Here is a 144,179-nt window from a genome sequence, read left to right as displayed (position 1 = left end):
GTTGGGTGGGTGGGGCTAGAGAGAGTGGGGGGCGGTTGGGTGTGTGGGGTTAGAGAGAGTGTAGATAGAGAGAGTGGGGGCAGGGTGGGTGAGTGGAGGTGGTGTGGGTGGGGTTAGAGAGAGTGGGGAAGGGAGGGTGGGGGTAGATAGAATGCAGTAGGATTGTTTGGTGGGGGTGGAGAACCTTTGGGGGAAGGTTGGGTGGGTGGGGCTAGGGCAGTTAGTGGTCGAGAGAGTGGAGTTAGGGTGGGTGAGGGTAGTGAGAGTGAGGGGAAGGTAGAGATAGTGGGAATATGGTGGGTGGGTGGCAGTAGAGAGAGTAGGGCTAGGGTGGGTGGGGGTTGAGAAAGTGTTTAAAGTTAGAGTGAGCTTAGTTTCGGTGGCTGGGTGGGTGGGTGGATGGGGTTAGAGAGTGTTGGGGTTGGGTGGTTGGGGCTGGGTAGAGATAGTGGGGGTAGGGTGGTGGGGGTACAGAGAAGGGATATTGGGAGAGAGCGGGTGGTGGGTGGGAGTAGAGAGTGTGGGGTAGTGAGAGTGGGGGTTGGTGGGAGTAGAGAGAGAGGGTAGGGTGGGTGGATTGGGGTTAGAGAGAGTGTGGGTAGAGAGGGTGGAGGTAGGGTGGTTGGGGTAGAGAGAGTGGTGTTAGCATAGGTGAGAGGGGTAGTTGGGAAATCTGGGGAGGTTGGATGGGGTAGCAAGAGTGGGGGTCGTTTGGGTGAGTGAGGATAGAGAGAGTGAGGGTAGGGTGGGTGGATTGGGGTTAGAGTGAGTCAGGGTACAGAGGGTGGGGGTCGGTGGGTGGGTTGGTATAGCGAGAGTGTGGATAGAGAGAGTGAGGGTAGGGTGTGTTGGTGGGGGTAGAGAGAGTGGGGGTATGATGGGTGTAGAGAGAGAAGGGGTTGTGGGGAGGTAGAGAGAGTGTGGGTAGGTTGGATGGGTGGGGGTAGAGAGAGTGGGGCTGGGGTGGCTGTGTGGGTGGGAGTGGAAGAGTAGGGGGTGGGGTAGCTGAGTGGTGGTAGTTGGTTGGGGGTAGGAAACATGAACAACAAAGCAGCCTCTGGAGGACTTCTCAAATGTAGCCCAAAATAGCCCAAACATAACCCGCCCAGCACATGTAATGGGGGGTTTGGTATGGGTAGAGCGGATGGGTGTGGGGGTCTACCCCCGAGTAGAGCTCTCTACTCGGGCATGGGGTGGGAGAGTGGTAGTAGAGAGGGTGCCTCAGGAGGAATAAAACAAATCTCTGCTCAAAGTAGCCCAAAATAGCCCAATTATACATAACTTTGACCAAAATAGCCCACCAAGGGAAATCACTACGCAACTGGAAAGCCCGGCAAACTGGCTTCTTACAAAGCTGCTGATTGGAGCACACTTTGCTAGAGACCTCCTCATTGTGCAGTACGGCGGAGGATTTTATAAAAATGAATTTTAGTGAGTTGGCCATTTGATGCCGTGACATTGCTGGTTGCTACGTCAACCAGATATTCTCTGTTCAGAACTCCATTTCCCTCTCTATCTTTTGTAACAATGGTTTAAGCAATTTAGTGGCTTGAGCTACAACAATTTCCCAAAATCAAAAAGGGGGATATCAAAGCCCCAAGAAATATGTGACTGGCCAATGGGAGTTACATTCTGCATCAAGAAGCAGCTGATTGGCCCCACGGCCTCCCTAAAATATACACCGACAAGGAACATTCTGTGCACTGTTACAGCAGCATGGCCATAGAGACATGAGCTAAACATGAGCCTTCCATTCCATTTTGGACATCCTGTAGACTGTCGCTGCAGCCGTGCAGTAGACAAATGAGCTAAACATGAGTTACCCAAGGAGAGCATAAAACATACATAGCGAAGGAGCAAAGATTCCTTGGCAGGGTTTGTGTTGAGTGGTCTGGTTGTGGGGTAGTCAGTGAGGTCATGCCTGCTGTGGCAGGCGGATCCAGAAGTGAGGTTCAACTGCAGGGTATCGTTTGTTCTCCTCTTCCTTTGTGTTTGCGTGAAGGGACGATGAGAAAATGGCCACCGCCGGAACAAAGATATTGATTGGGACCAGTCTGTTTATTTAGATGTGGGGCTATTGGATATTTTTTGAAAGATAGGGCATTGAAACACACAAAGGTCCTTTTTGTTATTCAGACATTTCCATATAAAAGAGCCTTGATATCAGCAGCGGTACTTGTAAAACATGTGGCTTTTATTGTGTCGAGCAGCGTTGCCAATTGCTCATCGTCAACAGTTGCACTGAACGCCTGCAGCAGTCCTGATTAAAGCATGTGTGCTACCAAAATATATACATAACAATTTGCAGTTGTGCTAAAGTGCCCAAACGAAAATGTTAACATATGGCATCCATTCTCTGAAAATAAGTGGACCTTTCGGGTTCGAAATGTAGGTTTGCAGATACCCTTGCACTGTAAAAGTATTGCATGCCAGCCAAACACCACAAGGTCATGAGTATCATCACATGGTGTAGACACATCCATCCCATAGCTGCTCCTGATGCATGTCACTGATGGGACTGGCAAGGGTTCACCATGCATTGAGATCTGCCAGCATTATCCAACCCGCAACCTCACAGGGTTAACTTTCTCCTACTCAGTGCCCACCCCCTGAAGTTCCAAGGTCCTCTTTTCAGCAGCCTGCGATACCGTACACGGTTTCAGCCTGTTACCAGTCTCTGGTCCATCATGGCAATCAGATCTTCATGCAATGTAACGCAAATGTTCCACTGTGGTCCAACACTCAAAGGTGTGAGTGCTATCTGCTTACACTTCATTGGAAGTCCCTAATGCCCCCACCCCCCACCACCTTAAACGTCCTCCCGCTCTGAGGCCACCCATGGCACTCTGTGTGCCACAGGAATGAAAAGGAAAGAAATACATTGATCAATATAAAAAAATCCAGGTTTAAGAACTGGTCAGGTAACTATTTCAAAAAAAGGCATTAAATTCACAGCTCTTTCATGAAACGATGTTATGCTAAATTGATGTTCATTGTATTTCTTGTGCTGTATCTCCATGAACTGCAGTCCGCTGCACTTTATTGTGAATAGTGTCACTCTTTGTTTCATCTGCTCCCTTCTGCCAATGAATCCAGAAGAGGACTCACTATTGCATGTGCTCTAGAAACACGCTGGAACATGGATGAGGCGAGGTAGGAAGGCTGCGTGTGCAGAAGAGGATCTCCATTTAGGCCAGCAGGGACCGGGACCCCCGGCCGTTCAGTCTTGGGCCTCAATAATGAGCCACTCAAGGGGCCTGATTCATGGCCTTTTTAGTCCGCTGCAAAGTCAATTTGCACTGCAAAAGTACTCTTTGCACCACACTGAATGTAACTCATTCGCGGTGCAAGGAGTACTTTTGCAGTGCAAAGTGACTTTGCACTGCAAAAATATACTTTGCACCTGTGAATCGGGATGTTTGCTGGAAGTACATTCACTTTGCACCACGCAACACGTTCCACGAAGTCCTTTGCTGACGCTGCCCCACGTTCTGGAACACCAGAAAGCAGTGGAATTACACCACAACACCACTTTACCGTTTAACGTCTTAAATACAAGGACAACTAAAGGAAGGGTCTAGGGAGTGGGGAAGAAGAAAAGGTTGGACAATACAGGGGTCCAGCAGCAAAATGTGGATGCACAAATATTACGCAATATCCACTTCGCTGTTCAAATTCTCAAATGCAAGAACAACTGAAGAAAGAAGGGGAGTGTTTAGCTCTGTCATCAAAGGGAATTACTTAGTTGTAATTCACTTTGTTGAATTTACTTTGTGAGGAAGTACCTTATATATGTAAATTTGGGGGTAAGGGCTGTAAGGGTGGAGTGGGAAGGTTAGGGGGTTAGTGTAAGGTGGATAGTGGGAATAGGGAGACCCCAATTATTAAAAAAAGAGGACACAAAGAAATCGAAGTAACTGCATTGAAGAGAGTTGCAACAAATTCATTCACTTCCATGAAACAGCGTGCAACCCCACTATCCTGTTTCAATTAAGTAATAGACAAGACAGAAGGGGCTTCCAGGGGTCTGGAAGGGGAAACTTGTGAGTTAGTGCAAATGGGACTACTGCCTAAATGTGACAAAAATTCTGGACACCCAGGACCTGGCCTTGAACTGGTGGGGGGCTGAAAAAGCCAGGTCCTGCTGATGTAGCCCTGATGGGAATAGTTGGGGTTGGATTAACCAGGTCAGAAGGAGCGTCATCAACCCTGTGAGGGCTTCATCCAACCTCAGACACGTAACAGAAGATGGTCTCAGAGTGCAAGGGTTGGGTGTATAATGATTGTTTTTTGTCATTTTTTTAATTGAATTTCTTCACTAAAACGTTTTAATCGAAAGTGAGGGGAGACCTCAATCTTCCCTGCCCATACACACAACCCACCAATATTGTCTACCATTAACATTTTTTATCGCAAATTCAAGCAGAAAAACTCGAGGAAAAAAATATTCTATTAAAAAAAACTATAACTGGACATACTTCCAATGCAACCTGCTTGTGGCGGCGGTGGTGCAGGCAGCAGAGCTCGGCCACGCGTCAAGTGTAGGTAGTTGGAGTTGAAGCGGCTATTTTTGGAACAGCTGTCCTCCAGGCAGCCCCCGTTCCTTTGTAGGCTAAGATGTTATTGTTTCTTTTTCAACAGTCCCCCCATCTCGTCTTAGAACCGTCCCAAACCTCCAAAAGGATTTGGAAAAAAACAGTTAAAAGGAGCTCAAATTAAAAAGGTCTGAATAAAAGGTTGTCGCAAATTAAACCCAATTTCGATTTGAAAAAACTAATAAAAATAGTGGAAAAAAACATTCTACTTCAATTTACTTTATATGATTAGTAGCCTCCAAATGCTTTGTTGCCATAAATCTTCTGCTTCTTCTATAGTAGACCTTTTGGCATTAACACAAAAGAGTATTGGGGCAGCCCACTCCATGGTTCCCTTGTTCTATGAGGCCAGACTGCACCATGTTGTTAAGCAGGTTTTCGAACCGTGCACAATTGGGTAGGGCTCTAGGTTTAGGTACCATCCAATGCCGGAAGTGCTTAGGTTTGCCAATAGAGGCCATAAGCACTTTGGGGTATCGAGGCCCAGTTTAGTTCAGTTTGGTGCGTCCACAAGGGGAATTTTCCAGAGACAGTGAGCTCTTGGGAGCAGTTTGAGGATTGCTGTGGCCCCGTTGAGGTATGTTGAGGCTCACTAGGGTATATGGTTGGATTGAGTGCCTTTGTTGTAAGAGCAGGTGTTCCTTTTGCATACCCTGGACAATTGCTTGTAACTCACCAGTTCTTGGAAATAGCCAAGTATTTGCATGCAGGGCCCCAAGTACACTTGAGTGGGAAGTTGATGGGAACGAGTTGATCAATTTCTTAGGCCAATACGTCAGAAGAGTTGTGCTGGGACTGTGGGGAGGGAGCCTGAGGCTGCTATTAGGGACTTGTATGATGAGGCTGGTGGGCCTTCCTCCTCCTCGGAGTCAGCAAGCCTGAGTATCATGTTCTTGAAGTGATTTGCGAGTTCTTCACCTCAAGGGAGTGGTCGTCGAGGTCTACGAGAGGCGCGGTTGCAGGTCCTTAGTTACCTTGTAGACACACTTGTGAGAAGTGTTTGAGGCGTCTGCAGGCAGCACACCTAAGGCCTCAGGCAGGGTATGTCTTGGAATTTCTCTGTGTTTCAGTGTGAGAGAGCACAGGGTGCCTGCAGGATCGCCTGTAGGATTGTAATTGTAATTGGTTATTTATAACGTGCTTAATACCAATAGGTTTGTAAACACGGACCCGGGGATCTGCTCCACGTCGTTTTGCTTCCAAGGCGAGTGCGTTACCCCTGAGCTATCCTCCCTATCATGTCTTCACAGCATTACTTGCAACACCACTGCAGTTAAAGGAATCGTTCATCGGGGACACAGCAGCATAACAATGACACGATTCACTAATTCACTACCAATGTCAGGATCCACTATTCCAGGTCGCCATGAGGCCAGCGGGCCTTGAGAACCACCTGCATACGCCCACAGAGAACACTGAACCCTTGATCCAAGCCAACATATTCATCAATAGAGCAGAGAAGAAAAAGTGCATGACAGAACATAAAACATCACCATCTCTACAAGTATTGCAATCCCCAGACATCCTAGCACCTTTAAAATGCTATTAAACCAGGGCTAACTCTGTGCATCATGCCCACCAGTAACACCTGCTTCCAAAATAAAGCTGTGTCTGTTTTTTTTCCTCTCCAAAATCCGTCAGGTGGAGCCCAAGGGCACACACGTAGGGTCAGCACCCTTTTCAAGTGAAAGTGGGGCGAGGCTTGCCCCCACATCAGACATATTAAAGTCATTATGGAGACCAGGTCACCGTCACAAGCTAAAACAAGCACATGGGGTCCTGTCGGCCTAACCTGCCTGCCATGGCCTCTGTCCTCGACCGCTTTCTTCTTTGTGGCACTTCAGACCAGCTTTTCTGATAATAGATGTAGTAAAGGCTTGTGCAGCTTCAAGCTGAAAGGTAGTGAGGCAGCAGAGCTTTACAGAGTTCACAGGTAACACGAGGCAGGTTTTTAAATATATGCTAATTGTTTTATGAAGCCATTTGGTACTTCCATTAGTGTGTGAACGTGTGCTCCATTAAACCAAGTGTATGCACCGCTGATATTGTTATTCATAGAAAATCAACTGAGCCCACTCATTGCAACATACCAGTTGTATCTCCATGCCTTAAAAGTCACATTACAGGTTGCAATTTGTAGAGCAGCATGGTTCATTTGTTACTCGTGATGTTTTCTGGATTGTATTGTAATTATTTGCAGATATTTAATCAATTCGGTGCTAACGTTCGATTTGAGAATGACTAGTTTAATGTGTTTCAAGAAATAGTTAGTATATATTGGCTGGTGACATGAGATTTGGTATGCATGTATGGGATTTATAAAGTTTAAACCTAGCTGGAGAGCAACGGAGCCAGAGATGGCAGCCTTACAGTACTCTCAAATGGTTACCTTTTCTAACGGGTGGTGTACAATGCCCCGCTACACCGACCACCACAACAGTGAAAGGAGCACCACAACAGTAGTACCGAGAAAGCTGAAATACCAATTTATAATCAATGCAAAACACAGATTCCAGGCTTCACAAAATCAGACATTCTCATCACAGCAAAGGAAAGCAAAATTCATCTTTTCGTAAAATCGTCGAAAGTAACGTCGAAAAAGTTAACACGTTTAAAAGTAAGTGACTGTGAATCAGTTGTGAAAGTCGGGAGGATAAGAGCGGTTCCTAAAACCATTAATGGAAGTTCAGTGCCATCTAGTGTAGCGAATAGGTACTGATTCTTTTCAGTTACGTTTCACTGAAAAACGACGAATGTGTTGGGTGCACTACATTATCGTTTCGAATTGCCGATGCCCGTTTTTGAAATATAAGTGCAGTTTTAACAATGCATGATTAAATACAGATGACACAATGATATTTCTTTAATAAATGCATTTTCTTTTTTTTGTAAATTTGGGAATGTTACGTTTAATTGTAAGAGAAAAATGCCATGACTGCAGAAGGCCCCAAACACCGCAATTCATGCATTCTGGAGCCGTTGGTTTCATGGGCCAAAAAGTGAATAACATTATAGGAGCAACAGAGTTCTAAGTGGTCACTAGGCTGGCCCGGAGCAAGCTTTAGGCCCATTTATATATGTTTTTAAATGTATGGTGTGTTTTATATTCCTGCTAGGCCTGCAAAAATCAGCACGCCATCCACAATTCAGTATTCAAGACATCATATTTTCGAATCTAATTTTGGTTCCATCTTATTTTGCCGAAACAAATGACTTCGATGGAATTCACTTAGAATTTGTATTCGATTTTTTTTTTATTTGGGTTCCTCCATTGCTCCCCTTCAATAATACCCCTACCACAAACCCCTCCCCACCCCCCTTTTAACCTGTTAACCCACAACTATCGATTTACATTCGAAGTAATCCCTGCGAAGTTAATTACTTTGACGTAATTGCTGGCGTTAAAACCATGCGATACCATAATGGTTCCGTGTCGTATTCTATGGCATGGGGTGTTCCCCCATTCAGCATCATTATATTAAAAGCGTACAAGAAAGTATGGACTTCTGCTTAGAAATGGGTGGGAACGTCATGATAAATCAGTGTCACTATCAAAATAGAGAATATTTTTCCAATTCAATATTTCTTGTCATCTGCAGGGTGGCCCCATATTAGACGGTAAGTTCTAGAATGTGTTCTTTCCCAAGTGTGGTGTCAGTATACTTCGCTCCAGGAATTGCTTTACCATTTCGATATTATCAGTAGCGATATTATTGCTGAAGATATTTTATCGGGGATATTTTCACAGGATAACACAAGACCTTGCATGAATAACAACCACGTTCACCCAAATGCGTTGTCAGTAAAAAGCCTAGAACCCCTAAAATGGGTACATAATGCGCCCAGCGGTGATCAATTGAATGCCAGTACTGAGGCCCCACCTCTCGGAGACGTGTCGCTCCATGATCTCTGTTCAGGGACTTTCTATTTCCATCCTTACTCCACAGCGTCTAAATCTATGTTGAAATGTGCGACTCTGGGAATGGGTATGAGAGAGTGTTACTCCACCTTTTTTGTTTTTCAAAGATCCGGGTGAGAAACAAGACAAATGGATTCCTAAGAGAGTCAAATACTGTCACTTTCAGAACCATCATCGCCACTGTTTAGCAACCGATACCATAATTACCTGTAGTCCCAGATTGATCAGTTATTAACAACTAATGTGCAGGCCCTGTGCACAGGCCAAAGTGCAAGTTTTCATTAACCAAGTAGGATCACTATATATCCTAATCCTACAGCTCCCTCTAGCGGTGACAACAGGCAAAGCTATGCAAATTGGCATTGTCTCCATATATCCTAAGAAAACAGGCAAAGCTACTGCATCGGAAAAACATACAGGTACAAACATACATCTGGCCTTTAATTAAGCAATAAGCCCCGAGCCGTGGGGGCAGTACCGAGTCAGGTAATGCCGCTGGGCCCATAGTTATAGGCCGGAGCCAAGCAATAACACATTCGCCACTGTTTCCAATATGGCATCTAGAAGCAAGGTAGGGAAAGTTAATTGGATCAATGAACCCTGCCCCCTTTTTATACATGACGGATTAGTAATGGACCTATTTCTAAAGCATCATTTATGTCCTGGGGCACCTAGAGGAGGTCAAGGAGCACTGAGCTGAGACACGTTTACACCACTGAGAATAAAAAGGATGCCAGAGATGTCCCACATCTCATATAGTTACATATCGTATGCAGCCAGGAATGGGCTACACAGGGCAATGCCCGAAAAACAAGCCAGCACAACGTCATTGTGTGGGACAGTTTTCTGAGCCAACCTGGGCCAGGTTGATCAATTACGCAACTTTGCAGCTGGTAGTTATGACCAATGTTGCTGACCAGATGTGTTTAAATTGCACTATTTGCAACACTTTTTACATGCCTATTGTATGCCCCAGCCCGACCCTTTAGAGTATGAACTTGCACTGAAAGTTCATTCCACAGTCTAGAGAGTTTACAGAGGCAGCCAGTCACCCTCCACGGTTGTGGCACTTGGTTGAGAAACTCGCTTCTAGTTCTGAATGACACAGGGATTGGAAAAGTATTTGACTGGACACCAGTGGCCAGTGCGGTAGATGCAGAGCTGTTGAAACGTGGCTTTGCCAGGAAGACTGAGCACCAGGCAGCAGGAAGTATTATGTAGTTTCTGGGAAGGGTGTACATTATACAACGACACGCTGCATTGCAGTAGTTAAACCATAAAGAAACAAAAGCATTCATGAGCCTTTTTTAGAGGCTAAATGTAATATATGTCCAAATTAGTTTAAGAGTCTGATCAGATCAAAACATGATTACCTCTGTTGATCTGATGGACCAGGGTAAGTCCGGTGTCTGTTAACATGCAAAATATGCAGCCCCAGTTTAAAGGTTGAAACGACCAAAAGTTCTAAAAATGCTACCACCAAAGGATCGAACACCAAAAGTGCCTTTTGGAAAGTTTGAGTAGTCTTAGGGGGTAAATAAATGCTATTTTGAAATAATATCTGCAGATGCTTAGCATTCAGAGATGAAGAGCGGCAGTGGTCCACAAGGCAAGCCATTTGAAAAGGAGCAAGTATGTCTGGGGGAATACAAAGCAATTGCTGTGTTGGCAGTATTCAGGTACAGGTTGCTGCCATTAGTTGGAGGGGTAAGGGAGGAACTGGGGAACTTATGAGATGGGTGCTTCTCTTGAAGGGTGCTAGGGACACTGATTGGATTGAATGTGCAAAAGAGGACCTGCTCTAAAGTACTTAAATGTTGGCAATCCCCAACTGGTGAATATGTCTCTGGTGGATGGTGTGTGTCATGGTTTTAAAAGCAACAGATACATTTAATCAAGGAGGTTTCAGGATTCTTTGAATGTCTGGAGTGACAGGGTGACCCCATATTAAATGGGTTTCCCAATAATAGTCTTGCAAGAGATTTGGCAATGTGGATCATTCGATTTCTAAGAATTTCTTTTTAATAATTGTAATACATCGGCCATTCAGGAAGAAAAAGAGGACCGGGTAATAGTAGCTCAATTGTCTATTTATTTTACTTGATGTGGCTTAGAGAAGGGCCATTGTTTTCAAGACCTTGATGGGCATGGATCATTGTGAGATCCTGATCGCTTAGATCTAGCAATGAGTGTCAGGATATGACATGACCTTTAGTCAGAGTGTCATTACAGTTAGTAGGACATGTTATATGACCCCCTGATCTGGACCTGGGGAAATGCCTGCTTACTCTGTTCTACTGTGATTACTTTGATTTTTTTTTAATCCATTATTTTGAAAATATCCTTGGAAATATCAGGATTGGATTAGTGAAACATGCCTTTTTTTCTTTTAGGATTATTAATGTTATTGTAATAATGACTAATGGCACATTGGAGTCTTTCCTTGGCTCCGAGGAATCTGTACGATGCCAAAAAGTTCAGATTTGTGAACTTTCTGCTTTTCATTGGAATGTGACTAAGAATTTAAGCAATGTTTATTTCGGGTGTCCCTGAATCTGATGGTTTTTGGATGCAAAATGCATCCCACACTTCAGTGGGAAGGGATGAAACATTGTTGGACCTCCTCAGGTTTAACACTGGACCATTTTCAATTTTTAGTTCTGGTCGAAGGCAGTATTTGTATACATCATTCAGTGACAAAAATAAATGTGAACACAGGTGCCTACATACCAGGGAAAAACAATTTGGAAGTTATGGGCCCTGGGTGAAAAGAACTCTAGACTAGTTGTGGAAGCTCAAAGTCGCTGGTTATGTTCAGAAATTCCTTATCCAATGGAGGTCTAAAGACACAAATGCGAAGTTTAAATCTCGAACCACAAACAAGTGGGGCATGAAGGTAACATTGAGGAGATATAGTCACCAAAATGACCATACATTTTAAGCTAGGGTTGACAGAGAATCCTCACATCTAGACAATGTTCACCATTAAGCTCACACTGTGTGAAGGTCATCTTTTCAGTGAATGGAGACTGACATTTCAGCATTCTCAAGAGTGTGTTTTAATAAGCAAAGCTACATCTCCTGCATATCTGCTCTAGCAATATTGTGGGTGTGGCTTATAACCCAGAGGGGAGAGATCAGCCAATGCAAAGAAGTTGTCATCTGAGAGCCAGGACAACGTGATGCATATACAATACATCTCGTCAATATAGCATTAAATCATGGATTAAAACATGGTTCTTAATTACAGGGAGGGTGTTTATTAAATTCACAGCCCTCCCCCCCAGCACTATCTGAAATGTCATCATGCCTAATTCGATAGTCGCTTGTTTTGTTCCTCCCTTTCTGCACCCCTCTCCCTCACCTTTTATTTTTCTCTGGCTCTACCAGAAATGTGGTCAGGCCTAGTACGGTAGTCGCCTGTCTGCTTCCATTTCCTTCCCACAATCCCTCTCCCTTCCTTATCTATGTCTTACCTCTTACACTATCTGAAATGTCGTGAGGCCGAGTACGATTGTGAATTTCACATCCTTACTGTTCATGGTCTGTAAGAATGTCATTGTATTTTCCCTTGTTCCCTCCCTTGCCTTGAAGCGCTTTGAAACACATTGTGTATAGGCACTATATAAATAAACGATCATATCATACCATATCAACCCATGAAGAATTTCATTCGGTAGGGTTTTGACAACAGTGTCTGCCGTAGGAGAAGGTAAAAACTCACCTTTAAATAAGCAGGTGGTATTTTCTGACAGAGGTGGGGAAAGGGGCAGCAAAGCCTGCAACACAGTGGTCCGCAACCTTTGGCTATCCAGATGCTTTGGACTACAACTCCCATCATCCCTAAGCAGCATAGTCAATAGCCAAATATCATGGAAATTGTAGCCCAAAACATCGGGAGAGCCAAACGTTGCAGACCCCTGCTGTAACACTTCAGGAGAATAATGGACAGTATGTGGTAGCTTCAAGAGGGGCATTTCTGGGCCCTCCTTAGCTGGTGGTCATTCCCTAAGCCTGCTGAGATCTCCTAGGGGCCCAGACTGGAGTGAATCTGGCACACATCCAGGTGAGTCAAAACAAAGACAGAAACATCCATGCTTTGCGTTTCCACCTTCAAGTTGCTAATAAATATACATCATGAGGGAACAACTATTTTGTAATAAATGTCTCCATCCCAGTGTGCGCCTGGCATTGCATTTGTCTTTTGTGGCAAGTGCATGCCGGGGCCTTCTTTAATATTCCTCTCCCCCACTCACCTATTAGCAACTTAGGGCCCGATTCATGGAATAGTGTGCAGAGATCCTGCAATGCCAGTGCTTCGAGAACAGCTTTGCGCAAGCCTGCACGCAGATATTTTTATGCACGCTCCATGTATTCATGGAATTGCTTACACAAAGTAACAATATACGAAAGTCACAGCCGGAACGCCCCCCCCAACACACCTACAAACAAAGCAAAAACAGTCAGAAACAGCTACCTTTGTGTGGGCCCCAGGCATGAATACATGCACCCTTAAGAAAATGCAGGGGACCCCTGCAAGCAGGCCTGCATCTTGGACACCCTGCACGGGGTGCCCTGTAACTGTTACCAGAAACCCGACAACATGCGTACGATTTATCGAACCCGGGGAAAACTCACAAAATGTGTGTGCGAACCCCCGTAAACTGTTCCTGCACCCTGCTACTCTGTGTATTCACCCCCCTAAGTTAGATCCGCACCCTGACTGTGACACGCAACCCTAAATACGACACCCAATCTTAACTCTGTACAGTGAATCCGAATCCTATGCGCAAGGGTCTGTATGCCTGCCTTCCGGTGGCAAATAGAATTAGGGCTTTGCATGGCCCTTTCCCTGCCAAGAGGTTGCACAGTCAGATCCATGAATTGTATTGTATTGCAATGTTTATTTATAAAGCGCTTATACACAAAACAAGTGCTTCAAAGCACTCCAAGATGGGAGCGGTACATGGAATACAATAATTCATAGGGTCTTGGCAATGTCAGAATTATATACAGTAATAATAAGCATGCTAGGCCTGGCGACATTTCTGCTGATTGAAGTGCATAACAGGTAGTTTGGGGAGCGGGGAGCGTGGGAGGAGAGGCATGACAAACTGACAATATTGCAAGTGATGTAGTGAGTAATGAGCCACTACCCCAAGTGATACAGGTACTCGGGAGGGGGCAAGGGAGACAAAGGAACAGAAAGACAACGACTTTCTGGGTAAAGTGCATACAGATCGTGTAAGTGCCATACATGAAGTGTGAGGGATGGGCGAAAGGAAGTGTGCCTGGTCAAGGGGGCCGAGTTAAGTGCAGAGGGTTATCTGTTAGGGAAGTGCGTAGTACTGCAAGTAGTGCGGGGGCCCGAAAGCAAGTGCAGGCACTGGTGTGGGTGCGTGGGACCTGTAAGGTTCTGAGGTGAGCCAGGTGACCAGTCAGCTAGCTGAGCAGCAGGATGTGGTATCAGGTAGAAGCAGAGGTTAGCAGGGGAGAGCTAGAGAGAAAGCAGAGGAGAAGAAGAGGAAGGTCTTGAGGAGTTTCCGAATTTCAGGAGATCCGGCCCGAGATGGAGAGAGGCAGGCAGACTGTTCCAGAGGGTTGCGCCTGCAGAAGATAAGGATATACCCCCAAGTCTCTGTTTGCTCTAGAGGGAGTGTATTTTGGTAATAGTGAGTTGTAAGTTGCGCGTGCCGCGGATCCAGAAAGTCTTGTGAACTATGCAGAGGGTCTTGTAGTTGATCTTTGTAGCCATAGGGAGCCAATGGATGGATTTCCGTGCCAGAGAGATGCAGTCCCTGGGCTTGAGGCAAGGATAAGTCTCACAGTTCTGTTCTGGATGAGTTGTAAAGGTCTGAGTGTAGAAGCATGGAGATTGAGAAAGAGACTGTTACATTAGTCAAGTCTGGAGAGAACCAGAGCTCTAGAGTCAGTAAGTCTTTGGGGCAAAGTGAGGAAAGGTAGGATATCTCGTAGGATGTGCAGCTGGTAGTGAGATTTTTTGAAATATCTGAGATGTGTGAGGTGAAGGACAGCATGGAATCAAAGATGACTCCCAGACTTTTTGCCTCATTGTTGGGTGTGGGTGCAAGGCCAAGGGAGGCCGGCCAGAGTGAAAGTGGGAACACAGGGGCAGGGGTCCCAATGAAAACAATCTCTGTCTTACTGGCATTAAGGTAGAGGTTGTTAGCGGCACACCAGGACTGAATTGCTGACAGAGAAGGAAGAAGAAGAGAAGGGTAGCTTGAAGGAGAGCTGAGTGTCATCTGCATAACACTGAAAGTTGGAAGTGAAGGAAGAGATCATGTGGGCCAAGATGGGCATGTAGATATTAAAGAACCAGGGGGATAGGTTAGATCCCTGAGGACACCGCAAGTAGAGAGGGTGATAGTGGAGAGAAAGGGCTTGAGTTTCACCTGGGATGGACGATCATAGAGAAAGGAGTTAAGCACAGTCAGGGCCTGATTAGTGATGCCCAGGGTATCACAGAGACGATTGATCAGGGTGTAATGGTTTACTGTGTCAAATGGGGAGGAGAGGTCAAGGAGAATGAGGACAGAAGGAGAGTTAGAGTCAAGATTTGAGAGTAAGTCTTCACAGGCATTCAGGAGTGCAGTTTCCGTGCCTCTGGATGCTCTGAAGCCAGACTGATGATCGTGGAGACAACCAACAAATTCAGTGTTGGGAGTAAGCTGAGAGATAGCCAACTTCTCCAGCAGTTTGCCCAGGAAAGGAGTGATAAAAATCGGGCGATAGTTTGTCAGGATAGAAGGGTCTGCAGAAGGTTTATTGAGTAGTGGGCGCATCAGAGAGTGTTTGAGAGAAGAGGGGAAACTCCAGAGGTTCGCCAAGGCTGAAGCTAGAGTGTCAATGTTGTCCTTGATAGTTTTGGAAGGGCATGGATCCACCTGTCTGAAAAAGGCTTTCATAGACTGGACTAGCCTAGTGACCTCTTCAGGAGTGACAGTGGTAAAAGCAGGAAAAGAGAGAGGGGGAGTAGAATGAGAGGCCAAAGAGGGCTCAGAGGATGTTGATGCATGTGTTTGTGAAGGAGTAAGAGAGGAAAGGATGTCCAAAGTTTTGTTGAATAAAATGTGATGCCAGTGCCAAGCAGAGGGCCTGAGAGGGTGCAGTGGAAAATGACGCTGCAGAAGGATTGGCCAATTCCTTGCAGACTTTGAAAAGTTTGGCCGTTTTGTTGGATGCAGCAGAGATGCAGGCTTGAATATGGATTATTTTCTTGGTCCGGATGCAGAGTCTATATTGCCTTTGAAGAAGGCGATAGGCCAGTTTGTTAGAGGGTTCACCTGAGGCCACCCATGTCTGTTCTGCTGCTCTACACTTGGGTTTGAGGGCAGCCAGATCAGAGTTGTACCAAGAATTGCACTTTTTGGGAGGCTTGATATGTACCCTAATGACAGGGGCAAGGATGCCAAGAGTGTTGGAAATGGAGAGATGAAAGGTAGAGAGGGCTGTGTCAGGGTGGGAGCCATCCGCAAGACTAGGGGGTGGAGAGTAGGAGGATTCAAAGGTGGCCACTGTCACTCTTTTCATGGGACTGGTGTCCTTGAAGACGGGAGGCACTGTGGTGGTGCCAATGCTAGAGGGGATGAGAGCGTGAGGTGGGTAGAGAGAAGAAATCGGTCCAGAAGAGTGCCGTAGGTCAGCCCATTCTGAGAGGAAGAGGGTGGACTGGTGTGGAGGCCTATAGAAGGTGGCCAAAGTAAGAGAGTAGATAGGAGAGAGAGCGAGCCTGCAGACCAGGCAGTCAAAGGAGGAGTAGGCCTGAGTGGGAATTATGGAGACAGGGATCCACTCTGGATAGATCGGGGCTACTCCACCTCCTGGTCTTTTAGTCCTGGGCTTAGAAAGGATCTTGTAGCCTTCAGGGAGAAGAGTATCAAAACTCATGAGACAGCTGTCCTTAATCCATGTCTCAGTGAGGGTAAGAACATCAAGGTCCAAGAGTTCAAAGAGGTGGCATATGTCAGAGGAGTGCTTGACAGCAGAGCAAGAGTTAAGAGTAGTTACAAGGAGCGGATGGCCACTTTTGAGAGACTTACAGGGTGGGTGGGGGCGGTTGACATGGGTGCTTTGGTCCAATCCACCAGCGATGAGAGTGCCTGAGAGATGGAAACAGGAGAAGGTAGAGATCCTGGAGACAATGATGGTATTTGGGCCGTAGTGGATTTGGAGGTGAGAGCAGCAGGAGGCAAAAGTGCCATTGAAGAAGAGGGTGGAAAGTTGATAAGGTGCGGGAGTATCCTATCAAAAAGGAGTAGGTTGGGTTGAGGACCCTGTATGAGGACAGTACCATTTAGATAGACATTAATGATGACCCTGGAGAATATGAAGGAGGCAAGAAGGACCTCCCAACGGGTGCCACCATTGATGTGTGAGGAGGAGTAGGGAGAGAACAGAGCGACCATGTGAAGGGTCCATAGGTGGGTGAAGGGACAACAAAGAGGATTTTGGTAATGATTTCTCTGGCGGAAGCACTGACATGTTTCAGCGATAGGTAGGCCTGGGTTGGAAGCCAGGGTGTCTCTTTTTATTTTCTTCTTGACAGATTTAGTGAGAGGTGAAGTATAGTCGATGAAGAAGCAGTTGGAGAAGAAGGGGGAGATAGAAAGTGCCATCGGGGGTACAGGTGGTGCATTTAGCCCGGCAGGAACCTGAGGAATGTGGTTGTCATGGACCAGGCACACACAGACACCAAGGGATGGGACATGGGCAGTGTGAGATGCAGAGGGTGGGGAATGACAGAGTAGAATAGATGGCCAGTGAATACCAGTCAACTAATAAATGTGCACACTGCTGATTTCTATTTTTAGTCTAGAGGAGAATAAGCACAGCACAGCATGTGCACACAGCCAAGTTCGATTTTAGGCTAAAGGAGAAATAACAAAATGCAGCATGGTATTGTGACCAGAGTACAGGTGAGACAGAGTGCAGAGTGGAGCAGTCAAAGGTGTGGAGGACAGAAGTGCACGTATGGTTGTGGGGGATGACCTTCAGGGAAGTAGAAAGATTGTCCCCTGGTATTCAGTGGACCTGGAAGGCATGGATGTGATTCACCGCCTCCATATGATCATGTTGGTTGTAAGGGTTAAGGGGACCTCTAGGCCACCCAGGCAAAGGACAGGAAACAGACAGGGCCTTAGATTGGCCCTTTGATTGGCTAGGCCGGCTCGTGCTGCCTGGTTCACGCAATTGGTTAAAATTGAGCAGGCAGCCAATCAAATTTTAATCAAATCAATACGTATCGTTCCGCGCAATAGTGGGCGTGCGATGGACTGCCTGCAGGCTGTCCCTCGTAATGCCCACATCTTCCCCTGTTCTTCCTCATTTTACGAGTTCCGACCCCTTCCCTGCCCTCTGCGCAAGTCACGCCCATGCTCTGCGTGGTGTCTCACGCAAGGCACTCGGCTGCTCGCAGAGATGTGCCGAGCCTGAACGAAGTCTCTGCAAAGTAAGAAAAAGTGCTGCGCAGTCGATTCCATGAATCGACAAACAGGATTTTGCATGCAATTTGCTGTGCAAAGTCCCTATTTACTGTGCAAATAATTCCATGAATCCAGCCCTTAGTGGGAGAAAAATGTGTTCAGCATACATGTCAAGTTTGTGAACCAAAAATATGTTCATGCTTTTTGACAGCATTTTTTCCTGGGTGTCTGTGATATGGCAGGTTACTGCCACGAGTCTGTGTTTGTTGGTGAAGATGTTAAGAGCAGGACTGCTGATTTTCTTTGATAAATTATGTTAACTGAGCACCGGGAGCCAACACGAGTGAGTGGTGTAGTCCCAACCTGTCCCACTTAAGATATCAATGTCCTGGATAGAGGCCTATCCAATAAGTATTTTATGGAGGCAGCACACAAATGTCTATTCGGCATGGTTACTGGCAATGCTCACGGATTCATTTACTGTATCTCAACATTTTATTTTTTGTGCCCTCAGTCATTTAATCCATTGTGTCTGTGTTTTACAATAATTGTGCCAATCACATGCTTTGTTGAAAACCGTGTGTTTTCATCCTGTTTGGCTGAACAAGGATCCTTCCTTAACTGACTGCAAAGCCCCCCTATGGGTGCCAGCTCCCTTCTATGAAAACATGAGCCTACAATCAGGCAAACAAGCCCGTCCCTCTACTATCCCAAAGTGATGTGCCAAAATGGCTCCCAATCTCCTCCTTCCCGTCTTGGCAAGAAGAGCCCTGGAGAAACGTTCAGCCTGCAGAGAGAGGCGTATGCAGTGATAAAACCACGGCAAAAAAGATGCCTGTACAAAATATCGCTGCACAAATGCACTGGTTTGACCCGTTAAAGGTGTACGCCATTACACCATTTAAGGGGAGAAGGGGTTGCAGGGGTGTCCCCCGCACCCTTTAAATGATATAATGGGTCCAGGGGTTGCAGGGCTGACTCTGGCATCCTTTACATGGATTGCCTTTTTGCAGCAATATTTTGTGTCCACAGCCATTTTTGCAGCGGTTTTAACACATGGAACCGAGACAGGACTGAGCCTTCCTGTCCTGTAAAACGTTCCGCCTGCAGAGACAGGACTGGGCTATCCTGTTCTCGTGGGCAATGTGGTAAATGTTTAAAAATTCCATACGAAATGGCCCCCAATTTCCCCTTCCTTTTTTTTCAGGAGTCGGCAGTGAGCATCTGCACTCTGCGATTCTAGTGTTTGCTGTACATGTATTTTTAGTGACCTCTTCTTCAAGTTTACTGATGTTAGTAACCCACCTGTAGCAAAGAGACGAAAGATTTGTTGGGAGAGAGTGGGGCCGGTTGCTTGGAATAGGTCCCTATGGTAAACTGGGGTGGTCCTAAAATGGCTCATTGGTTCTCGACGCACCCTCGCTCAATGTCAAAACACATGCCAGGTGTGTTTGAGGACAAACTCAGCAGAGCTTTGCAATGCACATTTATCCTAAATGCTCTTGAATGCTGGCCTCCTCAACAGTTGTACCTTTCAGAAATCATATTTTATAGACATAATATTGAAATTTGGTGATTAATTCAATGTCTCTGTTTTACGGTAGTGTGGTATCTATTGAACATTTGGATTCATGGAGATGGTAAGTATTCTTTGGAGAGATACCTAAATTCCAAGTTCGTTTCCCAGCCTCGACTATCACCCTTCCGAGATTGGGTGTGAGAAGTACTGTGGGGTTTCTGTTCCCAGTCCAGGGTTGCTTAATGTAAAAAGGTGGAGTTTTTTAGGAGAGTGAATGCCAGTGCCCACAGAGAGCCCCAAGGGAGTGGGTCTGTTTCAGGTCGTGGGAAATTAAAGGGTTACTGATGTTGCAGCATTCCACATTCACACAATGTATCTCATGTTGAGCTTGCTGTGGCTTAAACAAAATTTGTTAAAGCCTTCTATAAGGCTTTTATGGATTTGTTTTACAGTACGGATAATTTTCATGCATTTGTATGGCAGAGACGAGGGCGTTATGTAACTCACATTTCCTCCTCTCCCTTCCTCATACATACAAATACTCCAGCAAAAACAGGCAGACTCCATAGGAATCCAACAGGCAGCATTTATTCAATTTTCACAGCAGAGTGCAGTAGGGTGGCGTAGAAGCGTGTATGCCGCCTTTTTGTCCTCCCCTTTTGCACTCTGTCATGCAAAGGAGGACAATTTACTGGCAGGGACCCAGCCACCAAATGTGGGCATGATGGGTGAAATACTACAGTGGAGACAGAAAAAGTGAGGGACAGAGGCAGGTTAGAGGTGAGGAAAAATGTTAGCTAGCAGGCAAATGAGAGGTAGGTTAAGAGGGTAACTTGGAGGCGCGGAGGTAGGATTTTAGTTTGGGTTTGAACAAATCCATGTGGACTTATTCTCGGATGTCAGGGGAAAGAGAATTCCATGAAAGTGGAGCAAGAAGAGAGAAAGAGACGAAGCAAGAGAAAGCACAGGGAGGGGAAGGAGCCATAAGGGTAATCGAGGAGGCAGAGCACACATTACAAGAAGGTTTGTATAGTTGGATAGAGGATAGATATGATATGATATAATATGATATGATATGATATGATATGGCATTTATAACACAAGTGTTTCAAGGCGCGACGAGGCAAGGTGGGGAACAAAGGGAGGACAGACAACGGTCCTACTAGGCCAGGTGTCATTCAGATCGTGCAAGTTCAAGGGAAGGGGGAGAAAGGAAAAGTGCGCAGGGGGAGGGGGAAGGGAAAGTGCAGTACATGGGAAGTGGAATAATAAAACACATAAAACAGCCAGCTAGTGGCCAGTGCAAGGAAGTGCAGATGTAATTGCTGGTAGGGGGACTAGAGGGATACAGAAAAACAGTCCCCAAGTGCAGGGGTTGCCAGGGAGGCAGTGCAGGTGGGTAATTGACAGGGCCTGGGCCAGAGATCAGAAGGGTGGCCAGGTAAACTAGTGCAATTTCAATCAGGAATTCAGCAAGGGAGGGGAGGAGAGAAAGCAGAAGCAAAGAGGAAGGTTTTGAGGTGTTTCCAGAACCGGAGATGGTTCTCCTCGAGTTTCAGGGAGGCAGGAAGGCTGTTCCAGAGAGAGGCCCCTGCCGAAGAGAGTGATCTGCCACCAACTCGTTGCTTTGAGAAGCGACTGACCCTAAGGGAGTTGGAGGCAGATGAGCGAAGAGCTCGAGAGGGAAGATATTTAGAAAGAGAGAGTTGAAGGTAGTGCGGCCCCAGACCCCAGAAGGCCTTGTGTACAATGCAGAGGGTTTTGAACTTAATCTTCGCAGCCACTGGGAGCCAGTGCAGAGATTTCAGTCCTTGAGAGATACGATCCCTGAGCTTGAGGCCAAGGACAAGTCTTGCAGTCCTGTTCTGGATAAGTTGCAGAAGGCGGAGAGTGGAGGCAGGCAGATTTAGATAGAGACAGTGGTACCTTACCGTGGACAGATTTGTGAACCAGGAGAAGACTTTTAAATCTGGCCCTCTTTTGCAGCATCAGCCATCCAGCCTGGTGATTGTACGAGGAAGTAGGTGTAAAGTGAGGTAGTTCTAAGAGTCCTGAAAGCGATGTTAATGATCTTTTAGAGAGGGGAATAAAGCATAGTTGAGGAAAACAAAGAGGATGCTGGCAGAGTAGCCCAGTTTAGAGAAGACAAGAGCGGTGAAGAGATGGTTTACAGTGTTCAAAGGAAGGAGGTGCCTGATTTTCACAATATTTAGGAGGTAGGCGGGTTGCTGTTCCAGTTTTGGAGATGAAAGTAGAGAAGGTGTGAGGAGGGCCATAGATGACGCTGAGGTTTCTAGCTGAAGAAGAGTAGGGGAGAGTGTTATGTGGGAACTGGATAGGCAGATGAAGAGATGAGAAAGAGCTATTGGCAGGGAAGAAGAGCACCTCTGTTTTGGTAGAGTTTAACATCAAAGAGTGGGAAGCCATCCAACATTTAATGGCAGAGAGACAGTTGGAAATGAGATCAGAGGAGAGTGCAGGTAAAGAGAAGAAGATTTGTGTGTCATCCGCAAAGAGTTGGTACAAGAACCCAAAGGAGGAAATGAGTGCCCCAAGAGCAGAGGTGTAGAGTGTAAAGAGAACCGGACTGAAGACAAAGCCTTGTGGAACTCCAACAGTTGGAGGAGCTAGTAGAGACGTGTTATTGCTTCAGGAGACAGAGAATTGGCGATGTGCAGGGTAGGATTCAATCCAGGCAAATGCTTGATCTCGAATCCCAAGAAGGAAGAGAGTATTAAGGAGATCAGAGTGATAAACAGTGTCAGAGGCAGCAGACAGGTCAAGGAGAATTAGGATAGAGGATAGGTTGGCGTGCTTAGCAGAGGTGATGAAGTTGGAGACATTCTTGAGAGCTGTTTCTGTGGAGCAACAGGAGCAGAAACATGCTTCTAGGAGCTCTCAGAGGTTGAGGATGTCTAAGTAATTGGTACAATGGTTGAACACAACCCTTCAAGCACTTTAGAGTAGTGGGTAAGGAGAGACACAGGGCAAAAGTTAGCCAGTAGGTTCGGGTCAGCCCCTTGCTTTCTTAGGAAAGGGATGATTGTGGCTGTTTTGAAAAACAAAAGATGTGATGGCTGGAAGGTTTAGAATTAATCTTAACCTCTGGCATTGCTCCGGGCAACCATCCAGACCATCATTCTTCGCCTGCCAAGCTATTACAAAAGGGGAAAGACCATACGCATATGAGGCTTGGTCCAACCCCAAAGGGGGCAGTCTAGTCCGAACTGCTAGGTCACATCACTTCTGCACGAGACCACAAGCATCCCCAAACATATGTTGGCCTTGTTAAGCCTCATCAGTGAGGAGTAGCTTGGGTCTCTAGGCCCAGCAGGGACGGGACCCACGTCTGGGCATAACCGCCCCCTCTGTGTGACTACAGCAAAACAAAAGAGGTGATGGCTGGAAGGTTAAAATTAATCTTAGCCTATGGCATTGCTCTGGGCAACCCTCCAGACCCTCATTCTTCATCTGCCATACCATTACAAAAGGTGGTGTGGAAGGTTGCCAAGAGCAGTGCCAGTTGTTCAGATAAATTCAAAACTTTCCACCCATCACTTTATTTGATTGTAGTTTGTCTCATATATGTGAGAGAGGGTATTCCCAGACATGGGCCCTTGCTCGCTGCCCCATAGGGAACCAAGCTGCACTTAACTGATGAGGCGCAACAAGGCTGAAACATGTCTGGGGTTGCTTGTGTTTCTGTGCTGAGGGGACCTGGCCTAGCAGTTTGGGCTGGGCTGCTCCCATTGCTGGCAGTACCTGACTAATTTGCATATGGCTGGACCTCTTTTGCAATGGTGCAGATGGGCTACAAAACAGCAGTGTGGAAGGTTGACCAGAGCAGTGCCAGTGGTTTAGATTAATCCAAAATATTCTGCCAATCACTTTTTTTGGTTATAGCATGGCTGTTTTGAAAACAGAGGGAAAGCAAGCGGAGTCTGGGGACATGTTGAAGAGTTCAGTAAGATAAAAGGTCACTAATGGGGTAATAAGCTTGACTAGCTGAAGAGCAAGCAAGTATGATGGGCCACAAAAGGCGTTAGCCTTCATCAAAAGAAATAGCACTTTGTCAGTATTAGTGTGACGAAAGTGGGATATAGAGGTAGAGTGTAAAATGTAGGCAGAGGTAGTGTGATGCAGGACAGGAGAGAGTCTCCAATTTTGGAAATGTTTGCAGCGATGTATTCAGCTAGGTCATTAGCTGTGAGAGTGGAGTTCATAGTCATAGATTTAGGAAGAGTGAGGAGTGAGTTTAGGGTGCACTGTAGCTGGTGAGGATGGTAGGAGTGAGAGTCAATGAGGGTTAGGTAGAATTCCCTTGTTGCTCTATCAAGAGTGGACTTGAGAGAGTTCAGGGCAGAGAGGCGGAGTTGAAGGTCCTCATGCAAGTGGGTACACCTCAAATTTGCGCAGCAGCCAATGCACTTTGGTGCAGAGAGAGCATATAAATGGGGTGACCCATGATTGAGGTTGCTGAAAGTGAAAGTAAGCAGTAGGAAGTAAGAGGAGAATTAGTCATATAGTAGGGATTGTAAACTGGAGAAGGCAGTGTTGGTGGAAGCAGCATCAGGTGTGAAGGAGGAGAGTGAGAACTGTAGGTCAGAGAAACTAAAGAAAAACTACAGAGAAACTAAGATGATCCCTAGTTCATTTTCAGAAAATGCCCTCCAGATCATCAGCTAGACACAAGTTTGTCACAAGAGCTATAAAGCAGGCAGTGCATCTTATCGTAATGTACAGCAAATGTTCTACTGTATGGGGCCTGCTAGTATTATTTCTAAGCCTTTTCCTGAAAGGTAATGGCTTACTTGCCACTGTACATGAAATCCTGGTGCAATAGATATGTCTTAACAAAGGGTAACTTCAGCCAGATAATTTATAAGCAGCGTGTGAGTGTGTCCTTACATCTACTCCTTGCACTGGAGAACTGTTCAGAACAAGGATTGGCAAAGCTAAAGGTTATGTCTTTTGTATACATATTAGGTAGGCATTTGCCTGGCACTGACATGATATGCTCAGGTACTAGTACAATTTTCAAGTCGTTGCTTATCTTAAGCCCAGGTATTACTTTTATGGAGGCACCTGGAAAATGCCTATCCATGCGCACAAAAATCAAAACAGTTGCTTTTATCAATGCTTGTTTTCATATCCTCCACAATATATGAAATTGTGATAGTCCCATTCTCGTTCTACTGAAATGCCAATTTTGTATCACACGTGTTACAGATACGCTTTTAAAGTGTGGTTTCCTTCAAGTATGGTGTTGCTTGTTTTAAAAGCAGAGCACTGAAGCGTGCCAAATAGTTTGAAGGTTATTAAAATTCCTCTGAGTCGTCGAGGTAATAGCAAGTCATAAATATTTCTTTTGTTTGTACGACTTTAAAGCTGTCCAACAGAGTTTCTAAACTGTCCAACAGTGCGTCCAAAATTGAGAACACAGATCTGAGCTTGTGCACAGTGTTTCTCTTCCTCTTTGCTAAGCTTGCTTGTGTGAGACCGGTTGCTTAGCTTCCCTTTTGCAGTAGAAGTTCTGCCTTTTATATTTGCCACTAGTAACTTCGATGGAATATATCTGATTGTGGCACGTGAAATACCACATTTTACTGAAATGAAATGACATTCGCTGGTGTTCATCTGATGGGTCCTCAGTGTATTATTTAAGCAGAATTAGATTGGAGGCCCCTCAACACTATTCAAGAGGAAACACAAGACCCTGCTTTTCAGGGAATATCTAGGGGTCCCTTCATGCCTGCTACTACCAGATATGAACCACCCCTGTAGAATATTTTATTTTATTTTTTATTTTGGTTGGCTAAATTAAAGGATTAAGTTAATAGAATATCCAAGCTAGTATATCCAGACACCCACAACACAGAATGTGATTTGACTTTATACGCCATTCCTACAGGTCCCACTCCAAGGGTTTACCCACAACACAAAGTCCCCAGGAAGGCTCCAGCCAGTCTGGCAGGAGGCAGCACAGAGCCATATATGGTCCTTCCACCCAAAAGCCTTTCAGGGGGAAGCCGACAGAGGCATGGCTTCCCAGGATGTTGGGAAACAAGGGGTAAAGGCAATAGAAACCAAGAGGCTACAGAGGCCATCTTGCCTTTGTTCAGGAATCTATTGATTCCTATGGCAGGACCTGGGTGCCCCAAAAATGGTGGACGCTCAGAGCCACTGTCAAGTCAGCATGTAGCTGCCACCAGCCCATACCCTGCTCTATGGGCAACACATGGGTGCCCAAAAACACACACTAGGGATACAAAGGTGTACCCCCACCCATGGGTGGCATATGGGTACCCCAGGGGTGTTGTTCACCAAAAAGTAAAATGAAGAGCTGCATTATCAGGGGTCCAGGCTGGACCCTCATGGCAGAACACATACAGAAAACCTACACATAGAAGTGGTGGGACAAGGACTAAGAGGCCCTGTTCCTCCAAAAGGCAGTTCCAGCATCACAGCGGTCCCATTGAAAAACGCTTTGTAAATCAGGACCATTAAATCATACATGCTGTGGTCAGAGAGACATTAAATGAAGAATAGTCTATGCAATAAACAAAGAATCCATGACAACAGATCCATAGCCCCATTGCATCACACCATCAAAGTATGCAAATGGCAGTATGCAATGTAACAAATAAACCATCTGACACACTGCTACACCACCACAGCATGCACACATTAAAATAAACCACATACACAAACATAGTAAAATAACATACACCATCATAAATCATACAACTTACATTTGCACAGCAAAACGGTGGGTAGGACAAATGAAATACAAAATATAGCACACAATACACAGTCAGAGACACACAATGAAATGAAGGGTATGCAGTGCAAAACAAAATTAATCTGCCACAGCAGATCCACATTCAAACTTAATCGCACCATTAGAACATTACAATGGGGATAATAATATGCAACAAAGAAAAGCATATCTCACAACACAACAAACAGTCTGCATGCAAACATGATTATAAAAAAAAACACAAGCATTGCAAAATCTCATATTTCTTCATAAATCCTTGCACTTAGACTGACACTGCAAACATACATAAAGGTACTAAACAAAATCAAGAATATGCCACACAACATACAAAGCCATCCACTACAGTATATCAAGACACATATCACCAACAAACAAAGCAATCCACGAAAACAAATGACCAGTCTTCTAACACCATTGTGGGATAAACACTTGACCTTAAAATAACAAACCCACAAAATATCACAAAATGCAACCATTACAGCAAGCTAAGACAAACAGACACACACACACACACACACACACACACCAAACATGCCCTTACCATGCCCTTACCCTTACCATGCATGTGCAACACCAAAGTTGCTGAAAATTCCCAATTTCTCATGCACACAAATGATGTGGAACAATTAAAAACACACAGATGCCAGACAAGCAACACAGCAGTGCATCACACGTTCACCTTCATACACGTCCAGATAAAAACAACCAACCATTACATTACTTGAAAACATGGAAACTCAGACCATTATGGTTGGTCGCCACAGATGATAACTCTCAACACACCACACAAACTGAAAACTGGACTCTGTCTGTGGAAAACCACAAACAGAAAGGAAAGGCAACCAAACCCAGAAACTAATTATGCAGTTGTAATCCAACAAAGTGAGTGAATCAAAGTCAAAACTGTCCAGAAGAAGACTGGAGTGAAGAAAGTGACAGATTGTAGAAGCCACCAACTATCAAGATACAAATCAACCACATAAATGGAACAATTGAACATTGGCGTCGGATCCCACTCACACTGAGGAAAGCATGGAATATCTCCCATAAATGTGAAAAACAGAGCAGAGAAAAGACAACAGGTACAATGGTTAAAGAAGTCCTTTGTGAGGGGAAAATGCCTTAATGTTGATTAAAACAGCAAACAACCAGGCAAAGTAGAGAAGAGCAATCCTGGAGGAATCAAACTCCACTGTGAGAAAATACGTTCATTTGTCAGGACCGGGATAAGCTGTAGAACTCAATCAACAAACTACTCCTCAGCTTTCAAGCCACACATGGCTCTGCAATGAAGAACCAATGGGAGGTACCCAGTGATGTCATTGCTGAGGGGCACTCAATATTTTTTTTATTTACTCTCCAACACTTTCCCCAAATATTCTGGGACTGAAGTGTGTTTACATAATTGCACCAGTCCTAAAATATGTTGGGAAGGGTGTTTAGTGGGTTTAGAACAAAATTGACTACCCCTCGATGTTTTTTCCCAGCGATGAAATCAAAGAGAACCCAATGGGACTGTCCAGATAGCAAAATTAAGTGTGATAAATATTCAGACAAATATTCGAGCAATAATTCAATAACAAGCAGTCAAGAAGGGGGTGTGGGGGGAAATGAATGTCGATAGTGGGGTGATTAACAGATAACTGAATACACAAAACTGCAGTCTCAGAAGGATGACCTCACTACTGAAAACGACTCTGTATCAGAAAGCCCAATGGACCTAATCAGAATAGTCTGAGATGTGCACTGAAAAGCAGTCCTCACGATGCAGGGTTCAGGGGCTTGCACGCTGGTGCAGAGCTAGGCAGGCCGCACAACTACTGCACTACGGAACCCTGCATGAAGAAGTGAGTGTAGGGCATCGGGCGAGTAGGCATTCCTTGATTCCTGGACCTCCTGCTGTGGGAGCAGGGTGGGAGGTCTGCTGCTGACAGTGGGCCCTTGTCCCTTGGATGTCTGATGCTAAAATCCAGAGCATGGGCATGTTAGCTTTGCCAATGCTGGTTTGATGTTGTTATGACTAGATCAGATGACTTCGTTCAGAGGCTGTGCCTTGGTGGGTACTGAGATTTTTTTGCAGATTTAGAAAAGTCTGGCACCTGAATCTGAAATTGGAAGACAGGGATGAATGCGTCCATTCTTTTTCTTGGGAGCGCATTGTCCACGTCCTTGTAAACCACCACTCAGAAATGGCCAAGCCTTGGGGAAATAAGAAGACATGTGAATGGACTCGACAAGCCTTCCTTCAATTCCAAAAACGACGTGTATATCGAATCAGATGTAAACTTGGTGAACGTGTTAGTATTTTATTGGAGCAGCTAATCAGTTCCTGCTTGAGTTCATTTTTGAAACAGTGCGCTGAACACTTTCCTTTTAAGGTCAAACTGGGCAGCGGCAAGTATTCAAATACTGTTCCCGTTATTCACTGCAGAACAATTCAGAAAGCGACTGGCGCGTGAAACTCGTGGCGATGAATCAGCAATTGAACACTGTTGTTATTTTCCGAAGCCTGACATTTAATTTATAACTAAACAATCCGACTTTCCACTAGTTCGATGGGAACTACTGAATGTGGCACTCAAACAATGACACAAAACAGAAACATATGTATTAGTGTCTAGGAAAGAAGCTTTTCATTTTCTTAGGAAAAAAGTTGGGAAGCTTCCAAACATTCCCATCTTGACGTTTTGCTGCGCATGCCAAAATGTTCCAGACCGTTTGCTCCTGCAGATGGATGTGGCCATTACGGCTATTGTACACTTGTGCGCCGAATGACCTGAGCAGAATGACCATTTGGCAACCTTTGCCTCAAATCATTCAAGGGAGGGAAATGTTAACGGCGAAGGAGACTCACAAGGGTGAAAACGAAATAATCCAGTTAGAAAACCTGCAAATACGCCTGGCTAAGGATGCCTGTGCACCAGATTCCAAACCTCATTTAACATTTTGGGAGGCCTCCAAAAGTAAGACATGGATCCCTCTAAGTGACCTCTGAGTGACTGATCAATGTCATTGCATTCACAGTGTTAAGGAAAATGTGCACGATGCCCAGTGTGCATTATGTACTGAGTGGTTCGAGCATGCAACCCTTTTATTTCAGGCCTATTTATTGAACGCAGAGATCTGTGGTCATTCTTATGTCCCTAAAACGCTCTTTGATTCCATGTAAAGCAGGCCGGAACCCTTACTGGTGCTATTTCTTCCATTGCCCTTTCTGATATGGGTATTTCGGAGGTGTACAATCTTGAAAAGCTAGTCTTCGGTCAGAAAATAATGTATAGGTTGTTCTTGGTTTTGATAATGGTCTTTGCTCAGTAAGGCATGTGTAACATTCTTAGAATGGCCATACTATACCTCTGGAGTTGAGATTTAGGAAAGCAGATCTGTAGAATATAACAAATAGGCAGTTTACAATGGTAGTACAATTAAATAATGACCTTTCTTGAATAGATGCTTTTGTGATCATAACACAGCCTCCCCGACCCCACATCATGTGTGTTTTGTGGGGACTTGCAGCTGACAGCAACATCTGGGGTGGCCCTAGAAAACACACACCTGTGACTCTCATCCACATAGAAAGAAGAAACCAAGAGAAGGAGACAGAGACAGAGAGCAACAGAAAAGTAAAGAGACAAGGGGGGGGGGAAGCACTAGATCGGCGTATGATATGCTTATACAGCTAGTTTATTTTATTTTGGGTATCCATTGAGGGAGTGTGTAGCTTTGAGAAACAACCACGTGGTATACCTCAGTAGGGATACGTTACAGGCATCCGTTAAACGGTTATAGGGGAACAGTCCTTAAAACATATTTTTCACCAGCACACAAGTTAGGGCCACTGGGAACAGCTAATAATTACAATTAGTGAGGCATATGGAAAAGTTCTTTAAAGGGCAAGTGGGTGGTCATCAGGAGAGATGCTGGGCTGGTTGTATTCAGGGGGGTGCATGTTATTGGGTGTAAAGATAGTGCTCTATAGGACGAGGATGTGGATTACTTCTCTGAATTGCATTAAAGTGGTGGCAAGTCTCATGCTGATTGGCAGGAGGGTCTGGGGTCATAGACCAAGAATGTCTCTTATTGGTACTTTATTTTTGCGCCCTCTTTCTTTATATTCTGTAAATCTGTTTGTGAACATTAAAGGCAGTGGTAGTCAGTGATTTTTTTTTTTTTTTTAAATAGGAAGGGCATAAATGTTTCCCACAAATGGGCAGGAGCGACTGAGTGTAGCAAGGGAGCCCAAACCAACCAAAGGGTTCTTCCACTGGGAAAATGAAAAACATAATGGGTTGACATTGTGCATTTTACTGCACACTTTCTGTAACAAATTGGGTTAAAGCCACAAAGTTTTAAATCATTTTTCTATGGTGGCACATGAAATAATCCAACAGACACAAGTCATCAACAGTGCAAAGGAGCGTTTTCCAACTCCTTTTCATGATACCTTTGCCCACAATATATGCCAGTATAGATCAAATGTTCTTGCTGAATGTGCCCATAAATATCCACATAGGCTGCGGAAATGTATTCCAGTATTACCATATAAAAACACTCCTGTTGCCATGCCACAGTAAGAGCATATATTCAGATTGACTGAACCAATACTGCCCAGTCTATCCACAAAATATCACTTATCATGATTGTCTTACCCTTTATGCCCAGTTCAAAATACTGTGCAAAAGTAAGGAAAAATGTCCAGACTAGCTGCATCAGTGCAGGCCAGTCTAGCCACATAATAACACTTATCAAGCTTGCTGATGGCCAGTATAAAATACCATGCCTCAATAAGAAAATATAACCAGACTAGCAGCAAAAATGTAGGGCAGTCTAGCCATGTAATAACACTTATCATGTTTGCTTTACCCTTGATACCCAGTGAAAATATGTCATGTCACAGTAAGAGGCTATATCCAGACTAACCGCCGCTGCAGAAATGTAGCAAACCCAGCTAACCAAATCGGAGGCCTATTCCAGGGCACACACACAATCACACACATTCATACATCATTCCTACACATTAACCCACGCTCCCATACATCATTAATAAACTATCTTTCACCCACACATCCATGCAAAATGCACGCTCCCATACATAAGTGCACTCATACATCATACAATGTCATGATGCCTACCCCCGGAGCACCAGGCCAGGCCCAGCACCCCCAGAAGCAGGCATCATGCCCTCGGGTAAAAGCCCAGCGGCCCTTTATAGGGGCTCTTTGGACTCAGTCCTGGCGCCTTTGGCGCCAGGCTCATGTTGGACATCAGTCATGGCGCCATAGGCGCCAGGCTCATAAAGGGAGGTGTTTTGTGCACTTACCTGATGCAGACCATGCTGCACGCTTCAGGCCTCCCTGAGACCTGAAAGGGACTATTTTTTCATAGGGACTATTTTTTCACTCGGGCGTGGCCAGGGAAGGATACATACCTAGTTGGGGAAGGATACATACCTGGGACTTCTTTGGAGGCTATTTAAGCCACGCCCAGACAGCAGCTCATGCTTCGCGTTGTTCTGCTTCCTGCAGCTTAACGCTCACCATGTCTGCTCCTGGACTCCAGCCACGCCCGCCTCGAACCTGGAAGACCTGCAAGGAAGGAAGAGAAGAGAAAGGTGAAAACCAAGGACTATTTCAAACTTCTTACCTGCATCCGGAATCTTCTCGCCAGCATCCCTGAAGAAAGACTTCCATTTAAAAGCATTGCGTTGCTCGCTGCAGCGCCACGTTTCACTCACCTGTCCTCGAGACATCTCCCGGCTCCATCGCGGCTGTCAGCATCGGACGCCACATCTCTGTACCTAGGGGAGAGAGGAAGAAACAAAAGGCGAGCAGAAGGAACACAGAAGGAAAGCCTGATTAACAGCCATAGTACTTACCGGCTTTTCTTCCACATTTCGGGTCGCCGCCGCCCCGTTGGCAGGTACCGTACCCCGGCCCCTATGGGGAAAGGACAAGAGACATTTCTGGGGAATGATGAGGACATTTAGAGGGATTGCCCTCATCACTACTCACCTTGGCAGTTTAACCCCTCGACGCATCGCCTTCATTCTGCACCTGAAATAAAGGACAGATCACAGGTTAGAAAGACAACATAAAGGGGGCCTCACTTGAACTTTGAACTTTCATACTTACGGCGCATCGCTCAGGAAAGTCAAGTGGATTTTGCCAGCGCCATTCTGAAAACCAGTGAAGTAACTGAACGAACGCGCGCCCCTGCACCAGAAGCAGGATGGAGAGTTCATCCTTCCAAACCATAAGGTGAGCTTAAACCGGGGTTTGGAGGAAGTTAGAGAGGAACGAAGGAGGAAAGGGGGCAGCTAGCACACTATTCTGCAGACTGTTAACCCCTTTCTCATCTGCAGAAGGATATTCCTACGGGCCAGGCAAGCACGATTTGGAGTTCCTGTCCAATCGGTGTTCCGGGTCCTGCGCATCACGCTAGAAGAGGCCACAGCAATCCAGACTAGACCAGCGCCCCCGTGGGAACCAGGTGAGCGTTACAGAACGCGAAGCCTTCCTACAAATTCCCACCCAGGCGCTATGGAAACTTCCGAAACTGACCAGTTGGCCCAATTACTGGGGGAATTACGGGCCGAAGTACATGCCGCTCATAAAGAGACTAGTGCCCTCAGGAGGGAAGTGATTGTAATAAAGGATAGAGCTGATGACCTGGCTAGACAGCTTTTGCAAGGACAAGCTGGACAAACTCCTTTACCCGGTACCGGGGGGAACCCCGCTCCTGTGGTTTCCAGTAACCCGGTGCAGATTAATCTACCCGGGAACATGCCGCTGGCCCCACCTGAACTCTTTGCTGGGGACCCCAAACGATTCGCCGTATTCATGAATCAGTGTCATTTGCACTTCCTATGCAGACCTGGGGCCTTCCCTAATGATCAGACCAAGGTAGCCTTTGTGTTGTCATATCTCAGCGGCTGTGCTGCCGATTGGTCAGTCCCACTGGTAACTCAAGATGACCCGATTCTTCGTGATTTTCAAGGATTTCAAACAAGCATGGAAAGGTTATTTGCTCGACACTCCCAGGGACAGGCTCTTGATGACGAACTTCTATCTCTGCAATCAAGACCTTCTATCCTACATTGCAACCTTCAATAGACTAATTGTGGAAACTGGTTGGCCAGAGGATAAAAGAATCACGTTATTCTATCGAGGTCTACGCGGAGAACTTAAAGATGTCCTGGCACAAGTTGTAAATCCGCCCCAAGAATGCACTGAATATATAGACTTAGTGGTCCAATTGGATCACAGGTTGCAAAACAGAAAAGCAGATCGGTCCAAGTTTGAAACCCGGGTGTTGGCCAAGACCCACGCTAACCCCAAGGGGGCTGATGGCTCGGAGCCTATGCAAATCGGAGGGGTTAAAGGACCCCTAACTCAAAAAGAACGGGAAAGAAGACGACAGATGCAATTATGCCTTTATTGTGGGTCCTCTGGACACTTTCTACGAGATTGCCCGGTTAAGCCGCCCAAGAAGGTGGTAGGAGCCGCTGATACAATCCATGGAAACTCTGTATCGGGAAACGACCACGCCCGGCAAGCGTAGGGGTCCGCTTGCCGAGCTTGAAAACTAACTCTCAGACCTCGCATTTCATTGTGCCAATGGTCCTCGTAGATCCGGAACAGCCTAAACGGTTGCATGCTATAAAGGCATACATCGATAGCGGGGCTATAGGAAACTATGTGGATCGAGAATTGGTCTCTAGGATAAACCTCCCTCTGCGTCCTAAAACCAACAAAGATGTCATCACCACAGTAGATGGAACCGAAATTGCCTCTGGACCGGTAACACATTCCACAGCTGAGGTGACACTTGTAGGTCCGGATGGCCATCGGGAGGCAGTTGTGTTTGATGTAATCAAGGCTCCACAGTTTCAGCTTATTCTCAGAATCCCTTGGTTAGAGACACATAATCCTCAAATTGATTGGCGAGCGAAGAGAATAACCTTCCCGGATTGTGCACAAACCTGCTACCCAGAAAATCCAAAGATTAATCTAGCATCAGTCTGTCCCTGTGCAACTACCTCCAGAGTACCAAAACTTTCAGGACGTCTTCCAAAAGGAACAGGCCAACACGTTACCTCCCCACAGATCGTACGATTGCCAAATCGATCTGGTGCCCTGTGCACAACCCCCTTGTAGCAGGATTTACGCCCTTACTGAACCAGAGAATCTGCATTTGAGACAATATTTAGATCAATACCTCGCCAATGGTTTCATTCGCCCGTCAAAGTCCCCGGCATCCTCAGCTGTGTTCTTCGTGCCTAAAAAAGAAGGCGACCTTAGAACTTGTATCGATTACCGCGCATTGAACCAGATAACTGTTAAAAATCGTTACCCTCTGCCTCTGATCCCTGAACTCCTTGACCAGGTGAAGGACGCTTGCGTATACACCAAGTTAGATCTCCGGGGGGCTTATCATCTGGTACGAGTAAAAGAAGGCGACGAATGGAAAACGGCCTTCCGTACAAAATATGGACTATTCGAATACCAGGTGATGCCTTTCGGGTTGTGCAACGCGCCTGCAGCCTTCCAATTCTTCATGAACGATGTCCTTCGGGAACTCATCGATGTCTGTGTTGTCGTGTATATCAATGACATTCTTGTGTACTCCTCTTCGGAATCTGATCACAGAAAGCATGTCAGGGCCGTCCTAGAGAAACTGCGCCTGCACAAACTGATTGCCAAGCTGGAAAAATGTGTTTTCCATACCACCGAGGTTGAGTTTCTCTGATTCATCCTGACACCTAAAGGGCTCCGAATGGATTCACGGAAAGTGGATGCCATCCTCAAATGGCCATCACCTAGTTCGGTGAAAGGTGTCCAAAGCATGCTTGGTTTTGCCAACTTTTATCGCAGGTTTATCCCGGAGTTTTCACGTGTGGTGCAACCCATCACTGCACTCTTGCGAAAAAATAAACGTTTTGAATGGACCGAGGAAGCCAAACAGGCCTTTCAGGAGTTGAAAGCTAAGTTCATGTCCGCACCTATTTTGAAGCACCCGCGTCACGATCTCCCATATATAGTCAAAACCGACACGTCCATCTTAGCCATGGGAGCTGTCCTGTCTCAGAGAGACCCTGAAACCAACCAACTGCACCCCGTAGCATTTTGGTCCAGAAAGTTCTCGCCGCCAGAGATAAACTATGCAATCACCGATAAGGAACTATTAGCCATTAAGTCTGCCTTTAAGGCTTGGCGGCGTTATCTCCTCCGCGCCCGGCATACCATCACCGTGATCACTGATCACCGAAATTTACAATATTTAAAAACTGCCAAGGCTCAATCGTCTCGACAGCTCCGATGGGCTTTGTTCTTTGCTGAGTTCGATTTTGTAATCACCTACCGCCCCGGCTATAAGAATGGTAAGGCGGACGCTCTATCCCGAATTGGAATGGAAGAAATAGACACAAACTCAGAACCTGTGCCGATAATTCCCGAACAAAGAATTTTGGGGATAACCACTTTACAAACCCTTGAAGACATTCAAGCACGAGTGAAACAATTCCTGGACTCTTCAGCCTTGCAGGATTGGATCAAAAGGGGGTCTAACTTTTCAGTCAAAGATGGCCTACCTTACTTCCAAGGATGCTTATTTTTGCCAGAAAAGGAATTGCAAGAACTGGTTATTTCCCGTCATCATGATACCCTGATGGAAGGACATCCTGGCATTGCCAAACCAGAGGAAAAGGTTAAACGACAATTCTGGTGGCCTCCTGGCAAAAGGATATTAAATCTTTGGTGATGTCCTGTGGAGTTTGTGCCCAAAACAAAGGTCAAAAGACAAGACCCGCCGGTCTTCTTCAGCCCTCAAACATTCCACCAGCACCTTGGCACACCCTGTCACTAGATTTTATCACGGACCTGCCCTCTTGTAATGGTTACAATACTATTCTGGTCGTGGTGGATTTATTTTCCAAAATGGCCCACTTTATTCCGTTGAAAGGATTACCTTCAGCCTTTGTTCTTGCCAAGGAATTCCTCGACAATATCATCCGTTTGCATGGATTCCTGTCCATACTAGTCTCCGATCGGGGAAGCCAGTTTATTTCTCATTTTTGGAAAAAGTGTTGTCAACTGCCACAAATCGACGTAAGACTCTCGACCAGCCACCACCCACAGACCGATGGTCAGACGGAGAGAACGAACCAGACCCTTGAACAATATCTACGATGTATGTTGCACCAATCGGAGGGTAATTGGAAGGATATTTTATGGGTGGCTGAATATGCATACAATAACTCGATACACTCTGGAACTAGTCAGAGCCCCTTTTATACCCTATATGGACATCACCCTCGTACTTCAGACTTGGACTCACCTCTGAGCCTTGAAATGCCCGCAGTGGACCATTTGCATTCTACGATTACTCAAGCCTTCAAGGATGCAACTGCACATTTGCAACATGCGAAAGGGAAATACAAAAAGAATGCAGATCTGCATCGAAGAGAGGCGCCTCCATACCAAATAGGGGATCAAGTATGGTTGGCTACCAAACACCTATCACTCAAGGGGCCTCGAACTTTTAATCCAAGGTATTTAGGTCCTTACTCGATCAAAGCTATAATCAACCCAGTGGCAGTCAAGCTCGATCTACCAGCTAACATGCGGATTCACCCCGTTTTTCATGTGTCACTTTTGAAACCAGTGCACCCAGGAACCAGATTAACAAAGCCCCCAGAACCGTTTCAGATAGATGGGGAGCCTGAATTCGAGGTGAAGAACATTTTGGATTCTAAGATCTCAAAATCAAAACTTTTCTATCTAATTGATTGGAAAGGGTACGGGCCTCAGGAAAGGTCTTGGGAACCCAGTGATCACGTACATGCACCTCGGCTGGTAAAAAGGTTCCATCGGAATTTCCCAAACAAACCGAAACCTCCAGAAGGAACGACCTTGGGAGGGGCCTTGGGGAGGAGTGCTGTCATGATGCCTACCCCCGGAGCACCAGGCCAGGCCCAGCACCCCCGGAAGCAGGCATCATGCCCTCGGGTAAAAGCCCAGCGGCCCCTTATAGGGGCTCTTTGGACTCAGTCCTGGTGCCTTTAGCACCAGGCTCATGTTGGACATCAGTCCTGGCACCATAGGCGCCAGGCTCATAAAGGGAGGTGCTTTGTGCACTTACCTGATGCAGACCATGCTGCACGCTTCAGGCCTCCCTGAGACCTGAAAGGGACTATTTTTTTATAGGGACTATTTTTTCACTCGGGCGTGGCCAGGGAAGGATACATACCTAGTTGGGGAAGGATACATACCTGGGACTTCTTTGGAGGCTATTTAAGCCACGCCCAGACAGCAGCTCATGCTTCGCGTTGTTCTGCTTCCTGCAGCTTAACGCTCACTGTGTCTGCTCCTGCTCCTGGACTCCAGCCACGCCCGCCTCGAACCTGGAAGACCTGCAAGGAAGGAAGAGAAGAGAAAGGTGAAAACCAAGGACTATTTCAAACTTCTTACCTGCATCCGGAATCTTCTCGCCAGCATCCCTGAAGAAAGACTTCCATTTAAAAGCATTGCGTTGCTCGCTGCAGCGCCACGCTTCACTCACCTGTCCTCGAGACATCTCCCGGCTCCATCGCGGCTGTCAGCATCGGACGCCACATATCTGCACCTAGGGGAGAGAGTAAGAAACAAAAGGTGAGCAGCGCCATTCTGAAAACCAGTGAAGTAACTGGACGAACGCGCGCCCCTGCACCAGAAGCAGGATGGAGAGTTCATCCTTCCAAACCATAAGATGAGCTTAAACCGGGGTTTGGAGGAAGTTAGAGAGGAACGAAGGGGGAAAAGGGGGCGCTAGCACACTATTCTGCAGACTGTTAACCCCTTTCTCATCTGCAGAAGGATATTCCTACGGGCCAGGCAAGCAGGATTTGGAGGTCCTGTCCAATCAGTGTTCTGGGTCCTGCGCATCACGCTAGAAGAGGCCACAGCAATCCAGACTAGACCAGCGCCCCCGTGGGAACCAGGTGAGCGTTACATGCTCACACACTTTTTTTTTCTTACCTGAAGCCCTGGTCCACAGACTCCACTCTGCCTCTGGCTCCTATGAAGACTCTCCAGCTCCCAAGCAGAATACAACAAGAACCAGAAAGCAGAGAAAGGTTCCCGATTCCTGTACATGGAACAGAGCAGCTGCAGCCGATGCCCCAAATCCTCCGAATTTGCCGGGAGGCAATGGAACATCCCCTATACACATTCAGGCCTAAAGTACCCCAGCAGGCATCCCCAATGGAAATGAACCAGTGTAGTTTTTGTACCATGTTTGCTATTTGACACTCAATTAAACAGACCCTGCCTTTATCACAAGGCAGCAGTGGATCAACATTTATTTTCCTTGTTGCATAAACAAAAACAATGAAAATCAGTTTTTGGGTGATCAGTTTTATTGCCTTGGTTGAAAATGTTATGAAATGTTATGACATGGCGCCCAGACTAAAGTTGGAGGCTAGCCCTCCAGACATATTTGCCCTATTGACAAACGTGCTGGGAGAAAACATTGCCAAAATCCTTTCACTCAATTCCAAAACTCGCGTTGCAATACGGATTGTGACGAAACCAGTTTGCTCCATTCCATGTTACACAAGTAGAACGCCTGGTGCTTCGGCTTCTTGCTCAATGTTCGTCATCGTTGTAAACATGAGATAATCTGTGCCAGGTGTGGAAAGAATTGCCAAGAAGTGCTTATAGGAAAAAAGAGAAAGAAGTGTATGGTAGCAGTGTATTGAAAGGGGTACAGGTGTCTCCCAGTGTTACAAATGGAAGAGAAGTGCCAAAGGCCACAACCACAAAACACCACAGCGACCCCATGAAGGAAAAACAAAACAAAAGGGATAACCATGATTCTGTTCACAGGAATGTGTGTGTGTGAAATTAAACCATGTTGCCAGCAGTGGAGTTCCCCTGCAGTATCAAGAGCAGGAATGTGAGACTCCTGGACTCTGCCATGCTGAGGAGACTGCACCCAATGCACACAGTATTTTGCTTCAATGCCGGCACAAATAGATCTGGCCAAACACTGGGTGATTTGCGACTACATGTGTCCAGCTGCAAACAGCACAGGAGTCAGTGGACTACTGGCAGGCAGAAAGGCATCAGTGGCAACTTGCCAAAAAGGAAATACACCAACGGGGCCAATGGCTGCGACATTTGCTTTACTTGTAGGCTTAGGCAACCCATGCATCTGCCCAGTAGTGGGCTGGAACATCCAGGGGTTTAGGTGTGCCTTTCCGGAGAGTCATGAAAAGCATGATATGGGTGCTGATATGCGCTTACCTTATTCGTTCCCGCCCAGTCATGGCACCAAGAATGATGCTTCAAACTCTATAGTCCATTGGCAGAAAAGTAGTTGGTAGTGGGAGATTCCTCCTGTGTCTGGTCCCCTATAGATTCAATCTCCTGCTTCCCATCCATTGATGGCGTGCCGCTGTTCCATGCTCAGCGTGGATCCACGTAGCAGCCTTCTGTTCCTTAAAGGGAACTGCAAGATGCACTTATCACCCTCTCTGTCATATCTTTTCGATGGGCGGGATCAAATAGTTGGCTTATTACCTTTAAATTGACTTTTATAGAAACTATAGCAGGCACTCCAAATCTTCTATTTTTTCCATTTATCTCCAGGGCCCTTTTGTCCAATTTCTTGGAGGGTGATCAAGCGGTAAATCCCCTGAGCTTGACTGATTTTAAGATTGGCTGTCAACTCTTTTTTAAGCCATATGATTTCGAGCAAATATTGATCATCCTTTGGTGCTGTTTAATAACTATGTATTCTGAGATTTTGCATTCTATGCGTATCTATTAGTTGGCATATGTGATGCAGTCATTCTTGTGTTTTAAAATTCCCCCACATTACATATGGTTTTGTCCTGTGCCGTCACCTTTGACCCCTTTATCCACATGGTTACATTCAAGTCTGACCAATGCCTTCCAAGCCCCCTCAGAGGTGTCACTCTCCTCCCTCCTATGCAGGTGATAACATTATAGCTGCATAGAGGTAAGGTAAGCATCTCTAAAGATTCATAGGTGGAACACCTGCAAGGTCATGTGCCAATTCAGTCTCTCTCTGTCGCCGCCATCGGGATTACAGCTATAGTGGTCTCTTTTATAGTATTTCCACTGTTGGTTTAAAGGGGTTCCTGAACCCTGGTTAGGTCAAATCCAGCAGTTGTTTCTGGGTCATTGGAAGGGAGCATTGCATTTTCCCGTGGAGAGGGGGCTAGCTCAGGCTTGGTGGAGGGCCTCTAGACTCTCTACCAGGGTTCCCAAGCTGTCCCTGTTTCTGACCACCCCTTTCCCTGTTGCTTCTCTATGATAAGCTCCCTCCTCTTTAATTTACCAACAAATCATTCCTCCTCCACCTCCTAATGCCTGCCCAGGGCCTGGCTTGACCTTCTCAAACCTCCTATCATTTTATAGTTCCTACTAACATAAACCTTCTGCCACCTGACTTTCTTCCTCTTCAGCCTTTTTTTGAAACTACCATCCCGTTCAATGTTGCCTCCAAAATTCTACGTTTTTCCACTTATGAAGTGGGAATCTGGCCTACCTACTCAGGCCTTTGCTCTGTCTGTGTGACCTCCTCCAGGTGGTCTTTTCCCACCTGGCTATCTGTGAGACTTCCCTTCTCGTAAGGGCCTCCTTCTGCCCCGCCCTCTGGATTACTTCCCAATGCCAGTACTGAAGTTGGGCCTTTACAGCCACGACATAGTCCTTCACTTGTTCCTCTTCCTCTCTGTTACGTCTTACCTGGAGATCATGCAAACCAGGGAAGACAATGGGCCTCATTATAAGTTTGTCGGTCTGGGAACTACGGTACCAGTAAGCATGCTGGTACTGTAATTCCCGGACCGGCAAACTACAAGTTGTGCTGGCGGGCAGAAAGGCACCCGCGAGCAAAGCATGTCGGATTAACTGGCACCATTATAAATGGTGCCGGTGCATCCGACCTCCCCATTCCCAGTTATAGTTAATCAATGAGGTTAATTCACGGAACCAGTTATGCAAAATGTATATATTTGAAGAATTATTTATTAGTCCTGACCTCTCTTTATTTCTTTGCAGGATTACCCTGATGGGTGGAGACTCTTAGGCGAAACTGGAGTGCAACAAGTAGTTTAATAAACTAAGACACCAATGTCACAGTTATTTTTCCTGGATGACCTCTTATTTTTCTTCTGGGATATGCCAGTGAAAGAGGCAACCAATCCAAGATCTATGTATTTATTTATGTATTGAGCGCAGCTAGGACCAGGAGGTATCTTTGCGCTAAAACAACAAGTCCACAGGACAGCAAAAAACAGAATATCTGTTAAGATGGATTTCTGAACTCTGACCTGGTGGGCAGAGGTTCAGAAGGCCAGCCTTGTTTCATGGAACAGGGTAACCTTCTGGACAAGCCAGACCAATCAAGATAGCATTGGCAGTGGTCAAGACTAGGTCTCAGGAGGGGTGAGGGTGACCTCAATGAGCACACAGAGTAAAGGACACTTACAAATTACTCCCAGTCAGGTGTATATATATTAAAAATGCAAATACAATTATTTCAAGGCCTTTGAGATTCAACACACAAATAAAATCACAGTAATACTTCTAAGCCAACACAATCCTATTAATATACATATATAAAAGACCAATGGGGTCTAAAGGGTTAATGTACGAAATGGTTCCACAACCTAAAAGGGGAAGGAAACAGGCAGTGCAAATAGTCTTTAGTCCCTTCTGCATCAAACACAATCCTAACTGAAAGGCAGTCCAATCCCTAAGAAGAGTGGAGACTATTGCTCAAATGTACTTGCAATGCTGGTACACGCGTTAATGCAGATGGGCAAAACGGGGTCTCTTCAGGGGTGTGTAGCAGCTCAGGAAGGTGGGTGAGGTGATGCAGAATAAGTTCCCACTATTCATGGAGGGCATCCCCAACAGGGCAGAGGCGGTTCCAGAGTTCAGGTATAGTTTGCTAGTTCGCACTAGCAGTGGAAAGGAGAGGGGCCCTCAGGAGCCACTCGTGCGTCAAAATGGATGGATGCACTAGGGGCCACCGGTTAGGGTTGCAATTACTCACTAACCCCTAGTGCATTCCAGACCAAACTTTGGCAGTCGAGTCCACTTCGGTTGCAGGTTCAAATGTGGCAATCTCGCAGCTCTGCGGCTTTCAGCAACAAAGATCCAGTGTTGTCCAGTGGTATTCTTCCTTCCTATTCTCTCTTATCTTTTCTGTTTTGCAGATGCAGCAGTGCTGACAAATGAGATCCATAGTGCATAAGCAGTGACATGCAGAAGACAAAAAGAGCAGATGTGTTCCAGGTAAGGTTACAGTGAATTTTCAGTTGCTGAAGGGTGTCCTTCCACTGGCAAAGGATTAAATAGCCTCAGCAGGAAAATTGCACCCAGGATCTTCCCAGTCTTGTGATAATACGCAGGTGTACTTGGAAATGTAGTTTCAGCAAGAAACTGCTGTCTTGATAGTGTTCTGTTAATTCTGGTGGCATTTCTTCCTCACCTGCACACTTCCTCTCAAGCCTTTGTCACTTGATTTGTACTAACCTATGCCGAAAGGTCCCTTCCGGACCATGCAGTAGTGATGACATGTGATCTGTGGCCCACATACATACAGTTGATTCTGGAAGGAGGAATGAGGAAAGGAGGTTGGGAATGATACTCTGTTATGGCTGGTAGAACCTGCCCTATATACCAGTGACTGCAATTCTTCCATGGTCATTATCTATATCTGGCTGCCCACATTGTTTAGTTCTGTAAACAAGTAGCTCTCCATATGCTCGACCTCTTTTGCCACCTCCTTTCAGAGTGCCGACACCTCTTCCTCACAGGTAGCAACCCTCTGCTTATGACATTACCGGTCTCCTTGTAACCCTCCATTAACTTCTCCATCAAATCTTCACCAACTTCCTCTTTAATCATGTCTAACACCTCCCGATTGCTGTCCTCCACAACCCATATGGTGTCTCCTCCAACCCTCTCCTTAGTATGTTCCTCCTCAACCTATTTGGTATTTTCTCTAATAACATCCTTGCCGTCTCCTTCTTCTATTTTTCTTATCAGTTCCCTCGTAAACTCCTTATCTCTCTCTTCCAGCAATCTCTTTTCCCTCAATCACCATTAGTCTTTTCCTACCTCCTCCTGCTCCTCAGTCTCAGTCTCTCCTTCACCCCTCTGAGCCTCACTCTCCTCCTACATATACAGGATCTCTTTAATGATTTAAATCTTCACCACAACCTCTTCCATGTTTTCTCTACTCACCCCTTAGTACTCTACTCCTCCACTTCCTTGATCTCTCCTCCTAAATGCCTCCTTCTGACTCTCCTCCTTCACCACCTCGCTCTCTCTTCCTAAGCCATCTTCTATTTCCTTAGTACTCTCCTGTATTTCTTCACCAACCACCCTTTCTAACAAATATTCTACCCTCACACACAAAAACAAATCTGCAGTCTCCACCTTTTTTATCTTTACCACCAACCTTCGGACACATCTCCTCCTCCTGCTGGGAGTCTTTTGACCGTTATGCTTACTCTTTGCCAGCCTCGCCCAATAATATCTAAACCTCCACCTCGTTACTCTCACCAATCTCTTCCAGGATTGTCTCCACCTCTCATCTTTCAGCTCTTTCCCCCTCCTCCTTCTCCAAACTCCTTTCATCTTCTTGTTCACTCCTTCACCCAGCTCTTTCTGAACTCCTTCCTCCTGCTCCTGTCCAGCTTCCATCCTCAATCCTCCTAGCTCCCTCATTGAAAGACCCTTTAGGGCCTTAGACCCACCTTCCAGCCTCTCTTTGAGGAAGGTGGGCTCAAGTGTTCAGAATTGGTAAAAGGTGCTTGGGAGTTGTAGCTCTCCAGGCCTGGGCAGGTCTCCAGTGTGTGCTTTACTGCATTCTCAGGAACTACATCTGCCATGTTGGAGTTCATAACTCCCTTTTCGCGTTTCTAGCAAAGCCATTAGTTAGTAGGTCACTCCCCTGAAGTTTATCTCTGGTTTTGAGGTTGGGTTTGGGGCTGATTGGCTGCCTCCTGCTCGATGTGGCGAGAGGCAGGCTATCTCCAGGTTAGCACTTAAAGGGTCAGTGTCAAGCCCAAGTTTCCTGTGACAGTCCAATGGCATGCTCACCAGGCAATGCATTAGACACAGGAGCCAATCACAGGAGCCATTACAGGCTCTTCTAGTACATTGTGGGATGGTAATAGTTAAACATTCAGCAGGCTGCTCTATGCAGACGATATCATCTTAATCGATCAAACGAAGATAGGGCTCCAGCGAAAACTGGACAATCTGGTGGAATACCTGCAAACCAACGACCTGGAAAGCAACGCCTTGAAAACTAAAGTGATGCGACTGACAAAAACGGCCAAACGAAAAGCTCCAGAGGCATGGTTCTTCAATAACATCCGCCTCGAAGAGGTGGAATCTTTTAGATACCTGGGCACCATGTTTACCAACAAAATGAATGAGCAACCAATGCTAGACCTCCTGATCAACAAAAACAAAACCTTGACAAATCAACTGATCATTATGGACAAAAAATTTGGTCGCTTTTCAGTTAAGGCGGCAACCACCTTTTACAGGATGAAAGCGGTTCCAGCGCTTACTTATCGCGTGGCGGCCATGTTTGGCATTTCAGATTGTATTTGGCCGAAATTGGAGGGTTCCCTTTGGAAAAAAGTCCTCCGACTACCAACCTCTGCCCCAATAACTCTGATAAGACGAGAACTCGGTCTTACCTCACTCGAAGGCACAGTGGCCCTCATTACGACCCTGGCGGAGATCGTGGTGCAAAATGCACCATGGAGCACGGCAGAAAGCTGCCGATACCGCCATGGGGGTTGGCGGATTTACCGCCCCATTCCGACCTTGGCGGTGCGGTAAATCCCCATTTCCCATTTTACCCTTCCCCATTCCCATTTTTGCCCCATAGGGTATAATGGGAGTGGGGAAGGAGTTAATTACGCCACCGTAAAATACGGTGGCGTAATTAACGACGAGGTCCCGTAGCGCCATGGATTTTTCCGCCCGGAAAAAACGGGCGGAAAACTCACCATGGCGCTACGGGATCTCGTAGTAGGGCGGACGGGTCCGCCGCGAATAACGCTGGCGTAGACCCACTCCGCCAGGGTCGTAATGAGGGCCAGTATCCCTTAATAGCTTGATGTTCTACAGAGAAGTGAGATCATCTGTGGAGAAAATCTACACGCTGAAATCAAGAAAGGCTCAAACAAAACGCTCTAAACCTGGATAGATAAAAACCAAACTCTCCTAAAATCAATAGGTAGTTCAGAGAACGAGCTGCTCGGCAAACCGGTAAAAATGGCAAAATAATTTAAAGAAGCAGACTGGTGCGAGACCCAACAGAAAGCTCTGAACTAGAAATCCGCGGCCCATCTCCCACCTTTTGCCCAAAAAATAAACGAGCCCATCAGCTACCAATTGAAATTTCCGAATAAGACCATTGGCTCAACTTTCTTGAGAGCAAGACTGAACATCCTAAAAACTAATGAGGTCTTGAAAACCCGAGGCAAATCCACGTCTGACTCCCGCCGTTTCTGCCTGAATCAAAAATCAAAGGAGGGCCTAACCACTGGCAACAGAGAAACCCATCTAGGTGACCTCTATTCAAAATTCTCAAGTCGAAGACCAGTAATCGCTGTGGTAAACTTTTTGCACAGTTTGAACTTGGATGTTATTTGTCAATGATCAGAAAGACCTGGAAAGGACTTAGCCCTATGATAAGCAACTGGAAATCTAACTTGGAAAAAAAAGGATTTTCTTCTTCTTTTTTTTGTAAAAACTGTTAATTCAGTTAACACAATAAAAAAAATAAAAAAATAGTTAAGCATGGGCAATTTCTCAAAGTTTTCTTAAATATAATATTTCTGTTTTACTGTTACTTTGCCACACCTTATATGTCATGGAAAAGGATACATCATTTATTGTACTGAATGCACTGTGTGTTTTTTATTTTGGCCCAAGAATAATGTGGACGCTCCTCATGTTATTCGGGAGCCTAGGAAAGGAAGAGAAAAAAGGTGTTCTGCTATAGTTGTATTCCGTAAAGAAACAGACGTAATAATAACAGAGCTTTCTGCAGTTTAACAACACTGTGTTTACCTCCATCTTTGTCTATTGCACCATCAGCACAGTTTGGCAAAATGCAGTTAAAATGGTATATGGTGGAAGAACTCTCATATATGTGTCCTTGATTAAGAATGCCAGAACATGTGATGTTAGTACAGTACATCGAGGTGTCAGTGTGCGCGATCTTAAGAGAATTACTGTTTTGCATTTCGAAATAATAATGCGTGCAAACTTGATAAAAATTTCCAATCCACTATGTGCCACAGCACTAATGAATATTGCTAACATGCAGATGACTGTGAACGGTTGCCATTCTGAATACATTATCATCCTATCTGGTTCTGCCTGCTTTAGAGTAGACGCAGATGTTTAATGTTTCTCCTGCCACCATAGCCATAAGGTGTTACGCAATGAAATCTAATGCATGTGAAGAAAGCCAGTAGTATGCAGAACCGAGGCTGGTAAAACTCAATTGCATCTGGTGTCAATGTTTAAATGGGCACCATTTGAGGGTGGTCACCATCTGCAAAGTAACCAAAATGCTAGAGCGTGTAATGCATGAACATGGAACAGCTAATGGCTGCCGTCTTGACAGGAAGACCATCCATAATATAAACAAAATGCTGTTATAAGTCTCTGCCCCTTTAAGGGAGAGACATTGAACCTGGCGGGAGGAAGGAGAATGAGAGAGGAAGGGGAGGAGTTAGGAAGGGAAAAGTAGTATGTATTGAAGGTTCATTAAAGCAAGACGTTGTTTCATAAGCTCCAGTGCAGTGTCCTGTATTTAAACATATATTCTGTATAACAAATGCCTCCATCTTAAGATAACCAATCAATATTATATATATATATATATATATATATATATATATATATATATATATATATATATATATATATATATATATATATATATATAACCAATCAATATATCGGAATTCCACATTGTCTTCCCCAAAGGGATTCTCATTTGAACACGATCACTATTGTTATGAGATTCAAATTATTCATACTTTCCTCTTAGCTCTAACACACCTAAAGAGTGTTGTAAGCAGGGACAACATGTCTCTAAAATAACACAATACAAATTCACCAGATGCCCTCGATGGACACATATTATTGAAAGTTGCAAATGCTCTCTATGTATTCAGCCCATCAAAATATACTTCACAGGACGCCAGCACATTGAGCAAACTTGCTCAGTTGGGCAGATTTAGTTAATATCGAGGTTCCTGATTAAGATTGCAACAAGGCCACTTTATAATTCAAAACAGCCAAACAACGCCACTCATTGGGCTCACAAAGGCCACGTTCAGATGACTTTCAATGGAAAATGCACCTTTGTTCCTTTTTCAGAAATAAAGATTCCCTGTTTCAATATTTCTACCTCTTGGGTACATATGAGCTTGCTTGAGAATTGTCCATTCTATTGCATCCAGTCTATTTACTTTTGAAATGTAAGTTTCCACGAACAGTGGATTCATCTTATTCATCCAAATCCACAAGCCATTGTCATTTATATGTACCTTAAAATATGTTGGTCACTCATACATATTTTAAACCACACAGACATGTAATCAACTATATCATGTTGGAGTAATCACAATTTGTGAAGGTCTATTAGCACAAGAGTGAATGTATTCCAAGTTCAAATGTGTAGGTACGTTTGATAAGGCATATGCCACATGAAATATACCACATCAGGAGCTCACTATGCTATAATGTCGATTTTCTGAGAGTTTGTTTCTGTGGTTCCCGGAACATGGACCAATCCATCCATAATGTATTTGACCAGTTTGAATAAACTTAAGGACTACTAGAGTTTATTTTTAACAACATTATGCATATGCAAATGGCTACTCATCTTATTTTTAAAGTTTTAAGCTTATTCTCCAGAGGAAAGTACGTCGAGACACACGTTATTCCATTGGATTTCTCCTTATAGTAGTGTTTCAGTAAAGTGGTGTCACAAGTTATGTTCCTTTCCCAGGTGATTGCCCTTTTAATTGCTTACACAGGGTATCCTCTTTCACAGAGTCTCATACTTAATTCTTCACTTTTGTCTATTGAACTCCAGAATGGTTGAAGAATTCCTCTTAAAGTGTAAGAATGGTCCAACGGTATGTACTCACTGACAGCCCTCAGAAGATAGCTGACATACTGGATTAACATATTTTGATCTATTTGTTCCCAGAAGGCTATATTATTGAGGACAAAGGATTGCTACAATCACACTGTGCATATTCACAAACAATTATTTGTAGGTAAGATCAGTATATTGATTACAGCCGACACGTGTTTCGACAACAGGTCTTCTTTTGAGGCTTAAGCGTCTTGTAACGGTCACTCATGCGAAATAGGTACTAACACAGTTTAAAGAGATCGCCAATGAGTAGTTGTAGATCTCAGTTTTCAAACTATATCTTCCCACAAGTGCAGAATACCATTCTGCTTGCAAGTGCTTTTCAGCCGCAATGTTATCGAACAAAACTTTACTGTATTATGGAGGCCTTCATCCGTGCATTCAAACAGCATGAATTTTCTGTCTGTCATGGGTTTGCATGAACTTCAGCAATCTGTTCTGTTGGTTAAATCACTGGAAAACGCCACAACGATTTGAATCAGAAGCTATCCAGATCAGTACAATGTTATCTATATTCAGTGAAAAAAACTTTGTTAAAGGGACGTTATGGTTAAGTTGCGCTACTAAAAACCTATGAAATTCAGTGAAAAAAAACTGGGTGTTAGTCTTAGCAGTGCACGGTGGTGGCGCGAGTTATGGTTGCTTAGCTTACCATAACTGGCGAATTTCAAGGGTTTTTCGGTTTTACTTGGAACCATAACGTCCCTTTAACAAAGTTTTTTCACTGAATTTCATAGGTTTTTAGTAGCGCAACTTAACCATAACGTCCCTTTAACAAAGTTTTTTCATGGAATTTCATAGGTTTTTAGTAGCAAAACTTAACAATAATGACTTTGACTTTATATACATGTCATATGGAACTGACTAGATCTCTTCTTATGAACTTGATGTCCGCGAACGTATTTAATGTTCGCGGACATGTTCGGAGAACAGTACCACTACCTAAAAACTGTGGGGGGGTATGTTTGATTGTTATATCATAATATAAGAACATTTAACAAATTCAAAAAGCAACACACAAACACATTATATATAGTAATACATAAGAAATGTAACCCATATATGTAACACACTAACCATTAATTTAAATACAATATGTTCTGAAATGGAATATACCACAAGAACATACATTGGCTTCCAACATAATTACCTCACAGACACAACAGAACTGAGAACAAGACCAGACCCACTGAATACATAGGACTTATCTTACCAGAAATAGTAAGTGTACTTCATTTTACTCATATATTTATAAACTTTCTGTATTAGATTAAAAAATATATTATCTTTTCTTTTTTTTTTCTCACAGAAATGTCTAGTACTCTGGAATGGCTAGAGGACAATTTCCCACATGAAGAAATGTCACAAGATAGTGAAACTAATGGTAAACACTTTATAATATAAACCATTTAAATATTATTATTTTGTATACATTTAACATATATATATTTTTCTTATACAGAGCATAACAAAAGACGATGCATGTAGGCTCTGTGGGCTTAACACTGAAATAGTAAACCACTTATTAACAGAATGTCAATCTCTAAAAGAAAGTAGATCCCTACTTATGGGCCAATTTGCACCATTGACCGGAAACCCAGAAGACCTATGGTTGCGAATCCTAAGTGGGAACTCAGTTCATTTCATTTGTGCGACTATAAACCTGTTGGACAGTGTTATATCTACAACAGAGAAGCCGATTAGTGAATAGAATGGAGGCTGCTCTGTTATGCTTTTCTTTTAAATCTTCTTGTTTTCCACTCTTCTTGCGTGTTTAATCATGTAAATTCCTTTGTCATCTCTTTTTGATGTGATGCTGTTGGACCTCTGATGACAAAGATGAACTCAACAAGGAGACGTGATTCTTTTGAGGATTTTGTAATAAAATTTTGTAAAACAAAACTGTAAATTACAAATAAAAAAAAAAATAAATAAATAAAATAACAAAATAGAAACTACCTCTGAAGAAGCTGTTATGGAAAACACGCTTGACAACATAAAAGAAAAAATTGATTTACTGTTGACCAATTTTAATAATTTGAAAACTTTTGTTGAAGATCATTTTAAAACAAAAACCTCATACCATTGCCCCATATGTACTTGTCCCTCCTCACCATATCCCAGTCAATTATCCCCAAACCCTCTCCATAATCCAAAACGTTTTGATGAGATTTCCATCCCTTCCTCACCTAACACCAATCATGTTGAAACCCCAAATTCTCCTGTTTTTGTTTCTGCCTCACCTTCTCTGTCATAAATTATTAATATATGTTAAATAAAGTTTAATTTTTATATTGTATTGTGAACAGTTTCCGTTTTTTTTTTTAAAACAATAAAAGTGTCTGCGGACAGTGTGAGTGTTCTGAAATGTTCGTACATAAACGAAAATGGAGGTGTCCTGAAGAACACCACACCTGTTCGTACTGTTCGCTAGCAAGTTGAAACTGTTCTAAGAACACACGTGGTGTCCTGAAATGTTCGTAAAGGAACAAAAATTAAAGTGTTCTAAAGAACACTATATCTGTCCGTAATGTTCGCTATCAACTTAAAACTGTCCTAAGAACACAATTGGTGTCCTGAAATGTTCGTAAATAAACGAAAATGATGTGTCCTGAACAACAGTACAACTGTTCGTAGTGTTCGCTACCCAATTGAAAGTGTTCTAAGAACACAATTGGTGTCCTGAAATGTTCGTACATAAACTAAATTACACGTGTCCTGAAGAACATTATATCTGTCCTTACTGTTCGCTACCAAGTTTAAACTGTTCTAAGAACACACACGGTGTCCTGAAATATTTGTTTCACGTGTGACGCACTTTTAATTACTTCAGAACCCGAACAGTGCCGTAGGACATCAATGCGCATGCGCTAACCAATCTCTGTGCACTTGGTGTCCTGCGGACAGGCGCTTCCTTCGCAGACTAGTTCGCAAACAGATCATATGACCGCGCCCACGCTCATTGTGCGCCCTGAAATGCGGACACTGTTCGTGTCCCCGAACAATTTAAAAGTACATTTTCAGTTAATCCATAATATTCTTCAATAAAATCTCACCATGCCACAAGTCCCACATAGCAATCTTGAGTTTCTATATACCTTTTGAAACTTTCTGATCCTTTTTTTGTGTTCGATTTGTCCGCGCACAGTGCGCATGTCCGCGGAACGCGTACAAGCACCCCTATAAAAGACCACGCCCAAGAGCTTATTCCCATTGTGTTTCTGGCTATTCTTCAGAACACAGTGATTTTTGCTGCCACCTGCAGACTACACCATCATCGACATGGCATCCTTGGCTGCTGAACTGCCACTCGGTGCTGCACCTGCTTCAGCACCACCACCACCCCCTCCACCACCACCACCTCCCCAAGGACCTGAAGAGGGGAACAGGACTGAGGATGCGGAGGAGGAAGAAGAGGATGATGAGAATGAGGTAGAGGAAATCCCTACTACCCGCACTAGGTGTGAGTCTTGGGTGTGGCGGTTATTTACCATTCATGGGAATGGTCCTAAGGCTCGTGCGAACCATGTTACCTGCAATCAGTGCAAAATGATACTCAGTCGCGGGAAGCACGGTAACTACAGCTTTGGGACCACTACTATGAAGCAACACCTGAGGTCATTTCACTCTGGGGCTATTTGCAGGGTTGTACCTTGCGAAGAACGTAGCAGGTTGATTTCCTCTACTTCATCCTCTGTTTCTGATCCTGTCACCACAAGGACCACCTCTGCGGGACAGCGTCTTTCTCAAGCTGCCTCTCAGGCCATACAGAATGCTGATGACCCTTACCTTTCGAGGGTCACAGTTGTATGTATGTACTGTGACACAGTACTCTGCAGGGGGGAGCGACTTCGGAGTGCTTTTGAGACTATCGTCTCAGAGCACGAGAAGACCTGCTCACTACCCAAATGAAACCCACTCTACATCTTCCTCTCTCAGCTCGCCCTTTCTTATCCCTGTGGTTGGTGTCCCCCCCTTTACCCTCCTTTACCCTCCTCTCCTAGTGTGTCGTGTCTGAAAAACCAAAAAAAAATACAAAATTACAAAAATCAAAAAAAAATAAGGCTCTTTTTAGAGCCGCCTTTCCCAGTTAAAAAATAGAAGTGAAAATAAATGAAGGAGGGCTCTTTGTATTTTTTAGAAGTCCGCGAACAGTTCGCGAACATTAAAAAAATTGGGTTACTACTCCATCACAAACATTGTAATTTTCTCTGGAAAGAAGTGGTGGCTCTGAAAAGAGCCTTTGGGTGGTGTTTGTAAGTCAAAAATTGTAAATGCTTAACATTTACTTCAAAATCGTTGTTGTAATTCCAAAAAAGGTCGCAATGCATTTTGTACATTTCTCAGAAAAATCTGATTGCCAGCATAAGTAAGATGGACTCCATCTCTGCGGAAAATGTATGTACTACAAAACATGATATTTTCATTGTGAAAAGAAGACATGCCAAAATCTCTTAGAATGCCACAACATTGCCTTATTAACATTGCGCCTTGCTTTTTCCATTTGTGGACCAAATGAAGAAGAACGAAGCCACATTTGTCTCTGCACAATCCGTGAAAATATCACTTGCGAATTAGGAAACATGTCCATAACCTTCCTCAGTCCTTCTTTCATAGCAAATTGCAAAACAATTCCAGTCACATGCCCTAAACTGTTCCCTCCACAATGAATTACAATTATGTCTGGATGTTGCTCTGTCTCCAAAGTAGCACAGAGAGGTAGCAAATCCAACCACTTCATTCCACGTACTCCATGCCAGTGTACTTCCACATGTGGGAATCCAAGTTCTACAGCTACACCACAGCTTTCTGCATGCACCTTCAACCAATGTATCCACGAATCTCCTAAAATCCAAACGATCTGTTTTCTGAAACACACAGCCATAGCTATCTTTTGTTCTCTCAGCAAAAAGAGTATCTCAGAAAATCTCTCCTGGCACAACACACCCACCAAACTTTCCTGACCAATCCCTTTCAGTGCTTATTCTCATTTGCATGACTTCTGAACCCAAAAATCCCCGGATGTAACTCCCGATGTCCTGGAACTACCGCCATGTCCGTGGACATATCGTAACATGAACAGCCCTTCTACCATTTCCACTACACTCTCTCTGCCATTCCCTCATTGGATGTACCTCAAAAATCACATGACCATGCACCAATCACATTCAAGACCTCTACATCTAACTGGATCATCATAGATCAGCACTGCAAATGTACTCTGAATCTCTCTGAGTACAAGTGTCATATCATTGGCAAGCAGCATCTACCACAAATACTGTACAAGTCTTCAAGATTTCTACTTGCAGCTCCATGCATATCCATATGCATGAACACAAACTTCAGGTATGCATATTTTCTGTATAGTACATGACATAGCTCTCAACCATTTTTGTTTTACAGGCGGGTGAAATCACCCGATTTTGTTTTTAGCTGGTGAGACGCCCATTGGAATGAATGGGCGTGCAGGAGGCTTGGCGGGTGAGTCTGCCCTTTACAAGGCGTGTGACACCCGCCAAAAGCGTGTGAGTTGAGAGCTATGGTAGATGAACACATTTTCAAACAGACTTTTACCTTGTGAAATTTGTTAAATGAATTTACTGTACTTTTTTCAATTTCATATAATCAACTACCACTTATACACCTTTATACTTTCTACTTTCTTTAAACACACACACTCAAATCATGTTAAACTAACATTTTTTAAATGAAATATATAGACTACATATATTCAAACAAAATTGCATGCAAACACAATCTATGTTTAAACCTTTATAAAAATACTTATACAATTTCATATTTTTTGTTTTCATTTATTTATTTACTTAATTACTTTAAATTAGACATGACATTGAGGCGCTATTACCTAGAACAGTTTACTTACAGAAATAGTGGTATTCACTAATATATTATAAATTTCACAAGAGATAATAAAGATATTTTATTTTTGCTACAGTTAGTCATTCAATACAATTTGTTCATTAAGAACATATCATATGCACTGAACTGATGCAATGTATCTTATGTAAATAAATTAGTTTAATGGTTTTACAGAAGGCACTGAGGATTTCAATTAAAAAAATCAATATCTAAATTAAAAACAGTGCTATATACAAACAAAGTTACTAATTTGAAGCTTTCACAGTTGCAGTGAAGACCAGTTTCCTGAAAAGAAGCAGCCAAATTCGAAGAATAAAGAAAAACTAAGAAGTTACCTGTTAATTTAAAAAAAAAAGTAAGTAAAATATCACCATATTATTTATATTATTAATCAAATATACTATAACATTAATACCAGCTATTTTGGTTTCTTAAAATAGAGACTTTGTACCATTTTGTCCAAAAATGTCCATGTCGTAAACAGCGATTTACAACCAGAATGGCCCACAAATTTCTATTTTTGGACACACAAATTAGCCAACTGAACCACTACAATTTTCATATTATAGAACAAACAACTGTTTTAATTGTATACATTACATTTACTATTTGTACTTTTCCACACCACTAGCTTACTTTTTTTTTGTCATCTGAACCCCAGTTTAGTGACACATAAATTCAAGAATACCTACCCCTACTAGTTTTAGTTCCCAATGCACAATCACACACCATTACATACATCTTTATCATCTTACTCAAACACTCATGCACACAGCACACATACATTCCAGAACACCCCAACCCATATCTTCTTTATTGCTTTTCAACAGACCCTAAAGAATGCCTACCAAAAGACAACTCCGTAGAAAGCAACGCAAAATTAGAGCAAATGAAAATAAAGGTGTCCAACATAAGCATCCATCTCTAGCAGAATTTGTAAAAAAAGTTGAAACAAAACAGCTAATACAATCATTTAGTGAAACACAAGAAGTTTCAAGTACAACAACTTCGCTTCCTCTATCAAAATGTAAAACAAACCAAAAAACAATTAACAGAAAATCACCTATCAGTACAGATAAAACTACTTCTTCAAATTTTAATATAGTGCAAAGTAAGCATACCAAGAAAAGTATTTTAGGCAAAATATACCGTCACAAAGTCCTTCAAAATCTTATAAAAACGGGAGAGAAATCAGGTTCAAAGCTTAAAACCTATCGTAGGAAATTAATCTTAGAAGCATTGATGGACAGTGCAATTCTTCTCAAAAGAAATGTATTTATTTTACTGTTAAACAAAATGAAACCACTAACAAAACTAATAACTAAATTACAAAAAAGACTTCTCAATAAGCGAAATGTCAACAGAAAGAACTTCTTAAGTATCTGCGGAGGTGAATGGAATCACACTACGAGCACAGAACCATATTTTAATGAAGAAGCGTACAAACAAAAGCAAACGAATACAATTGCCATAAATAGCGGTGGTCGAGGTTATGAAAAAGTGAATAATACCATCATGGAACAAGAAGTACTCCTTACAAAAATATGCCCTGAAAACGTAGAATTACCCCTCCATTCAACTGAATCAGAATGTCTAGTGTACAAATGGCCATGCACGTCAATGTGTAACATTCCAAAACAATGTTTCAAATCTTTACACCAATTCCTCAATAAATATGTAAAAAGCAAAGAAAAAATCAAAATTAAATTACTGCAAAATATAGATACCTGTCCAGTGTGCAAGTACACAGGACTACAAGGACATTCATTGGCCTGCATTACAGGACCTACTTGTAAAACCACTTTCCATGATATCAAAAGGATATCAACACATCATTCAACTATAAGAAATCTAGTCTATAAACTGTACTATGCTAAAAGTCCTGCTTTAGCACTAGCAAAGTTAAATAACATCCTTCTACATGGTACAGCAAAAGACCTACTTGAAGAAATTCACTATATCCAGAAAAAATATTTTGGAAGTGAAAGCCATTTACAGAATGAAATAGCTTTAAACCAATTAAGCAACAATTCTACACATGGCAACCTTTTGCTAAACACATACAAAAAAGAAATACTAAAATTTAAAAGTACATCAGCTGAAATACCAAACCATGTATGTGTATGTTGCCGTAGAATTTTTTATAAAAGTAACACAAAAACTGTGGACCTATCATACAAAATAGAAGACAATGAAGATTCTAAATGGTTTGAATTAGCTCTCTACCTTCTAGCAGAAAACAAATATGAAATAACTGAGCCCTTAATACTTTGCAGTTATTGCACTACAAAACTTGACAACAACCAAACTCCTTCACGTTCTATCACAAATAATTTGGAATTATACCCGGTACCAAAACCTCTACAACAACTTAATTTATATGAGAGCATCATAATTCAAACAGTACACCCATTTCAAGCAATAATACGCCTTCAACCAAAAACAGCAAAATTACCTCCCTCTGAATTGGTAAAAGGCATTAGTGGAAAAGTAGTTTGTTTACCATTAAATCTAAAAGAAAATGTGCATACTCTAGGAGTGCAACGTCCAATGCAGCAATCTTTAATTATATTAGTAAATGGAGTACCTACAAAAGACAAAAAAATATGGCAACAGCTGGTAGATTTATATAAAGTTAGACAAGCCTTCCAATATCTTAAAGAGAATAATGAATATTACAAAGAAATTAATATTGAAGAAAACTTGAAAGATACAACTGAAATAATTCAAGAAACACAAGAAGCTGGTCAATTTGAGCTACTAGATCCTGCTACAATATCAAATACTTTAGACCAGTATACAATTCATCCTTTGCACTGTAATGACACCGTACAAGATGTACTGGAAACTTACCAAATGCGTCAAACAAAAGGATCGCCAATCAGTATATGGGAAAAAAGTATAGAAGCACATGCTTTTCCTCTACTCTTTCCAACTGGCAAAGGAGGAAGGTATGATGATAGACCTATTCAAATATCAGCTTCAGAATACCGCTCATTACGTATGTATTCTGAAGATCCCAGATTTAGACAAAATGTGGAATACATATTCCACCTACTCTTTGAAAGTGAACTAGCAACTTTATGTTACGGAGTTGCACACACATTAAAATCAGGATCCCACTCTCAAAATATGACAGCTACACAATTATTAGAGAAAGTGCAACAAAAGGATGAGGTTTTACAATCAAATATTACAAATCTATTAGCAAATATGCGTGGTACTAAAGAGTACTGGTTTCGACGTCATGGAGATGTACGTTGTATGATCAGAAACCTTGGCCCACCCACTTGGTTTGTTACATTAAGTTGTGCAGAATATGCATGGGAAGATTTACATGATTTCCTACGCATATCAAATAAAAACAAAACAAACATAGATATTCTAACACCTGGAGAACTTTGTTCTTTGGATCTTGTTAATGTTTCAAGATATTTTCACCATCGCTTCATTGCTATGGTACATTTTATTTGTAATAAAACTGTTCCTCCCCTTGGAGAAGTGCAACACTTCTTTTGGAGAAAAGAATACCAAGCCAGAGGAGCACCACATATCCACATGCTTTTATGGATTAAAGATGCTCCTAAATTTGGTCAAGGCAGTGATACCACTGTTTTACGGTTTATTGAAAAATATGTCACTTGTCCAATTCCATCAGAAGCCACAAATAGTGATCTTCGTGCACAAATTTTACAATTTCAAAGACACAAATGTGGAAAATATTGTCGTCGCAAATACAAAAACAAAGGCAAATACTACACCAAATGCCGATTTGGTTTCCCTAGACCAGTTACAAATACAGGTCAAGTAAACAACCTCATGTCTTCAGTTAGACATACTGTTAAAGGAAAGTCACCTAAAAATACATATTACATAAAAAGAAAAGAAGAAGAAAAATATATCAATGATTATAATGCAATCATTGCCCACTTATGGAATGCAAACATAGATGTGCAGTACATTGCAGACAATTCTACTGCAGTTGCACGATATGTCACAGCATACTTAACTGAAGCAGAAAAGACAGAGCTCCAAGACCTCTCGAATGACCTGTCATCAGATAAAACAGTATCTCAGAAATTATACAGCTTGGGCATAAAAATGCTCACCCATAGAGAATGTGGATCTTATGAAGCAGCTGATCGTTTAACTGGTACTTCATTGTATGTTAAATCTGAAAATATAGTATGGCTAAGTCTTGGTCCAGCTAAATCTAGAAAAAGAGTTCTAAAATCATATGAAGATATAGCAACAATAGCCAAACATGATCCCAACAGCCAAGACATTTTAAAAAACAATTTATTGGACACATACTACCCAAACAGAAGTAATACTTTGGAAAACATGTGTCTATACCAAATAGCCCAAAACTACACATACAAAAATAATATGAAACCCGATGAAAAATAAGGTAAATATAGAGTGACAGACTGTGAAGGCAGCTTAGTTAAACTCACTAAACCAAATTTAATTAATCATATCAAATTGTCATTGAAGACTCCTCAACATAAAGAAGTATATTACATGTCCCTGCTACAACTCTTCAAACCATGGAGAAAAGAAGAACAATTACTAGATAACTATGACTCATACGAGGATGCTTTCAAAGCAAATGAAAGCACTATAACTGATGTAAAATTTACACAATACAAAACAATGTTGCACAATGAACAGCAACATGAAGAAGAACTCCAAGCTCAACTAGATAAGGATACTCCTGACAGTAGTCAACCTTCTGTAACAGGAAGCCAAGAACCACTGGGAGAACCACTAATAACAAATGAGGCAGAATTAGCTATGATAGAAGTAGAAAACACCATGTGTCAGTATGAAGATAAGGAAGACTTAACTATACTACAATCAAAACTAAACAATGAGCAAAGTAGCATTTTTCAAGAAGTAACAAAACAAATTGCACATGGTGTAAAACATGAAAATAAAGAATGTTCCTTCTATAATTATAAACCTATACTACTGTACGTCAGTGGTGAAGCTGGTTCTGGCAGAACATTCCTAATCAAAATCATTAGTAAGTTCCTTCAACAATTGACAAACAACAAACTGTCAGCTGTTGTCACTGCCCCCACAGGTTTAGCTGCCTACAACATAGGTGGTGTTACATTACACCGATTACTACTATTACCAGTAGAACACCAGAACAAATTAGACTATTACAAACTTTCTGCAGAAGCTGCAATGGAATTACGCAGAGTATTGAAACAAATGAAAATGCTACTAATAGATGAAGTGAGCATGGTCTCCAAACTGATGTTAGCTTTGATTCACCTCAGATTACAAGAAGTACTCAAAACAGACTATGAAGAGCTCTTTGCAGGAAAACACATTATTGTTTTTGGAGATCTGCTTCAATTAACACCAGTAAAAGGTGAACCTATTTTTAAAACATTAGGGCACAAACTCTGCCGTAAAACTGTTGGCAGCATTGGAAATGTCAACCTTTGGCAACATTTCCAATACAGAGAATTAACAGAAAACATGTGCCAATCTGCAGATCTAATTTATGCCAACATTTTAAAAAGTTTGAGAGTTGGTATACTTTCTAAAGAAGCAGAAGCAACATTGAAAACCTGGCACATTAATGCACTTTATGGCGATAATGCATGTGCTACAGATGTTATGGAACAATTAGCCCACAAAAATGTCAATTGTATGGCCTTAATGCCAACTATTGCAAGCTGTTTCAAATTCAATGAAATCATGCTAAGTAAAGAAATGCAACCAATAATGGAAATTAGCGCCACAGACAAACTAGATGTACATGGTATGACACTACCCATGTGTGACCAAGCCACAACAAGACTAAATAATTTAGAAAAATCAATCTCAAACACAGCAGGCTTAGAAAAGATGTTAAAATTATCCTTAAATTGCAGAGTAATGCTTAAACGTAACCTTGACGTGGACCAAGGACTAGTTAATGGAGCACTGGGTACAGTTGTTGGCTTTCAAACATACCCACGTGACAACAAAATTCAGTTTGTCAATATACTCTTTGACAAACTTTCAGAAGTAAAACGGATAGGACGCTCAACAGCTAGATTCCTTCTCTTCAAAGATATGTATGTACGCAGAGAACAATTTTCTCTAACTCTTGCATACGCAGTCACAATTCATAAATCACAAGGTCCTACCCTAGACAAAGCAATGATAGATATTGATAACACAGTCTTTAAAGAAGGCATGAGCTACGTAGCACTATCACGCTTACGTACACTTGACGGTCTCTTTCTAATCAACTTTGATGCAAGTAAAGTAAACGCTGATATTCCTTGCATTTTAGAATATAATAGACTTCGCTCACTATACACTCCCCATCTAAACACATATTCTGTTCCACAAAAACTAAAACGTTGTAAAAGAAAACTAAATCAAACTGAAATGCAACAGGACGTCACTGCAAATACTCCAAAGAGAGTAAAAGAAACTAATACTTAATCAAGTACCACAAACAAAATAGAATCAATTAGAGAAAGTAAACCAGGTACTTCTTTAAAGAAGGAAGACAAACTCCAAAAAAAGCAGTTAGATACAGAACTACCTGGACCATTTAAATTCTCAAATATAGTTGGTGTAAGTTGCTATGCAAATGTAGCAATGAATATTCTATTTCAATTACCACCAATTGTTGACAACATTTACTCACACAGTACAGACCCATTGTGTTTGCAAATGTCAGTACTTCACAGAAATGCAGCAAACAATCCTGACAACACAAATAGTGTTTTTTGGATTAAGACGACAATTGGACTACTGTGCTGGAATGGTGAAATTCACTATAAACTCACAGGAAGATCTACAAGAATTTCTAATGTACTTACTACAAGTACTGGAAAACAAAAACATACCTATAAATTAAATCTTTCAGATTTCATACATGTGGAAACATACATGCACTCTCTGCAACAATGTGACACAAGAAGAAATCCCCAATGAACGATTCATATATATATCAATACCAAATTGTGAATCCATTCCATTTCAGCAACTTGTACAAAATGCAAACCATGGTAGATTATGCTCTACCTGCAATTCAGATAATCGCTCCACGTTAGTAATACAAACACATAGTAAATACGTAATACTAATGCTTCTACGTTACAATGCAGATGGTACCAAAAACAACTGCAAGCTGACTGGATTCACACATGGTCAAATATCACTTGGTAAGAAAACCTTCACAACAATAGATATAATCTACCACGCAGGAGCCACAACCAATTCAGGGCACTACACTGCATACATAAAAAAGAAATGTGGGTGGTTTGAATGTAATGATAGTACCATTACTCTAAAGCAGAGATTACCAGCAAATCTTACAAACGCTTATTTGATGTTCTTAAAACCAAAATTTGATAAATAAACTGTATTTAAACCTTTAAGTAAATTTGTGTTACAAAAATATAAACTGTTAGAATACTTCAAAAGCTATCTAACTGCTCAAAGATTCTACAACAACTAATCAGATAAATGAATACCACTAGATTAGACCAAAAAATACACAGTTAGAATACGCCAATTGGTATCTAACTGTCCCAAAATTATAAATGTGTGTTAAAATAATATAAACTGTTAGAATACTCCAAAAGCTATCTAACAGCTCAAAGATTCTACAACAACTAATCGGATAAATGAATACCACTAAATAATATCCAAATAGGTAAATGAAAACCACTAAAATATATTAAAAAAAATAGACAGTTAGAATACGCCAATTGGTATCTAACTGCTCCAAAATTTTATAATATCAAAACAAATGAAGAATCTGTTACTGTTCCAAAAAAATACAACATAGCAAAGTATAAAGCATTAGCCAGAAACAAGTGAACACTGAAAACAAACAAACAAATAAACTGTAGCATAACAGAAAAAGTTTTTTTTTTTAAATCCAACATGGATTTTTTTTTCTCCCACAGACCCAATGATTTTAGCAACAAATACAGAAACTGAGCAAATTGCACAGTAATCTGATTTGTACTCTACTAAATATGAGGGTCGAAAAAAAATAAAAGTATATTGCTTATACAATGTAATAAGTCATTACAAAATACTAATACTAACATGCTATTTTCTTTTATCACAGAAATGAAGAAGAAAAACATGGACTCCCATTACTAGACCAAACAGTAAGTATACAATAATAAGGACAACCATAGCAGCACATCACATCCATAGTATCTAATACCTTTGTTCCTTATATATTTGTTTTTCACCCAAAGTTATAAACAAATATGAATGTGATATGCTGCGGTGGTTGTTGCCAGGGCATAGAGTCTTGGGTGCATGGCCAAATGGCCATGCACCCAAGACTCTATGCCCTGGCAACAATGGCCATGCACCCAAGACTCTATGCCCTGGCAACAACCACCGCAGCATATCACATCCATAGAGTCAAACATTTCAACTATAATCTATGGGAAACTTTTAATGTCCGCGAACAATGTGAGTGTTCTTAGAACACTTTGAACTTGCCAGCGAACAATACGGGCACCGTTTTCAGGACACCCCCTACGAACATTTCAGAACAACGTGATAGTTCTTAGAACAACAATACGGACAGCGTCCTAAGGACACCCCCTACGAACATTCCAGGACACCGGGAGTGTTCTCAAAAACGTCTTCAGAACACCCCCATCTTGTTTATTTGCGAACATTTCAGGACACCGCAAGTGTTCTTAGGACAGACTCAACTTGACAGAGAACAATACGGACAGCGTCCTCAGGACACCCCCTACAAACACTCCCCGGACACTGCGAGTGTTCTTAGAAGCGTCTTCAGAACACCCCCATTTAGTTTATTTGCGAACATTTCAGGACACCGCGCGTGTTCTTAGAACACATTCAACTTGACAGAGAACAATATGGACAGCGTCCTCAGGACACCACCTACGAACACTCCCCGGACACCGCAAGTGTTCTTAGAACAGTTTCACTTTGCTTGCGAACAAAACGGACACATATTGACTCCTTAGAACACCCCCTAGTCAGTTTATTTAGAACATTTCAGAACACCTGTGATGTCCGCAAACAAATCGAACACAAAAAGAACGTCTAACACATAAAAAACACAACTTTCATCCTATCTCACACACTCCCACCCTCCCCAAACACTCCTACACACCAACACACTCTGCAAAATACACATTTTGAACAAAGTTTCACCGCGCTGTCCGGGGACGTCCGCGAATCCAATATGGCGGGCGCTACCGAAAAATCTGACGCGCTTCACGCTCCACACCGTCCAATCAGCGAACACTTTGCATGTCCGCGAACATCACGCAAGACGATTGGCCAATCAGGACACTTTCCGCGGAGCAAACAGGGAAGTGTATCCGCAAACCGAACACAGATATCACTAATTTTTTTTTACCTACTTTTTGTGTCATTTTAAAAAAAAACTACTGGACGAATTTTCATCAAATTTGCAAAAGCACGCTTTCGGGACCAAGCCGCTGCTCCTGTTCCAAATTTGGTGAAAATACGTCCAGCGGTTTGGGCTGTAGACGCAAGCAAAACATTTTTCCCATTCACTCTATGGAGAGTGAGTATAATGTATACAAATATGAGCATATAGAGGGAAGGTAGAGTAATAAAAATAAAACTATGACAAAGTGCTGATAACCATAATGATTATCTTCATGCACAGAAAGGATTGCTCTCTTTCAAGCCTGTATCTTCCGCTATGTACATGTTTCATATGATGTGACAGGACCCCAAGTCTACAAATATAGTACCTTTTCAATTTTTACTTCCTGACTGTTACTGTAGAAAACTATGTGGCTTCGATATGTCAGTAAAGGATAAAAAGGGAGAGCCAGCCATGTGATGTCATCAGTTATGTCATCAATGACATTTGTGATGTCATCTTTGATGTCCTGGGTGTTAGTGTTAGCAGTGCACGGTGGCGCGAGTTATGGTTGCTTATGTTACCATAACTGGCGAATTTCAAGGGTTTTTCGGTTTTACTTGGAACCATAACGTCCCTTTAACAAAGTTTTTTCACTAAATTTCATAGGTTTTTAGTAGCACAACTTAACCATAATATCCCTGACATGTAACATAGAACATACTAACCCCCTAGTAGTGATTTTCATGTCCGCGGACTACCGCCATGTCCGCGGACACATCGAAAATCTGAGCGTGGTGAATGTAAATTTAAATAGTGTGCCCCATTTCCCCTTTGAAGTTGGCTCTGAAAAGAGCCGTTTTTTTTTTTTACAGATGCTTGACAGACACCTGTTATATTATATTTTTTTTCTTGTTTTTTTTTCTTACTTTACTCCTAAAATCTTCACATAACCTTCTCCAAAGGAACCCTTACATTCCAAAATAGAAAGGCATTTCCGGTAAAAGATAAAAAATGCCATCTTCTTTAAAATTAACAGCATTACTGGCATCAATATTCTCATTGTTACAGAAGAACATACCAGCTCTAAGCATGAAGGCACACATGCCTCGGTTGATGACACACCTAGCAATGTTTTGCTGAGGACAAAAAACTGAACTATTGTCCCATATTGCCCTAGGTAGTAATCCAGAAAAAATTACTTTCGCATTTGGAAGGATCTTCACTACAGCTTGAACCAAGCGTTCCAAATCAGCCAACAAAGTAGGGGCACTGACGTTGCCCAAATGGAAAGCACCATAGTGCAAAACTACCACATGCGGACTGTTCATCGTGGCCATATCCGCACAAACTTGTACAATTCCCTGTACATTGCAATCAGGCACAGTGCTCCACACCACCTCCACTCCTTTCACATCAAAGTTCTTTGCAACATGTCTGCATTCAGCGTACTGCTGTAAACGATGCACAAACATATCTCCGAGCACCAACACCCTGACTTTCTCCACTTCTGCCATCTTCACCACACACAGTCTCTTTCAACACAAATCCACAACCTCGACATCTGATTGGCTGATCCGTACAGTCTTCTTTCCATGTTGGATTTCCTGGAAAAACCCGGATTTACCACGCCCTGTCCACGAACAGCCGCGGCGTCCGCGGACGGCGTCCACTTTACTCTCTGTACCATTCCCTCATTGCATACAGCTAAGCAATCACACAATACGCATAACGTCCTCAGAACACCCCCATTTTGTGAATTTTCGAACATTTCAGGACAATTATCATTTCATTATTCTACATATTAACATTACAAATATTATACTTTTATCTTGTACTCTGCACACAATGCTATCTTTCTCCATTAGTAGCTCAGTATACTACATAGAATCCCATAATACAATGCTATTTATTAATATAAATGCATCGTTCAAAGAACTAATAACGGTATGATATTTATTGCAATATCCTTGACACTTTTTTCGGAACATTATAATAAAAATCCCTAGTACACAAATTCCATGAAAAGTACATACACATGTGATGTCATCAGTGATTTCATCAATGACATTTTCGATGTCATCTTTGATGTCCTGGGTGTTAGTCTTAGCAGTGCATGGTGTTGGCGCGAGTTATTTTTCATAGCTTACCATAACTTATTTTCAGGGGTCTTTCGGCTGTACTTAGAACCATAACGTCCTTTAAACAAACTTTTTTTAATATCACGCAAACAATATACAAACATGGCGTGCAAAAACCAACTTCTACAGATGGCTTTACACAGAATGTTGCAAAGTAAGAATTTATGCTCGTTCACAGTGAAGGTCAGCTGCTTCCATTTTTTTCTCGGGCCCCGGAGAGGCTCACGAAGCAGACTATAAGGTTGTATTGTGTTTTGACCTTGACAGACAGAGATTGTGATGAAAGACTTCTCTTGAAGGAGTGTTGCTAAAATGTAAGAGAAGATAAAGATGAAATTTCTGAAACGAAACCACTTTTACATATTATATCACTATGCGAAAGATCGTTGGCACACGCGGAGTCGTATTTTGGGACTGCACCACTCGTAGACAATGGAAATTACAATTGTACTGTAAGTAACCCTTTAGATTACTTTATACCAAATATAATTACAATAGCGTAGCATTAAAGACCGCTGAAGTTGAACTTGCTCGTTGAAAGTGGCATAATGTTTTCTACCGCGCACTATCACCGCCGAATTGATCCCCTGTCGTTTAGAGGGCTCTGAAAAAGGCAGACGACACAGAGTGGGTTAATATAAATAATTTAACCGGTCTATAGGCGGTCAAGCGCTCTACTCGCTGTGCCGCTTCACTGTAGCCTGTCAAGTGGCACAGCGAGTACAGCGCTCGCTTTGACATCCGTGCACAGCTTGCTAACGCAAGTTCGAATCCCGGCAAGGCGAAACTCAGCCTTTCATCCTTCTGTGGTCGATAAATGAACACCACACACTGTGGTTAATAATAAGCACCGCTTACATACCTCACAGTTCTTAGCGCTATATGAATGGGAAAATATTATTATTTTATTATTAACATACTCTGTTGCAGTATATTCGATAGCAAATAGTTTCACGCCCTAATAAATAAAATGATGATTTTTAATGAAGATCGGCTGGTGAGACTAATTTATGTTTTTTAAAACAGGTACGTGGCCCCATTTTGTCTATGTCACGATTTACAGACTCCAGCGGATGGGGTCTTCAACTGCCAGGTGCAAGTCCAAATATGCAACTTCATGACCCTCACCATTTTATGGGACAATCGCCAAGGACCAATATGCCCTTACGCAGTACTAGCGGCTACAAACAACATACCAACCAATACGGTGGTCTAATGGCTCGTTGTTGGAGCAACCTTCCGATTATCAGAGAGACCATTTACTGCTTTTATCATAAACCAACAGCCTATCTACCGCAAAGGAACAACGCGTGGCTCCAAATAAACTTTTGCTGATCGACAGCAGAGACAATAGCAAATCGCTGAATATTCACTAAACATTTCATGTGAAATAAATGTACTTTACCAAATGTACAATCCTGCTGTTTACTTTTAAACCACAGTTTCATATTCCGAATTGTGGCGCACTGAGTTGTAACCTGATCTAACAATCTCTGTACCGCAAAGGAACATTGCGTGTCTCAACATGAACTTTTGCGGATCGACAACAAAGACAAATGCAAATTGCTGAATATTCTCTAAAAATTTGATGTCAAATAAATGTACTTTACAACATTTACAATCTTGCTCTTTGCTTTTAAATCACAGTTTCATATTCTGAATTCTGGCGCGCTGTGTTGTTACATAATGTGTGTTGTCTTCCGGGTTCTGTGTAAAGTCGCGTAGTACTGGAGACGACTGGGCGCGTTTCATTACGCACCCTGTAACGTCACAGAGAAAGGCGGGGAATATGAATGCTTTGATAATATCAGGCTTAGGGGCGGGAGATATGATTTAGTGTCGCAAAAGCAAGTCAGCCAGGTCAATAGCGCCAGTCAAAGGATTATCACATAATGTCGACGCACACCAGCCGGATTTATCGTTTCTTTAGTGGACAAAAAGTTGGTTAACGCCCCTAGGAAATTGTACTATTAGCGAACAAAAGGAGTGCTCTTAAACACTTTCACCCTGACAACGAACAATACAAACAACGTTTCTCAGAACACCCCCATTTTGTGTAATTGCAACCATTTTGGGACACTGCGAGTGTTCTTAGAACACATTCAACTAGACAGATTACAATACAGACAGCGTCCTGAGGACACCCCCAGTTTGTGTATTTACGAACAATTAAGTACACCGCAAGTGTTCATAGCTCATTTTTACATTCCTTGCGAACAAAAATGACACATACTCCGTTAAACACCCCACCATTTAGTTTATTTACAAAATGTCAGAACAGCCGTGTTCTCCGCGGACAAATCGAACGCAACAAAAAGGTCTAGCACATAAAAAAACAAAGCCTTGAACCTATCTCATACTCCCCAACCCTCCCCAAACACTCTTACACACCAACACACGGCACTAAATACAATTTTTTATCCACGTTTCACTGCGCTGTACGCGGTCGACTGCGAATACAAGATGGCGGGCGCCACAGAAAATCTGACGCGCTCCACGCCCCTCGCCATCCAATCAGCGAACACGTCGCATGTCCGCGGACATGACGCAAGCCCATGGGCCAATCGGGGTGCTGTCCGCGGAGCGAACAGGGAAGTCCGTCCGCGAAGCGAACGCAGATATCACTCATTTTTTTGCCTTACATTTTGGTTATTTTTTAAAAAACTACTGGACAGATTTACACCAAATTTACAAAAGCACACTTTTGGGACCAGGCTGCCGCTCCTGCCGCAAATTTGGTGTAAATACGTCCAGCGGTTAGGGCTGTAGCCGTGCGCAAAGTTTTTTCCCATTCAGTCTATGGGAAAAAAAAAAGTTTTGGGACCCCCCTATAACTTTTCCCCCCCTGGACGAATCCTCACCAAACATTCAGAGTGACCCAACTACTTGTTTTGCAAAGTTTGGTGAGGATCCGTCCAGGGAGAGCGAAGTTACAAGCCACCCAAAAAGTGCTCTTCCTATGGAAACAGCAACTTAACCATAACTACATGGCCACTACCATGGCCATGTAATATCTAGCCCATTTTCTAAATACATTTACAAAAGTGTCTGGTTTTTGGATATATAGAGGTGAGTTCAAAGTAATAAATGTATATATTTGTGAGACACAAGAAAGAAGTTGCACCCATCGTGGTTCCACTCATTTGGTTACAAAACTTGCCATTATGCATGGAGTAAATCCTGGTGAGGTCAAGTTCTGCAAGTTGCATCAAAAACAGAGTGGGATTCTCTCAGTATGTAGATCTTTGGCATATAATTTCTTTTATCACTAGCAGTGTCTCTTCTTTTGGAATGCTGGTATACATGGCTTCTACATCCAGCATCAACAAAAAACATTGGGTTGCATGCTTACAAACTTGGTAAACAGTAAACAATAGAGTGGACCAAAAGTTGATTTCATTTTTATAACTACCTAATGATTGGTGTAATTTAGAAATATTGGGCAATACTAAAAAATGATCATGTGTTACAAAGAAATGGTACTAACTTTCCAAAGGGTAGTCTACAAAAGACAACACAATTTGAGACACCTTATAGTAAGGACAGATATGACCTTATGAACCAATTATCAGAGTTATTTAGCAACAACAGAAATTGGTCCTAACGTGTGTCTGCATTGTATCTATTTTAACAAGGTTTAATCCAGACCCAGAATTATACCATTAGTTATCTGTTGAAGTACTCAGCATGCATATGAAATCATATGGTGAATTGTGCCCATATGAAAAGGCTTACGTGGTTTTAACCACTAGAGCAACTATGGGGAAAATGAGTGAACACAAAAAGGGACAGTCTTCAGTTGCACGACATTTCCTTGAAGCAATCATCAAGTGTCTCAAATGAAGTTTCAAATGATTACAATTGTTCATAAACATCAACTGGGAGGTAATAAGGAAAAATGTCTAGTATGTTGACGAGACCTTTGGATGTAATAATTACAGCGTGTTTTTCTATAGTATGTAATATATAAATGAGAATTTGTATGTACTGTGTTTTCTGTGATTTGAACAATAATGGAAAATTAGTCACCAAACCCCTTCACCATCAGTAGGGTAATGGTTGAAGACGGAACATCTACCATGAAGAGTCAGGATTTAAAATACCTTCTGTAGGTGCAACTTCTTTATTATAAAGAGCAGTCCCACACCCTATATACAATATAAGATACGGTGATACATAAGCATCATGGTTTAAATGTCAACATTAGTGATCATTAATGTTTATGTAGATTATCCCAAATCATTATCAAATATGTATTAATGTTTCTAATTACAATCATTAGAAAGTGTCAAGAATTTATGAATATTTTAATATGAGGGATACGTCATCATGGTTAAAATAGCAAGATAAGTAATTATTGAAACTGCCAATTAATGCTGCTTTAACTCTTCATCAAACATTGACTGGAAACATTCATGCAGTAGACAAGGATGTTTCATTTAAACACTGATAGAGTAATCGATATACTAATCCTTTTAAGATGGCAACCACATTTACAAATGTATTATAGTACAGTCCTTCGTTAGTGCCAATAACCCAGAAGATTTCAAAATAAAGGATAAATAAAGTGCCTGATGCAATTAAGTCATATGGGAATTGGAATGTCACAAGTCTGCAAATTTTGATTGAAATCAATCTTGATTGGGAACTTGTTAAATGAAACATTAATTATAATTGTAACAAATGTATGAAGTATATATGTGTATGTTTGGATATACTGTTTGGGCCACTGAGGTATTAATTGAGTTTTGGATGTATTGGGCTATCTATACACAAATGAATGCATTTTACTTAGAAATGGACATAATATTTAAATCAAGTAGTATTGATTAACTTATACAGATTCATTTAAAAAATGTCACTCATGATGATATAAAGAACAAGGTAGAATCCTTTGTCTGCAACACAGAACCATTAATGACGTGGGGTTTTCTATGTGCCAGTTAAAGCTGTTCCGGACACGAATAAGACCATGAGCAATGAGCAGTTTCATAAATAAATAATGGTGGGTAAATCTTGTTTTCAATCCACTCTGGTCATTAAATAGAGTATAACAGCATTAAACGAAGTCAGGAGATGGGTTTTTCTGTTTTGGTCAAAGGTCAACTCGTCAAATTTTTTTTATTCAAAATTGTTTTGCCTTTTTTTACCAACAAAAAGTAGATGTTGGCTTGGGGTCAGGCATTATAGGGTGGGTTGAGATTGGGGAAGATCAGCTAGGGTAGTGGGATGGGTTTCCCCACACAATTAGTGGTAAAATATCTAGTAGAAAATGTGTTGAGTTGAACTTCAATGAAAACACATAGCTCCCAGGAGAAAAAAGATGCGTTCCGTTTTTTTTACTGCAAGTTAACTGAGTAATGTTTTACTTTAGTGAGATATTTAGGAGTTTTGTGCATGTAAACTGTTTCTCATTGAAATATGTAATGTGCTTTGGAAATGAGAGCACAAGATTCATAGTTAGGATTATTACTTTCTTTAAAAAAATGAGTACCTTATTGAATATTGGTGACAAGTTCATTTTAAATAGAGCTAGTCTAGAACTGAGGCCAATTAAACAATATAAAATGCACCATAAGCCAATGAAGGGATACTGTTTAATTTGTTTGGAAAAAATAAAATTTAAAAAACAGAATGTTGTATTGAGCTTATTTTTTATGTGTGTTCGATTTAAGTTTTTTTCTAATTGTTCTTTGTATATTGTTGTATATTCAGCCACCTGAAAATGGTCTGGGGACAGAAACATGTACATGCACATATACATGTAGTGACAGGTGTAGAGGGCACATAATGTAAAAAAAACATTTTAAAGCTTTTCAATCATTGGAAACTAAAGGAATAAATGAACTTTAGGATTTTCTAAAAATAAATGTTTAGTGGTAATCACTTTCTGATAAAAATCACAAAAACCATTTAACAGGCGGTTTGATATAGTGGCCAACATGTGTCCGTTTATTGTGATCGAACACCAGGATGAATCAAAATAAGTATGTATGACTATGAGTGAGAAACAGCATTTTGACTCCCCCAAACCCTGCAAGTAAAGGGTGTGACTGGGGTAGATCAGCTGCCTGTTCTGATGGCTGATGACAATGTTAATGTGTTGACTTGGACGAAAGTCCTTACTCATTCTAAAATACCCTGATAGTCCCTTTATTTAATCCTTTGGAATTTCTCACCCCAGGCCAAGGGAATGGGCTTGTCTGTGTCTGGACAGAGCATAGACTGTTCATTTATCTCTATAAGATAGACTTCAATACTGGTAGAAAGATGAAGGCAGAGTGCCCTCACCTCAATCTCCCACTCCTCACCATGTGCACAAATGTGGTGGACAGTGAGATTGGTTTTCTTCACTAATTATGAAAAAGGCTTAACAAATGGGAAGGAAAAGGTGTGGCTCACTTGTCAGGACCGAACACAAAATGTGGCAAGTCCTTTGCTAATAATCCTGGACCTGGTTGTAGAGGCAAACCTTTTAGAGCAGTCATGACCAAGGCAACAATCAGTAGTTGGGCACAAAAAGATTTTTTTATTTTGCAGCTTTCACTCCATTCACATCAACAGAACCCCCTCAACCTTTTGCTATTGTTTGATTCTTGACCTGACTTTTGGAGGCTGCTTTACTTCTCTTGCTAGGCTCATCTGTTTTGGGGGACTACTCTGTCCCTAAGACTAGAAGTGTAAGGTGTCCCTGCCACCCTTTCCAACATTCCTTGTTGTATATACGCTGCATATTGCCTTACATAGAAAGGTTGCAGGGGTACTTTGTAACCCTTTTTCTTTTTCATTTAGTAATATTTCTGTTACTTTAATGATGTGTCCAAGACTGGCTGATGGCAGCAGATATATTTCTAGCATTTTATTTGTTTTTCTAACATACACTTTTGCATTTCACCGCATAATGCCATTTTGAGTACAATATACTGAATATGGGCGACCTATACAATTTTCTGCCATCTATTTTTATCCATCTTGTCCTTTAGCTTTCTTCCTACCCTCTTAGGTCAGGAAATGCTTAAAAGGATAGTGCTTTCCAGGATTAGCGCCAGTGTGATCATCTGGCCAGATGTGGGGGCTGGGAATGTCTGGTCCTAATCCACACTCTGGCCCTAGGTATGTCTGTTGCTGTGAACATGTGGAGCAAGAGGCTGTCCATGATAGGGCAACCCTTTCCAAATTTGAATGTTCAGATCATTTCTATCCTTGGGCCAGGGGTGATCCTGGCTTGAATTTAAAATAAAAAAGGTCCTGCAGCCATTCTTCAGAGGGTCATTTGGAACCAAACCAAGACCCCTACGAAGATTTGCAGTTGATGAAGACCTGAGAATGACTGTTGAAGGCTTCCAGCATTGTCTCCAGCCACATCCTGTCGAAGCCCTGCCTCTCTGGGTTAATCACCTGAATAACATTGCCATTGATTCAGCCCTTGGTCTGCTGGGACCCATCAGTCTGGGCCCCTGCCAATCCTGTATCGTGTAGCCTTTGAATCTATTATGGAACCAACCTGTGAGCTGTCCCCATGCTGTGTTTTGGCTTGAAACGCTGCAGGCCTAAATACCGTTCTCCTGCATCTGCTTTCCATATTGAAAAGGGTCCCTTTTGAAGCAATTTGGTTGTCTTCATCACTTGAGTCACATTCTTCCTCGTGATCAGGGTATTCTTCCCTACAGCCCACATCCGTTGTGTCCTGGGGTGTCCTGTTATTGTCAGACTCGTGGTCAGCATCTTGGGGTGCCTGGGTCATCCAGCTGCAAAGCATTAGGAATGTTTTGTCAGAGTTCATAACCGCAGCCTAGCTGTATCCAATTCTGACGCTGTAAACAACCACTACATGCACGCCCTTGGAACCGCCTGCAACAGGACCAATGATAAATCTAAGCGGGACCAGTGAATTTAGGAAACATATGGGTTTTTATCTAGTGGAATCAGAGTAAGGGGGTGGGTTTGCTTTCCCTCTTTCTAGCCCCCTCCTGCTTAGGGTTGTATGGATGCAAATTCTGACCCTACCTCTCCTTTGCCTGGTTGTAATCGATGGAGTTCTAGCCAAGCGTGCTCCTCTGGGCTTCCACTGGAGTGCTGGGATTGGGAGTGAACACCCTAATGTTTTGAATTTACATTTGTTGTTCTTTCATCACAGGAACAGTATACTCACCGGTTGGCTTTGGCACTACTTACTTCTTCACTTTAAAGACTCCTGACTCCATGCAAAAAGTAGCCTTTTGGGTACTGGGCCTACCTACCTTAGCAGGGAAGGACTTGTTAAGTGTTAGGTGCCTTATTTTATAAGGCAGAGTTATGTTGTGTCCATTGCTTTTGCAGTGTTCGTACATTTGTTTCTCAGACTGTCAATGACGTTTGCCTGTTTTTACTTGCTTTACTACACACAGCGTTCCATGTTTCATAACTGAATCATTTGCAACAGTCTTACAAATAAAGTATAGGTGTCCAATAGTGAAATCACCCAAACTGAATGCATATATGTGTATAGCAGTAATTTAGTAGTAATACTTACTTGTGATTTTGATTGTTTAGAGTGAGTTCAGGCCTAATAAATAATTAATTGTTATACTTACTGTCTAATTTGATTTATTTGAGTGTTCTGTGTGTATCTCGTTGTACAATTACGCCACCCCCATATCTCCTGAAATCTAAGTCCCCCTGCTCTACAACCTAGTTTGATTGAGTTTGGCCAGCCCTAAGTGACTTTTCCCTGTTCACAAAAAATAGGGTGGCCTCTCGGATCGGAACCCTCCCTTAGGGCTGGTTCTAAAAATGTGTGGGATAAGCTTTTTTGGTTACGGTGAAGGCTCACTGGATTGATCAAAAAAGTTGTTACACAGAACTCTAGGCTTACAACTCTTTAAAAGTTAGTAAACCTACGGGAAAGCATGGAAACATTAACTGGTGAGTCCCTCTCTCAGCACGAAGTAGATTACCTGAAAGGATTGAACTTTGAGAAGGGACTACCTATGTCTGGTGCATAAGCAGAAGTTGTGCAGGAGTCAAGGAGTGCCCCACCACCCTGACTGAAGAGGTAAATGATGCTGGTGCAGGTCCTAGCACTAGTAGACATTTCAGTTCTTCCCCATAAGAGGATATGGTGAACTCTCTGATCCTCTATCAGTTTACACCTCTGCAGAGGATAACTTTGATCTGCAAAAAGAAAAGTGTAGGCTCCAGGGCTTGTAACTCAATTACACGTTTGCTCAGTTGGAGGCTGATAAGGTGGAGAATGCCAAAAAGAGAGAAGCAACAGAGATGGACATGGAGTTTTAGCTTGGTCAGAGTTTCTGGTGGGAAAGTTTCTAATGGGGTTCTGGGAATGGCTCAGGTTCTTCTTCTCATCCAAGATTTCACAAGGATCTTCTCAGAATGTACGATGAGAAGAATGATATATTTGAGTGATTGACTGCATTTGAATTTGCATGTGAGGTACACAAAGATATGGGGCCTCATTACGACCCAGGCGGTAAGTTACCGCCTGGGCCGTGACTTTACCACCATGGCGTAAACTATGTTTACGCCATGGTGGTTGGCGGACTTACCGCCCCATTCTGACCTTGGCGGGGCGGTAAATCCCCAATCCCCATTTACCCTTCCCCATTCCCATTTTTGCCCCATAGGCAGGTGTTAAATCCGCCATGGCGCTAAGGGACCTCGTACTCAGGTGGTAAGGGTCGGCGCTGTTTACGCTGCCGTAAACCCCTTACCGCCTGGGTCGTAATGAGGCCCATGGAGTCTGACAATATTGAATGGTTACACAATAGTCTTCTCCATGCTGGAGCTGCCACTACCTGAGAGGAAAGTCTTTAAGAGCAGTGCCTGTTTACGCATGTAAGTTTGGGAAGACTCCAACCCAATACTTAAAGAGGTTTAGAAAGCCACTTTGGAAATCCACTTAGGTAACCTATGTGAATGGCTCCCTTAAAAATCTGTGTGGTTGTAGGTTGGGTGAAGCCCACATTTCAGGACTCAATAAATGTAGTCATGCTTGAACATATTTGTGCCTCTTGATCCACTGAGCAAAGAAGCATTTATAAGATTCCAAAGAGCTAGGTCCAAAAGGAATAGCCATTGATGCAGTGGGTCTCCCATGGTGTGTCCCAAGAGGACAAGGGGGCTTCTCACAAGCCCGCAGAGGGGAAGAAGCAACAAGAGAAAGCAGGAATCATGGCAAGGTTAGTAGGATCTACTATTCCATGCAAGGGTCATGCCACAGTAGGCCTCCCTACATTCACAGGACCTCCGGGTCTTGCGTTGCCTGTGGAGCAAGTGACCATGTGAAGAGGAAACCATGATGTGAGGGTAAGCCCGTGGCCATCCCTCTCTTCTGACTCTTTGGAGCAAATGTTACTCTACTGTCCCTTAGATCCTGGGATCAATAAGTAGATGCAGAAAAGGCCACAATTCCTGATAACACTAAATGTTATTTTAAGAGTAGTATACTGGTAGATGGGAATTAGTCCAATGCTTTCAGGGACACTGAGACAAATTGAACTGTAGTGAATTACATATTGGTAAATTCAGAGGAGCTTGTCAGAGCTCTACCTGAGGCACACCAAGTTGGCTAATGGCCCCCCTCAAATGTTCTCAGAAATACCTGTCACCATAACATTATATAGAGGAGTAGTTATGATTTCTGTGAGTTTTAAGAGGCAGGTTCTATGTAAACCTCTTTTGGGGAATGATCTCAAAGTGTTAGGTGTCTTGGGTGACGAAGCAGAAAGACTAGTCACTAAGTCTCAAGCAACGAAGACTACCGAAGCCAAGCCTAAGTCACAGCCTAAGCCAAAGGGGAAACCCAAGGCAAACAAGGAGCCAAAGGTTCCTTACAAGAGAAGAAAATCTTCTCCCCTTTCAGTACATGCAACTACTGCTGTGGTACCTGGCCCAGCACCTCAAACTGATGAATATGAGGTGCTGTCTGAGACTATTAATCCTCATCAACACTCTGAATTGCAAAGTATGATTGCAGACGGGGTGCCCCTAATGGGAGAGCTCATTAAAGGCAAGATACTATTTCTATCAGTGGAAGGCCTCAGGTGGCTGGCATGTTCCCACTTGGAGGGTGAGCCCCTTTGGAAATATAGGATGTAGTGGGAAGATGACCTACTGGATAGTTAGCCCATAGAATCCACAGATCAAGACCATTGGATGTTGGTGGTCCACCAATCTGTGAGACCCTTCCTCTTGCAGTTGGCACATGAGGTCCCCCTTGAATGTCATCCTGGAACAAGCAGCACCACGGAGACATATAACTTGTATTTCCATTGGCCTAAGCTGGTGGTCCAGAAAACAAACAATGCAGGATTTGCCCCACTTGCCTGTTGTCTGACAAAAAAGGAACAAGAATCCAGGCTCCATTGGTACCACTACCTGTAGTGTCTGCCTGCTGTGAAAAGGTGGGGATTTACAATGTTGGTCCCTTAAACTCTCTTACATCCTTGGGGCATCAGCTGTATCCTTGTGTTTGTTTACTATACTCCCATCGCTTCATTCTGTCAAATGTCCTTCAGTTGGTAGCATTGCTGATATTGAGGCTAACATCTAGATTTCTATGTTTGGCGAGGAGCGCATGGCATCCAAGGCCTTTTGGTATTGTGCTGGGTTGCAGGATATTTTCCAGTCTATGGATTGGTCTCATAAGTTTCACAGACATTTTGTAAGCCTATTGGACACACTGCTTCTTTGGTATGCTGCTTTCACCTCTATATTGCCTTTCCAAATCCGGTATGAATTGGCATGAAACAGACATAGAATAAGCAAGAGAAATGTGGGAGTGGCTCCTCAATGATTTGGCACCTTTGGGTTGTTGTGGGGGTTACTTGAGAGTACTGATTACTGCACTCAACCCTACATCACTCCATCCATAGATTAGCCTTCCCCTGTGCCCCATACCCATTCCAGATACTGCATCGCACCCTACACCTGTAACTCCCTTGGTGTGTTCCCTTTACAGACCTTTTTAACTGCATGGAAAGGAGTATTAACCCTCCTTTCTCACCTGGCCTGTGTGATGTGATCTGCAGCCACCAAGACCTTTGCTTGTGTGAAATTCTTTTGATTGGACAGCTCGGGGACACACACATTGCTGGAGTTGATAAGATGAATTTGTAATCTTCTTGCATTCTTGTAATTCTTCCCAAAGGTGGCTCCAACATCCGCGGATGGCTTGTGCAGAAAGAGCCTGTGATGTGGGACGACCTGACCTTTGGGACTCTGAATACTGGTGGCTGGACTATGACTCACTGAGAGAGAGTACTTGTGGGATATGTAGTTTGTTAAAACGTTTGGAACATTTCCTTACTGCTGAATAATTATACAGAAAAGAGGTTGCTTAATATTAGCCTATGTTCCATTTATAGAATCTTGACTCTCCATCATAAAAACTAGGAGCAATACACGCTTTTGCAACAGTAATATGTAGGAGAGACCACTGGAGACAAATAACCTGTACAATAAATAATGAAAATGAATGGTTTTTTGCAAAATTGTTGTCTACTTTGCTTTGTCTACTTATTACTTTGAACGCACTTTAATGACAAGATAATAATAGCTTTTGTTTATGTTGCAGTGATTTTAGAATTTTGGGGAAGGGGTGCAGTGAGGGGTTAGATGTCTAAAGGTGCATTCTAGCAGTTCTTGAAACCGCCATGCTCATGCACCACCAGTCTCAAGAAACACCTGAGGGTTTGCATTCTGGAAGTGCGGTGCACAGGTGCCAGCTATGGAGCGCTCCTGATTATTTGATTCCGAATGAACAATCCACATTGCCGGCAAGGTGCTTCCGCCCACGTAATTGCGAGGGATCAGCGCAACGTAACTGGTATCTCCTATTGGCTGAAGGGGGTTTACATCTTTATGAAGCCCACGTTCCTGTTTTATGAGAAAAATGCTTACATTGGCATTAAACATATTTTTTGAATGGCTGCTGCCAAACAGCGAGTTGGAGGACAGAATTCAATAATTCATAAGAAAGAAAACCAGGGGCTATTATTCTATTTGCGTTTGTTTGCAGAAACGTAGTCTGTGCACTAAAGCAGACCATATTAGCTCGACCATATTGTATTGATCATATCATATGTGGCGGATTGAGTAGTTAGAACCTTAGCAAAAATTGTACATAAAATAGCTCATTAGAGAAACTTTGCAAAAGTGCAAGTGCAATCTTGCATGCTACCAGTGCAAACATAGTCCTAATGCGTTGAAAGCATGGGGCTGATTCACAAAGATTCACATGGAGCAAATCAGGAGTTTCCTGAACATCTCATTTTTGCTACATCATACCTAATGCACAACTGTAGCTGCCTGGAGCATCTTTGAGATACTAGGCAATGTGATTCACAAAGATTTGCTCTAGTTTTAGGCTTTGTGATCACCCACTTCAAGTCCACCAGAGTTGGAGGATCCGCTTTCTCTGTCCATGCTCCCACCCTCTGGAGCTCCCTGACACTTACCAGCCGCCACAATGTGGACTACCTCTCCTACAGGAAGGACCTCAAATTCTGGTTACTCGCTAGAGCAACCTGATGATATTTCCCCATGTCATGCTTACCTTCATTACACCTAGCCATGGCACTGTCAATGACTCCCTAATTGACTCTCCTGAGCAAGATAAAGTGTAAATTCCGAGCAGACCAGATGGTCGGTCTACACGGCTGCATCGTAAGCAAAGCTTTAAGTGAGGCTCGAGATACACATTTGCGAATCACTTCAGTGGACACCAGCCGCAGGCACGGCCGCTCACCTGCACGCTTTCATCTCCATACACCATACTAAAACACAAAGCACAGCATCTGTGCCATCAAAATGCAGCTACGTCCAATGACAATTAGGTCTAGCTGGACACAACGAGTCTCTCGTACTTGCGCACTCTACTGACTACCTCTCAACACCCATCCACATGCCTGACCATCATGGGTAGCTTACTGGGACTCAGCAACACCACCCAAATATCTATTTTGGCCAAATATGCACATGCATTCTAATCCTTCTGACAACTTTCCCATACTTTGCACTTTGGTCCCCCGAGCCAGAATGATCTTTATGGATAAATAGGATTGGACCAGGCAATTGTATGGTTAGAATTCAAACCTGATAGTGCCAATCTATACCGCACCAGAACCCCTTGTTGTTCTTTGGTCCCCCGAGGGCATTCCCCCGCGAGCACGTTGAGGCCATACTAATGGGATAAAGGTGTTATATAAATGACAGACTACTACTATTACTGCTACTACTACTACTTTGTAAATCAGTCATAATGCACATCTGAGATGCAACGGGCATTTCCTAATTTGCTCCAGTATGTTTTTTGCACTATGATTATTTCTGCGCTAGTGCGAATACCATGAAAAATGCACTTACACCAGTGCAACATTTCTGTAATGAGCTGAAGATTGCATTATTCTCTGACTTAGATAATGCATTGATAAAAGATAATGGGGATCATACATATAATTAGTGAAAACATTTATTTGTTTTTTAAAAAGAATGTTGTAGGATCCTTTTCGTATTTTTTTACAAGCATTCATAAAGTATTTTTTTTTCTATCACTAATCTTAGCACCATATTATTACTTAGCACCAAAAAAACCTTCCCGTTCATGTTTTGCATGACTTATTATAAGTAAGTCGACATTCTAAAGGGTAATAATTGATAATTTGTTTAAATATAGAAATGTAAGGGTTAGACAAAATGACTGCTCTGCAGCAGTACAGGCATCAGTAGTGGCTAAACTGCCTAACTAGCCCCACACTACAACTAAACCTGTGATCCCAATCATGAAAGTGATACAGGCAGAGCCCAAAAGGCATACTTGCACGTGTGGTAGCGCAATCCAAAGGCAGGCTATACCGTCAGACAGAGTGTGAGGTGATAGCTATAGCAACCCAAACAACCTAAGTACAATAGTACACAATAAAAGAATATCCAATCCAAGTTCTATACAAATATAGACTTTTAATTAAACAATAAAAATGCAAATAACTAAACTTAAAACACCAAAAACCCACATATGAAAAGAAACAAAGAAGATGCAATCTGTTGTAAAATAGAACTCTTGGTAGATGAACGGGCGTGTTCATGAAATCAATTAGCACAATGTAAATGTTTAATAGGGTGTCTTGTAACAAAAAGGCATAGAAAGGGGATTAATAGTCAATATGGTACCGTTAGTCATGGGTGCCTGAAAGCGTTGAGCCGGGTTTCTGATTTCTATCCTGTGGTCTTTCCAACATCCAATTTAGCACTCTGGACCTCATGTTCTATGAGCATCTAGCGTAAATGAATGATGTAAAAGCCTTCAAGGCGTTTACGCTATTCATTTACGTTAAAGCAAATATTCTGTAACGTAGAGGAGGGGCGGAACGTAACTTGAGTACCCTATAGGGATCCATGCGAGCATGGCAGGGAGCGTGTACCATTACAATTAAACTAGACCTAACATGCAAGCATGTAGGGGAGGGCTTAATATCAATTCGGAACACGGCTTTCCATCTTACTATAAGTAGTGTTCCCAGCTGAAATTAAACCCTCCCATCCCGGGAAGGGTTTCATTTAAATTTTGAGCGCTGCTTGCCTTGCTCACTGTTCTTAAAGAGGCACAGCTCCACCTCACTGATGAGGCCGGACTAGGCCAAAACACGTGTCTGGGTTTGCTGTTGGTACTCTTGTTCAGTGGAAAATTGCCTAGCATTTCAGTGCTGGACTGCCCCTGGGCAGGACAAAGACTGATATTCAGGGATATTTCTCCTCTGTGAAAGAGACAGTGAGCTAAAGACTTGGTTGAGTCTCTCCCAGGGGCCATCTACCCAAGAACAGGTCACTGGGCCGTGTTCCATACAGACTGTGGATCCTATCATCCCCTTTCAATACTTAACCAAGACGGGAAGATTCTTAATGCGGTTATGGTAAATAGGTTAAAACCGGTTATTGGCAAACTCGTACACTCAGATCAGACTGAGTATGTTCCACACAGAAACATAAGAGAAACACCTAGAGCTTCTTATTAGCTGGATTCAAGGTCCCAGAGAATTGTCCAACAGTTAATACTAAACCTTTTATCACAAACGAACGGTCATGGAGAAGTTATTGAACACAAATTCCCATACATATGGTATCTAGGTACCACTCATAAACACGTATATGCTCTCCCAGCTGGGAAGAACACCCTGTCCCTGCCTAAAAAGTACCTTCTCTCCCTAAGCTGCGAGTATCGAACAATGGATAGGGAAGAGGCTGACCCTACCTAATCTTCTTTCATACCATATACTCAAAGCATACCAATTATAAAATGCTAAAAATAAACACAACTGTATGGGCTATTGACGGCTATTGAAAAGAGACATAGTTTACATTATATCCGTCTCTATCTAAGTGATTGTGCACTGTCCCCACAGCGTGATTTCTTTCTACATTTTAATTACCATTGTTGGGTGGAAGACACTGCCACTGTAAGCCTATACAGTTATCACATGTCCAGTAATAGTGATTTTTGATTGCAGAGCTATATTAGCTCAGAGTAGACTAATGCTGTGTTCTCTGGTGAGAGCACTTTTATATATCGCTGATAACTGTATAGGCTTACAGTGGCAGTGTCTGTAAGAAGCAAGAGGGAGGAGCGATGGTGGATGGTGGGTTGGAGGGAATTGATTTCTGCTATGGTCGTCTCGGAGCAAGTGGCTCAGGACGGCGGCAAGTCCGGGGGTGGAGATGATACCATTTGTATAACCGTGGGATGATAGAGATGGAGGAGGCGGAATGATGTGATATATGATATCATATTTTATTTGTATCGCGCTTGTACACAAGTGTTTCAGAGGAATGCGGAGTGGGCTCAGTTGGGAGGGGGGTTTGGGGAGAAGCATATAACTGGATGTATATGGTGGCTTTTGAGAAATGGTTTGTAAATGCTATATGTAAAAAACAATGAAAATTGGTTTAAAAAAAAAAAAAGAAATGTTTTCGTGATACAACACGTGAAGAAATGTATGCCAGGTTGTGCATAGACAGTGGCAGGATTATAGAGAGACAACATAGTAATCCATTAGCAATAGGAGGGAGGCGTTTAATCATTACTATATGGAAAGCAATTGTATGACGAGTTACCCTATAAATTATACCTCTGATTTTCCACTAGGTGCATTTTATTGAATGTTTTTTGATAGTGTTGTGGCAGAAACCCTCATGAAAAACAAATGTTTCCCCCAATACCTCTTCCTCGTCTTTGTGTCCATTCCTGCTCCCCATAGGCTAAACCTATCTGTGTTTCTCCTTACAAGGTCTCCCTGTCTTTTTTCAAACATGTCCCCATCGCTTTTTGTAGGTCATCTAACCAATAGACCAACTTTATTCTGCAGGTTTTGGGCGGCCCACAAAAAGCAAAAAGTGAAAAAACGGCATTCCCTCGCCCTCACCTCTCCTCCCCCATAACCACCCCTACCAGCCCCTTCCCAGGGGATTAATTCAAAATTGGGGGGTTTCAACCCCCAGACCACCCTCCCTCAGCCACTTCCCTGCCTCCCTCCCCACCCAAGACTCCCCCAACCCAACATGTCCCCATACCTATGCTGCTCATTACTCAATCTCCTTCTCTGCATTCCTCGTGGCATCTCTGTCTTCCTATGCCCAGGACCTCTCTCCACCAGCACTGCAACGTGCAAGTATGCCTTTTTCCTATCCAGTCCACTCCTCACCTAAGTACCATACAGAGCAACTGCCTGTCACCGCCAATGCATCCCTGCCTAGACACTCCTTTGACAGTTCCTTCCCATCTGCTCATTATCTCTGTGACGCTCGCCATCACTTCCAACACCAGTTCCACATCGTATTATCTCTCCCTGCTTCCACTGTGTGTCTCCCACCGAATCTCCCCATGTTTCTCCACCAATGTGTTCCTTACACCTCCATTCTTGTTTCCCATCTCTGTATCCCTTTCAGCCACCTTCCTTACTAGTGCTCATATCCATCTCAATCCAGCACCACACTCCTTCGTTCCGCTGGAATGATTGGTGTGATGGAAGGATTCTATGTCATAATTTCGCTTTTTGAAAAAACGTCATTCTCTCGCCCCCACTCCCCTCCCCGATACACACCCCCCTTAGCCCAACCAGCCCACCTCCCAGGTGTGATTAATTCAAAATCGGGGGGTTTCAATCTCCAGACGACCCTCCCTCAGCCACTCCCCTTCCTCCCGCCCCACCCAAGACTCCCCCAAATCCAAAAATACACAAATATACAACACACTCACAAACACACACAAACACACACTTACCCGGTCTCCCTTCAATGGTGCTTCTGAGTCCTGGCATGGCTACTCAGCCCCTGTGTGCACTCGTGTGCAGCAGGGGCGTGACTGTTAGATTTAGAAAGACCGTTCCGAATGTCAAAGAGCAGTCTCCTGAAATTGTTTTTTTAAATCGTTTTTTTACAAAGGTCTCTTGACCTAATACCGATTGGTGCATGCTAACCCCTCCTGGGAGCATGGTAGCTCCCATGATGTTGTAATGGGTCATGTGAGCGTTTAAAAAAAAAAAAAAAAAAATACACGCAATGAGGAGGCGTGGCCCTGCCCCCCCCAGATGAGAGAGGCTCCGATCGGGCAAAGCGTGGCTGCATCCCCCAGGCAACGACCCCGACAGCCACAAGGAGAAACAAGAAATGCTTGTGGCGGAGCTCGGGGAAAGGTGAAATCTCGGCCCCACACCCCACCGATGTCACTCTGTTCTCACGGGTCCCAGAGAGAGCCATCCTGAGAGAACCAGCAGTGCTCGTGTCAGAGAGGCTGGCTGTGCATGGAGAGGCACCACATGTGTGCCCAGGGCTGCTGATAGTGATAAAAAAAAGAGGAATGCGCACGCACGCTGGCGGAGCGTTCAACACTGCAGGGGGCCTTTCCGGTCCTGGGCCCATGGGTGGTGAGGTGTGAGTGCTCTGGGTGGGGCAAGAAGAAAAGAGCAGCCCCGGTGCCTAGTGCACATCCTGGGACAGCTGGAGCTCAGTGGTCGTGTGCTCTATGCCGGAGCCAAAACAAAGAAGGCATCAGTGAACTGATGTGCTCCGGAGTGGAAAAAGAAGCTCCATGTTGGAGCACATGAGTCACATGGGCACATGTCAGACCCGAGCCACCTCCGGTGGCGAGGCCTGCTCTCATGAGGGTTTGGGCACACACTTAGGCCTGCAGCTCAAACGCCTTGCCACCGGTGGGTTTTATTGCCACCCACCCAGGAGGGAGAGGAAGTGGAATAAGGGGCCTGCCGCCAAGGTGCCAGTAGTCCATCACAGGCACCCCAGACTATGGATGTGGCCGATGTGGCCCCTGGGCCTCCCCAGGTGTGGCTTTGCCAGTTGTCTCTTTGTGTGACTCTGGTGTGGCCATCCGAGGTGAACATGGGGAGGACTCAGGCTGGCCTCCTGCAACTCCACGATGGCGGAAGGACATCGGCACCGACATCTCCATGAAGACGCGGATCCTGCAGCCACAGACCTGTTTAAAATGGCCTTGTCGGTGGGAAATGGAATGTGGGGCCAGTATCTCTCATCGGTGTTTTGTGATAATAGCACCACTCACCCAGGTTAATAAAGGGTGTATTAGTAGAGTGGTCCTAGAAGTAGTAGAATGTAGTGATATATATTTTGTTTTGTTGTTATTAAAAAATGGAGTGGTGTTGCATGTTAACCCCTCCTGGGAGCATGGTAGCTCCCAGGATGTTGTAATGGGTCACGTGGCAGTGGCCACGTGACCAACCTAATAAAAGAAGCGGGCCGCTTCCGGCTCACCAGTCACTCCATCACGAGACTCCAGCGTTGTTCTTGAAGCACCATGCTGGTACTGCGCTGTGTGCGTGCTGGGCCCAAGGACGGGGCCCAGCTTGAGGACGCTGCCCCTGCCGGGCAACGCCGTCCTTGTGGGTCCCCCCTGACCATGTGAGGCGGGTTGGGGGAGGTGACTCCGGCCTGGGTGCCCCCCAGAGCCGGGGCCGCGGTGAGCCGGGTGCCCCCGGCCACGTGTGCGGCGCTCCGGTGATCCGGAGCGGGTGGGCAGAAACCCCACCCTTGAGTCGGCGGCATGGGCCCCGCATCACTGTGTCTTTTATCGGGTGCCACCCGACCTGAGTATGGGGCTGCCCGGTGTCCCGGAGCAGCCCCCAACACCGATGGATGGCAATGGTTACAATCAAATGGCTTAGTACTCATAAAATGGCGAGATTGGTGAGCTGGTGATACAGAAATAGAAACATCTGCCCCTAATCCCTCTCTAGAATTGTAGGACACAAAGAGATGTTCCTTCTTTAAAACAAAATAAAACAAAATTGGCAATGGGCACGACATATATTGATTAACGTTTTATGGATCACAACTATAACCATGCTTGGAAATTAAACATGGTTTTATGTGTTTACTTTTCTTATACAAACTATTTCCCTTGTGTAGCTATCATGGTTCTGCCTAAACCAGTGGTTTGCAACCTGTGGCTCTCCAGTATTTCTGGACTATGACTCCCAAGATATTTCACGATTGACTGGGCTGGCTGAGGCTGCTGGGTATTGTTGTCCAAAACATCTGGAGAGCCAATTGTTGCAGACCCCTGACCTACAAGGACCTGGTGGGTGGGAAACTATAGAACGCTGTAATCAGGACAGTTGCTATCATAAGATTGACAGATGTGATACAGAGAAGCTCACTTGCTTTTCAATAGAAAAAACGACCTCAGTCCAAAAAAGTCCCCAACATCTGTATCTGGCATTACCTATAGCCTGCAGAATAAAGTTCAAGCGCCGCACAGTCCGTTCAAGCATCTGACAGCTCTCAATAGCACTTACTTTGGAATAAGAATATAAACCCAGGATGGCTTCTTTGCAAACGTAAATATACAGAACTACAATAAAAGTCTGGCCCTAATTGAAAATCTGTTAAATTATTAATCTGCAAAAGACTACTCTGGCACACACTGTTAGGATTTAGAAAGGACATGCTGATCAGGTACTGAAGAACAACTCCTCAAATAACATTAGATTAGGTTTCCAAGTGGAACAATGTGGAGGAAATACTGAAACGAATTGCTTATTAAAATGAGGATTTTATTTAGTACTAGACACAATAAAATGAAGCGTATGTGCCTACAATGCATTTAACTCCAGCTGCAAGTTCAAAAGTTATATCAGTGGAATGTGATATCAGTTACCCAAGTGCTTTTAAAATGCAATAGAAGGAAAACATGGTTGATTGCTCTTGTAGTGCGAGTCTCAATATTTGAGATATTACACATATAGCAATGGTTGCTTACTTACATATTGTGCGCAGTGTGTGCTTTCGCCTGTTACTCAATTTCCTAACCACCATGGGACGGATGTTGTAAGTGTGGGTCTAATCACAAGTTGTAAAAACATTACCAACTTGACATGTGCATGGCTCTCATACAACGGCTCATTCTGAGCCATGTATTACTGGAGCAGAGTGATCCAGGCTGATACCGACTCAGGACTCTTGGGCTTCCCCGATCCTCCTGATGCAGTTCTTACATTAGAGTAGGTGGTTCTGGGAGTCTTTGGATTCATGTGAGAAGGTTCAGGTTACCAGCCTTTCACTGCATGCCCACGCTAGAACACCATTTCTTTGGTATCTCAGAGCCCTCTAAGCTTCTATTTTTTTTTCTGTATAACCGAAGAGTTGGCATACGTTTTTGGTCGAAACATATCAGTCATGTCAAGACTGTGGCTGAATTCTGAAGCACAGGGGAAGAAGCCATCCTACCGAGACGGTTACTAGTTTTTCAAAACACAAGCCTTCTGCACCTCAACCAGAAGCATGCCCTGTGGGGGTGTTCTACTGCCTCAGAAACCTAAACCAGAACCTCTCTGCTTTTTCTCATAAACATATGTTGCTGTAAAAAGTCTAAACCACCCTTTCCTATAGCTCCCCTATAGCTCCCCTTTTTTAACAGGTCTGGAATTTGTAGCAGCATAAAGTGGACCTAAGCCCCGCAAAAGGTGTGGGTGGAAAAACGTGGAAAGTGTCCAGGATCTTGTAAATATTTTTCCCAGCTTCTGTGAAATATTCACTAAAGCCCCTCAATTGGAAGTGTATTGCAGAAGGTTCACCCAAATAGGAGTTCAAAAGGCCCCCACGCCTGTTGCTTTGTGATCTTTGTGATTGGCATCTCAGAGGAAATAAGAATTTGGAAGAGGAATCATAAGCTGTTTTGCCTCTGGCATCACAGGGACCATACTTCTTTGAGCCACAGGAGTATTGGGAGAAGCCAGCAGAGCAATTCCTGCCACAGTCAAGTTGATAGAGACCTAAAGGCTTAATTGCTTTTGCAGAAATGATTTGGTTTAGTCCACAGAAGTAAATATAGAAACATAATACCCTTCATCCTGTTCCATGCAGTGTCCTAACAATGTACCCCAGATGCATCCTTGTTAGAAGAATTAGAAGAAACATATATTCCTGTCAATTTAGGATACATTTTCATCAGGACCCCTTTCTTCCTCTCCTGTATGATGGGGTCTTTAGCATCTCCAAGAAAACATTGCAAGTTTCCTCATTATCTTGAGCTGTTTTAGCCATATCCAGAATACCCACTAATGGGCCAGTAAAGATTTGAGCATTCTGTCTGGACGTGAGGCAGAGGTACTGCCAATCCTTCCCGCTACATCTCTGCCATCGCTTTAGAAAAATACTTGGCATTTAGGCTCCATAACCAGAGTTATATGGGACTTCCCTTGCATTGCAGAGTAGGCCATTCAGCCTTTCTTTATACTTTCCCCGACAGCTGGGTCTAATTAATGTTTCATGAAAGTCTGGCCAGTTTGTTGCATGCGGCCTAATGGGAATATCGGGTCCAGCTGCTTAAGGACCAGGAACATGTGAATCAGGATAATGGTAGATGCATAAGGGATCCTGCATATTTTTCAAATAGGCAGGAAAACATCTATCCAAATGAAAAGGCAGACTTTCATCCGCAGGTTACACCAAACTCTCTTATGGCTGGCTCTGGTAGAGCAGCAATGCTTCATTCAAGGGTAGGGAGAAGGCTGGTGGTGAGGCACACTTAGTCCTAATAGATGCACACCTCAAGAAAAAACACTACTCAGAGATACAGAAAAATGTATACTCTTTATCAATGAAAAGAAGAATAAGTAATTTGAGCCAAATCTCACACTCCACAGTTCAGAGCCACAAGTGGAAATCATTGTGGGTGTGCAAAGGAGCTCAAATACAAGCTTTGTGTTCCAGGAAATTGCCACGTAAAATATAAAAAGTTCAATGATGCAATGCACTTCAGCCGTATATGTTTCACAACAACAATGGGCTTTTAAAGAGACTCTTTCCAATCCTAAACTAAATGTTTTACCTGCAACCAGTAGTAAACTCATTACATATAAGGGTATGGACCTGGGGGGAACCATGACCATGAAAAGTACATTACTTCAGTCATGTTCAAGTCCGAAAATGGCAATGCATGAATAGTCACTGTAATTCCCACAACCTCTCGTCACATTAAAAGAGTTAACACACATGTAAGCCATATACTCAGTATAGTACCTAGAGGTGATGAAGGGGTTACCAATTCTAAAAAACAGCCCTAATGGCCACCAAAACTTATACTTAGGCTCATTTTGCCAGATGAGCAATGGTCTCACTGCACTCCTTAGAAATGGGTGGATACTGTTTAAGACGTTACAGTAGCCCATCACAGTTCAGTAAGCAGGACTGCAGAGCAATAATGTATTACATTAAATTCTTAAATAAATAATTATTTGCAGAGGAACTCCAAGGACCCTACAGGGAGCCACGAAACATGGCAAATGTCATGTAAGTGCCATTTACAACTACTTTGCAGTAGAAATCAAAGTGACACAGTCCATAGCCAAGCCGCAGTTATGGGTTTAAATCAGGCAAGTACTTGCTTTAGCCCACAGGTGTGGACAAAGAAGCAACCAACCTCAGGGGACAACAGAGGGCGCCGCCTTGAAGAGCCTAGTCCCAGGTTCTTTACCCTGCAGACCAGAGAAGGAAGTCAGCCGTAGGCACAGACACAATTTTCTTTAAAATAAAAATAGCCTCCTAGAAGGAACCCTGAGACACTCATCCCGTTAATGACAACTGTAGGGGTTCCTGGCGTGACCGTAATAGCCCTAAGTCCTTGCAGGGAGCCCTTGAGTATGTTGTACCTACACTGGTCAGGGCTAGCCGGCCATTACTGGCCAGACCTGCCCCCCCCACAGTGTTGTTTAACCCTAAAGTATTGTATTACATGGTCACTCTTATCTTCTCTTCTTTAATCCAATTCTTTGTGTTTCCCCACTCAGTCGCTGTGTTGTGTGTGTGTGTTTGTTTCTTAAGTAACCTTATGTGAATTTCCATTTATGTGAGTAGATATATTTGTCAAAGTAAAACTGATTCAAGGGTTACAACAGTTCACTTTTAGATACAAGTAGGTTGTGGTTATGTAGAAACGCTTACATTCTTACGATTTATCTTTCTCTAAATATACATTACTCACGCTATTATTTTAACATATCCTATTCACCCTCTTATACTGACTTTGGGCCTCATTACGAGGTAGGAGGTAGCCATGGTGCTATTAGCACCATGGCTACCCGCTTACCGCATTCTGGGTCCAGGTTCCCGAAATAGGGACTTACCGGGTCATTCCAACCTTGGAGGACCCGGTAAGTCCCCATTCCGAGAAGCATTTCCCATTCCCATTCAAGCCCCCATAGGGCTCAATGGGAATGGGGATGAAGCTAATAACGGTACCGCAATTTGCGGTACCGTTATTAGCTCTGAAGTCCCTTAACGGGTCCCTTCCATAACGCCTGGTAAAACCAGGCGTTAAGGAAGGGACCCGCTAAGGGACCTCGGAATAGGGTGGTAAGGGATTACCGGCACCGGTAAGGACACCGGTGCCGGTAATCCCTTACCACCTACCTCGTAATGAGGCCCTTTGTCCTTGAGGCTAGATTGTATTCTTTCTACTCACAATGTTGATTTTCCATGGATTGCATTTTACTGGTTGTGTTGTTTATTTTTATTTATTTATTTATATATGGTGCCGGAAACACGCACACATCGTGGGCGCCAACAAAAACACAGGAACAACACAAAATGATCAGGACTAGCAGAAGGGGATCAATTGACTCTTAGTGAAAAAGCAATGTTATCAGTTGTTGGCGAAATGCGCTAAATTTCTTTTGCAGTCTAAAATCCAGAGTGTGGGCTACATTGACCCACTCAACAGAATTCTTCTCCATAACCAAGCTGCGCTGCTACATTCAACAGCAAAATGGCTGTGCTGGCTCCTTGGTGCACCAGTGCGTCAAAACTGCACCTTTCAGCGACAAAAGGATGGCTGCACCATCTTGCCAAACACAAAATGGGTGAGTTGGAACAGGAGGCACACAGAGAAAGGTGCCAGGGTATTCTGGGGTGCACCCAAAAAAAGCAAATCAAAGGAGCGCTGCTCTGCTGCTTGCAAAAACAAAATGTTCCCATTGAAAAAGGGAATATTTCATATAAAAAATAATGCTGCTCTGATGCTATTTGTCATGCCATCCATATCTACATTGTGCTTCAGCAGAAGAAAGCATGACCCCTGAATGACAGGCTCTGTCAAGCCAAACCTGGGGAAATAAAAGAAACTTCATTTTCAGCCACACTTTTACAAAGTGTCAAAGATCAATAATTCAAAGAAAACCCAGCTCTATGGGCTATGTCAATTTCAGTGTATCTATGTTCAAACAAATTTCTGCCTACAAGAAACTAACTATGGCTTAAAAACAATATTGCGAAGTCAGATAGAGAAACCGAATTTGAAAGGAAAATGCCAGCTTTCACCACGTGTCAAAATGGGCTTTTGCAAACCAAAGAAAAAAATGCTTGTTTTAAAAGTACAATGTTGAATAAAAACCTATTCTTACCTAGCAATGTGAAAGGGGATTGCGCTGTGAAATATATATATATGGGAGGTTTTATTCAGCAGGCTGTCTTTTATTTAGGACACAAAATAAACAAGATAAGGAATTATAAGGCAGTGGCTATATGGGGGAAAATCAGCTTAAAACAGGCTTCTGCTTGGAGGATGCTACCAACAGAAGGCCCCTTACAGTAGATCCTAGAACACAAGTGATAATTGCTACCTTTACAGACTTTGGTCTGTGCTCCAGTCTCTTACAATAGGATTTCTGGGACACGGGTATGCAAAGTGGATAAGGAGCAATAATCCTTGAATCAAGCTGGGAAACCCCAGCCTCCCTCTGGGGGAGATGACAGTTGGTGGAAGCTGAAGAGAAAAAAATGGTCCACTGAAGGACAAAGGCCCGCCCATTTGCTTCCAAAGACTATGTTATTAATAAAACGTGTAAGACTTTTATCTTTGCAATTGGGCTTTGCAAAAATGTCAAAAGTTAACAGTTTAAATGTGATTTTATGGGCTTTAATTTAAGACGTTGTGGACTTCACTGCCGTGTTGGGAACAGAAATGGCAAAGACGTGGATGTTCTGAGGAAAGTGTACAGGATGCCACTGTAAAATGTAATACTGATATGCCTAATAATAATCTATACACATGTGTAAAGTTACAGAATTTTAAGTAATCTAATTCTCAATGAAGTGCGAAGAACTGATAGAAGTGCAAAACAAGGTCCTACAACCGTGAGGATTGGACTGCTATGCTCTACTTAAAATATGTAATCTGCCCATGTGATTTGTTAAAGTGCACAAATGTGTAAATTATGTTATGATGGATTTTTGGCCAAAAGGACTGTGGGAAGGCTTTTCACCTCATAAAATGCAACCTCATGAACTGAGACTCCTCCTCAAGGAGGCGATTAACTTAGGCTGACCTATCCGAGTCTTGGAGGTAGGCCTAGCTCAGATCTGCCCACCAATAATTCTGTGATGTCACCATGCTCTATATAAAGGGTGGGTGACAGAACTCTGGAGAAACTCTTTACTGAATTTCCTACGCCTGTGTTCCTGATGTTCCACATTCATCCTGCCTGATTCCAGATCCCATTGCAAAGACAAAGCATAGCAGATTCCAGATGCCAGATCCCGCTGCAAAGCCAAAGCATAACTGATTCCACTGCAAGGCCAAAGCATTGCGTATCCTATCTCCAGCAAGGTCTCAATCAAGAGAATCCCACTAAAAAAATTCCCATTAACCAAAAGGAAAAGCTGTGGTATTCTTTTGGGAAGCATCCTGAGACCAGCCTGGCTTTTTGCCCACTAACTGCATGCCTGCTGCAACCCTGCCATCCAGCTATCCTTGTTATCCGGTGACCAGACCTGTGCCCAGCTGTCTTTTGCCAGCAGAGTCCGCTATCTGGTGACCAGAATCTTTTGTGACCAGAACCCTGACTGTTCCAAAATACCAAAACTCAAGCGTGGACTGTGAGTATTTCCCCATCCCAGAGAAACACATAGTCTCCCCATCTTTACCCTTTGTCTTTATTCCACTCTCTAAGCAATCCTATCCATACCCTGGTAACTTGTTAAAACTGTTACAATTTGCTGTGCACCCTGTCCTTGACTTTCTAAGTGCTAGCGTCATCTCTCTATTAATTCTGTCTTGTGTAGATCATAAGCCCTTAGTAATATTTTGAGTAATCAAACTAATTTCCACATAAAGTTGAACTCCTGGATGACTTGGTTGACCTCATGAATCAACCTTGGATCTTACTGTGTCCCTCTTTAACAATATAGTCTTGATAATCTAGTTTAAGTGAAACCTGTCCTGTTTCTAAACTGATTTTCTCTCTTCAACGGCTTTATTTTACCAAAAGCTAACCTTCTTCTATCTTGCAAATCTCATCCAGTTTTGTACCTACAGAAAATTGTTCACTTCCATATTGTCCCTGTGATATACATCTGTTGCCCAGCCCAAAAACCACATTCGAAATCTGAGTATTTCACCCGTTTTTCATAAAAACCGCCTTACATTTAAACTGCAATTGAGAAGAAAAAAAATGCAACTTTCCAACGTGTAATTCAGCTGCACTGTGTTCCTACTTTCAACTTGTTTGTGAACTGTATGCCTTGTGTTGACAGCTTGCCTTGTGATTGTTAGTGTTTATACATTCATTCTAGTGTGAGAAATCATATTTGCCTCATAGATTTAACCGCACAGTAATTATTTATTTGTCAATTTTCCTCTTACTTTGTGAAGATTCTGTTTGCTGCACAATATTCCTGACTACCTGCTGCTTCATTCTATCCACTCAGAATTGTTGGTTGAGTGAATATTGCAGGGGGAAACCTTAACGTGGGTGCTATATATCCTAATTCAAAAAGTGTTCCTCTTCAATTGTGCTTTGGATATGTTCTTGTAGAAGGTTACCCAAGTATATCAGTGGTTTTCATTGCAATTATCTCCCCATTGGTGATTGCTGCGGTATATTAAAATGTATGTGATTTTCTTTGAATTTTTAAAATAAATAAATATTGCATTTTCACCAACCGGCATGGTTCATGGTCCATTGTGACGCAGGTTATTTGTAAAATGGGGTATGAAAAGGGTCGGGTACCGGCTCAATTTGAATTTGTTGAAATTAAAGAAAAAGCATTCCTATTGAGCACCACATCCCAGGCTAAGACCAAGTGTCCTGGTCCAGTGTGTGACGCCCGATTGGAATCCTTAACAAGAGGAAGAGAATACCAGATCTTAGCAGTTGTAACAGGAAAAGATCTTCGTGAGCTATTGACAAGCTTGAATTTTGGGATTCCCACCAGTGCTAATGCGAATGATTGCAGTTTTCTTAGGGGCTCATAAGAAGGCACTACGTTTTTGATGTAAGCATTCACTGAGCCATGTAATGATTTGTGGACCTGTAATGCCGCCTTGAATTTTAAGTTAAGCGAGCCGCAATCGGAAGCCAATGTAGATCTTGCCGGCAAAGGATAATATGTTCTCTCCTGAACTTCGTTTTTATGATGCGTACAGCATCATTTTGTAACACCTGTAAATCATGCATATTTTTCTTTGAGGCACCAACCAAAGTGCGTTTCCATAGTCCAATCTGGCCAAAATGGGTGTCCTTGCAACTGAGGCGCAGTTGGATTCGGATAGCAACGTTCTAAGGTTCCTCAATAGTCTCCAATAATAGGAACGATTTTTCACAGTTTGGTTAGTGTGGGCTTCAGAACTCAGCGAAATATCTAGATGAAAGCCCAAAGCTTTGACCTTTTCGAAAACTTCAATACTCCTGTTCCTAGCACAGAATGAAAAGAGAAGATAAGTGGGGCGGGGTGGGAGGGTGCTAAATGTGTGGGAAAGGGGGTTGGTGGACATGGGGAGTACTTAACTCATTACCCGGTGAGGAAGATGGCCACCTCAAGCACTGAGGAGACTATGAGTGGCAGGATGTCTGTGTGGTAATGCCCCGCTCCGAGCCTCCTCATTGGCTGGGTGGACTAGGCCACACACACGCCCGGTGCTAATAATTATTATTATTTTAATATATGATGAGCCACATGACAAAATGTGGGCCCAATTGGGGCCTAAACATTTTCCCTACATGAGTGGGGGCCTATTCACAACACACAATTCTGTATGTGCAAATTGCTTTTCTGTGCTTTCGTAGTGCTCGGGCAGTGCACAGTATGTCTTCCTTTTTAACTGGTTGGCCCTATTTCCGCCCGAGCTCAAGAAAATGTGAAAATCACTCTTCCCATTCCAGTACCCATGAAAGAAACAATCATGCAGAGGAGGAGTGTTTCCATTCTTTTCACAAGTCCACTACTAACATACGAGTGGAGTTGTAAACTTTCCTGCAAGCAATCAGCCTTTTAAGGATCATGCGCTGCACTCTTTGAATCACTAAACCCAGATTCCCCAACCTGCAGTTTCCAGATGTTTTGCACCATTGACTAAGCTGGGCTGCTGGGAGTAGTCCACAGCATCTGTAGTGCTAAATGTTGCACAACCCTGATCAGGGGCAAAGGGGAAAAATGCACATCCCAGGGTCAGACGCGAGCACTACTCGTGGATATTCAAAGAGGTGGACTTCAGTACACTTATCAATGAATGAAGGCTTCTCCATGCAGGATCTGATGGTAACAGGATGCATGAAATAGCTTTCATGCAATGGGATCTGCTAGTGATACGATATGATACGATATGTGATATGATATGATATGGCATTTCTAACGCGCCTATACACAAGTGCTCTCATCTTTTATTTGACAAGTGCAACATTTAGCAAAGGTGAAAAAAGGCATACACTTTAAATATAGAAACATTGTTCAATCATTTAAATTCGCAAATCTCAATAGCCTTTAATAGTTCACTGAGCCTAAATGAATCTCCCATTTGCTTTGCTTTGCTTGTTTAGTGTGAAAGCTGAAAAGGGCCTACTCACTATACCTGTTCTTTACAGATTTCTAATTGCATTCTACAACCCTCAGGATCTGCACTCCACTCCCCCAGTTTAGAGAGTGGCCCTACATTTAAGCCCTCTGCAATCCAATCCGTTTTGCATATCTGTGTTGGGTGGTAGTTATTCATCGGCCCCAATGCCAGTGTTCCAAATCCATCACCTTTTTCAGGGGTGGAACTGGAAAGTGAATACAAGCGCTCATGTAATGCGTAAGCTTTTCTGTGTGGCACACCTCGTGGCAGGCTCAGAGGTCTGAAAAGACCCCATTCTGCCTTGAACCTTGCCCCCGAGCATGCCGCGCAGCAGGGCTGACCCAGACAGGTGAAGAATAAGCAGCGAGGTGCTGGGGGGAGTAAGCAGCGAGGGTCATTCCTGAGCGAAAACATTAAATTAGCGATACCCCCAGCCACCCCCAAACATTAATTTTGTGCATCTGAAAAGTCATTTGCTGCTGATAGGATTCTGATTACGAGTTCTCTCTAACATAGGGTGACCAGAATTAAAAAGTAAAAAACCCGGACAGGCCAACTAACATGAAAGTAGGACTAACTCTTGAAATTGGCTGTCGATGCACTACCTTTCAGTAGCGTATGGAGGAGAAGGGGGTTTAAGTGTTAGTGTTCAAATAAACACTTTAGTGCTAGATTGTGCATTCCTGCATGCGCGCTATGAAAAAGACCTACTACCAAAAACCAGGACCACTGCAGTTTCCAATGCAAACATAATCTTGAGAAAGGGCGACAGAGCACCAAATTCTGACACTGTCCCGCCAAAACCGGGCCATCGGGTCGCCCTACTCTAACAGCAACCGAGCTAGTGTTTTCACCTTCGTAAGCAGCTGACTCGTGCAAGAAGGGAAACCCTTGCTTCTATCCGGGTCTATAAATGTGCACTTACAAAGCGTGCGTGGCCTTCTCGACAGAAAACCACTCGAGAAAGTAGACATCGTTGATGTTTTGCAACTCTGTAATCGGGGCCTAAGTATCGCATAAACCTTTCTTGAAACCAAATCAACCGCATGTACCAGCCCTGGCTTTTGCAATCAAGACTATGGGCCTCATTCCGAGGTCTCGTTCAATGGGGACTTACCGGTGTAGTCCGACCTTTGCGAGACCGGTAAGTCCCCATTGAAAAACCCATTCCCCATTCCCATTTCAGCCCCCAAAGGGCTCAATGGGAAGGGGAAGTAGCTAATAATGGTACCGCAATTTGTGGTACCGTTATTAGCTCTGAAATCCCTTAGCGGGTCCCGTCCATTACACCTGGTAAAACCAGGCGTTGAAGGAGGGACCCGCTAAGGGAACTCGTAGTAGGGCGGTAAGGGATTACCGGCACCGGTCTCCTTAATGGTGCCCAGTATCCCTTACCGCCCTACTCGTAATGAGGCCCTATAACTATAATGTTGTGTTTAGCCTTTCAATGCATACTGAAGCAATTACGGAGCCTTCGGCTAACATTACACTATCTACAAGGCAGAAATGTTGGAACTGGCTTTTCAGATGAGGTTCCTGGTGCTAAATGATTGCTCTTTATCAGCCTAGTTAATCCCAGCTTGAGGACATGCATTGCATACATTGACCTTGTCATTATTATTAATGCATAGATTGTGCTTTGTGCTCCATACAGATAAGGCAGTTCAGCAGAGCACATTCCAAAGGGTTTACACAACTTTCTGATGAATTGGTCTTGGGTTGTTTTATGCACAGAATGAGCAAAGTATGTCCAGTGATCAAATTATCTTTCGAGTTTAGAAACTTAATATGGTATGGCTCCACTTCTTCTGGTACATGGTATTTATTAACCTAGGCTCTCCTCTCCGGGCCAGTAGACAGTTTGTTGGCCCTTTACTCAAGTGACTTCAATGAAATGTTAATTTCTAATGGATTCCTTCCTCCCACATATTCCATATCTTAAAAATATCCTCCAGGCGCACGTCTGGCTTCAGCAGCTAGGGCCACACTGCATTTTGTCAATGTGCTCTGCTCGGCGTTGTGGGCTCCCATGACACCGGATGTGACGTCTTGGGTAGTATGCATGGAGGTGGCTGCACAACGTGATTACACTTTCCCTTTTCCACATGTTCAGAAGTCCACTGCCCCTTACATTTTTGACCCGTGCCCTGTCTTTCCCAAATGCCCTTAAGTTTTAAACCTTGTAAAGATTTTGGGAAGCACATGACAGAATACACTCACAAGAGCCCTGTGCCTGTGGCCCCCGTCTGGATCAGGACACGCATCAGTGTGATTACTGATGCTCGAAGGACCCTAAGGCCATTATGGAGCATGTTGCCATGGTCTTCGCCACTAAAATGGTAAAATACCATTCTGGTCCCCGGCTCCATTGAGAAGTTAAAGGAACCAGCTTCTGCGGAAGCAAAGAAAAAACATAAAGGAAAACATGGCACAGGAGATCCCATTGCCCTAATGGCTCTTGCTCTTCCTCTAAATGTCACGCTAGTTCTTCCTTGCAGAAACACCTTCACTCCCCACTCCAAGGAGCCAGCCGCTGATTCCAATAAGCCAACATCTACACCTGTAAGGTCCATTTTCCCACAGTTACATGTCATTCCATCGAAAATTTTCCATTTACACATTTTTCCATAAAACATTTTCTAACAGAAAATATGGCAATCAAATGCGTTTGGGGGGTGATCACCCCCCATCTCTTTAAAAACCCACCCCAAATAAAATTAACCCTTTACCCCACACAAATATGCATTCGATGGACCTATTTTCTTTAGAAACTATTTGATGGAAAATGTTTCGATGGAAAGACTGGGCACCGTTACCCACTAGTTTCTCCACTCCAAAGCAGTGGGAGGAATTCTGGCAAAAGCTGATAAACATTTTCAAAAAGGCCCTGGAACCAGTGGTTTTGGCTCAGTGGCTGCACCTTTCATGGTCAGCACAGTAGCAACCGTCCCACCAATGCTTGCCTGTGAGCTTTGTCCAGGCTGTGGATGTTGATACCAGTCCCCTCCCACGCAGTGTGGCTCCACCTTCATGTGTAGCAGCTCTGGCATCGAGGACCTTTTCCCTAGCTTGGGAGCCCCTTCATGCATGCTCTTTTCCAGGAAGATCAGGAGGACTTCAACATTTTCCCCGGGCTCCAAAGCAGTGTAACTTTCAAAGTCTGGTCAGATCTTTGATGAAGAAGATGACGCTGTCCCCTTTGAACTTCAGTCCCTTGAATGAAGATGAGATGGGTGAATTCCCAGAAGAATTGTATGAACAAAATGTGGGCTTGGCAAGTTAGTCTTTCCAAGTGCAGGATGCCAGTGGCACACTGCTCTCCGTGGGATTCCTTCATGCCAGAAGAAATTTCACAGATACTAGCAAAAGCGGTAGTAAAACATGTCCCCTCTTCATAGAAAGGGAACGGATGGTATTTCCAATATTTTTGGGTGCTAACCAAGGATAGGGTCTGTGACCTATCCTGGGTTTGCAGCTGCTTAATTGTACATGGAAAATAAAAAATTCAATATAGTCACCCTCTCACAAATCCTACATTAACTGAACCTTTAGAATGCTTGCTTTCATGTGTCAGTTCATCTGAAGCAAATACAGTACCTGAGGTTTGTGGTTGCCAACATCCACTTGCAGTGTGCAGTCCTGCACTTTGACCTGATTGCCCCCCAGAGTGTTTGCTATGCTGCTGGCCCTTGTTGCCACTCATCGCAGGAGGAAACACATGCACCTCTTTTCTCGCCTGGATGACTGGCTCATTTAAGCATGCTCTTTGATTCTGATGTCGGCCCATCCGTACCACACTTGTAACTTTCTGCACAGCATGGATTTTCCCTCAAATTCATACAGTCCCAGGTGACCCCCTTTCAGATGCTCTAGCTCGTTGAGGCAGTTCTGTACATGAGCGCAGACAGGACCTTTCCATCCATGGACCGTGTGATAACTTGGCCCGATGATAATGTTTTTCCAGGACCACAGCTTGGTCTGAACCTCTGTCATTTTTCATCTTCTTGGTCTCATGGCCTCCTGCATTTTTCTGGTGCCAGAGTTCAGATTCCGCATGAGGTTGCTCCATGACTGCTACATGGTCAATGGTCTCATTTCAAGGCAACATGACAGAAATTCCACAAGCCTCAAATAATTTGTCACAGGATCTCCTGTGGTGGACCCCCAGAGGCAACTTACATTGGGAGAAGCCTTTTCGGAAACCTTAGTCTCAGCTGACAATAGTCAGAGTCACCCATTATCTAATGAAGATGTCAATGGGGCTTCAGAAGAGAAAGAGAAGAGGTTTGCCTTTGTATGTACAAATTAAAAGTTCCTCTTACTGGTGCTTCTATGGTCCCTACAAGAGTGCGGTCATCCCCTGTCATACAGGGGAGCCATGTTGAATATGGTAAAAATAGCACAGGTTAATTTTACAGTGGCATTGTTCTTCATTATTGTAATTCCGGTGCACGCATCATAAATGACGGAAGCAAACTGTCATGTGTCCACAGACTAAGACATTTCATTCTTGTAGTTCCTGCATGCATGGTTTCAATTTATTGTCTGTTTCACAACCATACCACTGTGGATTGTTTATATACTTGTGTGCCATTAATCTATGTGTTTCACAAGAAAAAAGCCAACACATTTTATGCATTGTGTGTGTGCTTCTTCGGGGCTTGAGTTCTAGTTTCATAGACACATTACACACGATAGTCATTGCTGGTGTTGCATAGTAATACTTTGTGTGTTTCTGCCTTGTTTCAACTCTAGTCCTGCCAGGGTTCCACAAATATTTTTTCCCCAATTTATCTTCAGTTATTTGATCACTTTCCAAATAGAAATGGGAACAATATATACAGAACATTGTGCAATGGCAGACGAAACCTGCTAATGTTAAAGTTTGGAAGTCAATACATAACCTTTCAATTTCAAGCCCAAGAATCATCGTGAAAATCTGCGTTGCTGTGGTTTAAGGACACCTTCAAGCCTCCTACTAATCACTGTTTTGCGTCCTTACTCACCTACACCTCAGAATTCTGCGTACTATACGAGAAACACTGGAAACAGCATCCTTTCTAGACTGTTGAAACTGACACCCCACTAGTGCTTTTGTTATGTTATGTCATCTGTTAAGTTTGGTGAATGCATGTTGGTTTCTCAGCACTGACAAACTCTGTGAGCTCCATTGTACATTTACTAGGGCAACACGTATTTATTTTAGCAACCTCTTAAAAGCCAGTGGATCAGTGGTCTCTCCAAAGGTTACTGGAAGGTCATTGCAGAGCCTTGTCACCTGTGCCCAATGGTTTCCATCCTCCGCTCGTTTGGGCTTTTCTAAATACAAGTGGCTTGAGGAAGATAACCATTTGTGAGCAAAGAATTTGACATGGAATACAATAGTTGACTTTATCCCTGATTAAAGTTGTGCCATTTCCACTATATGCACAATGTCCAATGTACAAGTTCTTAAATGTTATGCACTGCTCAGCTGGCAGCCAGTGTAGGGATTTCAATCCTGCCATTGACCATTATCTATCACTGACTTTCATCAACATTTCTTGAGTGCATGCTGGCGTATAGGGGGTAGTAAAGCTCATCTGAACCTCTGTAGGCTTCAATCGCACAACATTAGATTCCCAAGTGGATGTGACATGGCCCTCCAAATGAGGAGCAGTTGTGAGAGCTGTGCTTGAATGCCACTTCCACCAACTCATCTTTGATAGTGTCCTTGTATTGTGTTAGTTTATTTATTAGAAAGCTATGCAGTTAAAATAAGCACACTGATGGCATCAGCAACAAAGTATGAGTGCCCATGCAATGGAATGTTGATTTAATTTATATTCGTGTTGCTTTTGTTCCAATTGTAAAATCAAAGCGTAATCTACAAACAGTAGGAATGGGGACAGACATGTTCTACACTTTGTAATATTATAATGGTGTTGTGAGCAATATAGTACACTGGTGGGGCAAGGAAGCCCCTCTGGTATGGAGATATTAACCTCCTGCATAGTGATCAGTGCAGTTGTTTACCGAGCCGACTGCACTGTGATGTATGGGGATTTATTGAAATGTGCACTGTTTATATTCAATGTTCCAGCTCTCTTTCCCTCAGTGGCTGCCCTTCGCCCAAGTGTTCAAACCTGACAGCAACTGGTTCCATGTGAAAAGGTGCAAGGTGCTAACATAGGCGGTATTAAGCAAACGCGAGGAGGTTAATCTCTCCAACCAAACTGTTACCTAAACCCAAAGTTTAAAGGAACTGTGAGAATGGTATTGCATTAAAAAGGCCATCCAAACCATGGCTCACGTTTTATTGAAGAGGTCACAATAAAGTGACAGCATCCGGATCCTGAGAGGGCAACACATTATTGATCAAAGAAAACAAATGAAAGGTCTTTTGATTAATGTGTGTTCTGCAGTAGCACGTGCTTTGGCTATTAATTACTCTATTGTGGTACACCAATCTGATATTATGTTTTTTACAGAAACATGTTTCCATGATCATTTGCTACATATGTTCGATGCTTTAGTCTCTAATGGTTATACCATCCTTTACCAGGACAGACTTGGGAGAACAGGAGGAGGGGTTGCTATTATCTATCATAATCATTGTAAATGCTTACAAATGAGTATTGACCCTTGACATCTTTTGAATGTATTGATCTTAAATTGTTTCTCCATGCTTCAGTAACCTTACACGTCCATGTCATCTATCATCCCCAAGGGAATAACACATTGTTTACATAAGAAGTAATGGATTGTATTACCAATGCTTGATTGCTTCCCCCTATTTGTTTCTAGGAGATTTTAATATCCCTTGAGGTAATACATCATGAACCTATTTCAATTCTCTTGCATGGTAACTAATTTTCACCAGAATTGTTGTTCCCCAACACATATTGAAGGGAACTCCCTTGATTGGGTGATTAGTCCTCATGATTGTGAGTTGGAGGTTGACTATAGTAAAGTGGATTGTCAGACCATTCATTGATTACTTTTTCCATAACCACACAAGAAATCTCCTTCTAAGGCCAAGAGAACTAACTGGTTATTTTAGAGCGAGTGTCTCAGGTAATCAATCGGACATCGCTGACAGCGATCCTTGAGAGAATCACTATTTTAAATGACGACCCCTGTTTAGTGGATGATGTGTTTATGAAATTCAATGATGATATGAAAAAGGGTATAGATGTTATTGCACCTCTACACACGGAGACATTAAGAATCAAAACAACATCTCCTTGGTTTTCTGATCGATTAAATGTTCAAGGACAATTGCTTTGTCATATTGAACGTAAGTGGCGCGCCTCAACAGGTGCACTGTGATTATGCAACTATGATTTCACAGGCAAAACCACTGTCTTACAATTCTGCCATTGCAGCTGGAAGGGTGAAAGTCACCCCAAGCTCTGCTGGCTTCCTGCCTCCGGAGGTGAATACTCCAACTCCCATGTCGAAGAAGCCTGAAGAAGCATTAACCCATCCCCATAAGTTACAATGTACTCTTCAACAAAGTGACATACCCAATGCACTTTACCACAGCCTGCAAGACTTATTGCCATTTCAGGTATGTGTTCTTCTGCTTCTGTTTCAATTTACACTGTTACACAATTAACAAAAGCAGGCATTGGCAAAGCTAGTTTGGGATTTTGTACGAGTGTCTGCAATCGGTGACACGCCTGATATGTTTCACTACACCTCCCATGATCCCTCATCATTGACAATGCTGCTAGGGCTCAAGGGAGCAATGGTCCAAAAACTCAATAGAGTCAAAGGTTGCAGATCTGTGAATATAACAATACGTTTGTTGTGCAGGTTTGTTTTTAAAAGGGTTAAAACTACTTTAATGCTGCACTATTTTATGGTTACTTCAGCATGGACGGTACTTGCCACAGGCTTGAGGGTGTCTGAAGCCCTACACATTGTGGAAAAGGCTGTGCTATCAGAAGGAAGAACTCTGCAGAAATGCTCACTCTGTTTAGGCTGTGCTCATATGGATAACCCTGCAAAGTAAACTATTTTCTTGAACTGAAAATCACTGGTTGATATCCATAAACCACTGAATGGTTCATCTTTGTTGTGGGACTGTAACCTTTATTTGCATTATGCATTACAAGAAGATGCAGCCCAGGTGGGTCTTTAAAATCTAAGCAGGTGCAGCACCAATGCTGGAGGGTTACTGAATGGGATCTGTCACATACAGGTCTTATAGGAGAGAGGGACTGAGCTACGAGACGGAACACACGTGTGGCTTGCTCCTGAATCAGCAGTTCAAAAAGGCGCATTTACCATACATGATGAACTAGTGAAGAATACAGTGCCACAAATGTAGCAAAATCAAAATTCAGTGTATATTTAATAAGCCCCACCAAACTCTATCACGGCATCAAAATTCCTCCCTACTTTCTTTATTTTGGATTCCACCTTTAATGTGGCAGTGGAGAGGAGGGTCCAAAGGACACTTCAGTGAGGCACCTTTTGACCTCTCCATTTCACTGATGTTGCATAAGTGACTATTTGTGAAATAGTATACATTTCTGCTGTTTCTCCATTCTAGTCAATGAAACAATGTAATCCAAATGATGGTCCCTGCCAAGTAGAACTGACCTATTCATTTAAAGCTGTGTGCAGCAATGAGCCAAGTTTGTCCCATTTAAAAATGGCTTTGAAGATGTACCTGTACATTACCTAAAGGTTCCTTGCTTGATAACATTGAGCAGCAATATATTCCACTATGCAATGGCAATAAACTGCACATTTGGAGCAAACATGCTCATGTTGTCATGTGTTTATCAACTTTTAATATTGTATTCAATGTACATCAAAATAAAGTGCAAAATCCACTCCAAGGAAAACACTATGCAGTTCTCTCTAATTGATCACCCTTCAATAGTAGTAGCTTAGGCTCCTACCACCCGTGACTCTAACTCTAACCCCACACCATCCATGATCAAAGATGCTAGCTGAGAGCAGCCAGCAAACATCCATTAGCATGTTCATTGGAATCCTTGGCTACCATTGGCAACTGCAATGTCCTAATATTACTAAATGGGGGCAGCTTAAAGTAGGTCAGGTGTGAATATGCTGGTTTGGGCATAATGAAATTTCATACACTAGTAACAATGCTTTTGAATGTTGGGTTTCCATGACGAGGGTCAGGATGCAACACTCGATGTGTCCGCACCCTGTACTTTTTCACATGGGATCCTTTTGCTGTCAAGTGTCAATGGTTGGGGGAGAGGAGTTGAGCATGGGTCAGGCAGGCTGAGCTTGATCTGAATGGCACTTTAAATAAGTTGGAGTTGGGGCTCATCCTGAAGGACATTGTAGATTGTTTCAGTTGGTGTTGTACTGTGTTTAGTCCAACCCAATCTAGTATGTCCCATTCATTCAAGATGTACTGTAACAAAATGAGGGATAGATAAAAAGAATAAATAATAAACAATAAACTGCACGCATTTGCCTGCACTTATTTCCGGTGCTTATTATCTACACCCATAAAGATAGACTATATAAAAGCACATGAAAAAAGCATATGATGAAATAAAAGCGAAAGAGCAAGCAAGAAATTGCACTATTGTAAAAGGTTGGATTTTGTAGGGTATTTAGTATAGATTTGGGGCCTAGAGGTATTTTCTTATCACCAAAATGAATATTAATTCAGTAATAATCACTCTTTGCATTCAGATTAGATTTGGTATATAGTACTACAGTATACATACATTATTTCAGCACACTGATACATTTAGTGGTATACATTATGTTGGTATGCATTATTGGTGGTATTTCTGGTGAGCATAATTCCTTTGTTTTATATATGGCCCCAATATCCAGAACCCCTTATTTTTGCTTAGTTTGTTCGTGTGATCACTAGAGAGACCTCAGGCCTACATTTCAGAAATACCACATTTTCATTTTTAGTGTGCCTCCATGGGCTGTCCTCGCTGTCTTATCTACGGCAGCGAGCTTACATGCGGTATCTATCACCAACTTATCTACATCGGTGAACTATGTCCAGGGCCTCTCTTTCTGCTGACTCATGTACCTCCAGCAGGCTATAACACACACAGTTATTTATAATTGCTCATACTGAATGAAATCGTGCACACAGCTGCAGCCAAGTCTTATTTTTAACTACCTTAAGAATGACAATTGCACTGTCTAAACATCTCCCCACATCATCAGCACTGTAATGGTAAATGCACAAAGGAAAGAGAAAATAAAACACACTTCCCGTCTGCTTTCAGATATTTTTGTGTATTATAAAAGTTGCATTTAAACACGATCTCACTCTTTTTACAGAAATAAAAGAAATAGCAGTCAACATTATCTGTAACAAAATGAGAAGAGGCCGACGAGAAGTCGCAACATTAAACCTGATGATAAGACACTGGAATTCTTTCTTCTACACTGATTGAATAGTTTCGCATTCACACACACTGCCCCCGTACTTTGCAATGTATAATTACCTAATCTGTTCAGCATGTGAAATTCTTCGGCTGGTCGCTTTCTGGATGTGGCAATTCCCTCTTCAAGCACCCCCAGTGAGAACAGGCATCAGCCGTTACTCAAACTGGGGATTATTGTCTGGGATCCCCAGTCTCTGCAGCAGTGCAGCTGGGATCTGCTTTTTCAATCAGGAACTCCACAGCTACCGGTCAGGTCTTTCTCCGAGCTGTCTAAAATGTATTCTGCCTCTCTCCTTCCCCCAGATTCTACAAGAAAACTTGGTTACAGCCTCTAATATGATGCTTGTCCAATAAGAATCCCTCATGTTCTATCCTCCTCCTGCACACAATAGAAATCTTTTACAGTAAGCAACTGTAACAAAACTGATTTCCTGCTATTCGAGTCTTTGCTTCCTGCAAATACTGTGTACAGAGCAGCGCAGAGCAGCAAAAAGAACAAAAATCTGGATGCGCGTTTAAAATGACTTTTCCATCCATTTTGCACTGGAGAACACATTATTTTATTAATGAGTTAGCATGTTAGTTTTTTGTTAATGAGGTTAGTTCATTAATCATCAAATGTGTCTCCTGCAACAGAGGAATTTCAGGTAAAAAAAAAATATATGCTTTTAACTGTGAAAACATTATTTGCATTTTATATGTAGAAATCGTTTTTGACTGTAAAGCCTGTTTTCATTTACATGTCCATAGGTTGCACTGACAACACATAGCTTGAAACAATTGCATCATAGCAATGCGCCAAACCCTTGCAATGGTGGTGCACTTCAAAAACATGCTATACATTGATCCTGTGCAGTGGTGCTGTGCTCTGTGCTCCCAAAACACGCTAAACAATCCTACATATCCCCTCCTTTTTTTTTAACTTGGCTACGATCCAAGCCAATTGGAAAAAAAAAACAATTTGCTTCTTTTCTTCAAAGTGTAGCAATCCCATACAATGAATATTCACGTGCATAAATGAAAAAGTTGAAAACCACTGCTGAACATAATATTAAAATTCATCTGAATTCATCAATTCTTATAAAATGTTCTACATTTGCCTTCCCAATGGAAGTGTCCATAGTCCAGTGTTCCAATTTTATAAGTCAATTGAAAACAACAAACTAAAACAACCAACGAAAATAAATAATTAACATACCAAATTAAAATAAATAATTAAAATAATAAATACGTGGAACTCCATATGCCAGGACACTTGTCTGCCTCTTTTGGTTAATTCGGGTACTCTTTCATCTTGGTACTCTTGGATCCTATAGAAGTCATCTTTTCTTTGGCATACCGGTTATTTTGTCTTCACCTCCACTCGGAGGCAGGCATCTTTTGGTCTTATCCAGGGGACTCCAGGACTCCATCGTCTCCCGTGACCTCCGGTACAAATATGTTAATATTCTAAATCAAATAGAAAAGAAACAGATTAAGTATATAGTACAATACTAACTTCACCCTTTTGCCAAAAATAAAACATGCTTTGTAATACATTTCGCCCTTTTTCTTTCGCCTTCTGAAATTAAACACAGGTTATAGAGAACAAGCATACATAAAACAACATTCAATATTTAATGCATTTTCATTCTGCACACCAACCATGAGCTTCCATTATTTTTTTTTTATTTTTTTTTTATATTATCTATATTTTATATATATTTACATATATTACAGTGTTTAAGTACCATTTCAACCATTTCTTTTTTTTACTTCTCTGTCACTGCCTCCTGACTAGACATATTCACTCCACCTTTTTATGTTCAAGGGACTTTATCTGTTTCTACATGCTCAAGCTGCCTGATCTCGTGTCTGGGATGGCATGGCTTAATCTGATTTACGTGCACAAATTGCTCTATTGTTGTTTCACCTTCAGTCTTTAAAATTTTATAAACTACAGGAGAAACCTTATCCATAATTCGAAATGGCCCCTGCCAGGCTGCTAGAAATTTAGAATTTTTCTGTTTACTTTTTCCAAAATGAAACTTATACACCTGATCCCCTACACTGTATTCTCTCACTGATGTTCTTTTATCATAGTATGTCTTAGCACTGTCAGCAGCCCTTTCCAGATTCCTCTGCACAAAAGCAAATGCATGTTGTAAATGCTTCCTTAGTTCATCAATGTACTCATGAACTGTGGATGCACTCACAAGTGTCTGCTCATGTGTTCTGTATAGCAGGTGTTGTGGTAACACCATTTTCCTTGCTGTTAAGACCTTATTTGGGCTAATACCTGTTGCTTTGGCAGGAGTTGATCTGATTGCCATCAAAACCAACGGTAAGCGTAAATCCCAGCTGGAACCTGCTTCTGCCACAAATTTCTTTAATATGTCCACAACAGACCTGTTGCTCTGTTCAACTCCACCTGAAGACGCTGCCCGATATGCGATATGTAGTTTCCTTTTCACACCCAGTATTTGCCATACCTTACTCATTAGAGTACTTGTGAAATGACTTCCTCTGTCTGACTCAATTCTTTGTGGCAACCCAAACCTTGAGAACACATGGTTCACCAGCAATGTGGCTGCTGTTTGCGCACTACAATCTAGTGCAGGAATACATTCAATCCACTTCGACATCAAACATATCACACTTAAAATATAACGATTTCCTCTGCTCGACTTTTTAAAGGGCCTACATAGTCTATTTGCAAATCTGACCATGGAAGAGTTAGGCCTCTTTTCATCAATGGGGCTCTATGCATTGGTGAAGCAGGTTTAAATTGGGCGCATACTAGACATCCTCTAGTATATAATTCCACATCTTGGGACATATGTGGCCAGTAGGCATAATCTTTTAGTATTTCCAATGTTTTTTGTGAACCTCTGTGTCCTGCAGTTATGGCATCATGTGCATGGTGTAGCATTAGCCCTCTGAATGAAAGGGGTACCACCCACTGTATTTGTCCTGTTATGGACTCTCTAATCATGAGTCCATCCTGCAGTCTAATTCGTTTTTTATTCTTTATTAGTACCCTCAACTCTTCTTTTCCCATACAATCATTTTCTGTTAAAGGGTTTTGTTCAGGATCTATCAAATGATTATAGTAGATTCCCAAAATTCGGTCATTCTTTTGTGCCTCAATCAAATCTTGGTCTGGCGTATCATGACCCCACTGTACCACTGGTTGATCTACCTCCTTTGGTGCTTTAGAACGTGTTACTGCATCAATTTGTATTTCACCCAGTAAATCATCAATAGGTAGAAATTCTCCTATCACAGCCCCAATTTTAGCCAGGTGGTCTGCCTTATCATTTCCCTCCTTATCCTCTCCGGGCGTTTTTAAATGCCCACGAATTTTTCTCCAGTATATTGTTAAATCATTCTCTGACACCAATTTGTCTATGGCTTGTATCATTTTTCCATGTTTAAGTGGCTTTTTGTTGTATGTAATTATGCCTCTCGCTTTCCAGCCATGTAAATACTCCACCAAACTATTTCGTGCATAGTCAGAATCAATCACCAGGACAATTACACTGAATTTATTATCAACTGCAGTAGCAATTGCTTTATAAATGGCCGCCAATTCCGCCAATTGACTGCTTCTAGCTCCAATCCTCATCCCTATACTGGGGACGCCTTCACATTTCAACCAGACGTTCCCTATTCCTGACACGAATTGTTTATTACTGTCATTTTCAATGTGAAAAGCACAACCATCCACATATAAAGTTGGCAGATCCTTGCATGTTTTTTCATCAAAATCTTTGTGTGGTGATTGTTCAAATTCCTGCAAATTAGGTTCCACTTCCATTTCATTTGATACCTGTTCAGCTGCACAGTCATGTAAGTCAGCTAACCCTTGAGCAATAGGGCTCTTTTTATTTTGTCCATATCTCACTTCTACAGGAAAACCTTGTAATGCCAGCGTCCATGAAGTGATTCTGGACTGCGCTAGATTACCTGACCTAATTCTTTTACTCTCTAAAAACTGCAAAGGTTGATGATTTGTCTCAATAATCACCTTTTCTCCCTGAACAATAGGGCGGAAATGTTGTAGCGCCCACACAGTGGTTAATAGGGCCTTTTCACATTCATTGAATTTCATTTCAACTTGGGAAAATGCCTTACTTGCATAGGCAATGGTTTTGTGATAACACTGCTGACATACATTGTTCAGAGAAACCTATTTCTATAAAGAAATCCCTACCCTTTATGGGATATGCTAAACATTTATTTATTTTTACATTTATAAAGCGCTCACACAGCCCGCAGGCATCGAGGCGCTGTTACAGGAATTGTTTGTTGTTCTAGTTGCGTAATTGTGGTTTTTTTTTTGTTTTTTTGTCTTTGTTACTATTTATAACGCGCTTAAACACCCAGAGGTTTCTAAGCGCGGACCCGGGAATCGAACCTGTTGTTGCTTCGTGTAGTCTTGCTTCCAAGACGTGCACGCTGCCGCTGAGCTATCCTCCCGGGGCATGGTGCCTTTACAAGACATTCCTTCAATTTAGCCACTGCCTCAGACTGCTCTTTTTCCCATATCCAGGGTGTATTCAGTTTAAGCAGTTTAGTCAATGGTTGAGTGATTTCAGCATAATTTTCAATGAACTTTCTGTTATAGCCTGTCATCCCTAATAAACTTTTTACCCCTTTCACATTTTTAGGGTCTTTTAGTTTTTGTATGGCCTCTATGTTCTTCTTTTGTGGATTTAGCCCATGTTCAGTCAATTCATGGCCTAGGAAGTTTACTTTTTTCTTGCACCATTGTGCTTTTTGTAAAGATACTTTGGCGCCTGCTTTCTGCAATTGGCCAAGCACATGTCTTATTTCACCAAAATGGCTTTTCAGGCTTTCATTTTTTATCAGGACATCATCCACATAAACTATGGTTCCTCTTTCCGCTGCATCAGGCATGGCCTTCCTCAAAAATATTCCAAATTCACTCCCACTATTAACGTACCCGAACGGAGTTCTAACCCATGCGTATTGAGTCCTGTCAAATGTAAAGGAAAATGAATTCTGTATCTCCTCTGCCAATGGCACGCACCAATATCCAGAGGTGAGATCTAATGTGGTAAACACTTTTGAACCATGTACCTGAGCTAGGCCCTGATCAATGAATGGCAGTGGCCATCTGGATACCGGTACTCTTTTATTTAACTCACTCAAGTCTGCACATAACCGCCATTGACCATTTGGCTTTAACACACCTAAAATAGGTGTATTGGATGTGCTACGAATGGGCCTGATGATTCCCCAAGCTTCTACATTTTTTATAATCTCTGCTAATGATTCTAAACATGCCAGCGGTAGTCTATACTGGCGTACAAATACTGGACTTCTGCTACACCCTTCTGGTAGTGTGGCCACATGTAAATCAGTTAAACCGCAATCAAAAGCATCTTTTGCAAATACATCCTTAAACTCCATAAATATCTCCCTCAGATTGTTTCTATCCTCATCGCTGTCACATGCATCCGCTGATAAAATCTGCTCTTCTACCATTTTGGAAAATTCTGGAAAATCTTCTGGTAAGGGAATCTCAGAGCTTTCCTCTAACTGTGTGACTGTGTCTTTTTGTAAAGCTGCCACTTTTAAATATTTTGGCATATCAGCTTCCACTTCAATGGGCTGATTTTCTGTTTAATTTCCATTAAAATTAAATGTTATGCAATCCTCTTGATGGCAGCACACTGTCTCATTTGAATCATGAGGGTACACAGAATGAATTTTAAATATTCCTTTGGGCTGAGAGTCCAGGTATTCTGGTAACTCACCCTTGGCATCTACATACCTTTCAGGGATATTTCCAATCACCATGTTATTTAGATCTGCAGTATAATGTGATTTTTGTATGGCCATTCCTAATGGGGAGTTTTCCTCTAAATTAATATCTTGACAACCCTTATTATTTACCATAATTCTTACAGGCCCTTCACCAATATCTACCAATGGAATGTATTCATAATCCAGGCCTTGCTGTTTTATGGATTCATTCAGGCATACAAATGCATCAGAGTCTTTCATCTGCTGTCCATTTTTGCATTTCAGTGTTATTGCAAACTGTTTTGTAAATGCAGGAATAATAGTATCTTTCCTCATTTGTAATTCGATTGCATAAGGAACCAGTTGTGCACAATGATAAGCCCTTCTTTTGTCTTCAAATTCAGGTGCCGGCCCACCTAGGCGTGACCATATTTTTTGATTAAGGAAATCTAACATCATACACATTCTGTGCATGATGTCATTGCCCATGTAAAAATCATTTTGTGCTCCACTCACTATCCATACATTATGGTAAATTGTTTTCTGCCCAATGCTAATTTTAAGCATACATCTGCCTGCAATTCAGTTTTCAAAGTCTGGACTGTCCAACCCAGAAACATATTGGTTTTTAATCCTAAATTTCGGGATTTCCTCCCTCTCCATTATTTTTTTGCAACAATTTCTCATTAATGAAGCTCCTCTCCTGTTCAAGCGCTAAAGTGGCTTTTATTGTTTTAAAACCGTCATTTATACCAACATGAATCCATGGTTGCTCATCTTCCATGTGTATTTCAGCAAGAGTGGTAATGTGTTTTTCTGAATCTGCTTTAGGAGTAATATTTTGTTTGTATATCTTTTCTTTTAAATAAAAACGTAATGTGTGCTCATCTATGGCAGTCTGCCAATTTTTGGGTCCAAGTATATTTGTACAGGTAGTTTTTCATTGTCGCTCTGCATTTTGTCTTGACACATTAATATAACAGTGACATTGTGGAAATCGAAATAATATTATACCTCCTATCGCATTGTTTGAATGTATGTTGGCCTACGCCAAGTTGTCTTGACCTTAATGTATTGTGCAAATCGCCATCTTGGATTTAGCCGCCATTTTAGGTTCTCTTGTAGTGTGGAAGTCACCCTGAACAAAAAAATGGAGGCCGAATGACATTTCGAGTGGGATTCTGGCCGTTGTGACCTCCGCACACATGAATAAGTAATATGCCCACAGGTCACTTGTTGGGGTCGCGAACTGAGACCTTGTCCTATCCCTGACCTATGTGTAAATGAACAACTGTATCAGCGGAACTGATCAAAATGCATACATTATGGGATTGACCTGGCAACGAACCCTAGGCCTGGTTCCAAGAATGGTTAACCCGCGAGGGGGTTGGCCAGAGCTGGATAAAAAGTATAAAAACCCGAGTATCCCAATGTACGGTCTCTCACACTAACACGGCGAACTACCGTTGATAGTTCGTTTTGTTACTCTGAGGGCCGAATAGCTATCCGTATGTCAATTGACTTTTGGTAATTGTTGTATCTTTGAATAAAGCGCTTTGTATGTCCTTTGTAACCTGTGTTGGTGTCTTTCCTTTGGGCTTCCCGGCCTCATATCAATTTTTCTGTTTCCACAACATTAGGTATGCAACTATTCTGGAGGTATACCTCCACAGCATCATTTGTTTTGGCAACGGTGTGACATTCATTTATGTTGCTGTTTTGTGATTTTAGTTTCTTAGGTCTCAAAGGTTTTTTGGTTAAGGACCACAGCACTCCATTCACCCCATCTATGAGAGGAGACAATCTTTTCAGGCAATCTGTCCCCATTAGAAATGGAATTTCACAAATAGATGTGATCAATACCTATTGTTTCATTCTGTGATTTCATATTTTTATGTCAACCTCAGTTACACCTATGATGGGCACCTCCTCCCCATTAAAGTTATGCAATGGACCTTGATTTTCCTTCACTGTGATCTGATTCTGTGGGGGTCTGCCTTCATTGATACTCTTTACCAGCTCCTTGGACATAATTGTGGCCTGTGCGCCAGTGTCAATCATAGCAAATGTTTGGCATTTTTCTTCTACAGTGATGGGTGCATAATGTCTGTCCTCAACTTCCTCTAATACACATAAGAAGTGTGAATTCTTACTGATTTCAGGACTCACCTTTCTCAGGCCTTTTTCACTTTTGTCTAAGCACATTGGTAAATGGAAAGACATTTTTCCCTCCTTTTTACCCATTTCTGCGCAAGAGACTTTATTCTTTTCTCCATGTTCAGAGGTTTTTTGGAGTGTGGCCACTGTTCGCATATCCATCCAGGTATCATCAGAGGCCACATTACAACCCTCCAACTGAACATGTGTAACAACATCATTCAGCAATCTGTCATTGTTTAATTCTGTGCATTTGTGATCATTTAGTGTGGTACCAGCCCTTTCAGCCTCTTCAAAAATATGTGGCTCAAAGAATTCTTCAGGTGATTGGCATGTACCCTCCTTTGGAGTATTTCCTTTTTCTGCATGTGTTTGTTCACCGTTTTGACTGTCCAGGGAAGGAGCTATAGCATCCCCACTTACTCCCTGTTCACTGGTATTCCCCATGCATGAGTCATTTTTCTTAAATCTGTCCCTTTGTTCTTTTGGAATTTCAGGTGTTTCTTTTTCATTTGTACAAATCTTCAATGTTTGATTTAGCTGTAGGTTAAACCGTACCTCTTTTTTAGAATTATTTGCACTTTCTGTTACATGTTCATTTATTGGTGCTTTTACTTTTAAATCATTAGGCATCTCAGAGTCTTTATGCAAAATTACATCAGAGCAATCTGTCTTTTTGGCACTGCAAGTATCATAAGTACTTAGTCACTTTTCAGAAGCCCCCCGGTCGTTGCTATGGCCATCAGCCCCCTCTTTGGATGGTTGTTTTTGTGCTGTATAGAGCTTCCCTATTTGCTCAGCTACCATTTTCACTTGGGCCTCGAGGCACTGGAACCTTTCCATCTCTCTAGAATCCTCTTTTTGTGGCCTAGGTCGATATTGGTTGTTTTCCCCCTGATTGGATCTATTCTGATACCTCTCAGGTGAGTGATTTCTATTGGGATGGTTCCTGAACTCTTGATTCATTTGTGGAGGGGAGCAGGGTGCACCCATCCTTTGGTTGTAGTCCCCTGGTGGGGAATCATTGTACTGACGTGGAGTGTAATTCATGTTCTGTCTCATGTCCTGTCTCTCATGTTGTGGGTACTGACCCCTATGTTGATTCCCATTATCAGCAAATCGATCCACATATCTGGGTCTATCCTGATTACCATATATCATGGTGTTGGGATCAAATCTGCTCTGTGTCCCCAATGTCTGGTAGGGACCATCATTTCTTTGATCTTGATTTTGTCTTTGGTTATTATTAATACCTGACATATCAGGCCGATATCCTGCCCGGGGCCTATCTCCTAAATACCTAGGACTGATGTAGCTCTCCCTATTACTAGGATCATGTGATTGAAACATTGGTGCAGAGTGTGATGACCTTTGTTGATTAACCCTTTGTTCAGGTACCGAATTATTTTTACCTGGACTTTGAGCAGACTCAAGGGACATTTTGGCTGACCTGATTTCCATCACTGTGGCTGAGGGTTCTTTAGATTTAGGTCTAATATCTTTCATTTTATCACTTTCTCTACCCTGACAATAGTGTACCTCATATAGTTTTGTGCAATCCATTCAAGGGACTTGTCACGGTCAAATTCACAGACCAATTGTGATATGATGTCTTTCTGTAGCCCATAGAAGTAGGCAGTTTTAAACTCATTGGAATTGGGGTCAAAAGATACATCAAAGCGAGAAAATGCTCTTTTTAAGTCCTGTAAAAATTGGCGAGGGGATGTGTTAGGCCCAGCAGTGATTGTGTGAGCGACTTTCTTTGCCTGCTGCAATGACTGAAAAGGAGAAAAATGACGCCTAATTTCTTTTTCAAACTCCACCCATGTCATATTCTGCTGTTCATTTAATCCCCTTATGATGCTGGCCGTCGGAGCATCTAAAGTTAAATGAAAATATTGTCTGTACTGTTCCTTAGGTATCTGGAGTGCTTTAAAAATGTCATGAACCGCTTCTAAGTGATTCTCAATGCAGCATTCCCCTCCTTTTTTAAATGGTTTGATCACTGCCTTGATGGATTTCATTATCTTTATGGGGCTACTTGTTGCAATACATGGAATTGCACCACTTTGTGATTCAATCCGGGTCTCAGGTGTATGGGATTGGTGGCGGCCCCCAATGGGAGTATCAAATCCCCCAAGGGCGCTGCAACCAAGTTCAGTCACCGGCCCAGTCACTGGAGCACTAGCTCTTTGGGTAGAATTCACCTCCACTCCATTGAATGTAGTACCCTGCCGCCTCTCCTGGCACCTGGGAATGCACATTTGCTGTTCTAAGTCTTTGCACATTTTAAGGAGCCTGTGTGCTTCATTTTGCAGATAGTTGTTTTCATCACTCATTTTATTTATTACCTCCTGCATGTCGCACATTTGCATTTGGCATTCATTGAATTCTTTGTTTCTCTTGTCTCTTTCTTGAATCATTTTAACCATTTCTTGCTCTGCACCTTGGAGATCACTATCTTTTTCAAACTTTTCTTTTTGTAAAATCTGCATTTCTGAAACAATCTCATTTTTATCCTGTCTAATGTGATCCACTAAGGCTTTTAAGTGTACCAATTCTTGCTCACTGTCTTCAAACTGTTTCTTGCTTTTGGACAACTGAATATCAAAATCTCTGCATTTTAATTGCATGTCTTTCTGACATCCCTCTAATTCTGTTCTTAACATCTCCTCTTTTTTACTTGCCCCATCTAAGTCAGTCTTTAACCTGTTAATTAGCTGGGTATCATTTTCTTGCATTCGCAGGGACCTATTCAAAATAAACCATATTTTGGCACATAGCCGTCTTTTTCTGCCTGTTTGTCAGCTGCATTTAATAATCTCTGAAGGCAGGCCTGAATTATGCTGCCTGCTGCAAAAATACTGTCTAGTTTTTCTTTCTGCACTTCACCATGAATGCGGTCATGCCATTCTGTGGCATTGTTCGATGACCACGTCCCATGTGCAAACAGCTTTGCCTCTAAATATTGCACTAGCTATGGGAATGTGGCTTCCATTTGAGACATTCTGAAATTCGTTTTTAGTGGCACACTGCTATTATGAAATGGGTTCCCTCTAATGTACAGATGGCAGTGTGAGACACGCTTGCCACGCCCAGTAGGTGCTCTATGATCACTTTCCCGGCCTGCAACGCACCATAAATATGTAGGGTATTTAGTATAGATTTGGGGCCTAGCGGTATTTTCTTACCGCCAAAACGAAAATAATTCAGTAATAATCACTCTTTGCATTCAGATTAGATTTGGTATATAGTACTACAGTATACATATATTATTTCAGCACACTGATACATTTAGTGGTATACATTATGTTGGTATGCGTTATTGGTGGTATTTCTGGTGAGCATAATTCCTTTGTTTTATATATGGCCCCAATATCCAGAACCCCTTATTTTTGCTTAGTTTGTTTGTGTGATCACTAGAGAGACCTCAGGCCTCCATTTCAGAAATACCACATTTTCATTTTTAGTGTGCCACCATGGGCTGTCCTCGCTGTCTTATCTACGGCAGCGAGCTAACATGCGGTATCTATCACCAACTTATCTACATCGGTGAACTATGTCCAGGGCCTCTCTTTCTGCTGACTCATGTACCTCCAGCAGGCTATAACACACACAGTTATTTATAATTGCTCATACTGAATGAAATCGTGCACACAGCTGCAGCCAAGTCTTATTTTTAGCTACCTTAAGAATGACAATTGCACTGTCTAAACATCTCCCCACATCATCAGCACTGTAATGGTAAATGCACAAAGGAAAGAGAAAATAAAACACACTACCCGTCTGCTTCCAGATATTTTTGTGTATTATAAAAGTTGCATTTAAACACGATCTCACTCTTTTTACAGAAATAAATGAAATAGCACAGTCAACATTATCTGTAACAAAATGAGAAGAGGGTGACGAGAAGTCGCAACATTAAACCTGATGATAAAACACTGGAATTCTTTCTTCTACACTGACTGAATAGTTTTGCATTCACGCACACTGCCCCCGTACTTTGCAATGTATAATTACCTAATCTGTTCAGCATGTGAAATTCTTCGGCTGGTCGCCTTCTGGATGTGGCAATTCCCTCTTCAAGCACCCCCAGTGAGAACAGGCATCAGCCGTTACTCAAACCGGGGATTATTGTCTGGGATCCCCAGTCTCTGCAGCAATGCAACTGGGATCTGCTTTTTCAATCAGGAACTCCACAGCTACCGGTCAGGTCTTTCTCCGAGCTGTCTAAAATGTATTCTGCCTCTCTCCTTCCCCCAGATTCTACAAGAAAACTTGGTTACAGCCTCTAATATGATGCTTGTCCAATAAGAATCCCTCATGTTCTATCCTCCTCCTGCACACAATAGAAATCTTTTACAGTAAGCAACTGTAACAAAACTGATTTCCTGCTATTCGAGTCTTTGCTTCCTGCAAATACTGTGGACAGAGCAGCAAAAAGAAAATAAATCTGGATGCGCGTTTAAAATGACTTTCAGAGCCTGTCTTTTCCATCCATTTTGCACTGGAGAACACATTATTTTATTAATGAGTTAGCATGTTAGTTTTGTTAATGAGGTTAGTTCATTAATCCTCAAATGTGTCTCCTGCAACAGAGGAATTTCAGGTAAAAAAAAAATATATGCTTTTAACTGTGAAAAAATTATTTGCATTTTATATGTAGAAATCGTTTTTGACTGCATAGCCTGTTTTCATTTGCATGTCCATAGGTTGCACTGGCAACACATAGCTTGAAACAATTGCATCACAGCAATGCACCAAACCCTTGAAGTGGTGCTGCACTTCAAAAACACGCTATACATTGATCCTGTGCAGTGGTGCTGTGCTCTGTGCTCCCAAAACACGCTAAACAATCCCACAATTTACTGCATTATAAATTAACAACGGTGAAGCGGATCGATTCCTGGGACACAAGTGACTTTGATGTCACCCAGTGATGAGGCTTAAACCAGATATAAACCCTGGTCCCCTGCTTATCACAGCGAATGAGAAAGGCATTGAACCCTGCAGCATCTCTGCTACAGAGAGCGATGGACATCTAAAGATGTGCTCAAAAGGACATCTATTTAAAAAAGAAAGTCGTATTCACAGTTGGTTCTTTTTGTCACAAAAAAAAACATTTGAGAAACAACCTGGTGTGCGTTATGTAAAATGTAATTACTCAAAAACCAACTAGTGTATTACTTTGTTATTTACAGTACAAGTGTATATGGTCCAGCAAAACATACATGGAAACACGATAGGAAACAACAAGCTGTGGGACCCAACATGCCTAACAGTGGCATTTAGCACCTTGTGTAGGTAGTATGACATGGGGTTGAACAAACAAATTGTAACCTGAATAACTATCCCAGCAGCCACCACATGAGTGATGCTGTTGTTATTCGACACCTACTGGTATTGCCTACACATGTTATGAAGTATTAGGATTGGGATGGACCCACAATCATTATTAATGATCACACATTGGTTAAACAAGGCTCACACCCCTTCATGTTTTTGTCAGAGCATAAATATTGATACATGGGTGTATATGTCATTAAGATGGTGTGGTGCTACTGAAGACGCCCTTGGGTGTGGAAGGACCCTATACAAACTATCCATATTCATGAGGTTACTCTCTGAAAATTAGGACAAACATAATATTAATCTTATTATGGAGTGCATTGGCTCACCATGTTATACATGACATTACATGTACATGTTGAATAGTGCCTATTCCTATTCCCGAATGTAAGGCCAATGTGCTCAGAGATCCACCTCCAATCACACAACTCTCCCAAAACGTGGCAAATTGCCCTCCTGTATATTAGGTGTGCTTCACCAAGTTCATATTCTCCTGATGTGATGGTGATAATTATCCATGCATGCAACCAAATAAGTGTGCCTTAGTATAAGGTCACTTCATGCTTTATTGCCATGGAAGAGCAGAATTATCCAGTCAATAGTGAGCATAAATTCACCATGTCGAGTGGATTACTAAAACATAAAACTGCTAACTTGCTATGATTTGCTATTTGACAATTTAGTGAATAAGACTTTTTTGTCAGTTACACAGGGTAAGGTGTCAAGGAAAACAGTAATGAGAGTTATTTTGATCATGAATAAATCAATTTTCCAACATAAACACAATAATTAAAATAAAGAAGAGTCTCTAAAAGACATCTGGCAATTGAAAAATCCAATCTGTGTGCTATACAATGAAAATGATACATTCCCTGAATCCATGTACCTGCAGTGTCCATAAATTCATCCAAGCTACTAACAATGAATTACCAGAACTTAGTAAAATGGTAAATCAGGTATTTATCATTGCCAGACATGTAATCATCCCATATTTTGTTGCTAATCGCATATCAGAGTAACCATAGGCCAGTAAGATTTTCCTGTGAATATCTGCTAAACTTTCACGGCCAATCAGGAGGTGTTCAGAAGTTTCTATCAATGCCACCCCCCACCCACATGTTCACTCTAGGAATATTTGATCTACCCCCAGTAATCTCAAATTACTCAACCTGATTAAATTTGATTCAAATATTTCCACAGTATTTTTTGTTTGGATAAGCAATGATGTAAGCTGGGAGGTTGCTCCAAGATAGAGTATGCAATGGGTACTATTGGATTTAGTCGATATGTCTACAATTGCTTGCTCCCTAGCAGTAGTAGATACACTAAGTTTTCCTAGTGCTACCACTGAAACATGGCTTCAAAGGTGATATGCCAAGGGTCCCAGATGAGACATTGTCACATTTAAAGTAGTAATTCAGTCACTCACCCTACTGGGGGACTTTAACATCTGGTTTTATGTGCCCATCAACCCCATGACACAACCCCTGGCTGACAGCCTAGAGGCACTATACCCTGTCAACTGACTACTTTTGCCCAGCTTTTTGTCAACCCGTGCTAAGCTCTAGCTACCAAGAATCCAACTTCTGAAGCCACTACTGCTGAGCCCCATAGCACTATGCCACAAACATTTTGATGAGGCCTTACCACGTTATCTACCTGGTACACAAGGTGCTACATGCTCATTATATGTTCACATCAGGCAAAATAAGGATACGCACCGCCCCACCCGAAGTGCTATAGCAACCACACTCTATGGCCTCCGTCCGATCTGTCCTCCAACACCAATGCCTTGGTGGGACTACGTTGCTGCAACATAACACCTCAGATCCAATGCCATCCGATGGGCAAACAAACATAACTTATCCCGCACCAACCTGTAAATATAACTGGGAGATCCACTAACGCGAACCACCAGGACTCACTTGGACAGCTCATTGGGCTACAAAAGAAATCAAGAACAGTGAGCTCCTACCAGTAAGCCATGCACTCCGGACACTCACAACCCCTACCAATATGCTCACTCTCCACTCTACACCAACAAACAATAGAGCAGAGCTATACCCCTCGATCAATTTCAGCCTAGCTGCACACATACATACACTACTCCTTAAAGACCTTAACAGCCTGTTAGAACACAGTTATACCCCACAAAATAATCACCCTAGCTGCACACATAAACATTTTACACAGGCTCAGGGCTGTCAGAGAGCAGACTCGGAGACCAACTACCTTACTGCTCACATTCCACTGATCTCTCACAACCACTGCATCGCACCTAGCTTTAGAATGCAGCCACCATCACGCAAACCACACTGGCTTCACACATACTGAGTGCACCCAAGCACTGTATACTAGCCTAATCTCTTCACTAGTTAATACCTGCTGATCATTTGTGCAAGTTCTTATGTGCTGCCTACTTGTGTGGATTTAGTGTCCCAAAATAACCTGCCCAAGCCGGTGTGCTCTAATCACTGTGACAAGTTGTTAGCTGTTTATCAGCCCTGAATTCGTAATATGTCAAAACAGATCTTACCTATTGGCCTTAACTCATTGTGATATTGAGTTGTCTGTTCACTAGCCCTGATTTACGCCATGGTTGCTCTTTTGCCCTTAGCAGATCCTGATATATTTACTGGTGATATTACACTGCACCGCAGTTAGTCCAGATACCGTGTTGTGATTAGGCATCGCATCTGACTTGCCCTGCAATTCGTGCTACGGACGTACCTTTGCGCTTGGCTTACCCTGATAGCTGTACGCCTCCTATGCTGCGGCATTTTAGATGGCCGCCCCTGATACTTTGCTATAGCCTAGTCACTGTACTTAGTCCTGCCTAAATAATCTCAATATTGTTAGTCTAGTGATCCTAGTACACCCTTCTTGATAGGCTGCCACCCTAGGCCCATTACATTTGTGCCCTGCCAGCCGAACTGAACTGCATTTCCTGTGCCTCACGATTAATTGAATTTTACACGGCACTGCCTACTCATTGCGCTTCTGTCGGCCGCATTCGCCATACCCACCTCACTCCACCGTGGCATTTTTAGCCCTAAAATGCATTGTACCTTTGATCATCACCCTCACTGCGTACCTTCATTTGATATTGCTCCAAAACCTGCACCCCTGCCCATGTGACATCTCGCCACATACTTATTGATCACCTTTCAGGTTCTAACCTGGTCACCGCTCCTCACCCTCACCACACAGTTCCACGACTTGCCGACTCCTACAACTAGTACTACAACATCGCCCATACCACCTCGCGCTCTTATCATGTCAGGTCCTAATACTTATCTAAACGCCCCGGCCCTCTGGCTATTACATTTTTCCACCAAACCCACACCTAATCAACCATGCTCTGTTACCATTAGAAATGCCAGGCTTGGCTCGCGGCTACGCCTCCCACCTCTCCTCCAGCCTACAACAATCAACATCACAGCTACACCCGCCAGACACCTCACTGTCCCTGACATAGGCACATTGAATCTTGCTGACAGTTCGTTAGCCGATCTACATCAGGCATATACCGCTGACAATTGCCCATCACTACCTCTCCATGCCATATCGACCTCTCCTAACCATTGCAGTCTTCCATGTGCCTCATCAGTAAGAAACCAAAGGTTAGCCTCCAGATGTCATCACAGGTCTTTCCATCTGAACAATCCTACGATCGACAAAATCTCAAACTCTAGCGCTAATAAAACGCCGGCCCACACGGCCCCTAAAACTGCTACTACCCAAACTCATAAGGTCGCCACTAGTTCTAAACTCAAAGGCGCGCTCATTAACACACGCTCCGTCCCTGCACACGCCTTGGATATTGCTGATTATATTGTCACAGAAAACCTTGACTTTCTCGCAATTACGGAAACTTTGCTGCATGCAGCAGCCGGCCCTTCTCTGACCCTGGCCATCCCTGACAACTATTCCATTCTCAAGTGTAACAGGAACACTAATCAAACCAAGGGGGTGGATTAGCTTTCATATTTAAGAGCTTGCTTAACCTCAGAGCTGCCAATAGTCTACAGCTGCCTTCAGCGGAACTATTGTCTAGTAAATTGCCAATCTCACCTAATCACACGGCCACTGTACATCTCATCTACAGGCCCCCTGGCCCCACCTCCTCATTCGTCAAGGACATCTCATCTATCCTAGCCACCAGCACTAAGCCCAACTCTCAAATCATTATATTGGGAGACTTCAATCTAGGCTACCATGATACGAATGATGCCAAGGCCCCCGATGTAGAAAGAGTCCTAGCTGGCTTCGGTCTCCCCCAACATATCAATGAGCCTACCTACATCAAGGGTCGCACCCTTGACTGGGTTTCTGACATGAACTGTGCACTCAATGTCACCTCTGTGTCTCCTTGCGCATGGTCTGATCACCACAAAATATCATTCTCCATCAAATCCAGTCCACCCACAGATAAACCCAACCTTGCACCTCCCATTTCCACACGCAACAAAAAGGATATTACGGTTGAGAAATGACTCCCACTTATCCTTCCTCTCTTGAATTCGGCGTCCACAGTGAACTGCTTGGACCCTACAGTGCTTGTAGATACCTACAACCGTGCCATGCTAAAAGCCCTCAACACCATTGCCCCCATCAAACTGCGCAAACATAAACCACGGCTCCACCTTAATTCCTGGTTCACCCCACACTTTTGTGATTTGCGCAAAGAAAAAAGAAAAGCTGAGGCTCATTGGAAAAGCTCACCTTCTCCAGTCAACAAAACAACCTTACAGCAGCCTCCCTTACCTACAAAGAAGCCATCCTAGCTGCTAGAAAGGAAGTATATAATAATAGGATCAACCAAGTCCAATCAAATACCAAGGAACTCTTTAAGATTCTCAGGGAACTTGAGTCCCCTACGTGCACCCCTGACACTGAATGGTGATCTAACATTCAAAAAGCATTGCTCGACAGAATTGCCATGCTCCAAGCCAAAATTAATTGTAAAAAAAGCTACCTTTCTGACTCATCAGGTAACCCCCTGTCTTACAAAACCCCTACTCCTAAACATTCCTTCAAACCCTTCAGTTTCTCTCCACTCACAATCAAGGAAGTAGAAAATATCATAACTAAGCTTAAGCCTTCCAATTGCCAAGGTGAGGCCTGCCCAGCACCGGTCATAAAGGAAGCTGCACATGATCTCGCTCCCTTCATTACTTCATTCATTAACGCTTCCTTCAAATCGGGTACTGTATCTGACAACCTTAAGGATGCTTGGGTCATCCCATTAATCAAGAAACCCAATCTCGATCCTACTATTCCCTCTAACTACAGGCCCATCACCACAGTGCCATACCTCCTCAAAATTCTGGATAGAGCGGCATATCTCCAAATCCAGGACTATCTTGAAACCAACAATCTATTAGGGCTCAGACAATCTGGCTTCCGGCCCAGACACGGTACGGAGACAGCCTTAATTGATTTGAAAACCCAAATCGAGGAGCTGAAAGACAAGGGTAAACTGGTGCTCGTGATCCTCCTTGATCTTTCAGCAGCCTTCGATTTGGTCGATCATCAAATCCTCTGCCACCACCTCAAAGCTGTGGCCCATTTCTCTGACGCAGCCACATCCTGGATCAGCTCTTTTCTGGCTAACAGAACCATGAGGGTATTCTCACCCCTTGCCGCAGCTGATCTAGCCCACATCCCGTGCGGAGTTCCACAAGGATCTTGTGTATCTCTCACACTTTACAACGTATTTACTAAACCGCTCTTTGATATACTTGACTATCTGGGTGTCTCCTACACGAATTATGCAGATGACACCCAGATACTCATCCCTATCACTGGCGATTATGTAACAGATGCTAATGCACTCAATGCAGTTTACACTGTCATCCAGGCCTGGATGGCTCATCATGAGCTTTGCCTCAATGATGAAAAGACAGAGTTAATCATTCTTGGCTTCCATACAAACTTACCAAGCTTGACCCTAAATTCAATTCCTTCATCATTGATAGGAATGATATAGGAATATATCTAGACGCTACTCTGCCCCTCAATCGACAAACCAACTCAGTTGTCTCAGCGTCATCCTACACTTGCAAATTGATCACAGCATGTCGCCCCTTTCTGACTAGGGAGAACTGTCTGGTCCTGGCTAGAACCCTAATCATGTCCAAAATCGATTACTGCAACGCCCTCTACCCAGGGACCAGTCAAAGAAACATTGCTAGACTCCAGGTCACGCAGAACAACGCCATAAGGACAGCTCTCAACATCCCCAAGTGTTCCCACATTTCCACTACAAGACGCAACCTGCACTGGCTACCCATCACTCACTGCATCTCCCTCAAAGCGCTCACTCTAACACACAAGGCCCAGAACAACGCCCTGGCTTACCTCTCTACGCGATTTTTACAACATTCAGCATCCAGACCACTAAGATCCTCACAGGCTCACACCTTGATGATTCCCTGCTTCAAGTTACAGACAGCCGGAGGTTCGAGCTTCCCAGTCCTCGCAGCTAAGCTCTGGAACACCCTCCCTAATGCTCTCAGAAACATTCCTGCCATCCACTCCTTCAAAACCAAAGCTAAATTGTGGTTACATTAACAGGATGCCCTTGCCTCCTCGCTATAATCAATACATCGGTCTATCCCACACCAACTGTTCTTTGTACATAGACGGCCATCTTTTGTATTTTCAGATGTGTTTCTTCCCTCGCTTTTCAATTTCCTAACTTTATTTAAATATGTGTAAATTGTAAATTTGAATTTTTCACCTTTTGTACTATAATTGATAACTACTTCGTAAACTTGTAACTGCCATCTTAAACATGCGCCCGGATGCCTACGGGCAAGGCGCGCACTACAAATAAAATAAATACAAAAATACAAATACCTGGACTACGGTCCCCAAGGGGTTTCAACCCACAAGTGCTTTGAGATCATACCAATGGCATATAAGGCGCTATACAAATGCACAATACCAATAACAATAACCGTGTAGTCAGTATAAAAGACAGCTGACATAGTTTAAACTGTAGGAACACGTACTCGATAGGGGTAGAAAGAGCTAGCGTGAGAAGTGTCTTTAGGCAATTGCTTTCAATGCTATCAAGGGCATCACAATATTTTATGGCCCAGATTTCTACCCCATATGTTATGATGGGTAATATTTTGGTGCGATAAACTTTGATTATAGCACTGACAGCATATCCATCATGTCTAGAGTAAAAGGCTTTGAGAATGTCCGTTTGCGGATTGACTTTCACTTTGGTACTTTGCAATTGCGCCCCCCCCCTGACTTAATTTGTAATCAATTATTATACAGAGATATTTATACTCAGTTTTCCTGATGTTGATTTTAAGGCCGTTTTGTGAGGCGTACCTGTGGATGAGATTCAGTTGCGGTTGCAACCCTTTAGGGGCATTGGGCCTCATTACAAGTTTGGAGGCAGCCATGGTGCTATTAGCTATTAGCACCATGGCTGCCTCCAAACCGGGCTCCAATACCGGGTTCCTGCAATGAGGAATAACCGGGTCATTCTGACATAGGAGGACCCGGTAATTCCTCATTGCAGGAACCATTCCCCATTCCCATTGAGCCCCTATAGGGCTCAATGGGAATGGGGAGGGAGGTAATAATGGGCACATTACGAATGGCCCTTTATTGCCTCCCTCTTCCCCTTGCGGGACCCGGAAAAGACATCTGGTTTTACCAGACGTCGGATCCGGGTCCCGCAAAGGGAACCTCATAATCGGTGCTCCCGTAATGAAGGGGGCCGGTCCCGTACCGGCCCCCTTCATTACGGGAGCGCCAGGGTTATAATGAGGCCCATAGTCTATTATAACAACATTGTTGTGTAGCCTAGCCACTGACACTCTCCCAATTATCAGAGGATGAGCTTTTTCAGTGATGAGGGAGTCAGGTAGGTCAGCCAGATATAAATTAAAATGAGCGGGGGCCAGTATACAGCCATGATTTACTCCTGTGTACGTTGAAACCCAATCAGTCCACCATACTGATTATTGCGAATACTAACTTTGGAGTTCGGGTGGAGTGAAATGAGCATAGTGAGCTTGAGACAAAGATTATTTATTTCTCACCACTCTACCAAATGCAGAGCTAATATCCATACAAATAAATGTAAATAGGTAATTTGAGTATGGTCCAATGCCGACTCTATAGTGGTGACTAAAGCTATCATGTTGTCCAAAGTGCTAGAGTGTTTTCGGAAGCCGGTTTGATGGTGAGGTAGAATATTTTAATTTTTACATTTTTTTAATTTAATGAGCATTTCTAGGGTGCCTAGACAGCCGAAAGTGTTTCCAGGCACCACATGACAAAAATAGGGGGTGGGCATAGGAGAAACAACAATAATGGTCCTACTAGGACTTGTGACATTTGGATTGTGCAAGTGCAGCATCAAAAAGTGGAGGGGAAGGGGGCAGGTGAGGACAAATGATGGGGTAGGGTGCGGGTGAAGGAGGGAGACGTGCTGGAGGGAGGGGGCCAAGGGGCTGGACAAATGCTAAGGGGTGCCCAGGAGGGCAAGTGCCAGGGGAGAAAGGCATAGGGGTCAATAGTGAGGCGGGTGGAGAACCAGCCTAGGAAGGTTAGTCAGGGAAGGGTGCCCGAGGGAATGTGCTGATAGGAAGGGTTGATAGGGGATGACTGGATACTCATAAGGGACACAGGCACACAGTCAAACCGGCAGGAGGAGACTAGTAGGGGAGGAGGAGGGAAGGAGGAGGAGAAAAGGAAGGTGTTGAGAAGCATCTGGAATTTAAGGAGATCTGGCTTAAGTCGGGGCCCAAGGCGGGCGGCCATAGTATAGGAGGGCAGGAGCGAGTAGGGGCCACAATGAGAAGGATCTTTGATATATTAACTGTGCTGTTACTGGGTTTATGCTTTTAGCAATTATATTTTAGCTTCTGATTTTAAACATAATTGTGGGTGCAATATAGTCTGTATTTGTTTTTTAATTGGGGACAACTTCTGAATAAAGTTGCGGATAGGTTGCCACATCTTGCCTGCTCCTCTCCACATGGTTTTAATAAAGTGGGAGATTGCCGGCAGGGGAAGCCGTGCAGATAACACCAACAGAAAAGGCCTCCCTCGCCACTATGCAGCTCTCCTGCGAGAGCATGATCAGCTGAAAAAGGAATCAGCTGTGGATGACGAGCGAGGGACACCGGCGTGCTCCCTCTTTACCCTTTTGTCTGCTGCACCTCGCGCTATTCCAGTGCCCCATAAAATGGCCACCGCCGTTGAACCAGCAACCTCAGACAACATCCCCGCCGCAGGCCCAGATAGGTTGCCACACCTTGCCTGCTCCTCCCCACATGGTTTAAATAAAGTGGGAGACTGCCGGCAGGCAAAGCCGTGCAGAGAAGGCTAGTGGAAAAGGCCCCTGTCACTCTCTGCAGCTCCACTGAGATAGCATGATCAGCTGAAAAAGGAATCAGCTGTGGATGACGAACGAGGGACATCGGAGTGCTCCCTCTTCACCTCTTTGTCTGCTGCACCTCGCGCTATTCCAGTGCCCCATAAGATGGCCGCTGCCGTTGCCCCAGCAACCTCAGACAACAACATCCCAGCTGCAGGCCCGCATAGGTTGCCACACCTTGCCTGCTCCTCCCCATATGGTTTAACTAGTGTGGGAGACTGCCATCTCTGTCGCTGTCTGCTGCTATCCACGGCTGCCCACGATCACTCCCACAGGTAAGACTCTCTGTCCAATCCTAGAGTCCGCGTCGAGCAAGCCATCCATCCACTCGACACCCCGCCTCCACTCCCCTTGCCTTTTACTGCCATCCACACCATCTCCATGCCCTTGGATTGTCCTTCGTTGCATGACAGGCACTCTCGCCGCCAGGCACACACTCTCACTGTGCCTTACCCCACCTGTGCAGCCTGCTTACATTTTCCAAACACGCACCTAAGCTGTAAAATATCTACTACCTACTGTGCGGTTCACACCAAAGCCTATAATCTATTCTCCACCTCACCCTCGGCTAATCCGATCCGCCCCCTCCCTAGTTCACTCTCAATTCCCCCACAGAACACGCAGCAGTTCAAAGGGCCCCTCAGCAGACCACACGCCCGGCTCCACAACAAGGCAGATATCTGCATTAACTCTGCCAAATGGCAAAACCCGCTACAATGAGACCCGAGAGACACTGCACCGCACAATGCAACTAAAAGCGATGCGACGGATCAACCACACAGTGACAAAGCTATCCCATATACCAAATAAACTAGGGTTGTGCACGATGCAAACCTCATGACTATTGCTGATGTGATTGATGTTTCACACAATCGTATCACCATTCTAAATATCATTGCTAAAGATGTGATTGATGTTCCGCACCTTGCAACTACCACTCTAACTGCAGCTGCTGAAAATGTGATTGATGTTGCACACAATTATACCACCTTCTGAATGCCGATGTTAAAGATGTGATGAATGTTCCACACCTTGATACTGCCACTCCAAAGACCACTGTTAGCCATGTTAGGGATGCACCCCCACTGCCACTACCACCTCAATCATTCCACACTGTGCTAAAGCATACCTACTCAGAAATGGTACGCTTGACCCTATCCCACCTACCAGCACTCATGCCCTACCCAAAAAGAACAGCTCGGCAACTACACCCCCCAAGCCTCACCTCACAGCTTCCCTAACTAGGCAGGTGAACCCAACTCTCAATGCTCCCTTAGCTGTGCACTAATTAATGCTCGTTCCATCAACGCGCATGCCCTAGAAATCCACAATCTCATCTCCACCCACAACCTAGACCTGCTTATTATCACAAAAACAAGGCTTCATGAAACATCTGGCCCAGCCCTATCCCTTGCTCTGCCAACAGGGTACATCATTATCAGACAGAACCGCCCCGCTAAAGGAGGGGGAGTAGCCCTCATAGCAAAGGACACCCTATCCATTAGGAAGACGGATACAATCATGGAAAACAACAGAAATTATCTTCTTACCAAACGTAACCTCTCCCATAACTGCACCATTGCCTTGCACCTTGTCTACTGTCACCAGGCCCCATAGGTGACTTCCAGACATCCCTTACCCACTTGCTATCAGACAATCTAAAGAAATCTACCAAAGCCTTCCTTCTAGGAGACCTTAACCTTAGCCTCAACGATCCCAAAGACCCTGCAGCCAAGTCACTTAATACTGCACTTGAAACACTAGGGTTCAGCAATACCATCAGTGACCCTACTCACAAGCAAGGCCGCACCCTAGATTGGGTAGCCGAGCAAGACTGTCCACTCGTCATTACTGCAAATTCACTGACCCCCTGGTTGGACCACCATATCATCCAGTTTGACATCCCTACATTTAAGAATGCACACTTCCCAACTCCATCCCTCCCACCTACACTTTCCAGAAGTTGTCGCAAACACGTTGCTGGAAGAATACTGCCCCACCTGCAAGTGCCTTCAGGCCCCCATTCTCCAATGACCCTGATGCTCTCGCTCAATCGTACAACACCGCTATCAAACTAGCAGTGGACGCCATTGCCACTCTCACTTCCCGTAAAGCCAAACCCACCAGTCATTCCACCACCTGGTTCACTACAGACCTCCTGGAACTCCGCTCCAAAAAACTTGCTGCCCTATCTCTATAGCAAGCAAATCACTCAGACTCGACCAAGCTAGAATTCTAAAACCGCTTCAAAGAATACAAAAATGCTATCATCCTAGCCAAAGAAACATCATTCAAATCCAGGAACACGGATACAAAATCTAACACCAAAGAGATCTTATCTATCTTCAGGGACCTGGAGACGCCTACCCCCCCCCCCTCAGAATATCACCAAAGACAAAACATGGTGTGATGGGATCCAAGTAGCCATGCTTAATAAATTGGACACCCTCCAAACCAAAATCAAAGCGACCCAACAAACTCTGAACAACTCTCCCCCTGCCTAATCAGCCACCAAACAAAGACCGGACCACCACATTCTCCTTCAAGGAAATCCAGGAGCAGGACATCATCAACATCATGAAATCCATCAAAGCCTCCAACTGCAAAGGGGACATCTGCGCCCCAGCCATTATCAAGGACTGTGCCAGCACTCACACCCCCTTTCTGACAGCCTTTGTTAATGCCTCTTTCTCCACCGGTAGCGTACCCTCCTGCCTCAAATAAGCCTGGGTCTGCACCCTTCTAAAAAAAGCACCCTGGACCCCACGTCACCCAACAACTACAGGCCCATAACCACTGCCCCGTTCCTTCTAAAAATACTAGACAAAGCTGACTATGTACAAGTGCAACAATTCATCGAGGAGAACAAACTCCTCTGGCTGCACCAATCTGGGTTCTGCCCGGGGCACGGTACAGAAACTGCATTAAAATCAAATAGATGATGCTAAAGACTCAGGGAAACCCACCCTACTCCTACTCCTAGTCCTCCCTGTGGCATTTGATCTTGTCGATCACAGTGTCCTCTGCCACCACCTTACATCGACAGCCAACTTCTCATCCAATGCCACCGCCTGGATCTCATCCTTCCAACCAGGCAGGGCTATGCAAGTCTTCTCGGATCTAGCCTGCACTTCACCCTCCACCATCCTATGTGGAGTGCCACAAGGGTCCTGCATCTCGCCCACCCTCTACAATATTTTTACTAGACCCCTCTTCCACATCCTGGACTCACTATGTATCTCCTATACCAACTACGGGGACATTGCACACATCCTCCTTCCACTGACAGGTGACTATGAATCTGACTCCAAGCCTGGATGGCCATGAACACACTATGCCTTAACAGTGACAAGACTGAGCTTCTCCTGATTGGGTCCACTGAAACCCTAAAGAAACTCAACACACAATTCAGCCACTTCATCATTGACAACATCAAAATCCCAGTCTCTGAATCAGTGAATACCCTCAGAGTCTACTTGCACTCAAACCTCTCCATGACTAGGCAAGTCAATGCCATCGCCTCTGCCACGGCCTATCATGCCAAACTCATAAATGCAGCCAGGCCTTTCTTATCCAAAGACAATTGCCTCACCATCGCCAGAGCCGTAACAGGGTCAAGACTTCACTACTGTAATGCCCTCTTCCTTGGCACGTCAGTAAAAAACATTGAGAAGCTGCAGATTCTTCAAAACAGTGCTCTGCATGCAACCATGGGCCTCTCCAAAAGGGAACACATTACTGCCGCCAGGAAACAGGCGCAGTGGGAACCTATCAAAGAGCGTGTCCTCTTTAAAACTCTCGCTGTAATCCACAAATGTGTCTACCAAACTGCCCCTCCATAACTGTCCCAAAGAATACGCCTATCTGCATCCACAAGAGCTATCAGAACTCCTTACTCTAACCTACTCTCTGTGCCCAAAATCAAGAAAGTCAGAGCAGGAGGAGCTAGCTTCCCTTACTTAGCAGCCATGCAACGGAAATCACTTCCACCTTCCCTAAGAAACTGAACACTCGCACATGGCCTTCCGCAAAGCTGTCACAACCTTACTCTTTATCTAATCTAAACCAGATGTTACATGTACACAACCCACCTACTACTCCCTGACTGTATTGTATTTTGTATGCATCTAATCTGTATTCACTCCAAAGGCCACCTTGATGTAACTAAGCTCTTCACATGTAACAGCGCCTCGATGCCCAAGGGCATATATATAAATTTAAATAAATAAATAAATAAATAAAAATAAAGTGTAGTGCCATATTTTAATACCTTGTTGCTGCAGTGGGAAAGTCTTATCTGACATTTGATATGTTTCATTTTACCTATAAAGTACATCTCCCAGCAACACTGTAGTCCGTTGGACTACTTTTTTGGTAACCAGGCGCAGGAGCGCCATCATGGAAGTAACAAGCCAGTCTGTGCCGGTCCGGGTTGACCATGTAGCTGTGTAACTGTTGTAAGGTACGCTGGGTCCTATTAGTTATTATACCTTTCTATATGTATCCTCTTGAAGCGATTAAGTTGGCTAGGAGTAAGGTGTGAACGAATGAAGCCACTAAATTCGCTAGGCGTAAGGTGGGAACGAAAAACAGGGAGGAGATAGTGTAATAATGCGAGCAATCGCGGACACTACCACTTCTGTACTTAATTCCATTATGCATGGGTGTGAAGATAGGGCTTCTGATGTACATCAATGCCCAGAGGAACAATTTACAGAAATTTCTGCTATCAAGCTGGATGGCTACAACGCCCAACTGGTCTCATGTCAAAGCAACAAAAGAAAACACGTAGATGCCGCTACATTGGATGGGAAGAATGGAGGCTGTACCGCGCTCCTACCCAATATAGATCTCTTGTGAAACACTCCACTGAGGTAGCAGACCTGATTGTGAGCATAGTTTGGACATTCTTTGTCTAACAGAAACATGGCTTAATGATACTTCACATCATGCTGCTCGTCTGGCAGTGCCCTTGGGCTATAGAAGCTTAAGAACAGACTGACAGACTGGAAAAGGTGGTGGCACTGCTATCATTCTAAGGGAGTCATTTAGAGTGCACACCTGCACATTATCCAATTTGGACAATATGAATAAACCCTAATTAATTTGGGTATACATTTTAACACTACTATTAGCCTCCTTGTTCTGTATCGGCCTCCATTTTGTACTCAGCTTTTTGAGGAACAACTTCTTACTTTACTAGGAGACTTCCTTCAGACTACTTTGTTCACACTTATTCTGGGCGACTTTAATCTTTGGGCCTACCAAAGGATGACTCAGAAACAGACTCTTAGCCTACTGCGCTCCCGGCACTTGGGATATCCCAGCTGGTGAAGAACGTGACATATCAAGAGGGGCACATCTTAGATTGGGTGCTTACCCATAAATTACTTAATACTCCTATGATGATCACTTCGTGCCCTTGGTCACACCATTACTTGATTAACTTTTCTTTTTTTTCTGCCAACTAAGTTGCAAAAAACTAACAATCATAGAAGGACAGAATCTAAAGTGAGGAATACCCATTGGGTTACTCCTGAAACCTTTAGTGAATTAGCTATACCTCTTCTTGAAGGTCTTGCTTCATCTAACGATCCGTGCAAGCTTGTAGAACAATTTGTTAAGATAACTTCCATTGTTATTAACACTCTTGCCCCATCACCATAAAAAAATACAAAAATAAACATCTAGCAAAACATGGTTCTCCAAGAAAATAATACATCACAGAAGGATAAAAAGACTTTGGGAAAGGACATGGCATAAAATCCCTTCTCAGGAGAATCTCACTCAATACCGGAGTGCTGCAGTCACATATAAAAATACGATTATCTCAGCAAAAAAAGAACACTCTGAAAACCGGATTACTTCTGCTAAATCTGACCAAAGAGAATTGTTCACTATCTTAAGGGAAATGGAGGGAAAAACTATTACTTTTCCCGGCATTGGCAAGAGTGATGCATGATGTACTAAAATTCAGCAGGGTTTTGCTACATAATTGAATTCCCACCGAGCCACCATTGAGGCACAGCGGGCTGTTCCAACTTATGCCCACACTGACAAGGTTAGCACAGCTAAACTCTCTACTAAAATTATAAATAGTCTACCTGAGTTTCGCCTTAATCAACTAACTGAGGTGGTGCTCTTAGAGATTGTAAAGAGTCTAAAGCCATCTACCTGTATTGGAGACGTGTGTCCTGCCAGTGTTATTCAAGAGGCCATTACTCCCCTTCTCCCTTATGTTTCTAAGATCATTAGCTCTTCGTTTGCATCATACATGGTGCCTCCTATTCTTAAGGGTGTATGGATAACTCCCATTCTTAAAAAAGGAAATACTGGATCCTGGGTTGATGGGGAATTATAGTCACATTACCAATGTCCTTTTTTATTAATGATTTTGGACAAGGCAGCTTATTTTAAGTTTCGCGAACCACATAGTCAAGCATGGCTTATTAGGTGAACTACAGTCTAGTTTCCGTGCTATGCATGGCACCAAAACTGCCATGCTAGATCTGAGAAACTACTTGGCTGGTATTGTGGACTCTGGTAAGGTGGCTCTGTTGATGATTGTTGATGATTCTCGACCTCTCGGCCACTTTTGATCTCATCGATCAGACTGCACAGGAGGCTGAAGAAAATCGCCAATTGTTCCCAATCCGCACTGCAATGGATGCCATCCTTTCTTGGCCAAAGCATGGCGTGTGCGGCTGTCGCAGGATTTCAGGCACTTCCTGATTTGCTGACCTGTTGAGTTCTGCAGGGTGCTTGTCTCTCTTCATCCTTATTTAACCTCTATACACGACCGCTCTTATACCTTCTGGATGGCACTGGCATTACATATACCAACTACGCAGACGACACCCAAGTGGTCTTTGAGCTGTCGGGTATCTACGAGAGGGATATCAGGCTAATCAATCAAGTATATGACCTGTAAGACAGAATTTCTGCTGGTTGGTTCAAGTCAACATCTGGGTAAACTAAAGACTAGATACGGTCAATTGAAAGTATTTGACTGTGTTATTCATTTGAGCCCCTGGGTGAAAAAACTTGGGATGCATCTGGATAGTAATCTGAACATGAAAAAACATGTAATACAAATTAAAGCCTCTTGCGCCTATACGACAAAGCGTATTAGACAGATAAAACCCTTCTGGTCTCAACAATGTTGCCTTGTTGGACACGGCTCTTGTTAATTCAAGAATAGACTACTGCAACAGTCTTCTTGCAGGTACCTCCAAAAATAATCTGGAAATCCAACAGGTGGCACAAAATGATGCAGTTACAGCTGTCTGTGGACTGGCAAGAAATGCACATGTCACCCAGGCTCGGCGATCTCTCTCTCCGCTACCGGTTCACCACTGCATCAACTACAAAATCTTTACACTGACACATAAATGCTTGGCAGGGAATGCTCCATCTTACTTAGCAAAGAGGTTGAAGAAGCCCATGCTACACGCTCTTTATGTAGTAGCAATCCTGAACTACACATACCCAGACATAAACTTCAGCACTTTAGTGGCACAAGCTTTGATGTTCGTGCCCCTGGTCTTTGGAATTCCATCCCACTTGAACTGAGAAATAACACCTCTCTCCTTGTCTTAAAAAAACATTAAGACTTTTCTCTTTAGCTCTGATGATTAAATCTCTCTGATGTTTTCCCCCTCCCGATCTTGATTTCTGATTCTGATCCATCTTCATCTCTTTACTGTGTTTCTTTGGCTCTCTCTTTGATTTCACCCTCACTTGTGCACACTCAGGCATTCAGGCGGGTTGCGCCCTACAAGAATTACTAATAATAATAATAATAATTTCAGTCTTACTGGTGTTAAGGCAGAGATCATTAGCACCACACCATGCCTGAATAGCAGTCAGAAAGTCTGGAATGAGAGAGGAAGGAGAGGAGGAAGAGGAGGGAAGCTTAAAGGAGAGCTGTGTGTTGTCAGCATAACACTGGAAATTAGAAGAGAAGGTGGGGATCAAGTGGGCAAGGGGGGCAAGGTAAATGTTGAAAAGCCACAGTGAGAGGATAGAGCCCTGAGGGATGCTGCAAGTCGAGAGTGAGGTAGAGGCGAGAAATGGGCCCAGTTGATCTTGGGAAGGCCAATTCGAGAGGAAGGAGGTTAACCAATCCAGTGCCAGTCTGTGATGCCCAAGGTATTACGGAGCCGATTTATGAGGATGGAATGATGACTGTGTGAAAGGCAGAGGAAAGATTGAGGAGAATAAGTTTGGAAGGAGAGTTAGAGCCGAGATTTGAAAGCAAGTCATCACCGGGGTTCGGGAGAGCAGTTTCCATGCCTCTGGTTGCTCTGAAGCCAGAATGGTGGTCATGAAGCAGCCAACAGATTCAGTATGATTAATTAGTTGGGAGATGACCAACCGCTCCAGGAGTTTGCACAAGAAGGGGATAGTGGAGATAGATATTGTGCTCTTCAATCCATCTGTTCAGTTAGTTCAGAAAGATTTGGGTGGAGATTTTAGCAGGAACATCAAGCATAGCCAAAATAGCCTTATAGAATGAGGGAGGGGTCATTATCACAGGATAACGACCCACCACCAAGTTACGGCCCAAGGTCCAGTCGAGGGCCATACATTGGGGAAGGGTAATTATTCAAACGATAAAGACACCTCCCAGGGTCTATAAGGCTATTAGCACATTGTGGTAATAGCAATACATGTTTTGAAGATTTCATCATGAAGTAAAAAAAATGGTGTTTTAGCAGTAGGTAAAGTAAAGAGACAATTAGCAAATTAAATGTGGTTTTATGTTGTATTGTGTTCCCTGAAAACTTGCATTGTTATTTCCCTATCTGCTTCTGAAGACAGAATGTTCAGAATGCAGTTAATACCAGTAGTTATTGACTGCATGCTAAACATTCTGATTGGCTAAGAGGAGGTCAATAACGATTTCCATGTGCTTATGAACTGGATAACCCAGCCCTTTAAGATGAGTAGCAGTTACCATGGAGATGGACAGGGATGCAGATTTGTATTCATACATCAATAATCAAAACGACTCAGGTAGTTGGCAAAAGGAAGACTGTTTTAATATCAATTATCTAAAACAGGGAGCATAACAAACATCAATGAATTCGCTCGAACCTCTTACTCAATGCATTCTAGAAAAAACAGAGATCTTATACACAAAACTCGTCATCAATGACGTTGACCTGCGTCACTACCAACATCATCCTACGTGGCAAACTACAGAAACCTACGAGTATGGGTGATTGGGTCTGAGTGAAAATCTAAGTATATGATCCATACTAGTCTAAAAAAGTTTGAATATGTGATTGGTTGCTTAACATCAGGTGGGGCAACTAAGCCCTCCCCTAAAAATGACCACTATGAACGTCACTAAATACACAACATCCCATTGGTTTACACAACTATAGGACCCCTACAATTAGTTGGCACTCTAACCTCCGTCAGTACTTTTCCATCTAGGTCTGGCAGCATGCAAGCTGGCCATCAGGTGCTGGTGAGCTTGCTATAACTATTGCATCCCACCAATTAGCATATCAATCCATCATCTCCTCAGTGGTCTACTGTCAATTAGGCTTTGAAGCTCGGCCTTGAGAGTGTTCTTAGCTCTGAGAAATTCAAGGAGTGAAGGCACGCTCTTCCCTCGTGCGTAGGTGTGACCCACTCGTTCGTCCAACTTCATGCTTCCATGTGACCATCTTGTCGAAAGCTACAACAATAGTATGCGGTCAGCCTTAGACACTATCGCACCACTAAAACTGAGAAAATCTAAGCCGATAAAACACCTGAACACCTGGTTCACTGCCCACCTAAAAGATCTCAGATTAGAGAAATGCAAAAAGGAACAAATTTGGAGACAATCCCCCACAGACAGCAACAAGCTGATCCTTAACAAAATAGTTTCCACCTACAAAAAAGAAATTATCCTTGCCAAACAAGAATCGTACAACCAGAGAATTCTACAAGCCAATTCCAGCACTAAAGAACTGTTTACCAACTTAAAAGAGCTGGAATCACCTATCACAGCTCCAGACACTTGTATAAAAGACGAACAATGGTGCACCAATGTCCAAAATGCCCTTTCCAATAAAGTAGCAGGCCTTCAAATCAAAATCAACAACAAAAAAGAAGCATTAGCCAACCCCTCTAACTCCAACAAACCCCCCCTGCGCCTTACTCACCAGCACCCCGCCCCATGCCTACCCACCCGCTTCAGCTATTCCAAAGTCTCCACGTCAGAAGTGGAAAAAAATCATACTTAGCCTCAAACCTTCTAATTGCCAAGGTGACCTCTGCCCACCACGAATAATCAAAGATGCAGCAAGAGACCTCTCACCATTCATTACCAAACTAATCAACGCCTCTTTCTCTTCAGGTACTGTCCCCAATAACCTCAAAGAATCTTGGGTCCTCCCCCTTCTAAAAAAACCCTCCCTGGACCCCTCTATACCCACGAACTACAGACCCATCACCACCGTCTCCTTCCTGCTTAAAATCCCTCGACTCCATCTTTTGGACTAGGCCTCATTGCGATAATACAAAAAGGCGTCTCTGCCCTCTGCAATTCCGCGCACACCGTGCACACCGCAGACATGGCCCCCACCTTTTCTCACTGTGCCTGAAAGCTTTGCAGCTCCATTCTTACACTCGAGCCGGAGGTAATTGCAACAAAAACAAATGTAACATCTCACCCTTCCTCTGAGATCACTGTCCCATGTGTGAACCAGCCTGAACCATGCCTTTTAGCTCATCCATCTCCACAAACCTGCCTGTGCCCTCTTACCCCCGCTGTTGCAAAATTACTGCCAGTATAACCCTGTGTCCCTGCAAGGTATTCTCTTGATGTACCAGACATGCGACCCTGCCATGAAGCCCACCCCAGTGTGCCCCCAACTAAAATCAGACCTCTGGCACAGTATATTGCACCCTAGAACTAACAAATGTCAACATGCCCCTAGTTTCTTTGATGTGTTCAGACCTACCCCACGAACGATGTTATCACACTTGCCAAGACCCTTAAGCCTGGTACTCCATATAAGTCCTAACGAGTGATGGTGTGATCATATGTATGCAATTTATAGGCTTATAATGATTTGCTCCAAGGAGCTGTAGTGACTATTATTTAGTGCATGTCTAATGGTAGTATCTCATGTTAGCTTAGTTCGTGGCCACCCTGCTTCACAGAGACCTGACCCTCACCTTGCCAGGACACAGGCAGATGGACCTCATGATGCTCACCCTCACGCCAACTGAACAACCAATCCGGAGGGAACAGCAGTTACAGCTACATATGGTACTTAATTTCTATCCAATCCTGTGCCCATGTAGTCCCTTATATGATGACGTCACCAATGACGATTTTTGCCTTGATAAGTTCATGTAATTGTAATGTTTGCCAGAGCACTCTCGGGCAGCAGAGTTCTCTGGATGGCAATTTTACATAAAAGAAAACTAACTCTTGCAGCCTGTTCTCTTAGTCTCATTCCCCATTGGGGTGTGTCTTATTTCTTTGGATTACGCATCTAAGATGGGGACTGGGCCTTTACATTTGGTGACCCCCCGCAATGTGACTGGGACAGGTGCCCCGAGGCCCCATGCCGTGCGGCGAGATCCGGGACGCCCCCCAGCGAAACCATCACCTCTGCGGTTGACCAGTTCGTGAGCACAAACGAGAGGGTCCAAGGGTTCCCGTTTTCAAAATACCCAACTAAAACTGCTCACTGAGGCAGGTCACGGCTTGGTTGGGGCACGGACCAGATTGTGGATAGACCGTGAATGGTGGCTCTCGGACCACCCGACTGAACACGTGAGTACCGGCTGCAAGACTTACAAGAGAGAAAAGAGAGTTTGGGAGAAGGGGAACAGATAAAGAAGTCGGCAAAAATAAAAGCTAGGGCAAAGTAAGGGGCTGTGTGAATGTTACTGAGGCTTTTTCTTATCTATCCTTTATATGGCCATTAGGTTTTGTGGAAAAAAAAAAGAGGAATAAGGGATCCTAGCCCGAAGGGGGTAGAAGGCGGCGCTGCGTAGCATTTTCTCGTCCAGTGCAGGGAACAAGTGAAGATAAAGAGAAAATAGTAGGAGTCTTATATATTTAATAGACTCAGTGTAGCCTGAGGGGGTTCAGAGGTGGGGAGTGCATGAGAAAGCAAGAGCGAGAGGCAATAAACTGAAAAAACTAAAAAGGGAAACAACTAAAAAGGGGAGTAAATTGAAGGTAGTTCATGTTATATGTTTTATGTGTTCTACGTGCTAGAGTGTCACATGTTGTTCTGTCAGTAAGTACCTATGCACCTATGAATCGAGAAGCATTAGAGTTGATCAGAAAAATTGGTAACGATATGTGTGATTGATGTGAGAAACATTTGGAAAATTTGGTAAATAATCAATATTTCCAGTTGAAATAATGTGTGATTCCAGCAAAAGGGTGTAAGTAAAAAGGCTGTTGAAATTTGTTGGAGTAAAAGATTAAACAAGGTTGAATAGACGTGTTACAGACGGGAGATTATTGACTGATTGACAGTGTGTATTCATATCCAGAAAATGAAGGGCACACAAATAAGAGCAACAAATACGCCATTATGAGGGGGACAACACCATTAGCACATATTTGTCAGCATCTCCTTTTGTATAGTGAAAAAATCCAGAAATACCATGATCAGTGGGTGGTGGAAATAAAAGGAGACAGTGTACTACTTATATGGCCAGAGGGGGGGTCATTTGATAAGAGGGTATTGGATCTAATATCCACACACCTGCTCACGAAAATACAGGGTTAAGCAATTGCAGAACAGAAGGGAAGTGCTAGATTTGTGGCGGATGTTTGAAGAAGTAGCGCCTAGTAGCGAGGTAAGTAAAGACACAGTTACTGAGAAAGAGCAGATTCCAGAGGGAGGAAATGGGGCTGCTGAGGGAGATTGCACAACAACCACAACAGAGAATGACCCCTCCAAAATATACCCATCACTGACAAGGACTGAAGTGGGATACAGTGAGCCCCTGTATGTGCCAGCGTGCACCACACCAACCACCCCGGCAACAGCATCAGCCACCGCCCCCCCGGATGAAAGGGGAGGGCTGTACGGGCCAACCAGTGCCCCTCCAGTGAATTTAGCACAGTTAACAGGAGATTTGGGCAGGCAGCTTGCACATGCACAACTGGAGATAACACGATTACGAGCCTTGTGCGACAGGAGCCAGATGTTGCCAGGGGGAGGGGAAGTACCATCATTGACAGCGGTTGACCTCACGCCTCCGCCGAGTGGTGCCGGGGGATCCACACCATCCCCGTCGCTGCCGGCGCCAATACCAAAAGGGCAGGAACAAGAGTGGCAATCAGGTGAGTTCCTGTTCCATTTAAATGACAAACCCGTAAGAATAATATGACCTGCAACCATAGATGCCAGAGAGGGGAGGGGCAAGAAGGAAGGGAGCCAGAGGAGGAGGTAGAGGAAGTATGGAGTGATTTAGATGAATATGAAGAGGGAGCATCAGCGGTGGGATCTCCGCTGCCATTCCACTACGACCATGAAGACGAAAGGGCTGCACCAAGCGGGCAAGGAAGGTTAAGACAAAGAGTAGGGAACATGCTGGTGAGTAAAACAAAGAAGGGAACGGTAAGTAAGAAAGGAGGAAATGCAAAGCTACAGATGCCTCTGATACATAAGGGAGCAAGGAGGCCCCACTACATACCGTGGGCACAGATGGATAAGAATATCTTCTCCCTCCACTTTCGGATGGGGCAGGGAAATGGATACATGCATTTGAAAAAAATACAGAAGGGGTACCATTGGCCATAGGGGATGTGAAAAGTTTGCTGGTGTCTACTGTCGGTGATCAAGCAGACGCAGTGTGGGTGAAGGCGGGGTTCCCGGGAGTGACAATGAACTGTGACCGCCACGATGGGTCATCATTTAACAACATTAGAGTGCAAGTATGGGATGCATTGCCTAGAACATTTCCAGACACTCCAGACTTACACTTAGTGATGCAGTGCACTAGTGGAGATGAGGAGGAGCCTACGCAATTCATCCTCCGGGTGCAAGACCTGTGGAGATGTGAAACGGGTATGGCATGAGACCAATCTACCACCTTGTTCTACTTTATAATAAAAAAAAGGGCTCCCAAAGGAGGTACAGAAGGCCTTGGATAAAATAGCTGGGATAGAAGCCAAGGGCTGGCCCGAGATTCAGAGCATAATTGTGCACCATTGTAGGAGGATCAAAGAAAGAGGAAAAAGAGCTAGCACAGCGAAGGTTGGCAGAGGCGAAGCTAGTGCAAAATAAATTAGTGAAGGTTGCAGCGCTGAATGCCACAACATCAACTGACAGGCAAGGCGAAGGAAAAGAAGGAGTGGGAAACACACCAGCCAGAATGGCCGCAACATGGGCTGGAAATGGACAGGAGCATGGGATGGAGAGGAAAAGTATGGAGGGCCCCAATGGCAAGGGAGGCCAGCAAGAGGACGAGGTGGGTACAGAGGATCAAGAGGGGGATTCAGAGGAATGGGAAATAGAGGATTCGGAGGGCCTGGAATCAGGCGAGGACCGCAAGGGTCATGTTGGAACTGCGGGAGGTGGGGGCATTATTCAAGAGAATGCAGAAGGCGACCAATGGGATATTATCAAGGACAGTCCCCCATGGAAAATGAACAGCAGTATGGTCATCCACACCCAGGCAGATACCTATGGGAGGGAATGGGCAGAACGAGCAATGTTATAATGAGCCCCAAGTGCAACAAAGACAACAGCACCAACAACAATCACAGCAGAGAGGTATGCCACAACAGATGGCAAGGCAGAATACTATGGGCAATGCGAATAATAATAGCTTTGCAACATCTGCTAATGGCTCACCGGCACCTTTTCGCAGTGTAGAGGTGGTGGGAGATAATGTATTCTC

Source organism: Ambystoma mexicanum, chromosome 7p, assembly GCF_040938575.1.
Source record: "Ambystoma mexicanum isolate Mex_15411 chromosome 7p, UKY_AmexF1_1, whole genome shotgun sequence".
In the NCBI taxonomy this organism is placed as follows: domain Eukaryota; kingdom Metazoa; phylum Chordata; class Amphibia; order Caudata; family Ambystomatidae; genus Ambystoma; species Ambystoma mexicanum.
The sequence above is the reverse complement of the archived record's forward strand: the minus strand, read 5'-3'. Positions refer to the sequence as shown.